This window comes from Pseudophryne corroboree, chromosome 1 (genome assembly GCF_028390025.1).
Source record: "Pseudophryne corroboree isolate aPseCor3 chromosome 1, aPseCor3.hap2, whole genome shotgun sequence".
NCBI lineage: Eukaryota > Metazoa > Chordata > Amphibia > Anura > Myobatrachidae > Pseudophryne > Pseudophryne corroboree.
In genome coordinates this window covers 1,114,967,305-1,115,111,483 of record NC_086444.1, presented here as the reverse complement: position 1 = coordinate 1,115,111,483, position 144,179 = coordinate 1,114,967,305, and the positions used below count along the sequence as shown (strand labels likewise).

At 47.3% G+C, this 144,179-nt stretch overlaps 2 protein-coding genes across 4 annotated transcripts in view; both read right to left on the bottom strand.

The window, feature by feature from the left end:
* Positions 1-1,402, bottom strand: part of TBC1D1 (TBC1 domain family member 1) — a 349,707-nt gene extending 348,305 nt beyond the window's left edge. For all 3 annotated transcript variants that reach the window (XM_063922416.1, XM_063922425.1, XM_063922450.1), the window contains exon 1: positions 1,251-1,402. The gene's annotated coding sequence lies outside the window, so the exon portion shown is untranslated. The remainder of the gene's footprint in view (positions 1-1,250) is intronic.
* Positions 1,403-57,647: 56,245 nt separating this feature from the next.
* PGM2 (phosphoglucomutase 2) lies at positions 57,648-134,454 on the bottom strand. Its single transcript, XM_063922406.1, has 14 exons — positions 134,152-134,454; positions 128,540-128,707; positions 113,195-113,301; positions 112,391-112,475; positions 111,522-111,605; positions 110,103-110,296; positions 108,116-108,305; positions 106,375-106,472; positions 90,076-90,256; positions 89,891-89,984; positions 88,784-88,913; positions 86,939-87,128; positions 86,046-86,179; positions 57,648-63,110 (listed from the first exon to the last, which is right to left on the bottom strand). The coding sequence occupies exons 1-14, from the start codon at positions 134,230-134,232 to the stop codon at positions 63,008-63,010; spliced, it is 1,839 nt and encodes a 612-aa protein (XP_063778476.1). The 5' UTR covers positions 134,233-134,454; the 3' UTR covers positions 57,648-63,007.
* Positions 134,455-144,179: the final 9,725 nt, after the last annotated feature.

Genomic DNA, 144,179 nt, shown 5'->3' with positions numbered 1-144,179 from the left:
ATCTGGCACTGTGGGGGCATATCTGGCACTGTGGGCACATGCCACTGTGGGGGCATATGTGTATCTGGAACTGTGGGGGCATATGTGGCACTGTGGGGGCATATGTGTATCTGGCACTGTGGGGGCATATGTGTTTTAGGTTTTTACCTGTGGGAGCCAATGTGTGATTTTGTGCGAGACAGTCATTACACCCTGTGCAGCAAGGCAACGCCCCTTTTTTTTGTTATGCCATGCCCCCTATGTGTTATGCCATGCCCCTATTTGCGCGCGCAATTATCCCTCCTAGGTAGATCACAAAAGCTTTTCAGCTTTCAAAGAAGATCACGATTCCAAAAGTCTGGCCACCCGAGTTAATCTATACCAAGCAGTATTATAGAAAACAGAAAAGTAATATTTAATGAAGGAGGTTGAACTTTGATGTGACATTTACACTTTCTAACAGTGTCCCTCTTCAGATATATTTCCACCTCCCACACTTTCACATGGCATCTCCTAAGAGTGAAGAGTAGGTGTTTATTTTGAAGGGCACTGGATGGACCATCTACTGTAGGTGCACCAATGTAAATCCAAGGTGCCTTGCCGTATGCATACAGTGCACTTTATAAACAGTGTGTTGGCAACAGATGTACTTTAAAGGTTACAGTGATCCTGCACGTTTATGTTGTATTCCAGGTATTGATTAATAAACACGTAAAGCCATACAGTATACACAGGAGCCCACACAAATACACAGTGGAGTGGACACCGTTGTGTTATGTTACTTGTACAGACCTATTTGTATTCAATAAAGGGGTAGATATTCGGTACCGTTACAGATGGAAATAAGATTGGTGATATATGGGCCCAAAAGAAAAATGGTTTATCATTTCTCCTGCGTGATACTGCTGCTAGGTTTATAAATCTATATTAATAATCCTGATATGTCCAGAGGGAATGGTGCATTTAATCCATTAATCATCAAACTGGTTATGAATGATGCTAACATATCGTCTTCCTCAACATATAGATATGAGAAAAACAACGGACTGCACATGAAGTGATATACTATATTCATACAGCCGTATCAGTATCAGACGTACAATCTTCTCATATCCCTGTTATGCAGCATTGGGTATTGGCAGCTTTAACGCATACAGTGCTCTTTCTGTAATTACCCTCCACTAAAGGTATCTGCATGAGGGGACTGATTAGCAGAGCTGCATGTACTGCAGATGCAGAGCTCTTACACAGTACAAATCCAGTGCACCTACCTGTCAGTAGAGGTCTGGATGAATGAGGACGGCTGGCATTGCAGAGGGATGGTCCTTAGGCCAGAACAACAAATAGCAACTTACTGGGTGACCCCTGGGAAGCAGAGTCCTTTCCTCCCCCTCAACACTCTCAGCCACATAGCACTGCAAAGCAACACGTACAGAACAGCATGAGAGGGACAGGGCTGGGGAGGGACAGAAATAGGACATAAAAAGGATCAGGACGGTCTGACTGGGACATGGTGGGAGGAGGGGGGCAGGGGATGTGTCCCTGGTCTACAGGATGATGTATGGCAAGAAGTCTATGCAGGTCTGGGTGATTCAGCAAGGAAGAAGAATAAAGTGTGTGAAAGGATGGCCCTCATTCCGAGTTGTTCGCTCGCAAGCTGCTTTTAGCAGCTTTGCACACGCTAAGTCGCCGCCTACTGGGAGTGAATCTTAGCTTCTTAAAATTGCGAACGACGTATTCGCAATATTGCGATTAGACCTCTCTTAGCAGTTTCTGAGTAGCTCCAGACTTACTCGGCATCTGCGATCAGTTCAGTCAGTTTCGTTCCTGGTTTGACGTCACAAACACACCCAGCGTTCGCCCAGACACTCCTCCGTTTCTCCAGCCACTCCCGCGTTTTTCCCAGAAACGGTAGCGTTTTTTCACACACACCCATAAAACGGCCAGTTTCCGCCCAGAAACACCCACTTCCTGTCAATCACATTACGATCACCAGAACGATGAAAAAGCCGTGAGTAAAATTCCTAACTGCATAGCAAATTTACTTGGCGCAGTCGCAGTGCGAACATTGCGCATGTGCACTAAGCGGAAAAACGCTGCGATGCGAATAAATTTACTGAGCGAACAACTCGGAATGACCCCCGATATGTGTAGTGCAGAGCAGAATGTGACCTATAGATATGTGTCACATAACCGCATAACCGTGTCTTCTCTGCAGAACTAGAATGTGATGAAGTGAAAGTGGTTTACAAATGTGTAGAATATAACTTAGAAAGAACTGGTATTTGTTAATACATTTCATACCCCATCTGTGTCACCCTTGTCTGTCTGCCCCTCCCCTTTAGAATGTAAGCTCTCACGAGCAGGGCCCTCTTCCCGCGTGATTTTCTTCTCTTACTAAAACTATCTACTACTTCATACTCCCTTCAAGGGCACCAAATCCCCCGGTTTTATGGCACCCTGATACTTACTTCAGTGTTGTCTGCTGATGCAGCTATGTTTACATACCCTGTACTTGTCCTATAATCATACTTGCCTACTTTTGAAAACTAGTTTCAGGGAGATTGTAGGTGTAAGCAGAATGCTTCGTGTCATGCTGTTATATCTGCCTCCCCTACAGTGCACATGGTTTTGCCCATTTGCTAACAAATTTGCTGCTGCGATCAGGTCTGAATTAGGCCCCTAGGCAGAAAGAGACAAACACAAAAATCTGCCCCTGCTCCTGGAGAGAGGTGCACTACAAAACATCTATGTAAATGAAGTGACCCGGGATATGTCAGGTCACTTCAGACTGCAGTGCTGATTCCCTAATGACCAGTGGCGTAAGTTCGTCACAGTTGCCCGGAGGCAAGATAAATATTGGTGCCCCCCTATTTCCTATATTAAGATAAATATATGTATGTATGTGTGTGTGTGTGTGTGTGTGTGTGTGTGTGTGTGTGTGTGTGTGTGTGTGTGTGTGTGTGTGTGTGTGTGTGTGTGGAGTGTTCTGAAAACAAATTATATACTGTATTTATACATTTAATTGTCTTTTATTTTAAATCACACATTTCTTAGCAGTCATACCCAGGATTAGAACCCATGACCTAACAGCAGACACTTTACTGATGTAAGTTATTTGCTCCTGTAGAGGAAGCATGAGAATTCTAACTATATGAAGTTACGCGTAATTGTCAGAGAAGTATCTTCATATAGTTAAAATCTCATATTTCCTATACAGGAGCAAACAGCTTCCTCAGTAAGGTGTCTGCTTCCAGTGTAATAGGTTGTGGTTTCTAATCCTGGGTATGACACTTGTAAAATGTGTATATTCACTGTAGGGATGTGCACTTGAAATTTTTCGGGTTTTGTGTTTTGGTTTTGGGTTCGGTTCCGCGGCCGTGTTTTGGGTTCGAACGCGTTTTGGCAAAACCTCACCGAATTTTTTTTTGTCGGATTCGGGTGTGTTTTGGATTCGGGTGTTTTTTTCAAAAAACCCTAAAAAACAGCTTAAATCATAGAATTTGGGGGGCATTTTGATCCCATAGTATTATTAACCTCAATAACCATAATTTCCACTCATTTTCAGTCTATTCTGAACACCTCACACCTCACAATATTATTTTTAGTCCTAAAATTTGCACCGAGGTCGCTGTATGGCTAAGCTAAGCGACCCAAGTGGCCGACACAGACACCTGGCCCATCTAGGAGTGGCACTGCAGTGTCAGGCAGGATGGCCCTTCCAAAAAATACTCCCCAAACAGCACATGACGTAAAGAAAAAAAGAGGCGCAATGAGTTAGCTGTGTGAGTAAGCTAAGCGACCCTAGTGGCCGACACAAACACCTGGCCCATCTAGGAGTGGCACTGCAGTGTCAGGCAGGATGTCCCTTCCAAAAAATACTCCCCAAACAGCACATGACGCAAAGAAAAAAAGAGGCGCAATGAGGTAGCTGTGTGAGTAAGCTAAGCGACCCTAGTGGCCGACACAAACACCTGGCCCATCTAGGAGTGGCACTGCAGTGTCAGGCAGGATGGCCCTTCCAAAAAATACTCCCCAAACAGCACATGACGCAAAGAAAAAAAGAGGCGCAGTGAGGTAGCTGTGTGAGTAAGCTAAGCGACCCTAGTGGCCGACACAAACACCTGGCCCATCTAGGAGTGGCACTGCAGTGTCAGGCAGGATGGCCCTTCCTAAAAATACTCCCCAAACAGCACATGACGCAAAGAAAAAAAGAGGCGCAATGAGGTAGCTGTGTGAGTAAGCTAAGCGACCCTAGTGGCCGACACAAACACCTGGCCCATCTAGGAGTGGCACTGCAGTGTCAGGCAGGATGGCCCTTCCAAAAAATACTCCCCAAACAGCACATGACGCAAAGAAAAAAAGAGGCGCAATGAGGTAGCTGTGTGAGTAAGCTAAGCGACCCTAGTGGCCGACACAAACACCTGGCCCATCTAGGAGTGGCACTGCAGTGTCAGGCAGGATGGCCCTTCCAAAAAATACTCCCCAAACAGCACATGACGCAAAGAAAAAAAGAGGCGCAATGAGGTAGCTGTGTGAGTAAGCTAAGCGACCCTAGTGGCCGACACAAACACCTGGCCCATCTAGGAGTGGCACTGCAGTGTCAGGCAGGATGGCCCTTCCAAAAAATACTCCCCAAACAGCACATGACGCAAAGAAGAAAAAAAGAAAAAAGAGGTGCAAGATGGAATTGTCCTTGGGCCCTCCCACCCACCCTTATGTTGTATAAACAGGACATGCACACTTTAACCAATCCATCATTTCAGCGACTGGGTCTGCCACACGACTGTGACTGAAATGATTGGTTGGTTTGGGCCCCCACCAAAAAAGAAGCAATCTCTCCTTGCACAAACTGGCTCTACAGAGGCAAGATGTCCACCTCATCATCATCGTCCGATTCATCACCCCTTTCACTGTGTATATCCCCCTCCTCACAGATTATTAATTCGTCCCCACTGGAATCCACCATCTCAGATCCCCGTGTACTTTCTGGAGGTAATTGCTGCTGGTGAATGTCTCCATGGAGTAATTGATTATAATTCATTTTAATGAACATCATCTTCTCCACATTTTCTGGAAGTAACCTTGTACGCCGATTGCTGACAAGGTGAGCGGCGGCACTAAACACTCTTTCGGAGTACACACTTGTGGGAGGGCAACTTAGGTAGAATAAAGCCAGTTTGTGCAAGGGCCTCCAAATTGCCTCTTTTCCCTGCCAGTATACGTACGGACTGTCTGACGTGCCTACTTGGATGCGGTCACTCATATAATCCTCCACCATTCTTTCAATGGTGAGAGAATCATATGCAGTGACAGTAGACGACATGTCAGTAATCATTGGCAGGTCCTTCAGTCCGGACCAGATGTCAGCATCAGCAGTCGCTCCAGACTGCCCTGCATCACCGCCAGCGGGTGGGCTCGGAATTCGTAGCCTTTTCCTCGCACCCCCAGTTGCGGGAGAATGTGAAGGAGGAGATGTTGACAGGTCGCGTTCCGCTTGACTTGACAATTTTCTCACCAGCAGTTCTTTGAACCCCTGCAGACTTGTGTCTGCCGGAAAGAGAGATCCAACGTAGGTTTTAAATCTAGGATCGAGCACGGTGGCCAAAATGTAGTGCTCTGATTTCAACAGATTGACCACACGTGAATCCTGGTTAAGCGAATGAAGGGCTCCATCCACAAGTCCCACATGCCTAGCGGAATCACTCTGTTTTAGCTCCTCCTTCAATGCCTCCAGCTTCTTCTGCAAAAGCCTGATGAGGGGAATGACCTGACTCAGGCTGGCAGTGTCTGAACTGACTTCACGTGTGGCAAGTTCAAAGGGCAGCAGAACCTTGCACAACGTTGAAATCATTCTCCACTGCGCTTGAGTCAGGTGCATTCCCCCTCCTTTGCCTATATCGTGGGCAGATGTATAGGCTTGAATGGCCTTTTGCTGCTCCTCCATCCTCTGAAGCATATAGAGGGTTGAATTCCACCTCGTTGCCACCTCTTGCTTCAGATGATGGCAGGGCAGGTTCAGGTTTTTTTGGTGGTGCCCCAGTCTTCTGTACGCGGTGCCTGCACGCCGAAAGTGGCCCGCAATTCTTCTGGCCACCGTCAGCATCTCTTGCACGCCCCTTTCGTTTTTTAAATAATTCTGCACCACCAAATTCAAGGTATGTGCAAAACATGGGACGTGCTGGAATTTGCCCAGATTTAAGGCGCGCACAATATTGCTGGCGTTGTCCGATGCCACAAATCCCCAGGAGAGTCTAATTGGGGTAAGCCATTCTGCGATGATCTTCCTCAGTTGCCATAAGAGGTTTTCAGCTGTGTGCGTATTCTGGAAAGCGGTGATACAAAGCGTAGCCTGCCTAGGAACGAGTTGGCGTTTGCGAGATCCTGCTACTGGTGCCGCCGCTGCTGTTCTTGCAGCGGGAGGCAATACATCTACCCAGTGGGCTGTCACAGTCATGTAGTCCTGAGTCTGCCCTGCTCCACTTGTCCACATGTCCGTGGTTAAGTGGACATTGGGTACAACTGCATTTTTTAGGACACTGGTGAGTCTTTTTCTGACGTCCGTGTACATTCTCGGTATCGCCTGCCTAGAGAAGTGGAACCTAGATGGTATTTGGTAACGGGGGCACACTGCCTCAATAAATTGTCTAGTTCCCTGTGAACTAACGGCGGATACCGGATGCACGTCTAACGCCAACATAGTTGTCAAGGCCTCAGTTATCCGCTTTGCAGCAGGATGACTGCTGTGATATTTCATCTTCCTCGCAAAGGACTGTTGGACAGTCAATTGCTTACTGGAAGTAGTACAAGTGGTCTTCCGACTTCCCCTCTGGGATGACGATCGACTCCCAGCAGCAACAACAGCAGCGCCAGCAGGCGTTACACTCAAGGATGCATCGGAGGAATCCCAGGCAGGAGAGGACTCGTCAGACTTGCCAGTGACATGGCCTGCAGGACTATTGGCTTTCCTGGGTAAGGAGGAAATTGACACTGAGGGAGTTGGTGGTGTGGTTTGCGCGAGCTTGGTTACAAGAGGAAGGGATTTACTGGTCAGTGGACTGCTTCCGCTGTCGCCCAAAGTTTTTGAACCTGTCACTGACTTATTATGAATGCGCTGCAGGTGACGTATAAGGGAGGATGTTCCGAGGTGGTTAACGTCCTTACCCCTACTTATTACAGCTTGACAAAGGCAACACACGGCTTGACACCTGTTGTCCGCATTTCTGTTGAAATACTTCCACACTGAAGAGCTGATTTTTTTGGTATTTTCACCAGGCATGTCAATGGCCATATTCCTCCCACGGACAACAGGTGTCTCCCCGGGTGCCTGACTTAAACAAACCATCTCACCATCAGAATCCTCCTTGTCAATTTCCTCCCCAGCCCAAGCAACACCCATATCCTCATCCTGGTGTACTTCAACACTGACATCTTCAATTTTACTATCTGGAACTGGACTGCGGGTGCTCCTTTCAACACTTGCAGGGGGCGTGCAAATGGTGGAAGGCGCAAGCTCTTCCCGTCCAGTGTTGGGAAGGTCAGGCATCGCAACCGACACAATTGGACTCTCCTTTGGGATTTGTGATTTCGAAGAACGCACAGTTCTTTGCTGTGCTTTTGCCGCAAGTCTTTTCTTTTTTCTAACGAGAGGATGAGTGCTTCCATCCTCATGTGAAGCTGAACCACTAGCCATGAACATAGGCCAGGGCCTCAGCCGTTCCTTGCCACTCCGTGTTGTAAATGGCATATTGGCAAGTTTACGCTTCTCCTCAGACGCTTTTAATTTTGATTTTTGGGTCATTTTTTTACTGATCTTTTGTGTTTTGGATTTTACATACTCTGTACTATGACATTGGGCATCGGCCTTGGCAGACGACGTTGATGGCATTTCATCGTCTCGGCCATGACTAGTGGCAGCAGCTTCAGCACGAGGTGGAAGTGGATCTTGATCTTTCCCTATTTTTTTAACCTCCACATTTTTGTTCTCCATATTTTGCGCACAACTAAAAGCCACCACAGGTATACAATGTAGATGGATGGATAGTATAGTATTACTTATACTTATGGACGACAAGTGACGACACAGAGGTAGGTACAGCCGTGGCCTACCGTACTGCTGCTTAGTGCTTATATATAAATATAATATACTGTATAACGGACCTGGTGGACAGTGTCAGCAGCAGACTGCTAAACTAGTATGAAGAAAGAAAAAAAAAACACCACAGGTATACAATGTAGATGGATGGATAGTATTACTTATACTTATGGACGACGAGTGACGAGTCGACACAGAGGTAGGTACAGCCGTGGCCTACCGTACTGCTGCTTAGTGCTTATATATAAATATAATATACTGTATAACGGACCTGGTGGACAGTGTCAGCAGCAGACTGCTAAACTAGTATGAAGAAAGAAAAATAAAACACCACAGGTATACAATGTAGATGGATGGATAGTATTACTTATACTTATGGACGATGAGTGACGAGTCGACACAGAGGTAGGTACAGCCGTGGCCTACCGTACTGCTGCTTAAGTGCTTATATATAAATATAATATACTGTATAACGGACCTGGTGGACAGTGTCAGCAGCAGACTGCTAAACTAGTATGAAGAAAGAAAAAAAAAAACACCACAGGTATACAATGTAGATGGATGGATAGTATTACTTATACTTATGGACGACGAGTGACGAGTCGACACAGAGGGAGGTACAGCCGTGGCCTACCGTACTGCTGCTTAGTGCTTATATATAAATATAATATACTGTATAACGGACCTGGTGGACAGTGTCAGCAGACTGGTAAACTAGTATGAAGAAAGAAAAAAAAAAACACCACAGTGTTTTTCAGGCAGACAAATGTATACTGGACTGGTGGTCACTGTCAGCAAAACTGTGCAGTGTGCACTGACTGTACTCCTGCTATAACTGCTCCCCAGTCCCCACAATTAGGCAGTGTGAGCAGTGCACTCAGCACAGATATATCATGCAGCAGCAGTGCAGCACACTGAGTGAGCACAGATATGGATTGGTGGAGCGTTTTTTATCAGGCAGAGAAACAACGGATTAAACTCTAAACCCTGCACTGTACTCCCTAACAGCTGCTCCCCGTCCCCAATACTCCCCACAATTTATAACTAACTAAGTTCTACTATAACGGAGAGGACGCCAGCCACGTCCTCTCCCTATCAATCTCAATGCACGTGTGAAAATGGCGGCGACGCGCGGCTCCTTATATAGAATCCGAGTCTCGCGAGAATCCGACAGCGGGATGATGACGTTCGGGCGCGCTCGGGTTAACCGAGCAAGGCGGGAGGATCCGAGTCTGCTCGGACCTGTGCAAAAAAGGGTGAAGTTCGGGCGGGTTCGGATTCCGAGGAACCGAACCCGCTCATCACTAATATTCAGTATAATAAAGAGGGTGTGATTTGTAAGGTGCAGGGACCAGTGAGGAAGTCGGCCACTGAAAAGACAGCTACAGCTATCAATTAACTTAATTCAATGGTGTCACAGAATGGGAGGAGAGGTGCCCCCCTTCAGAGCAGGAGCCCGGCGGCAGATGACTCCGTTGCCTCCCAGAGTTCTGCCTCTGCTAATGACCCTGCTGTGTTCCTCCCATCCGCCACCACTCAGTCATCACTGCCGCCGCACTTTCACCACTGATCAGTCCTCACCACTGCCGCTGTAACCCCCTGCCACCGCTGCTCAGTCCTCACTGCCGCCTCTATGTCAACCCCGCATCAGTCCTCACCACTGCCGCTCAGTCCTCACTGCCGCCATAAACCCCTCACTCTGTCACCCCCCTGCGCCCACTAAGTCCTCACTGCCACCACTATGTAACCCCCCTCCTCTCTCTGTTACCCCCTGCCACCCATCAGTACTTACTGCTGCTGCTCAGTTACACCCTCTGCCGATCAGTCCTCACTGCTGCCTCACTAATACATGTGTTAGTGAAGTGACTATGCCTATGTATTTGCCGGGTCACTGTTGTCTGCCTGCTGCCCACCCCTACCCATACTGTCTAATAACTGGCTCACTCTAACAGTGGCACATGTGCAGCAGTGACGTGCAGTGGGGTGAGTTAGATGAGGCAGAGTCTTTCCTGTAATACTAACGTTTGTGCCAGAGTTTTGACTGTATAAAGTATATGAAAAATACAATGAATGTATTTGAAATATCTTCTTTGCATTATTATAATCATTTTTATAGCCAAAACTCTGGACTAAAAAGTCTATGGCAGGTGAGGCAGTGCCGCCCATACCTACCTTATCCGCACACCTCTGATTAAAACTCACCAAATTTCCAAGAGTTTATACATACTGCTGCACCTGTGTATAATGCCCAGATGTACCCTTTGGGTGTAGATCTGGCTCTGGTGCTAGCCAGTGCCTTCTGAGCCATTTACCACACGTCTCTGATGCGCAGTACCATGGAACCCGAGGACACATGTGGTATGGCAGTGATCCGCTGGTTCGCTGAGGAGGATGACTTTGTGAGACACCGCAAAATGGGTATTACTGAATAACACGGTAACTTCAAGATATATCGCATCGATATGATGCAATCTGTCTTGAAATTTACCTTTACATATTTCCCCATCTTTATGAATAGACGCCTATGCACTAAGCCTTGGCGAGAGACAAAACCGAATTATTAAATTTCACTATATATTGTATCGGTTTGATGCCATATATAGCTGTGTCAAGTAGAAATTCAAGTCTAGTTACCGTTCCGGCGATGCTGGCTAGTATCCGGGGCTCCGGCAATCCCGTCTTCAGCTGTGGTCCTCTGCGAAGAGCAGAGTTGGCAGCCAGGTCCGTTCTGTGCATGTGCTGGCGGCTGAGGTCCCGGGAGGCTGCAGGGGCTGCTGGGTAGCAAAGGGGCAGAGCAAGTGCTGGGCAAAGAGCAGGAGAACAATGAGCTTCCTTGCTGTTTCCGCACTGATGTTCAGATTACGCTATCCTGAGATGGAGATCTGAGCACACTGGAGAAGTGGGCTGAGCTTTCCGTCCTTTAATAAATGAAACTCCGTATAGTAAAGTATGGTGATGTATTTCAGGCACTGAGCGGGGGTGCCGTTGGAGAAGTCAGGTCTCCACAGTTACCTGTTCCGTGAATAGCACTATTCAGAGTTAAATGCAAAACTGGACTTTTCTCTGTTCTATGAATAGGCCCCAACGTGGCCGGAGATAAAGTACCAAACCAATCAGCTCCTAACTGCCATGTTACATGCTGGGTTTGAAAAATGACAGGAGCTGGCTGATTTGTACTTTTTCTCCGGCCACTTTAACTCTTTCCAAGGCTTAGTACATACATCCCTTAGTTTAAAAGTTCTGTACTTGCAGGTAGCACTGACCTGACAGGAAATGGATGATATATGGGAAATAAGTAACTCATAATTGTAAGTTACAATTCAGACAAATGTAACGTTAACTTTGGGAGGGATAGAAGACACTTGCCCAGGAGCCACCATTTTGTGCTGACAGCTCAACTTGACCCTCTTTTTACGCAGAGAGGATAACCTTTTCAAAACCATTCTATGGAACTTTAGCCTATTTCTGCATTTGGGTGGGTAATTTGCGCATGTTTCTCTGGAACAAGGTATTCAAGAAAATACAAGGGTAAGGGCCCATGGGTAGTTTTAGACTAGCAATGCTGCATTTAAAAAAAATATGCAAATTTGGAAGAAGTGTAACCGCCCAGGGGAAGTTAGCTGTGCTTTGTAGATGCAGTAAAATAATAGGGGATTATTCTTTTACTGGAAAGCAGTACTGGCACACAAAGGATCACTGACCCTATGAGACCCAGCGCAGCAGTGTAGACTTGTCAGTGGTTGCTGTGGATCTGGAGAAGCAGAGGGTAATATTAAGAGTTGGCCATGGAATTCCCTCTAACATTCATGGGGCAGTAAAATGTTTATTGCTCAGCACACGTAAACAACAGCTGCCAGACCTGCCTTGTGCTTGGCCTTTCTCTCAGACACTCTGTGGGTTCATGTAGAGAAAACACACTGTAATTATAGCTGGGAATTGGAAATAGCCATTGCCGTACTGTACAAATTGCTATCAGCTCCAAAGAAGAAGGAGATTAGGAGTAGAACGGCTGGTAGAACCATAACAGAAATAGATTTTACATGAAAACATTAAAAATACATTTTCCTGCGTTCTCTCCCTGAAAAGCTCCGTAATCTGTGCTCTGTGTGCTGCAAATATCTGTGTTCAGTGTGCTGCAAATATCTGTGCTCAGTGTGCTGAAAATATCTACGTTCTCTGCCTGAAAACGCTCCATATCTGTGCTCAGTGTGCTGCAAATATCTGTGCTCAGTGTGCTGCATTGTGGGGACTGAGGACCACCAGTATATAATTACAGTAGTACAGTACAGTAGGCCATTGCTGTATCTTGCAGCTCTGTGTCAAGTATACTATCCATATCTGTGCGGCATTATTGTGAGCAGTATATAGTAGGACAGTGCAGCATTTTGGTGACCAGCAGTATACATATAGTACAGTACAGTAGGCCATTGCTGTATCTTGCAGCTCTGTGTCAAGTATACTATCCATATCTGTGCTGCATTATTGTGAGCAGTATATAGTAGGACAGTGCAGCATTTTGGTGACCAGCAGTATACATATAGTACAGTACAGTAGGCCATTGCTGTATCTTGCAGCTCTGTGTCACTTCTAGTATCCTGATCAGTGCTCAATATTTGCTGCATTGTTGGGACCAGTATGTATACTGTACTGTGCGACGTGTGTTATACACCTGGTGATTTTATACATTCTGTAATCTGTACTGAGTGATGTGTGAGATAATAATAATAATAATAATAATAATAATAATACTTTATTGTCATCAATAGTTCAATGAACAATCAACGAAACTAAAAAGCAAGCATATACAGAGACCATAAGAACAGAACGAAGAGAGCACTCCTAAACCCAAGACATTCCCAATTGTCAATTTATCTCGGTCCTATCTGGTTTAACATGTTTATTGCTTTTGGGAAAAAACTACCCCTTAACCGGTTTGTCCGACAAAGAATAGAACGGTAACGCCTATTAGATGGCAACACAGAAAACATCCCCCCATTTGGATGAGATAGATCTCCCAGAATACTTTTCACCTTAGTGAGGAGCCTTTTTTCATATATATCCTGAATACAGGGCAGGCTGACTCCAATTACTCTACTTGCAGTTTTAACCACTCTCTGAAGGGACTTACGTTCTATAGCAGTACAGTTTCCAAACCATACTATAATTCCGTATGTGAGGACACTCTCTAAAATTGCTGAATAAAAGTTTACTAAAATCTCCTTACGTATCCCTGCCATGCGCATTTTCCTCAATAAAAACAGGCGTTGTTGAGATTTTTTAACAACACATCGTGTATGGATACCCCAAGACAGGTCATTGGAGATGTTAATACCCAGGAATTTAAAGGACTCAACTGTCTCCACAACCTGGTTATTTACGACTAGGGGACAAGAAGGCTGCATGTGAATTTTCCTAAAATCTACAATCATTTCTTTTGTTTTTTTTACATTTAAAATTAAGTGATTAGTTTGACTCCAAGCTTCTAACCTAGCGACCTCAGATCTATATTCTGACTCATCGTCCTTACTTATTAAACCTACGACTGCGATATCATCGGCAAATTTAATAATGTGAACTGACTCCGAATTTGAATGGCAATCATAGGTAAACAGAGAGTACAGCAGGGGACTCAGTACACAACCCTGAGGCACCCCTGTACTGATTACAAGTTCGCTTGACAGGGAATTGTACAATCTAACAGATTGGGGCCTGTTAGTCAAGAAATCCAAGATCCATCTACATACAAAGTTATTCAATCCCAACTCAGATAATTTAAACACTAATGATGTTGGGATTACTGTATTAAATGCCGAACTATAATCCACGAACAAAATTCTCGCAGAGGAACATGTGGATTCTAGATGGGTAGCCACACGATGAATCAAGGTGATAGCAGCGTCATCTGTCGACCTATTTGCTTTATATGCAAATTGAAAAGGATCCAGATTGGCTGGGATACTTTTTTTTATGTGTCCCATAACCAATCTTTCAAAGGCCTTCATTATAAGAGATGTCAGAGCAATTGGTCGGTAATCGTTTGGCTCACTGGCCTTACCATTTTTGGGGACCGGGACAATAATAGATGACTTAAAACACTTAGGCACATGACAAGTGGCAAGAGAAAGGTTAAAAATTATAGTAAAAATCCCAGCCAACTGCTCAGCACATGTCTTGATAACATTTCCCGGAATCCCATCTGGGCCGGGGGCCTTACCTGATTTAGAACTGGCAAAGCACCGTCTGACAGACAATTCATCCAGTACCAGGGGCTCCGCGTTCTCCAGATTCCCATCCCAGTCTACAGGGGAAACAGCCATGCTATCAAAACGAGAGTAAAATATGTTTAATGTCTCCCCTAGGGAACTGTCAGCCTCTTTATGAGAGGGGTTCTTATTAACTTTGTAGTCAGAGATATCTTGAATACCTTTCCACAGACTTTTTGCATCTTTATCATTTTTAAACTTGCTTTCGAGTTTAACAGAAAAGGCCCTTTTTGCCTCTATTATACCCTTTTTTAATTTTTGACGGGCAGCCCTAAAAACATTTTGGTCACCAGATCTAAAAGCTTTGTCTCTCTCACTTAATAAGGTTCGAACCGTACCATTTATCCATGGTTTATCATTTGCGTAAGTACGAACACACTTTTTAATTGTTACACTCTGTATGCAACAACACACATAACCAAGGACCATGGAAGTAAGGGAGTCCACATTCACATTATTATCATCCCCCAATGATTCTTCAATGAACAACCCCCAATCAGTAAATTCCAAAGCATCCTGAAGTTTCTGCATTGCCCCCTCAGGCCAAACTGTAATACTAGTACTAGTCGGCCTAAACCGTTGGACTACGGTTTTGTATGCTGGAACCAAAAATAGGGACATGTGATCAGAATGACCAATATTGGGATATCTAAAAGTCGCATAAGCATCCTTAATATTACAATAGACATGGTCCAACACATTTCCCCCTCTAGTAGGGACTTTAACATATTGATAGAATTTTGGTAAAACTACCTTCAATCTAGCCTGATTAAAATCCCCTGCTACTAAAAGAACCCCCTCAACATATTTAGTTTCCAGTTTAACTATAGCAGCGTGCAAGATATCTAATGCAGATTCTACATGAGCAGAGGGAGGAATGTATACGGCCATTACCAACGCCACTGAAAATTCTCTTGGCAAATAGAATGGTCGACACTTTACCACCATATATTCCACATTTACAGAGCAAAAAGTCGCAACAAGACTGGCATCAGTACACCAGTTATTATTTACGTATACACATAGTCCACCTCCTCGCGTTTTCCCAGATTCCATGGTTCTGTCTGATCTAAATAATGATCTATCTGTAAGCTGAACTACAGAGTCCAGGATAGAGTCATTCAGCCATGTCTCTGTGAAAATCATGAGAGAGCAGGTCTTTAAAGGGGACTTGTTTGCCAGTCTCACATGGATCTCATCCAATTTGTTCGTAAGAGATCTTACGTTTGCCATAAATAAACTGGGAAGCGCTGGTCTATAGGGGCACAGATAAAGTCTTACCCTAATACCTGCTCTTTTACCCCGCTTTTGCTTCCTCTCTCTCCGTGGTCTGCGTTTCCATCTGGGCTTGCATACCCTCCAGGGACTAGGCATCCTCCATTTATGGGCAGAGTCTTGTTGCTCAGGCTGCTCGGGCTGACCAGATTCCAGGCTTCCTTGCCTCCTCCAGCCCCTAGCAACCACGGTCCTCCTGAGACCTCCGCAGGATCCACCACAATTCTCCTGACCAGAGGAGCACCCAGCATGCCTCGGGCCATCACCTCCTCTGACCCCGGAACTAGCCTGCGAGCCCGCCGCAGCAGCAGCACTCAGAGGCCGGCCAGCGCCTCCCACATCCACAGCAGCAGCGCCCGGAGGCCAGCCAGCGTCCCCGCCAGCCCGCACACCGGCGCCCGCCGGCCGCACACCCCTGGCCGCACCAGCCCGCCCGCCCGCCACCAGGACACCGGAAGCCCGCAGGATCCCCCACGCGGCTTCCCCCAGCGACAGCGATGCAGCAGAGGGACCAGAGGCGGAACGGACCGCGAGCAGCTCCCACCGCGAGTACACAATCCCACATGGACCACACGGCAGCAGAGCCCCCAGGCCCACGATCCACGTTGCAAACAAAAGGGTGAGTCTGATGGTAGGTAGCGATGCTCCTGCTACTGCTCCTACTACTGCTCCCATGGCTCTGCAAGCTCGCAGCCGCTGCGTCTGAACGCGCCGCCAACGCGTCCACGTCATACACCTAGAGATTATACACCCTGTATACTGTACTGTGCTGTGCAACGTTTGTGATACACCTGGTGATTATACACCCTGTATACTGTACTGAGCGATGTGTGAGATACACCTTGGGATTATACACCCTATATACTGTACTGTGCGACGTGTGTTATACACCTGGTGATGATTATACATCCTGTACTCTGTACTGAGCGATTTGTGAGATAAACCTGGGGATTATACACCATATATACTGTACTGTGTGATGTGTGAGATACACCTGGGGATTATACACCCTATATACTGTACTGAGCGATGTGTGAGATACACCTGGGGATTATACACCCTATATTATTATTATTATCCTTTATTTATATGGCGCCACAAGGGTTCCGCAGCGCCCAATTACAGAGTACATAAACAAATAATCAAACAGGAAAACAGCAACTTACAGTTGATGACAGTATAGGACAAGTACAGGGTAAATAAACATAGTTACATCAGCAGATGACACTGGAATAAGTATTAGGTGGCAGAAGACTGCTGGATGTGGTACAGTTGAAGATTATTAAAGTAAGACAAAGGATAAGCACATGAGGGAAGAGGGCCCTGCTCGTGAGAGCTTACAATCTAAAGGGGACGGGTAGACAGACATGGGTGACACAGATGGGGTACATAGAGAACGTGGAACAGAGGGTTAGGATGAGATTTGGCTGGGTTTGGTGAAGAAGTTGACCCCCAGAAGGCACAAGTCAATACTTAACATTGCAACATTTTACTGGGCTATGCAGGAGAAAATTAAAAATAGGGGGGGGGGGGAAGAATCGAACTTCTACCGCTTTCAAAAAGGTCAATGGAAGCTGAAATAATGGACAACTACCTCATGGAAGCCAGATACAGTATACCAAACAGTACTTAGCAGAGTTAGAAATGAGTGCTTATGAAATACAGTAACATTTTGTCATAATATTTCAGAAACTGCATGGCTGGTCTCTTGCACTCTTTTGCTCTAATACACCACCTGCTTTAGGATTTATATTCAAAAACATTATGTCTCCATAATCCCAAAAACGTCAGTCTTCTTGGAAAGTGGTTTGTTCTTTTGTAAGGGAAAGAGAACAAACATTCTCAAACAACGGTTTCTCAATTTCTTTTTCCTCTGGGAAGGGATTGTGGATTCGCAGGAATATCTGAGCATTTCTGTAATCAGAAAGCAGCGACTTTCTACAAATGATTACAATAGATTACGTTTGGCAAAAAAAAAAGTACAGAATCCCATTTAGGATGTCTTCACCAAATCGTAGACATAAATATGGAAATCGTCATCAAACTTAATGAAGTACACAAATGGTTTAGCTTCAACTTGATGAATAACCATGCCAGTCCTTTTTGAGCCATCTTCTTTGGCATATTCCACTTGCTTGCCCACCAGGCTGTTCACAACCTCCCCTGGTTCTCTTCCAGCTGGAGGGAATCATTTGAGTCTGGCATGATCCGAAGATCTCCTTCTTTACAGTCATCTAAAAGTTGATACATATATAAGACTGGGTCCTTTTCATAGGTTATATAATAATAAAACCATGTGTTCATAATAGGTGCTCGTGCTAATACCATCCCTCGCCACTCATCCTTGGAACCATCCTCTGTTTCAAACATATGCTCCACTGCTTTACCAATCATTGTGTCAGCCAAATGGGCATCGCTGATTCGGGATGAGGCAACTCTGTCTGGTAGAACTTCAAGAGCAGACACCCTTTCATCCCTGTGAAGCTCAAGTCCATAGACACAATCAAATCCATCATACTTTATAAGATAGAGGGAGCAGTGGTGTAAGTTTGTCCCAGTTGCCCGGAGGCAAGAAAAATATTGGTGCCCCTCCCCCCCCTATATATATATATATTTGCTCCTGCATAGCAAGCCTGCAGATTCTTACTATATGAAGCTACTACCGTTGCAACTAGGCAGATCTATGTAGGGGTCCAGCCACACACCACATAGATCGGATCAGTCACTCACAATGCTGATCATTTCTCTGACAATTAATTTGCAAGTGTCATACCCTGGATTAGAACCCACAACCTATTACACTTGAAGCATGCACCTTACTGATGGAGATATCTGCTCTTGCATAGGAAGTATGAGAATTCTAACTACAGTATATGAAGTTACTTGTAATTGTCTGAGAAATAACTTCATATAGTTAGAATTCTCATGCTTCCTTTATAGGGGCAAATAACTTCATCAGTAAGGTATCTGCTTCCAGTGTATCTATAATAAAGAGGGTGTGATTTGTAAGGTGTAGTGACTAGTGGGGAAGTCGGCAACGGAAGAGATACCGGCTGCTGTCATTTAACTTAATTGATTAATGTCGCTGAACACATGTAACAGGAGGAGAGGTGCCCCCCTTCAAAGCAGGAGCCCGGTGGCAGCTGACTCCGTTGCCTCCCAGAGTTCTGCCTCTGAGAGGGAGGGATTCACTGGTACTTGATCCAGAACTGTTCCTTTCCACTGGGTTATTGGCCCACTGCCCTCTTTCCACCCATGCTGTATTCCACAGCCTACAATATTTTGCCTTGGCTGGGAGATTGGTTTACTTGGTCCCATATTGTTTCGATGTTTCTTATGAGATGTTCTTTTCTTCATCATATTTGCAGAAACACCTGCATGTGCTGCATCACCTCTTGATCGCTGAGCAGCTGCCTTTCCAAATGGAGTCTTCATTCATCTGTGTATTAAAGGGCAGCAGGGCTGCCGAACTAGGGTGAAAAGTGTAGTCACTCCAAGTTTGTTGTAGTCCTTCCAGTCTACATGAAAATGAACCCCTTCCTTTCCACCTTTCAGAAAAACTCCAACCCTCAATTGCTCTGATCAGAAGTCACTTATCTGGGGCAGATAGGATGTGTTTCCCTCCACTCCCCCTGCAGGTGATGGCTGCGGAACAGTGCTCCCCTGCGGCCAGTTGTCCCAATCCTCCTCCTCCCTCCTTTGTCAGACTCCGTCACCACCACTGTGCGCAGCTATGGAAGAGCAGCTCCCGCCTCACTCCCCCTGAACTTCCAAGCCCTCCGCTCAGACACTCCAGCGCTCGTTCCCTTCCCTCACCCCACACTGCCAGATTTGGAGGTGGCTGCTACTATACGGCCGCCTGTCACTCTGCTGCCAGGACCAGGCCTCGCCTTCCTGCCAAATACTGATGCCTCCAGAGCTGCATACTGTATACTGTACTGTGCGACGTGTGTTATACACCTGGTGATTATACATCCTGTAATCTGTACTGAGCGATGTGTGAGATACACCTGGTAATATCTGTGCTCAGTGTGCTGCATTGTGGGGACCAGCAGTATATAATTATAGTAGTACAGTACAGTAGGCCATTGCTGTATCTTGCAGCTCTGTGTCACTTTTAATATCTTGATCAGTGCTTAATATCTGTGCTCAGTGTCAGTGCTGCATTGTGGTGACCAGTATACTACAGTACAATAGTCCAGTGCTGTTCTCGCTGCTCAGTGTCAGTTCTCCGTAGTATCATCAGTGATCAGTATAATCAGTTCTCAGTATAATCAGTGCGCTGTTAGACGTGTGCCCGTTTTCCGCCATAAGTGCATTGGGATTTAGACAGTTGATGAAGTTATTGTGTCCCCGGTACAAAATCCCATCTAGATTCCACTTCACTAGGCAGGCGATAGCGAGATTTTACCAATTAATATCAGTGATTTATAATTATTAATTACAGTGATCTTGCCAAATAATTCCAGTGATTTTGTAATTTTCTGCCAGTGATTTGGACCAATAATACCATTGATTAGAACGAATAATTCCAGTGATTTTGTCATTTTCTTCCAGTGATTTGGACCAATAATACCATTGATTAGAACAAATAATTCCTGTGATATTGAGGTGTTTGTGTCACTTAGCTTAGCCGTCCAGCGACCACAGTGCACCTCTTTTTCTCTTTTCTTTGCATCATGTGCTGTTTGGGGCCAATTTTTTTAAGTGCCATCCTGCCTGACCATAGGCGTGCACAGCACATTTTATTAGGGGGTGCACTGTCGGAGGGGCGTGTCTAGCACTGCCCATCGGACGTGTCTAGCACTCACTGCAAACTAAAATGTGAATTTGATTAAATAGAGTGTACAGTGAGGGCTGGTAGTCAGGCAGATGATTATGTCAGTAATGGTGCTTGACTGGTGTGTGTTAATCCTGCCCAGCGGTGATTCCATCCAGTCACGCCTATTCCTCCTGCGGCTGCTCCTGTTAGGTGGATAATACTATGCATAACTTCACACCCCGCTCTGATCCACTACATCACCTCCACATCACCTCACACTCTCCCCTGATGCTCCACATCACCTCACACCCTCCCCTGATGCTCCACAGCACCTCACACCCTCCTCGGATGCTCTGCATCACCTCTCACCCTCCCCTGATACTCTGCATCACCTCTCACCCTCCCCTGATGCTCTGCATCACCTCTTGTCCCTCCTCTGATGCTCTGCATCACCTCTCACCCTCCCCTGATGCTCTGCATCACCTCTCACCCTCCCCTGGTGCATCCGCATAACCTCACATCTTCCCCTGATGCTCTGCATCACCTTTCACCCTCCCCTGGTGCATCCGCATAACCTCACACCTTCCCCTGATGCAATGCATCAACTCTCTCCCTCTCCTGATCATCTGCATCACCTCTCACCCTTCCCTGATTCTATGCATAACATCTCGCCCTCCACTGATCCTCTGCATTGCCTCTTGCCCCCCCCCCCCGATCTTTTGAGCCACCTATCACCCCCACCAATCTTCCACATAACTTATCACCTATTGCCTCCTGACACTACATATCCCCTCTCGCACACCTGATCCTACAAATCCCCTCGCACTTTAATTCTCCAAGTCATCTCTCACTCATTTGCCTCCATAATATCCACATTACCTAACACCTCACTAGTGTACTCCCAGGACCTCTCCCACAACCCTCCTCTGAGTCCTCTCCCTAGCACAGAATAACCCCCCATCATCATCTCTCCTTAGCACTAATTTTTTTTGCTTAGTTCTCAACTCAGGATAGATAGATAGATAGATAGATAGATAGATAGATAGATAGATAGATAGATAGATAGATAGATAGATAGATACTGGTAATATGCACTATGGAAATCATCGTACAGTACCAAGCCTGTTTAAATGTGATGTGAGGCAGAAATATTAGCCCTCGCACTGCCCATAAGGGGCATCTGAAAAAATTACTCCTATACATGGGATGAATAACTTGCAGGCTGCGTGTGACTTTGAGCGAGTCTGTGCATATTTTTAAACTGGCGATCATTTACATGGCAAAACAAGGTTGCTTTTGCCATGTAAATTATTGCCGCTTTAAAAAATACTGGCAGACTCACACAATCCCAGGTATGTAATGTCTGATGGAACATACTGTAAGTAATCTGAGATTATACGGACTCCTGCAGTCTATGGGGGTAATTCCAAGTTGATTGCAGCAGGATTTTTGTTAGCAATTGGGCAAAACCATGTGCACTGCAGGGGAGGCAAATATAACATGTGCAGAGAGAGTTAGATTTGGGTGGGGTGTGTTCAATCTGCAATCTAATTTGCAGTGTAAAAATAAAGCAGCCAGTATTTACCCTGCACAGAAATAAAATAACCCACCCAAATCTAACTCTTTCTGCACATGTTATATCTGCCTCCCCTGCAGTGCACATGGTTTTGCCCAATTGCTAACAAAAATCCTGCTGCGATCAACTTGGAATTACCCCTAAGATTCAAGCATCTGCATGTCTTGCTGTGAGAGAGCATTTCTGTATGAGCGAGAATCTTGCCAGTTTCACTTGAAATATGATGACCTGCATATGAAGCTTGCTAAGCTCAGGGTATGGGCCATTATTGCAGGAAAGGCCAGACCTCTGTACAGAATGTTAGTAAAATATGAGAGTTTCAAAAAAAGTGTTACTGTAGGTCTGGTAGAGGTAAATGGTCATATGGTTTTGCTCCCTTTTTCTTTTGCCATACCTTCCTAACCTTCCCTATTGGAGAACAATAAATTGATAACTGCATAACTTTCTTTTTGGATGACAGGGACACATTACACCATATTAAGGTTTTGTTATGACAGCAATATGACAGACTGCAAACCCAGACAGATAGACAGACAGAGACACATAGAGAGAGGCAGAGAAACCGATCGATAGATAGATAGATAGATAGATAGATAGATAGATAGATAGATAGATACAGAGACACAGATAGGGAGACAGAGAGGATTTCTTTAGAATGGAAATTACATTTAAAATACACTGAGTTACTTACTACACCACACAGTTGCGTGCCACACCGCAGGTTGCTGCCAGTGAGTGTCACTGAGTCGTCTCTTCCGATCTTGATTGATTGAACGGCTGCCACATGAGTGAGAGAGGTGTCTGTACAGTGCGGACTGTGGTGCAGGAGCTTGCTGCTGCTTGTCTTCGTTGTGCTCGGTGGTCCCATTCATACTCTCCAGGCTGACTGCTCCCGCTCCTCCTAGGTGGCCGCGGCGGTAAGGTTAGAACAAGGAGAGCCGGCGCAATGTCCCACGTAATGACGTTGTTACGTCATTCATACAAGCACGACCAGACCATGTATCGGGGTAACCAGAGGTGGGGAGGGCTTCTAATTTGCGTACTTGCACCGCGGCAGGCGGCAGCCAGTACAATCACTTTATTTAGTTTTTTGTGGTGTGCGGGGATGCCGGACATTAGGGGGTGCCTGTGCGCACCAGGCACCCCCCCCCCCCCGTGCGCACGCCTATGTGTCTGACACTGCAGTGCCACTCCCAGATGGGCCAGGTGTTTGTGTCGGCCACTTGGGTCGCTTAGCTTAGTCATCCAGCGACCTCGGTGCAAATTTTAGGACTAAAAATAATATTGTGAGGTGTTCAGAATAGACTGGAAATGAGTGGAAATTATGGTTATTGAGGTTAATAATACCATAGGATCAAAATTTCCCCCAAATTCTATGATTTAAGCTGTTTTTGAGTTTTTTTTTTTTTTTACTAACACCCGAATCCAAGACACAACCGAATCCGACAAAAAAATTTCAGGGAGGTCTTGCCAAAACGCGTCCAAATCCAAAACACGCCCACGGAACCGAATCCAAAACCAAAACACAAAACCCGAAAAATTTCCGGTGCACATCTCTAGTTTGGACTAATTATCTGGGAGCACCACCAACTAAGAGCTAGAAAGAAATTGCTCACAGCCATAGCCAGTATGTTGGTAACTAACTAATTATTTATTCGACAAACCAGGTCCAGTGCGGTTTCAAAATCTTTTTCATGTTTCCAAGGTGACGCTGGACTGGTATACAGAAAATTCGGTAACCTGGATGGACTGTTTACAAACAGGGTAGTTTGCCCCGGTCTCTTGTAAAATAGACTAATGCCTTCTCTGGGAGACTGCAGACTCAAGGTAAAGACAAGGTTAATTCTCCACATAACCCTACACTCACAGTACAACTATAGGTGCATCACATGGAGGTGAATAATTAGATGGCAGTGCTTGGGCAGGAGGCCTAAATAGACATGTGTTTGGGTCATGGTGACCAACGCTGGAGAAGCTGGCCGGTGACTAGCTAGGTGACCAGTGTATAGTCAGTGACAGGGTCTCAGTAGTAATTTGTTTATGTAATTGCTTGAGCCACACATAATGCTGTGTGTGTACCATCCTGGCATATGATGAATAAACTGCAGCCCAGTGCTTCAGCAAAACCTTTGTGGACATTTAACTAAAACTCTGATTGGCACTTTTTATATATATATATATATATATATATATATATATATATATATTTTATATATATAAAAAAAATTTCATACTCATACACGTATTGTGCGACACTGTGGGTGAAGGTGGTACCACAGTAATATACTGTATTTTCATACTCATACACGTATTGTGCGACACTGTGGGTGAAGGTGGTACCACAGTAATATATTTTATGTCATACTTATACATTTATTGTGCAACACTGTGGGTGAAAGTGGTACCACAGTAATATATTTTTATACCCATACACGTATTGTGTGACACTGTTAGTGAAGGTGGTACCACAGTAATACATTTTATTTTGTACTCATACACGTATTGTACGAGACTGTGAGTGAAGGTGGTGCCACAGTAATATATTTTCATACTCATTCACGTATTGTGCAACACTGTGGATGAAGGTGGTACCACAGTAATATATTTTCATACTTATACACGTATTGTGCACCACTGTGGTTGCAGGTGATACCAGAGTAATATATTTTATTTCATACTCAGACACATATTGGTCATTCCGAGTTGTTCGCTCGGTAAAAATCTTCGCATCGCAGCGATTTTCCGCTTAATGCGCATGCGCAATGTCCGCACTGCGACTGCGCCAAGTAAATTTGCTATGCAGTTAGGAATTTTACTCACGGCTTTTTCATCGGTCTGGCGATCGTAATGTGATTGACAGGAAATGGGTGTTACTGGGCGGAAACAGGCCGTTTTATGGGCGTGTGGGAAAAAACGCTACCGTTTCCGGAAAAAACGCAGGAGTGGCTGGAGAAACGGGGGAGTGTCTGGGCGAACGCTGGGTGTGTTTGTGACGTCAAACCAGGAACGACAAGCACTGAACTGATCGCAGATGCCGAGTAAGTCTGGAGCTACTCAGACACTGCTACGAGGTGTGTAATCGCAATATTGCGAATACATCGGTCGCAATTTTAAGATGCTAAGATTCACTCCCAGTAGGCGGCGGCTTAGCATGAGCAAATCTGCTAAAATCCGCTTGCGAGCGAACAACTCGGAATGACCTCCATTGTTTGTCACTGTAGGTAAAAGTAAACCGTCAAGTCAGGGCATGTAAAATCAAAGAAAAAGTAAAAGTCGGATTAGTGCAATAACCAATAAAAATTGTTGTCTATGCAATAAAGACAGTCACCACTGCCCCCATTGATTAATTAAATTTTTTAGAATCAAACAGATTAAACTACTAATCAATCTTTCCTTCCACTACATACATACTCTATCTCCCATGGGCCCCTGATCTACTTAATTAATGAATACAAAAAGAAGTTGTGTATATTGGTCAAAAACATACATATTTACAACATGGTACATAGTGTGTGTAAAGCTGGCTGAGGCACTCCACCGATTGCTGACAAATAACTACATCAGGGCAGACAAAGGGTATGGACCCTGGCAGTTATAGTTTAGCTGGACAGCCACAGGTTGCTTTTCTCTGATGTAGAACAATAAATCTTGGTCCCATTATCCCCAACAACCACCCTGAGCATAAAATAAACATCTGTTTAGTGTGTACTATTAGCACCTCCACAAACAAGGCCACCACCTTTCTATTAGATGTACAAAAAAAATATAGCATAGCTGTCACACATTCACACTGGGAGCAGCCATTTTTGGTCCACTCCCTATGGTTATCAAAATTAATGAGAATGTGCCACAAAATGGCTGCACACTGTGTTAGCGACAGGTGCTCTGTAGATGTCACTCATTTGATCAGGTTTTAGATGGTTGGTTGAACTTGGTTCACATAGTATTGGACACAAATTGGCTTCAGTGAGCCTGCTCTGATATACAGTATGTCCAAAACATCTCTGTGCAATGGTACAAAGTTAAACAGTGCATGACATCTTCTGACAAACTCTCCATGCTCGAATAGCGAACCTTCTACAGGGCAAAGAGGTCTTTCAGAAACTGAACAACTTAATAATACATTGAGGTTGAAAATAATTTTAATGGATGATTAGCAAACCTTCTCCATCTCAAAAATGTCTTTCAGGAACAGAAGAACTTAGGGGCTAATTCACTAAGGATAGCAAATTCTGCTAATCAGCCACGCAATTTCTGCTTCATCGTAAAAAGTCTTGATGCCTCCTGCTGGCGCAGCTTAGCTGTGGCCACAGGAGACCTGGCACCATTTTACCCATCGCGGCGGCTGTGTGTGATGTCACACAGCCACCATGATCACGCCTCCGACACGCCCCTGTTTGCGTCGCACCACCCACCATTCGTGTCGCTCCGCCCCCGCAACGCTCCATCTCCTCCTTGGATTGACAGGCAAAGGCAATCACATTTTCTGCAGCCGCCCTGCAGAAAGTGCGGGCACATGCGCAGTATGGGCGCAGCGTATGAGCCCGCGGGCCGACCGCAAAAATTCCGATTGGATCGCGATTTGCAATCCAACCTGAATTAGCCCCTTAATACTACATTGAGGTTGAAAATAATTTTAACGGATGATTAGCGAACCTACTCCAGGTCAAACATGTCTTTCAGGAACAGAAGAACTTGATCCTACATTAAAGTTGAAAATAATTTTAACAGATAATTGCAGCATTTAAAAATATATTAACTGTCGGGGCGTGGCTTGGATCAGTATGGAGTAGCGGCACTAAGCTGTAGCTCCCTCCATACATCCATTTATAATATCCTGATCCCTGGCGCTGAGCTGTTTGCAACTTGCTGTGCAGGTGTATGAATACATACTCACCCTCCGGTGAGTGTGGTGAGGCTGTGCCTGCAGTGCTGCCTTGCCCTTCCTGACTCTCCTGTGCGGCCTGTGGGGGGGACGCAGCTGCCGGCCTTGCCTGGCGATCCTGTGCCGAGCGCAACGCTACTTCCGGTCGCGGCTACCTACTTCCGGTCACGGCTATCTCCTGACTGCTCCGGCTGGCGGCTGAGGACTCTGGGCTCTGGCGGACTGCAGCGGGTACGACAGTGGAGCATCTCCTTGCCGGGTCCGGGGAGCTGACCGCTGCGGGCGCACTTTCCCGCCACGGAGCCGCCATCTTACCTCCCTTGCTGGGTCTGCGTGTCTGAGGTGGCGCTGTGCTGTGTGTGTGCAACTTCTCTCCTGTGCTCAGCAGTAAGTGCTGCCAATCTCACACTCCATAAGCGCCTCCAATATTGGGGGTCATACCGAGTTGTTCGCTCGCAAGTGAATTTTAGCAGATTTGCTCATGCTAAGCCGCCGCCTACTGGGAGTGAATCTTAGCATCTTAAAATTGCGAACGATGTATTCGCAATATTGCGATTACACACCTCGTAGCAGTTTCTGAGTTGCTTCAGACTTACTCGGCATCTGCGATCATTTCACTGCTTGTCGTTCCTGGTTTGACGTCACAAACACACCCAGCGTTCGCCCAGACACTCCCCCGTTTCTCCAGCCACTCCTGCGTTTTTTCGGGAAACGGTAGCGTTTTTTCCCACACGCCCATAAAACGGCCTGTTTCCGCCCAGTAACACCCATTTCCTGTCAATCACATTACGATCGCCAGAACGATGAAAATGCCGTGAGTAAAATTCCTAAGTGCATAGCAAATTTACTTGGCGCAGTCGCAGTGCGGACATTGCGCATGCGCATTAAGCGGAAAATCGCTGCGATGCGAAGATTTTTACCGAGCGAACAACTCGGAATGACCCCCTTTGTTCCTTTGATACTGTGGTCGTGAAGGGATTTATATATTAACCTTGTCTGCTGTGCCTCTGCTTAGGCTGCTGACTGCTGTGACACCCACATACATCTGGAGGACCACTATATACTTATTATTTCTGCGATATATTGCTCCATTGCTGTACCATACTGCTTCTCCTCCATAGCCATGGTTAACCCTGTTAATATTTCTGGACACTCGCTCTCCTCTATCCTGAAGGCTATAGTGGAATCCGAGAAAAGGGTTCTTAATATGTTCAAAGAAGACACTGGAACGGTGGCTTATTCTTCTGCGGGGTCCATCTGCCCGCTTGTGTTAATAGTTACCCTCGGCCTGTGATGCCTGCTGCTCCACTACAGCCTGTGCTTAGTGCTGTGAAATCCTCTGACCTATGCATCATGACTGAATTGGGGGAGTTGCAGATTTATCCTAAGCATATTCACCGTTTTTCGCAGTTGGTGATGGTGCTTGGGATGTTGGCAGCTGCCTCCATTTTATCGTTGATGACTGTTTGGACCCACACTACAACTTCATGTGAGGCTCCGCAGTGTGACTTCCTTGATCATGGGGGAGAACTGTATTGTGTTGTATTGCAACCAGTTGAGGTGTTAGGGGAAGGGACGGTTTTCCATTCAACAATTCTTTGCTACTTTGAAAATTCTGTGCAAGATGGTTAATGACTCCGTCTATTTACCGGCTACTGCTCGTGATCCGCTGGACTACTTGGTTCCAGAATGGGCTTACCCCCCGGACTAATTATTATTTTTTTTTTTTTGTCAAGTCTGTTGTGCTGCTTCGCTGGTTGCCGGGAACCCTTGCTATGTTTTATTTTATTAGTGATATTCTCTAATATACTATGTGCTCTCATATTCTATATTTTCTGTATATCTTTTCATTAGTACAACTTAGTTATTTCATGGTTCCAAGCAATGTTTCATTTGGACACCTTAGTTACAAGCTTACATATCCTAACCATTGCTATAATTTTATTATTCAATGGTTCCAAGTTCTGTTTTATGTGACCATCTCTTATTTAAGAGTTTACATATCTGTGTACACCGTTATATCTGCAGGGTACAGCAAGCAATATTCCTTATATCTCAGGGTCATTTATCATATCTCCATATTTGCATATTCTTATTCTTCTAAGAGGGAGATCTATTATATTTATATTTTGGCCATATTTCTTTTTTTTTTAATAGCCTCAGTCATTTTTTATTTTTTATTTATCCTGGTTTCAGGGTAGGAAAGGGAGGGAAAGGGGAAGGGGGGGGGGGGGTGTTAGGTGTTAGACAGCTAGGTCAAATAGTTTAATGGGGAGGGGGTTGGGGATCCAGATATACCTAGGTTGGGGTTAGGCTATATAGGGTGGGGGGTTCTGATGTGGTTTGTTTTTGAGGGGTTTTGTTTCTGTTATATATTGCAGGGTTTTTTTGTTTTGTTTTTATATATGGCAGCTGTTTTAGGATTTTCATTAATTTTTATTTTATTCTACATAACTTTGCGAGTGTTTTATTTCTGGTCTGCAGTGTCATTACTTCTGTATTTTTCTCTTACGTCCTAGAGGATGCTGGGGACTCCGTAAGGACCATGAGGTATAGACGGGCTCCGCAGGATACATGGGCACTCTAAAGACTTTAGAATGGGTGTTAACTGGCTCCTCCCTCTATGCCCCTCCTCCAGACCTCAGTTAGATCCTGTGCCCAGAGGAGACTGGGTGCACTGCAGGGGAGCTCTCCTGAGTTTTTCTGAAAAATACTTTTTGTTAGGTTTTTTATTTTCAGGGAGCACTGCTGGCAACAGGCTCCCTGCATCGTGGGACTGAGGGGAGAGAAGCAGACCTACTTAAATGATAGGCTCTGCTTCTTAGGCTACTGGACACCATTAGCTCCAGAGGGTCGGAACGCAGGTCTCACCCTCGCCGTTCGTCCCGGAGCCGCGCCGCCGTCCTCCTCACAGAGCCGGAAGATAGAAGCCGAGTGAGTATTAAGAAGAAAAGAAGACTTCAAAGGCGGCATAAGACTTCAGATCTTCACTGAGGTAACGTGCAGCGGTAACGCTGCGCGCCATTGCTCCCACATATACACACACAGCGGGCACTGTAAGGGCGCAGGAGGGGCGCCCTGGGCAGCAATAAAAGCCTCTAGGGACACTGGCATATAAAATAGATACTGCGGAGGCAGTATATTAATAAACCCCCGCCAGTATAAATAATTTGAGCGGGACCGAAGCCCGCCGGTGAGGGGGTGGGGCTTGATCCTCCAGCACTAACCAGCGCCATTTTCTCCACAGCACACTGCAGAAAAGCTGGCTCCCCGGACTCTCCCCTGCTGAACACGGTTACAGAGGGCAAAAAAAAAGGGGGGGGGGGCACATTTCATTGGCGCAGTGAGTGTATTTATATATTTATATAAAAGCGCTGTACTAACTGGGATTTTATTCCAGTGTCCGGTGGCGCTGGGTGTGTGCTGGCATACTCTCTCTCTGTCTCTCCAAAGGGCCTTATTGGGGGACTGTCTCCATATAGATATATCCCTGAGTGTGTGGGGGTGTCGGTACGTGTGTGTCGGCATGTCTGAAGCGGAAGGCTCATCTAAGGAGGAGGTGGAGCAGATGATTGTGGTGTCTCCGTCGGCAACGCCGACACCTGATTGGTTGGATATGTGGAATGTTTTAAATGCAAATGTGGCTTTATTACATAAGAGATTGGACAAAGCAGAGTCCAGGGATAAAACAGGGAGTCAATCCATGGCTTTGACTGTGTCACAGGGCCCTTCAGGGTCTCAAAAACGTCCCCTGTCCCAAGTAGCAGACACTGATACCGACACGGATTCTGACTCCAGTGTCGACTACGATGATGCGAGGTTACACCCAAGGGTGGCCAAAAGTATTCATTATATGATTATTGCAATAAAAGATGTTTTACATATCACAGAAGACCCCTCTGTCCCTGACACGAGGGTATGCATGTTTAAGGAAAAGAAACCTGAGGTAACCTTTCCCCCATCTCATGAGCTGAACGCGGTATTTGAAAAAGCTTTGGAAACTCCAGACAAAAAACTGCAGATTCCCAAGAGGATTCTTATGGCGTATCCTTTCCCTGCACAGGACAGGGTACGGTGGGAATCCTCGCCAAGGGTGGACAAGGCTTTAACGCGCTTGTCCAAGAAGGTGGCGCTACAGTCTCCAGACATGGCGGCCCTCAAGGATCCTGCTGATCGCAGACAGGAAACTACCTTAAAATCAATTTATACACATACGGGTGCTTTGCTCAGACCGGCAATAGCATCGGCTTGGGTTTGTAGTGCGGTAGCAGCTTGGACAGATACCTTGTCAGCTGACATTGATACCCTAGATAGGGATACCATTTTAATGACCTTAGGTCACATTAAAGACGCAGTCTTATATATGAGAGACGCTCAGAGAGACGTTGGGCTGCTAGGTTCGAGAGCCAACACCATGGTGATTTCTGCTAGGCGAGCCCCGTGGACCTGCCAATGGACGGGTGATGCCGACTCAAAGAGGCATATGGAAGTTTTGCCTTACAAGGGTGAGGTTTTATTTGAGAAGGTCTCGCGGACCTGGTTTCCACAGCTACCGCGGGTAAATCTTCTTTTTTGCCTTATGTTCCCCCACAGCAAAAGAAAACACCACAATATCAGATGCAATCCTTTCGGTCGCATAAATCCAGAAGAGGTCAGGGCTCTTCCTTCCTCGCCAGAGGTAAGGGTAGAGGGAAAAGAATGCCTGCCATGGCTAGTTCCCAGGAGCAGAAGTCCTCCCCGGCTTCTACTAAATCCACCGCATGACGCTGGAGCTCCTCTGAGGCCACGTCTGGGTTCAGTCAGACGTGGATCCTTGGGCGATGGAAATTGTATCCCAAGGCTACAAGCTGGAATTCGAAGAGGTGCCTCCGCGCCGATTTTTCAAATCGGCTTTACCAGCTTCTCCCCCAGAGAGGGAGATAGTTTTAGCTGCAATTCAAAAGCTTTGTCAACAGCAAGTGATTGTCAAGGTTCCCCTAGTTCAACAGGGGAAGGGGTACTATTCAACCCTGTTTGTGGTTCCGAAACCGGATGGCTCGGTCAGACCCATTCTAAATCTAAAATCCCTAAACCTGTACTTGCAAAAGTTCAAATTCAAGATGGAAATCGCTCCGGGCAGTTATATACAGCTTGGAAGGGGGGGATATTATGGTGTCACTGGACATAAAGGATGCATACCTTCATGTCCCCATATATCCCCCTCATCAGGCGTACCTGAGATTCACTGTACAGGACTGTCATTACCAGTTTCAGACGTTGCCGTTTGGGCTTTCCACGGCTCCGAGGATTTTCACCAAGGTAATGGCGGAAATGATGGCGCTCCTGCGCAGGCAGGGAGTCACAATTATCCCGTACTTTGACGAACTCCTGATAAAAGCGAGATCGAGAGATCAGTTGCTGATAAGCGTGTCGCTCTCCCTGAGGGTGCTCCAGCAGCATGGCTGGATTCTGAATCTACCAAAGTCACAGTTGGTTCCAACGACTCGGCTATCGTTCTTAGGCATGATTCTGGACACGGAACAAAAGAGGGTTTTTCTCCCAATGGAAAAAGACCAGGAACTCCAGAACATGGTCAGAGACCTGTTAAAACCGAACAGAGTGTCAGTTCATCAATGCACTCGAGTAATGGGAAAAATGGTGGGCACCTACGATGCCATCCCCTTCGGCAGGTTTCATGCGAGGATATTTCAGTGGGACCTTCTGAACAAGTGGTCCGGGTCCCATCTTCAAATTCATCAGAAAATAAGCCTGTCCCCCAGGGCCACGGTGTCTCTCCTGTGGTGGCTGCAGAGTGCTTCTAGAGGGTCGCAGGTTCAGCATTCAAGACTGGGTTCTGGTGACCATGGACGCGAGCCTCCGAGGATGGGGAGCAGTCACACAAGGAAGAAATTTTCAGGGACTATGGTCAAGCCAGGAGGCTTGTCTACACATCAACATTCTAGAATTAAGGGCCATATACAACGGCCTACGACAAGCAGAGAATCTTCTTCGTGACCTACCGGTTCTCCACACAGCGCCCATAGGCAGCTGCCTAATGGTAGCGCCGGCCCTGATTGTGGTGCCGGTGGCTACGGGAGACTTGGAGGATTCCCACTGTTTGACCTGTATGCAGCCAACAAGGTTGGCGCTCCTGCTTCTAAGCAGACTATTGCTCGCTGGATCTGTAACACGATTCAGCAGGCTCATTCTACGGCTGGATTGCCGTTACCAAATTCGGTAAAAGGCCCATTCCACCAGGAAGGTGGGCTTTTCTTGGGCGGCTGCCCTAGGCGTCTCGGCTTTACAGCTTTGCCGAGCAGCTACTTGGTCGGGTTCAAACACCTTTGCAAAATTCTACAAGTTTGATACCCTGGCTGATGAGGACTTCATGTTTGCTCAATCGGTGCTGCAGAGTCATCCGCACTCTCCCGCCCGGTTTGGAGCTTTGGTATATGGTCATTACGGGAGTCCCCAGCATTCTCTAGGACGTAAGAGAAAATAAGATTTTAAACCTACCGGTAAATCTTTTTCTCCTAGTCCGTCCCAGTGCGGCGATATTTCTGCAAGGCTTGTATATAGTTGTTGCTTACATAAGGGTTATGTTACATTTATGATCAATCTTTGGCTGATGCTGTTTTGTTTATGCTGTTAACTGGTTGCGTATATTCCAGGTTATACGGTGTGGGCTGGTATGAATCTTGCCCTTAGATTAACTAAAATCCTTTCCTCGTACTGTCCGTCTACTCTGGGCACAGTTTCTCTAACTGAGGTCTGGAGGAGGGGCATAGAGGGAGGAGCCAGAGCACACCCATTCTAAAGTCTTTAGAGGGCCCATGTCTCCTGCGGAGCCCGTCTATACCCCATGGTCCTTACGGAGTCCCCAGCATCCTCTACGGACTAGGAGAAAAAGATTTACCGGTAGGTTTAAAATCTTATTTTCTATGCCCTGTGTGTCAGTCTTTTTTACTTTATCCTTGATATGTGAGCTCGCATGGCGCCTGTGGGTTCTTACTACTTACGGTTATACTGTAGGGCGTATTGTATTTCCTGATTTGTCAGATGTGCACTGTAACTATGGGGGTCATTCCGAGTTGTTCGCTCGCAAGCTGCTTTTAGCAGCTTTGCACACGCTAAGCCGCCGCCTACTGGGAGTGAATCTTAGCTTATCAAAATTGCGAACGAAAGATTAGCAAAATTGCGAATAGACACTTCTTAGCAGTTTCTGAGTAGCTCCACACTTACTCGGCAACTGCGATCAGTTCAGTCAGTTTTCGTTCCTGGTTTGACGTCACAAACACTCCCAGCGTTCGGCCAGACACTCCTCCATTTCTCCAGCCACTCCCGCGTTTTTCCCAGAAACGGTAGCGTTTTTTCGCACACACCCATAAAATGGCCAGTTTCCGCCCAGAAACACCCACTTCCTGTCAATCACATTACGATCACCAGAACGAAGAAAAAACCTCGTAATGCCGTGAGTAAAATACCTAATTGCATAGCAAATTTACTTGGCGCAGTCGCACTGCGGACATTGCGCATGCGCATTAGCGACTAATTGCTCCATTGCGAGAAAAATATAACGAGCGAACAACTCGGAATGACCCCCTATATACTATGTCCATTGCCTGATCATACTTCTAGTTGCATACTGTATACCTTACTATATCTGCAATTATTGTTTATGGTATGATTTATTTATTATTATTATTTTTGGGTGTGTTGGGGTGTTTATTCAAAATTTTCAATAAAAACTACGCAATTTTAAAAATATATATATATTATCTGCCATGTGTTTGCTGCCTACTGCTGTCGCTTAGCTTAGTCAGCCAGCTAGCTTGGTGCAACCTTTTGGTTTAAACTGGATAAAATGAATACTGTGGGGTATATTCAATTAGTGTCGAAAGCTGCCGTCTGTTGAAAAGACGTCAGTTTTCAACTTTAAGATCGAATCGTGATTCGACCTATTCAGTCCCAGCAATTTTTATTTGACAAGTCGTGGAATTCGACTTGTTGAATAGTACGTGAATCGGCGGTATAGCTGCTGATTCACGTACTTTTGAGGGAAACGGGGCCAAATTCGACAGGATTTGGCCCCATTTCTGAACATCTCAGTCCGACATAAAAAAATGTCGGACTGAGATGTGGGACCCAGAAGAGGGGAGGGACCGCAGGGAGACGGGGGACAGCCGCAGGGCATACAGGGGAGATCAGCGCTACAGCACAGCGCTGCAGCAGGATGTCTCACAGCCGCGCCGCTCACGGCAGCGTCCACCCGGCTCCAGCAAGTGAGGTCATGCTTGCTGGAGTCGGGTGGACACCGCCGTGAGGTCGGACGGCTGTGAGACTTCCTCCTGCAGCGCTACTGTAACGCTGCTCTCCTCCGTCTGCCCGCTGGTCTCCCCGCGGCTCCCCCCCCTCTCCTCCTCTGGGTCCCTCATCTCAATTCGACTTTTTAAAAGTCGAATTGAGAGGAGATTTGAATAGGGGTTGTCGGATCCATTCCGACAAATGCATGTCGGAATGGATGCGACCCTAATTGAATATACCCCTGTGAGTGTGAAATAGTCAGAAAAGAAAGGAACTGACTGGAAATATATGTTACTGAGGTGAAGAATACAGTAGGAACAAAAACAACCAAAATTCTGTGATTTTAGCTGTTTTTATGATTTTTGTAAAAAAAAAAAATACAGATCCAAAACCCACAAGGGCGTTTTTTTGCAAAACCAATACAAATCCAAAACATGAAGGAGACACAGATCCAAAACCAAAGATTTGGGCCGGCGCATATCTCTCGTTATATATTACACACACAGAAGGTACCAGATGAGGCTTGGGCGCACTATGTACAATAGGATTACCCTGGGTGAAATAGGTCAACCCTAGAAGAGGTGACACAAAATGGGTGGTTGCAGCATCATAATGCCTGGAGTAGATAACAGTCAGGTCCATGTAGTTTTCATCCCATCAGTGTGTGTACCAGATGAGGCAGCCATGTTGGGCACCATACAAAGGTTACACAGTGGGAGATATGCTATACAAGGACCTGAGGCATACATGGGAAAACTGAGTGTGTGGCGATAGGATATACCCTGTATGAATAGATCCACATGAAGTACATCCTGCACACAGAGGATGCACTTCAGTTAAGGTGTAACACACACGTATAGCATACAGTGGGACAAAAAGTAAATGGTAAAAAGCAGGGAACAGCAAATAATGATGGAGTTCAGGCACAGTCCATGGTGGGACGACGTGCTGAGTGATAGCATTCAGTATGATATCCCAGTTGATGGTTTGCCGGTGGTCAGAATATAGGCGACGGCATCCTGATACTGTAGCTTAAATCCTGTCAGGGGGGATGTAAGACTGTTCCCCGTTGTCCCCTACCCCCTAACCCTCCCTTTCTACTGCCTAACCCTAACCCTCCTCCCTTAGTGCCTAAACCTAACTCCTCCTCCCTGCAGCCTAACCCCCCAGGTGTCGCCTAAACATAATAACCTCCCCCTGTCCTGGCTCTTACCCTAACCCACCTGCTATACTTACAGTCGCAATGCCGGCTTCCGTCAGGATTCCGGCGTCGCTCTCCTGATCCTGTAAGGATTCTGGTGTTGGCATTTCTGACATCGGTATTCTGACTGCTGGGATCCCGATAGCCGGCATCTTGACTGCATCCAGACTGATGGAGGTGGCAGCAACAGCAAAGAACAAATATTGCAACAGAGCTAAACAGCATCCAAAATGAATTAGTAGTGAACAACAAATTATGGTAAACAAGGGAGGCCACAGGCACTACTGGGCCTCATTTTGACTTGTTTTAAGGACATTACATCAAAGTGGGATCAGCCTGTAGTGTGTTTTTCCACTTTAATTTTGAGGGTGACTCCAAATCCAGACCTCCATGGGTTAATACATTTGATTTCCATTGATAATTGTTGTGTGATTTTGTTGTCAGCACATTCAACTATGTAAAGAACAAAGTATTTAATAAGAATTTCTCTAACGTCCTAGTGGATGCTGGGGACTCCGTCAGGACCATGGGGATTAGCGGCTCCGCAGGAGACAGGGCACAAAAGTAAAAGCTTTAGGATCAGGTGGTGTGCACTGGCTCCTCCCCCCATGACCCTCCTCCAAGCCTCAGTTAGATTTTTGTGCCCGGCCGAGAAGGGTGCAATCTAGGTGGCTCTCCTAAAGAGCTGCTTAGAGTAAAAGTTTTGTTAGGTTTTTTATTTTCAGTGAGTCCTGCTGGCAACAGGCTCACTGCATCGAGGGACTTAGGGGAGAGAAGTGAACTCACCTGCGTGCAGGATGGATTGGCTTCTTAGGCTACTGGACACCATTAGCTCCAGAGGGAGTCGGAACACAGGTCTCACCCTGGGGTTCGTCCCGGAGCCGCGCCGCCGACCCCCTTGCAGATGCCGAAAAGTGAAGAGGTCCAGAAACCGGCGGCAGAAGACTTTTCAGTCTTCATAAGGTAGCGCACAGCACTGCAGCTGTGCGCCATTGTTGTCAGCACACTTCATAGCAGCGGTCACTGAGGGTGCAGGGCGCTGGGGGGGGCGCCCTGGGCAGCAATGATAGTACCTTATTCTGGCTAAAAATACATCACATATAGCCTGGGGGCTATATGGATGTATTTAACCCCTGCCAGGTCTCAGAAAAACGGGAGAAGAAGCCCGCCGAAAAGGGGGCGGGGCCTATTCTCCTCAGCACACAGCGCCATTTTCCCTCACAGAAATGCTGGTGGGAAGGCTCCCAGGCTCTCCCCTGCACTGCACTACAGAAACAGGGTTAAAACAGAGAGGGGGGGGCACTTATTTGGCGATATGACTATATATATTAAAATGCTATAAGGGAAAAACACTTATATAAAGGTTGTCCCTGTATAATTATAGCGTTTTTGGTGTGTGCTGGCAAACTCTCCCTCTGTCTCCCCAAAGGGCTAGTGGGGTCCTGTCCTCTATCAGAGCATTCCCTGTGTGTGTGCTGTGTGTCGGTACATGTGTGTCGACATGTATGAGGACGATGTTGGTGAGGAGGCGGAGCAATTGCCTGTAATGGTGATGTCACTCTCTAGGGAGTCGACACCGGAATGGATGGCTTATTCAAGGAATTACGTGATAATGTCAACAGAGACGGCCGGCAAAAAAATAGTACCTGTCCAGGCGTCTCAAACACCGTCAGGGGCTTTAAAACGCCCATTTACCTCAGTCGGTCGACACAGACACAGACACGGACACTGATTTCAGTGTCGACGGTGAAGAAACAAACGTATTTTCCTTTAGGGCCACACGTTACTTGTTAAGGGCAATGAAGGAGGTGTTACATATTTCTGATACTACAAGTACCACAAAAAAGGGTATTATGTGGGGTGTGAAAAAACTACCTGTAGTTTTTCCTGAATCAGATAAATTAAATGAAGTGTGTGATGATGCGTGGGTTTCCCCCGATAGAAAATTATTGGCGGTATACCCTTTCCCGCCAGAAGTTAGGGCGCGTTGGGAAACACCCCTTAGGGTGGATAAGGCGCTCACACGCTTATCAAAACAAGTGGCGGTACCGTCTCCGGATAGGGCCGTCCTCAAGGAGCCAACTGATAGGAGGCTGGAAAATATCCTAAGAAGTATATACACACATACTGGTGTTATACTGCGACCAGCGATCGCCTCAGCCTGGATGTGCAGAGCTGGGGTGGCTTGGTCGGATTCCCTGACTAAAAATATTGATACCCTTGACAGGGACAGTATTTTATTGACTATAGAGCATTTAAAGGATGCATTTCTATATATACGAGATGCACAGAGGGATATTTGCACTCTGGCATCAAGAGTAAGTGCGATGTCCATATCTGCCAGAAGATGTTTATGGACACGACAGTGGTCAGGTGATGCAGATTCCAAACGGCACAAAGAAGTATTGCCGTATAAAGGGGAGGAGTTATTTGGGGTCGGTCCATCGGACCTGGTGGCCACGGCAACTGCTGGAAAATCCACCGTTTTTACCCTAAGTCACATCTCTGCAGAAAAAGACACCGTCTTTTCAGCCTCAGTCCTTTCGTCCCCATAAGAGTCATATCTGCCCAGGGATAGAGGAAAGGGAAGAAGACTGCAGCAGGCAGCCCATTCCCAGGAACAGAAGCCTCCACCGCTTCTGCCAAGTTTCTCAGCATGACGCTGGGGCCGTACAGGACCCCTGGATCCTACAAGTAGGATCCCAGGGGTACAGATTGGAAAGTCGAGACGTTTCCCCCTCGCAGGTTCCTGAAGTCTGCTTTACCAACGTCTCCCTCCGACAGGGAGGCAGTATTGGAAACAATTCACAAGCTGTATTCCCAGCAGGTAATAATCAAAGTACCCCTCCTACAACAAGGAAAGGGGTATTATTCCACACTATGTTGTGGTACTGAAGCCAGAAGGCTCGGTGAGACCTATTCTAAATCTGAAATATTTGAACACTTACAAAGGTTCAAATCAAGATGGAGTCACTCAGAGCAGTGATAGCGAACCAGGAAGAAGGGGACTATAGGGTGTCCCGGGACATCAGGGATACTTACCTCCATGTCCCAATTTGCCCTTCTCACCAAGGGTACCTCAGGTTCGTGGTACAGAACTGTCACTATCAGTTTCAGACGCTGCCGTTTGGATTGTCCACGGCACCCCGGGTCTTTACCGAGGTAATGGCCGAAATGATGATTCTTCTTCAAAGAAAATGGACGACCTCCTGATAAGAGCAAGGTCCAGAGAACAGTTGGAGGTCGGAGTAGCACTATCTCAAGTAGTTCTACGACAACACGGGTGGATTCTAAATATTCCAAAACCGCAGTTGTTTCCGACGACACATCGGCTGTTCCTAGGGATGATTCTGGACACAGTCCAGAAAAGGGTGTTTCTCCCGGAGAAGAAAGCCAGAGAGTTACCCGAGCTAGTCTGGAACCTCCTAAAACCAGGAAAAGTGTCAGTGCATCATTGCACAAGGGTCCTGGGAAAAATGGTGGCTTCTTACGAAGCGATTCCATTCGGCAGTTTTCACGCAAGAACTTTTCAGTGGGATCTGCTGGAAAAATGGTCCGGATCGCATCTTCAGATGCATCCGCGGATAACCCTGTCTCCAAGGACAAGGGTGTTTCTTCTGCGGTGGCTGCAAAGTACTCATCTACTAATGGGCCGCAGATTCGGCATTCAGGAAGGGTCCTGGTGACCAGGGATGCCAGCCTGAGAGGCTGGGGAGCAGTCACACAGGGAAAAAATTTCCAGGGAGTGTGATCAAGTCTGGAGAATTCTCTCCACATAAATATACTGGAGCTAAGGGCAAGTTACAATGCTCTAAGCTTAGCAAGACCTCTGCTTCAAGGTCAGCCGGTATTGATCCAGTGGGACAACATCACGGCAGTCGCGCACGTAAACAGACAGGGCGGCACAAGAAGCAGAAGGGCAATAGCAGAAACTGCAAGGATTCTTCGCTGGGTGGAAAATCAGGTGATAGCACTGTCAGCAGTGTTCATTCCGACGCCCGGGAGAGTGGGGATTTCATCGGGAAGTCTTCCACATGATTGTGAACCATTGGGAAAGACCAAAGGTGGACATGATGGCGTCCCGCCTGAACAAAAAACTGGACAGGTATTGCGCCAGGTCAAGAGACCCTCAGGCAATAGCTGTGGACGCTCTGGTAACACCGTGGGTGTACCAGTCAGTGTATGTGTTCCCTCCTCTGCTTCTCATACCCAAGGTACTGAGAATTATAAGACGTAGAGGAGTAAGAACTATACTCGTGGCTCCGGATTGGCCAAGAAGGACTTGGTACCTGGAACTTCAAGAGATGCTCACAGAGGACTCATGGCCTCTGCCGCTAAGAAGGGACTTGCTTCAGCAAGTACCATGTCTGTTCCAAGACTTACCGCGGCTGCGTTTGACGGCATGGCGGTTGAACGCCGGATCCTAAGGGAAAAAGGCATTCCGGAAGAGGTCATTCCTACCCTGGTCAAAGCCAGGAAGGAGGTGACCGCACAACATTATCACCACATGTGGCGAAAATATGTTGCGTGGTGTGAGGCCAGGAAGGCCCCACGAAGAAATTTCAACTCGTTCGATTCCTGCATTTCCTGCAAACAGGAGTGTCTATGGGCCTCAAATTGGGGTCCATTAAGGTTCAAATTTCGGCCCTGTCGATTTTCTTCCAGAAAGAATTGGCTTCAGTTCCTGAAGTCCAGAAGTTTGTCAAGGGAGTACTGCATATACAACCCCCTTTTGTGCCTCCAGTGGCACTGTGGGATCTCAACGTAGTTCTGGGATTCCTCAAATCACATTGGTTTAAACCGCTCAAATCTGTGGATTTGAAATATCTCACATGGAAAGTGACCATGCTGTTGGCCCTGGCCTCGGCCAGGCGAGTGTCAGAATTGGCGGCTTTGTCTCACAAAAGCCCATATCTGATTGTCCATTCGGACAGGGCAGAGCTGCGGACTCGTCCCCAGTTTCTCCCTAAGGTGGTGTCAGTGTTTCACCTGAACCAGCTTATTGTGGTACCTGCGGCTACTAGGGACTTGGAGGACTCCAAGTTGCTAGATGTTGTCAGGGCCCTGAAAATATAGGTTTCCAGGACGGCTGGAGTCAGGAAAACTGACTTGCTGTTATCCTGTATGCACCCAATAAACTGGGTGCTCTTGATTCTAAGCAGACGATTGCTAGTTGGATGTGTAGTACAATTCAGCTTGCACATGCTGTGGCAGGCCTGCCACAGCCAAAATATGTAAATGCCCATTCCACAAGGAAGGTGGGCTCATCTTGGGCGGCTGCCCGAGGGGTCTCGGCTTTACAACTTTGCCGAGCAGCTACTTGGTCAGGGGCACACCCTGACTGAGGAGGACCGGGAGTTCTCTCATTCGGTGCTGCAGAGTCATCCGCACTCTCCCGCCCGTTTGGGAGCTTTGGTATAATCCCCATGGTCCTGACGGAGTCCCCAGCATCCACTAGGACGTTAGAGAAAATAAGATTTTACTTACCGATAAATCTATTTCTCGTAGTCCGTAGTGGATGCTGGGCGCCCATCCCAAGTGCGGATTGTCTGCAATACTTGTACATAGTTATTGTTACAAAAAAATCGGGTTGTTATTGTTGTGAGCCATCTTTTCAGAGGCTCCGCTGTTATCATGCTGTTAACTGGGTTCAGATCACAGGTTGTACAGTGTGATTGGTGTGGCTGGTGTGAATCTTACCCGGGATTCAAAATCCTTCCTTATTGTGTACGCTCGTCCGGGCACAGTATCCTAACTGAGGCTTGGAGTAGGGTCATGGGGGGAGGAGCCAGTGCACACCACCTGATCCTAAAGCTTTTACTTTTGTGCCCTGTCTCCTGCGGAGCCGCTAATCCCCATGGTCCTGACGGAGTCCCCAGCATCCACTACGGACTACGAGAAATAGATTTATCGGTAAGTAAAATCTTATTATTTCATTCATTCAGATCTAGGATGTGTTATTTTAGTGTTCCCTTTATTTTTTTTGAGCAGTGTATTTTTTGCAAACTAAAAACCTCTGAGTGCCGTCCCCTATATCTTACTATAATATATATACAGTAGAGGATCTTGCCACGGGCAAGCAGGACTTTTGCCTGGGGCGCCGCCTCCCGGAGGGCGCAGGGCGCCATCCGGAGGGCGCCGCACCAGGGCAAGATCCGCTGCTGCTGTGCCCCCCGCTGCCGCTGTGAAGGGAAACTAGACACTATGCGTCTAGTTTCCCTTCGTGGAGAGGTCCTTTACTGTGCAGTGCGCGATGACGTCATCGTGCACCGCACAGCAAAGGTCCTCTCCATGAAGGGAACTAGACGCTACGCGTCTAGTTTCCTTTCGTGGAGAGGACCAATGCTGTGCGGTGCGCGATGCGTCTAGTTCCCTTCGTGGAGAGGACCTTTGCTGTGCGGTGCGCGATTACGTCATTGCGCACCGCACATTTCAGCGCAACAGTAGTCTGTACAGGGGTCGTAAATGACCACGCCCCCTGTACAAAGGCACGCCCCCCTTTTGGCGCCCAGAGCCCCAGAACCGGCCCTATATATCTATATATATATATATATATATATATATATATATATATCCTTTGATAGTTGCTGGGTAATTGGTGGTCTCAGCCACTGAAATTAAAATGACAGTAATATTAAATACAAAATGCACCTGGTTTTGTAGAAATATTATTGTGCCTTTAAATCCAGCAGCTGCCTAAAATGGGACAGCTTGAAAAGTGGCAATTATTAAAATGTACCCGAATGGGAGGCTTTTAGCTGTGGTAGTCATAAGGTCTCTAGACACCATACCTCACCAGCGGGAGCAGGACTGAAGAGGTGGCTTGGTCTGGAGCCTGGCAGTTAATGGCAATTCCAAGCTTCAAGTGGGAAAAATATTAGATTATGGTCAAGATAAAATAAAAATATTGTTTTAATTGGGACATTAACCACATCCACAAATCTGTATTACAGAGGTACAGGGTGAACATGGCTTATGTAGTAGTAGAGGTAAAGTTTATGCAATGACCTCAATGCACTGCTATTCTAAATGAGTGTAAGAGGACACTTTTACTATAAATAGATTGGTTGTACTGTAGGCGTATAGTAGCAGGCAGATGCCCAGACTCTAAAGATCACTCAGCAATAATGACTGCATGAAGTCTGTGTACAACTGATGACAAACGCATCTCGCAGCAGACTTCATTGCAGAGATATACCCCTCTCACACCGCCACTTCCACCCCGGTTATTGCTTGGATAACCTGGGTCATGGCTCTGTGTAAAAGGGTCCCTGAAAAATAACCCGGGTCCAGCTACCCGTGAATCCAGGTTAAGGGACAGTGTGAACGGGTAACCCGGGTCATCCAACCCGGATTCTGTTTACAGTATAGGGTAGGGGTGGGCAACAGGCGGCCCGCGGGCCGGATGTGGCCCGCGGACCGATCCTGCCTGGCCCGCTGTGCCCCACCAGAGTGCAATGACAAGCGGCCCGACAGGCCGCTTGTCATTGCACTGCTCTCAGACGCGGCGCCGCTGAGGAAATCCCGGTCACGTCACAGAGTCAGCTGACCGGGATTTCCTCTGTTAGCTGGGCGGCACGGGGAGCGGGCACTGCAGTGACCAGGAGCGGCGGCCTGTGAGGAGGAGATTAAGCGGTGGCCAGTGAGGAGAAGCGGCGGGCAGCGAGCCGGAGCAGGAGAGGCCACATCAGTGGTGACTCCGGCCAGCAGCAGCGCGGATCTTCGGACAGCGGGGATCGTTTGTCACGGTGACAAACAGGTAAACCCCCTGTCCAGCCAACCCCTGGATCAGTGCTTAAGCTGCCATATAGGTTTAGGGGTGGGGAGGGAGGGGGATTAAAAACTGCAATATGGGTTTAGGGGAGGGGAGGAAAGGGGGGTAGGGACTGTCTGCCTTAATGTGTAAAAATGGGGGATGCTGTCTGCCGTAATGTGTAAAAATGGGGGATGCTGTCTGCCGTAATGTGTAAAAAGGGGGACGATGTCTGCCGTAATGTGTAAAAAAGGGGGACGATGTCTGCCGTAATGTGTAAAAAAGGGGGACGATGTCTGCCGTAATGTGTAAAAAGAGCACACTGTCTGCCGTAATGTGTAAAAAGGGGACGCTGTCTGCCGTAATGTGTAAAAAGAGGGACGCTGTCTGCCGTAATGTGTAAAAAGGGGACTCTTTTTGAGTATTTTGTGTGTGGCCCTCGAATATTCGCTGGAAGTGTTAAGCGGCCCCCCAGCTGAAATAATTGCCCACCCCTGGTATAGGGAGAGCCGGATTCCCAGTGCATGGAGATGATGTCATCTCCAATCGCTGGCAAAATAGTTAACACTGCACCTGTGTTTACGACGCTGACCCGGTATGAACAGGTCTGACCTGGATTGGAACATTATTCCTAATCCCGGGTCAGACCCTTGCTCCAAAGCCAGGGTCAGACCCAGTGTGAAAGGGGTATTACAGAGCTCATCCAACCAGGAGAGCAATATGACATCAAAAAAGTAATTATATAATAATCTCCCAAAGTCTGTCCTGTCCTATCTACATGGGTGCACCCCATCCACTGGTTCACACTGCAGCGAGCGGCAGGACTGGTCTTGGGGTGGGGGCGGGACAGAGCATGACCGGACCAAGGTCAGTTCCAATACACTAGCACAGTGGTTTCCAACCTCGGTCCTCAAGTACCCCCAACAGTCCATGTTTTCCAGGTCTCCTCACAGGATTGCAAGTGAAATTATTTGCTTCACCTGTGGGTCTTTTAAAATGTGTCAGTAAGTAATGAATACACCTGTTACACTGCTAGGTGACCTGGAAAACATGAACTGCTGTGGGTACTTGAGGACGGAGGCTGGGAACCACTGCACTAAAACATAGGGGTAAATTTACTAAGATGGGAGTTCTATTTAAAATGGGATGTTGCCCATAGCAACCAATCAGATTTTACTTCTCATTTATTTATCTGGAATCTGATTGGTTGCTATGGGCAACATCCCATCTTAAATAGAACTCTCATTTTAGTAAATATACCTCATAGTATACTATGTGTGTGTGTGTGTGTATGTATATATATATATATATATATATATATATATATATATATATATCTCCATGGATTGTCCTGCACTCACATCTCAAGATTTTTGTTCAACAGGCGGGTGCTCCTAATGGGCCATAATGGTCCACTTGAATATGCGAACAAGTCCCTCAAAGAGGAGGTGCACTCACGCAAAATTAAAGTCATTCAGTGTGTAGAAATCAATCGTCACCAAGGTTTTATTCGTGTCAACGTTTCGGTCCGTAACCGGACCTTTCTCAAGACAGGTGACACATCAGTTCAATATCAAAACAATGTGCTAATTCCTCATATGCCTTGAGGTGGAGGAATTAGTAAGTTGTGGACCACTTCCGGTTTTACGGACACTGCCGGCCGGCGCACTATTTAATCCTCACTCAGTGGACAGGAGGGCTATGCAACCACATGCACAGCTTTCTCCACACTGAGTAAGTAACATCTTGTGATTCTTGATTGTACAATGTTAGGAATTAGCACATTGTTTTGATATTGAACTGTATACTTGTCTCTTTGGCAGCACTAGCTGTTCAATGGGTATATATTACACCAGTGGTTGCAGCAATATGTGAGGATGTCCAGCATACAGGTATTCTACACCTAGTGGAGGTGATTACCTTTATCATTGGTTTTATTTGATATTATGGTGATTGCTGGTCTACATAACCTCTTGTTCTCTCTTTCTATATATAATAGCTTGATGCATTTCTTGAGTCCTCTACACTAGCTGATCACAGTGAATTATGAGTTGGTATCTGCTGATGATGTATTGAACGTCACAGGTACGGGAGATTGTGAGTCTGTTACTCTGTCCTTTAGCACACTGGGGACCCCTTTTGTGTACTATGTATCTACCTTTTTGGTGGCGTTTTTCTTGTTGGTGCGGGGCTTTCCAGGGACCGGTGAGGCCTGTGATCGTAATTATGTACATTGTCCTTACAGATGTGCTTGTACCAAATGATGACTCGACTGAACTGATGTGTCACCTGTCTTGAGAAAGGTCCGGTTACGGACCGAAACGTTGACACGAATAAAACCTTGGTGACGATTGATTTCTACACACTGAATGACTTTATTATTGCGTGAGTGCACCTCCTCTTTGAGGGACTTGTTCGTATATACATATATATATATATATATATAAAAATATAAATATATAAAGAGAGAGAGAGATCTATAGAAAAAATAGGATTTTAATATCTACCGGTAAATCCTTTTCTCCTAGTCCGTAGAGGATGCTGGGGCCTCCAAAAGGACCATGGGGTATAGACGGGATCCGCAGGAGACATGGGCACACTATAAGACTTTGAATGGGTGTGAACTGGCTCCTCCCTTTATGCCCCTCCTCGAGACCTCAGTTATAGGAACTGTGCCCAGGGAGACGGACATTTTGAGGAAAAGGATTTTTGTTTACCAAGGGTGAGATACATACCAGCTCACACCACAACACACCGTACAACATGGCTTTCAAGCAATACCAGTTAACAGCATGAACTAAAAACAGCAACAAGCTGAACATAACCGATACACAACCTTCGTATAACAGAAGCAATAACTATCAATACAACTGTAAAAAACAGTCCGCACTGGGACGGGCGCCCAGCATCCTCTACGGACTAGGAGAAAAGGATTTACCGGTAGGTATTAAAATCCTATTTTCTCTTACGTCCTAGAGGATGCTGGGGACTCCAAAAGGACCATGGGGTCTATACCAAAGCTCCAGACCGGGCGGGAGAGTGCGGACGACTCTGCAGCACCGATTGAGCAAACATGAGGTCCTCATCAGCCAGGGTATCAAACTTGTAGAACTTAGCAAATGTGTTTGAACCCGACCACGTAGCTGCTCGGCAAAGTTGAAGCGCCGAGACTCCTCGGGCAGCCGCCCAAGATGAGCCTACCTTCCTGGTAGAATGGGCTTTCACAGACTTCGGCAACGGCAATCCAGCAGTAGAATGAGCATGCCGAATCGTATTACAGATCCAGCGTGCAATAGTCTGCTTGGAAGCAGGAGCCCCAATTTTGTTGGGAGCATATAGGACACAAACAGAGCCTCTGATTTCCTAATTTGAGCCGTTCTGGCGACATAAATTTTCAAAGCTCTAACTACATTGAGAGTTTGACACAGCTAAGGCATCCGTAGCCACAGGCACCACAATAGGTTGGTTTATGTGAAATGAAGAAACCACCTTCGGCAGAAATTGTTGACGAGATCTCAATTCTGCTCTATCCACATGGAAAATCAAATAGGGGCTCCTGTGAGACAAAGCCACCAATTCCGACACCCGTCTTGCGGACGCCAAGGCCAAAAGCATGACCACTTTCCAAGTGAGAAATTTCAACTCAACCTTTCGCAAAGGTTCAATCCAGTGAGACATAAGAAATTGCAACACCACGTCAAGATCCCACGGTGCCACGGGTGGCACAAAGGGAGGATGGATGTGCAGCACTCCCTTCATGAAAGTCTGAACCTCTGGAAGGGCGATCAATTCTTTTTGTAAGAAAATAGACAAAGCCGAAATCTGCACTTTAATGGAACCTAATTTCAGTCCTGCATCCACGCCTGCCTGCAAAAAATGGAGGAAACGACCCAGCTGAAACTCCCCCGTAGGAGCCTTCTTGGCTTCACACCAAGACACATACTTTCTCCAAATACGGTGATAATGCTTCGCCGTGACCTCCTTTCTAGCCTTAAGGAGAGTGGAGAGGACTTCTCCGGGAATACCCTTTCGAGCTAGGATTTGGCGTTCAACCTCCACGCCGTCAAACGCAACCGCGCTAAGTCCTTGAAGACGCATGGCCCCTGCAGTAACAGATCCTCTCTGAGAGGAAGAGGCCTGGGATCTTCTATGAGCAATTCCTGAAGATCCGGATACCAGGCCCTTCGTGGCCAATCTTGAACAATGAGTACCGCCTGAACCCTTGTTCTTCTTATGATCCTCAACACTTTTGGAATGAGGAGTGGAAGTGGTGGGAACACATATACCGACTGAAACACCCACGGAGTGACCAGGGCGTCCACTGCACTGGCTTGAGGGTACCTTGACCTGGAACAATATCTCTGAAGCTTCTTGTTGAGGCGAGACGCCATCATGTCTATTTGAGGAATTCCCCAACGACTTGTCACTTCTGCAAAAACCTCTTGATGAAGATCCCACTCTCCTGGATGGAGATCGTGTCTGCTGAGGAAGTCTGCTTCCCAGTTGTCCACACCCGGAAGGAAGACCCCTGACAGAGCGCTTACATGCTTTTCCGCCCAGCGGAGAACTTTTGTGGACTCCGCCATCGCCGATCTGCTCTTTGTTCCACCCTGGCGGTTTATGTACGCCACCGCTGTTACATTGTCCGACTGAATCAGGACAGGAAGACCTCGAAGAAAGTGTTCCGCTTGCAGAATTACAGAAATGGGTTCTCTGCGCACTGAGGTGTTAATCTGAGGCGGGGTGTGCTGCTGGTAATGAGGGGTGTCCCACCCCCCCTTAAATGGTAAGTATACAGACGTGGATAAATCCACAGGGAACCAGCGCTCAAACCCTATTTGTAGTGGTGAATGATACGGATATAAAGTGAAACTAAAATCAATAATGAAAAAGCAGGTAATATACTTAAGGTTGTTTATTCTAAGATGCTGAGATACTTTCTTTCCCAACAGGTATAAATTCGGTTTAAAAGTCAATCAGTGATTGGGGCACGCTCCTGGTTTGAGCTTAAATTCTGAAGTGCAAGGTTCAATTGAAAGAACAAATGCTGTAATCTTTGTCAAGTCGAAAAAAAGAAAAAGAAAAAAAGAAAAAGAAAAATGCCACAAAAAAATAATAATGTTAATGTGTACTAAAGTCCAAACGGTTTACAAGTCTATACAGACTGCGGCGTCCCGCTAATCTGTGCTCTGAAGTGAAGGATTCTCTTGTGAAGTGATGAACAGTTGGCAGCGGTAGTGTATGCTTTGGTTAGAGTGGAGAATAAGGACCCTGGACTGGCGCTATTCCTCCTGCAGCACGTCCCCCAGTAGAGCGCCCGAATCGGTATTTTCAGAGAAACTCAGGAGAGCTCCCCTAGTGTGTGTCCAGTCTCTCTGGGCACAGAATCTAACTGAGGTCTGGAGGAGGGGCATAGAGGGAGGAGCCAGTTCACACCCATTTAAAGTCTTATAGTGTGCCCATGTCTCCTGCGGATCCCGTCTATACCCCATGGTCCTTTTGGAGTCCCCAGCATCCTCTAGGACGTAAGAGAAATAAGAATGGTTTAAACTGGCAAAAGTACACTAAACCTGGTAGATTACGACTTTAGAGTAAATGACCTTTGACCAGCAAAAAGCAAATACAATGGTGGAATTTAAAAACCTGAAAATGTGCAAATTATATGTAAATGCGCTTAATTGGAGCCTCCAGTTTGATCTCCCCACCCTGGAACATTTTTTTTGTTTTGGAGAAGCACAAAACTTGATCTGAATGCAGACGTGTACAGAATGTCGACATCCAGTTTTAATATGCAGTGTCGACACAGACATGTCAATTGATCACATTCTTTTAGTGCATATTTCTCTATCGTCCTAGTGGATGCTGGGGTTCCTGAAAGGACCATGGGGAATAGCGGCTCCGCAGGAGACAGGGCACAAAAGTAAAGCTTTCCGATCAGGTGGTGTGCACTGGCTCCTCCCCCTATGACCCTCCTCCAAGCCAGTTAGATTTTTGTGCCCGGCCGAGAAGGGTGCAATTCTAGGTGGCTCTCCTAAAGAGCTGCTTAGAGAAAGTTTAGCTTAGGTTTTTTATTTTACAGTGAGTCCTGCTGGCAACAGGATCACTGCAACGAGGGACAGAGGGGAGAAGAAGTGAACTCACCTGCGTGCAGGATGGATTGGCTTCTTGGCTACTGGACATCAGCTCCAGAGGGACGATCACAGGTACAGCCTGGATGGTCACCGGAGCCGCGCCGCCGGCCCCCTTGCAGATGCTGAAGTAAGAAGAGGTCCAGAATCGGCGGCTGAAGACCCTTGCAGTCTTCTAAAGGTAGCGCACAGCACTGCAGCTGTGCGCCATTTTCCTCTCAGCACACTTCACACGCAGTCACTGAGGGTGCAGGGCGCTGGGGGGGGGGCGCCCTGGGAGGCAAATGTAAACCTATATACTGGCTAAAAATACCTCACATATAGCCCCCAGAGGCTATATGGAGATATTTAACCCCTGCCAAACTTCACTAAAGAGCGGGAGACGAGGCCGCCGGAAAAGGGGCGGGGCCTATCTCCTCAGCACACAGCGCCATTTTCTCTCACAGAAAGGCTGGAGAGAAGGCTCCCAGGCTCTCCCCTGCACTGCACTACAGAAACAGGGTTTAAACAGAGAGGGGGGGCACTAATTGGCGATATAAATATCTATATAAAGATGCTATTAGGGAGAAACACTTATATAAGGTTGTCCCTATATAAAATTATAGCGTTTTGGTGTGTGCTGGCAAACTCTCCCTCTGTCTCTCCAAAGGGCTAGTGGGTCCTGTCCTCTATCAGAGCATTCCCTGTGTGTGTGCTGTGTGTCGGTACGTGTGTGTCGACATGTAGGAGGACGATGTTGGTGAGGAGGCGGAGCAATTGCCTGTAATGGTGATGTCACTCTCTAGGGAGTCGACACCGGAATGGATGGCTTATTTAGGGAATTACGTGATAATGTCAACACGCTGCAAGGTCGGTTGACGACATGAGACGGCCGACAAACAATTAGTACCGGTCCAGACGTCTCAAAAACACCGTCAGGGGTTTTAAAACGCCCGTTTACTTTAGTCGGTCGACACAGACACAGACAGGGACACTGAATCCAGTGTCGACGGTGAATAAACAAACGTATTCCTTAGTAGGGCCACACGTTAAAGGCAATGAAGGAGGTGTTACATATTTCTGATACTACAAGTACCACAAAAGAGGGTATTATGTGGGATGTGAAAAAACTACCATAGTTTTTCCTGAATCAGATAAATTAAATAAAGTGTGTGATGATGCGTGGGTTCCCCCCGATAGAAAATTATGGGCGGTATACCCTTTCCCGCCAGAAGTTCGGGCGCGTTGGAAAACACCCCTTAGGGTGGATAAGGCGCTCACACGCTTATCAAAACAAGTGGCGGTACCGTCTATAGATAGGGCCGTCCTCAAGGACCAGCTGACGGGAGGCTGGAAAATATCATAAAAAGTATATACACACATACTGGTGTTATACTGCGACCAGCGATCGCCTCAGCCTGGATGTGCAGAGCTGGGGTGGCTTGGTCGGATTCCCTGACTAAAAATATTGATACCCTTGACAGGGACAGTATTTTATTGACTATAGAGCATTTAAAGGATGCATTTCTATATATGCGAGATGCACAGAGGGATATTTGCACTCTGGCATCAAGAGTAAGTGCGATGTCCATATCTGCCAGAAGATGTTTATGGACACGACAGTGGTCAGGTGATGCAGATTCCAAACGGCACAAAGGTGTATTGCCGTATAAAGGAGTTATTTGGGGTCGGTCCATCGGACCTGGTGGCCACGGCAACTGCTGGAAAATCCACCGTTTTTACCCTAAGTCACATCTCTGCAGAAAAAGACACCGTCTTTTCAGCCTCAATCCTTTCGTCCCTATAAGATCATATCTGCCCAGGGATAGAGGAAAGGGAAGAAGACTGCAGCAGGCAGCCCATTCCCAGGAACAGAAGCGTTCCACCGCTTCTGACAAGTTCTCAGCATGGCGCTGAGACCGTACAGGACCCCTGGATCCTACAAGTAGTATCCCAGGGGTACAGATTGGAATGTCGAGACGTTTCCCCTTCGCAGGCTCCTGAAGTCTGCTTTACCAAGGTCTCCCTCCGACAAGGAGGCAGTATGGGAAAAAAATTCACAAGCTGTATTCCCAGCAGGTGATAATTAAATTACCCCTCCTACTACAAGAAAGGGGTATTATTCCACACTATATTGTGGTACTGAAGCCAGAAGGCTAGGTGAGACTTATTCTAAAAATTTTTTTGAACACTTACAAAGGTTCAAATCAAGATGGAGTCACTCAGAGCAGTGATAACGAACCAGGAAGAAGGGGACTATATAGTGTCCCGGGACATCAGGGATGCTTACCTCTATGTCCCAAATTTGCCCTTCTCACTAAGGGTACCTCAGGTTCGTGGTGCAGAACTGTCACTATCAGTTTCAGACGCTGCCGTTTGGATTGTCCACGGCACCCCGGGTCTTTACCAAGGTAATGGCCGAAATGATGATTCTTCTTCGAAGAAAAGGCGTCTTAATTATCCCTTACTTGGACGATCTCCTGATAAGGGCATAGTCCAGGGAACAGTTGGAGGTCGGAGTAGCACTATCTCGGATACTGCTACAACAGCACGGGTGGATTCTAAATATTCCAAAATCGCAGCTGATCCCGACGACACGTCTGCTGTGCCTAGGGATGATTCTGGACACAGTCCAGAAAAAGGTGTTTCTCCCGGAAGAGAAAGCCAGGGAGTTATCCGAGCTAGTCAGGAACCTCCTAAAAACAGTGCATCATTGCACAAGGGTCCTGGTAAAAATGGTGGCTTCCTACGAAGCAATTCCATTCGACAGATTTCACGCAAGAACTTTTCAGTGGGATCTGCTGGACAAATGGTCCGGATCGCATCTTCAGATGCATCAGCGGATAACCCTATATCCAAGGACAAGGGTGTCTCTCCTGTGGTGGTTATAGAGTGCTCATCTTCTAGAGGGCCGCAGATTCGGCATTCAGGATTGGATGCTGGTGACCACGGAGCCCAGCCCGAGAGGCTGGGGAGCAGTCACACAAGGAAAAAATTTCCAGGGAGTGTGATCAAGTCTGGAGACTTTTCTCCACATAAATATACTGGAGCTAAGGGTAAATTTATAATGCTCTAAGCTTAGCAAGACCTCTGCTTCAAGGTCAGCCGGTATTGATCCAGTGGGAAAAACATCACGGCAGTCGCCCACGTAAACAGACAGGGCGACACAAGAAGCAGGAGGGCAATGGCAAAAACTGCAAGGACTTTTCGCTGGGCGGAAAATCATGTGATAGCACTGTCAGCAGTGTTTCATCCCGGGAATGGAAACTGGGAAGCAGACTTCCTCAGCAGGCACGACCTCCACCCGGGAGAGTGGAAACTTCATCGGGAAGTTTTTCCCACATGATTGTAAACCGTTGGGAAATACCAAAGGTGGACATGATGGCGTCCCGTCTGAACAAAAAACGGGACAGGTATTGCGCCAGGTCAAGAGACCCTCAGGCAATAGCTGTGGACGTTCTGGTAACACCGTGGGTGTACCAGTCGTGTATGTGTTCCCTCCTCTGCTTCTCATACCTAAGGTGCTGAGAATTATAAGACGTAGAGGAGTAAGAACTATACTCATGGCTCCGGATTGGCCAAGAAGGACTTGGTACCCGGAACTTCAAGAGATGCTTACAGAGGTCTTATGGCCTCTGCCGCTAAGAAGGGACTTGCTTCAGCAAGTACCATGTCTGTTCCAAGACTTACCGCAGCTGCGTTTGTCGGCATGGCGGTGGAAAGCCGGATCCTAAGGGAAAAAGGCATTCCGGAAGAGGTCATTCCTACCCTGGTCAAAGCCAGAAAGGAGGTGACCGCACAACATTATCACCACATGTGGCGAAAATATGGCGTGGTGTGAGGCCAGGAAGGCCCCACAAAGAAATTTCAACTCGGTCGTTTCCTGCATTTCCTGCAAACAGGAGTGTCTATGGGCCTCAAATTGGGGTCCATTAAGGTTCAAATTTCGGCCCTGTCGATTTTCTTCCAGAAAGAATTGGCTTCAGTTCCTGAAGTCCAGAAGTTTGTCAAGGGAGTATTGCATATACGACCCCCTTTTGTGCCTCCAGTGGCACTGAGGGATCTCAACGTAGTTCTGGGATTCCTCAAATCACATTGGTTTAAAACCAGTCAAATCTGTGGATTTGAAGCATCTCACATGAAAAGTGACCATGCTCTTGGCCCTGGCCTGGACCAGGCGAGTGTCAAATTGGTGGTTTTTTCTCAAAAAAGCCCATATCTGTTTGTCCATTCGGACAGGGCAGAGCTGCGGACTCGTCCCCAGTTCTCCCCCTAAGGTGGTGTCAGTGTTTCACCTGAACCAGCTTATTGGGGTGCCTTGCACCTACTAGGGACTTGGAAGACTCCAAGTTGCTGGATGTTGTCAGGGCCCTGAAAATGTGTTCCAGGACGGCTGGAGTCAGGAAAACTGACTTGCTGTTATCCTGTATGCACCCAACAAACTGGGTGCTCTTGCTTCTAAGCAGACTATTGCTAGTTGGATGTGTAATACAATTCAGCTTGCACATTCTGTGGCAGGCCTGCCACAGCCAAAATATGTAAATGCCCATTCCACAAGGAAGGTGGGCTCATCTTGGGCGGCTGCCCGAGGGGTCTCGGCTTTACAACTTTGCCGAGCAGCTACTTGGTCAGGGGCAAACACGTTTGCTAAATTCTACAAATTTGATACCCTGGAGTTCTCTCATTCGGTGCTGCAGAGTCATCCGCACTCTCCCGCCCGTTTGGGAGCTTTGGTATAATCCCCATGGTCCTTTCAGGAACCCCAGCATCCACTAGGACGATAGAGAAAATAAGAATTTACTTACCGATAATTCTATTTCTCGGAGTCCGTAGTGGATGCTGGGCGCCCATCCCAAGTGCGGATTATCTGCAATACTTGTACATAGTTACAAAAATCGGGTTATTATTGTTGTGAGCCATCTTTTCAGAGGCTCCGCTGTTATCATACTGTTAACTGGGTTTAGATCACAAGTTGTACGGTGTGATTGGTGTGGCTGGTATGAGTCTTACCCGGGATTCAAAATTCCTCCCTTATTGTGTACGCTCGTCCGGGCACAGTACCTAACTGGCTTGGAGGAGGGTCATAGGGGGAGGAGCCAGTGCACACCACCTGATCGGAAAGCTTTACTTTTGTGCCCTGTCTCCTGCGGAGCCGCTATTCCCCATGGTCCTTTCAGGAACCCCAGCATCCACTACGGACTCCGAGAAATAGAATTATCGGTAAGTAAATTCTTATTTTTTCCTGTTTTTTTAAATATCTTTCTGTATTATTGGGAGACTTAGCCCATATTTACGTACTCTCCTGGAAGGTGTGAGACCTGATTTTGTTAGGGTGTTCTCCCATACTGCAGAAGAGGTGGATCTCACATTCCACCCACCTCCTATTAAAGTGGGCAGGATGAGAAGATAATACTGGTAATCGTGGGTCCTGTACGGAGGGGCTAAAGTTACACAAATTGTTGCGATCACTGAACTTGAGATGGTTCTCTCCTATTGTACATCGGCTTGTTTACTAGATCAATGAGAGGCCTCCAGTTCCAAATCAACAGATGCTCTTCTCGGAGGTTGAGGAGATAGCCCTGGTGTTAGTAGGAGAACCATGCTATTGGTAAGCCGCATGATAGGGCTTTCAGACAGATTTGCTGAATGTTGCTAATTAGGAGCTAGAATGGGAACCCCACTATTGTTCCTTAGGTCCTGTTGGTAGAGATAATATGCAGGTGGAGTCTCTGAAATGCATTTGAATGTTTGGTGGTTTTTTTTTTTTTTGCCAGTTTCCATAATATGATCTTTAGTGGTGAAAAGCATCTCTAAGTGGTTGGCCTGTTGGGTCCTTAGAAGAACACGAGTTCAAACATGCAGCAACTCTTTAAGGAAAGGGTTCTCAACTCCAGTCATCAAGCACCAACAGGTCATGTTTTCTGGATTTCTCTAATCATGCACAGGTGAGTTCATCCCACCTGCTTCCACAGACAAGAAATCCTGATAACAAAATCTGTTAGGACAATGTGAGTGTTGAGGTGGAGAATCACTGCTTCAGAGGACACAGCTTAAACGAGGATACAATACAGTATATGCTGGTACAGGCTGTATTTCTTGGGCTGGCAGACTGTATCTAGTTTAGGGAACATGGTATCGGTCTGATGTGAGGCTATTTTGGTTGCAAGCGCTAACTTCACTTCTGCTTAGAATGTGGCTTTCCTTTCCTGTACCAGGCTTGTCACCATGTGCTGCATAGAGAGGAGTACTGTAGCTCCTGTGTGGCAGACGATTGGACATCTTGCCCGAGCACTGGCCGTATGCAGGGAGAGCAGGTTCCTGTTGGTCTCTGTGCATGAAAACTGGAGTCAGGTAAGCTTGTGTCACTATTAGCCATTGTCCTTTGTCATATTAGCTGCATTGCTGCATGCCTGGACCCTGACAGGTTCTGCATAGGTTCCTGTGGGTTTTATTGAAACTATTACTTAATGGCAGACAGGACCGAGCAGGGGATTGTCTGCGTCTGAAAACAAATTTGGAGGAGGTTCACAGTAGTAGTAGTAGTAGAAGGCGATAATGTACAAGTAGTGTACACACAGAGATATAGCACTAGCTGTTAGGGGGTTCCGGTATGAATGGTCGACCATGTTATGGTCGACAGTCATTAGGTCGACCACTATTGGTCGACATTGACATGGTCGACACATGAAAAGGTCGACATGAGGTTTTTAACTTTTTTTGGTGTCGTTTTTTGCGTAAAGTGACTGGGAACCCCAATTAGTGCACCGCTTCGCTCGCCATGCTTCGGGCATGGTGCCTTCGCTTCGCTCAGCACAGATTACCGTTCCAATCGTAGTCCACGTGGATCGTAAAGTATGGAAAAGTTCCCCAAAAGAAAAGAAAAAAAAGTTAAAAAACTCATGTCGACCTTTTCATGTGTCCATGTCGACCAATAGTGGTAGACCTAATGACTGTTGACCATAACATGGGTCGACCATGTGAACGGATACCCTGTAAGGGTGGTGCATCACTGGGATCAGGAACTATTATTTATTAAATTCATTATATAGGGTCTCCTGCTCCCTGATCTCCTGCCTGGGGTTACGGCCTGGACCACACAGCACGTATGCACACAGAGGAGCGGGGAGGCTGCAGATGTAGGCTGCATGCGGGAACTATGAGGGCGGACTGAGACCAGGTATCAATAGAACACAGTGACAGGGGTGGCTTCTGGGAAAGGTAGGACCACGCCAGCTTTTCCAGTCAGACTCAGCAGACCACCCTCTCAGGTCCCGGTGCCCATAGGCAGCTACCTAATGGAAGCGCCAGCCCTGCCTATTGCATGAAAATTATTATTATTTTATTTTATTTCTGCTAAATTCTGTATTAAACCCTGTGCATCAGGCCACAAAGTAATATATTCCAGTGATGGATTTAGTTTGTGTTCAACGCTGTGTGCAGATATTAACTGGACACCAAAACAAAAACGTACATTAAACACTGAGTAAGTGATCTTTTATTTCTATATTAGTAAAGCATAACATTACTTCTTGTTCATGTACACACAACAGGGGAAATCCAGTGAGAAGAGCCAGGAATAGAGGGGGTCATTCTGAGTTGTTCGCTCGTTCCCGAAGTTTCGCTATACTGCGATTAGTCGCTTACTGCGCATGCGCAAGGTACGCAGAGTGCATGCGCTTAGTTATTTTACACAAAAGTTAGGTATTTTACTCACGGCATAACAAAGCTTTTTCATCGCTGTGCTGATCGTAGTGTGATTGACAGGAAGTGGGTGTTTCTGGGCGGAAACTGGCCGTTTTATGGGAGTGTGCGGAAAAACGCAGGCGTTCGAGTTGCAAAACGCAGGAGTGGCTGGAGAAACGGGGGAGTGGCTGGGCAAACGCTGGGTGTGTTTGTGACGTCAAACCAGGAACGAAAAAGACTGAGCTGGTCGCAATGGCTGAGTAAGTCTGGAGCTACTCAGAAACCGCGGGGTAATCGTTACGAGAAAATTAGCGAAGCTTTCGTTTGCAATTCTGCTATGCTAAGATACACTCCCAGTAAGCGGCGGCTTAGCGTGTGCAATGCTGCTAAAAGCAGCTAACGAGCGAACAACTCGGAATCACCCCCAGAATACGGATGAAAACATTTTTCTTCTATTTGTCTACACTTCTCCCATCTCCCCCGGTGTATTTCCCCGGTTATACCAAACCCAATGTACCATAGTAATAAAACAATATTACAAACTGACTGTATACTAATATGATTTAGCATGGTAACAAGTTATATATGTAGGAGAATAAGGCTAAGAATGACAGAGTAAGGTACAGTGGCCGCCACGCATTCCAGACACCATAAAAGTTAATACCATAGATCAATCATTTGGATGCAGTTGCAGCACTAGAACTCTGTAACTTCACAGCAAATGAAATGATGCGGCCATACTGTGGGAGTGTGTGCGCTTTTACCAGAGTTTCCTGGAGAAATCATGACCAATCCGTGTTTGTACTGGTATGAAGCAGTACAGCAGTGATATGTCATTTGTCTGAAATAAACTAGAATTAGTGTGCAGCCAGCTTTAGACTAATGCAGTGGTTCCCACACTGGGTGCCGCGGGGCATATGCAGGGGTGACAAGGGTTGGTAGTCAAGGACCAAATAAAATTATTTATAGTCAGTGTGATTGGCAAAACTAGTGCTGGTGGCTAAAATCAAAAAGTATGCGAGTTAACAGAAGTACAGCCCTGACCACCGCCACATAACAGAGCCCGGATACTTTTTAAATAATGTTTTCTGAATTTCTCAATAAGAAAAATTTAGACTAGGGGTGCCGTGAAAAAAATAACTGACACTACGGGGCGCCATGATACAAGAAAGTTTGGGAACCACTGGATTGAGGGATTAATTCAGCTTCAGGTGCAAAATTGCAAAGCGAGCAATTATTGACAGACTGCACATGTGCTGCGACCGCACATGCGTGAAGGCTAAATTGCGACTGCAATTTAGTGAAATGTGATCGCAACTGATTGGCAGGAAGTGACCATTCGTGGGTGTTCACATGGCGTCTGTGGGGAGTGGTTGGACAAATGCAGTTCGTTTTCGGGGCGTGAATCTGACATCAATTGCAATGGTTTGCGACTAAAAACATGTCGCCGATGCAACTGCATTATCATTATTTTGAGTAACCCTCAGAGCAAATATTTACTGGATGTTATGTCAGTGATTAACTGCCCCAACATGCGCTGGGCTGTAACATTGCATCAATCATGCAGTAGCAACATTACTGCACAAGGTACGAAGCGTGAATGGTGCATGCAGCTCAGCTTAGCTGAAGCCAAGTGAATATAATATCCTTGCATATGTACCAATGTTCTGAGTTCCTGGGGTCCCAAATCCTCTTCCAGTACCATGCCCAACTCCCAGGAAGCTCCCATTAATCCCAATGGGAATTTAACAAGGGAAGGGCATCAACACATATAAACTGACAGGAGCGCTGCACAGTTCTTTTAGAGCACATATTGGCCCATTACGGTAGCTGAAAGCAGATAGAAAACCCATCCCGCCCAGCCTCCAAACGTTTCAGCATACTCCTTTCTCTAGGTCTACTGGGGTCAAAACTGCTCCCCCAATCCCCCAGCACACTCTTCTCCTCTCTCCCTTACACAGGTGGGACATCGCCAACCGTAAGCTTAGACAGGAGGGCTGCATAGGTCTCTTATAGTCATAGGAACCCCAGACGCAGTCCTTGGCCTCGCCACTCCCGGAAAACGGGCTACAGAACCCCATTTTCAGCAACGCTGGCTGCCCCGCCCATCCCCGACAGGCAGAGGTGTTCACATTACTGAGATGCGATCACAGGACCCATTCTGCACATGTGGAGACGAGCCCTGTGTGTGCGCAGTTTCCCGATTATCAGGAGAACCGCATGTTGGATTGCTTCAACCTGAATTAGCCCCGGTTAAGAATAGTAAATAAAGCTATTTGAGGGACAGCTGGCAAATTAGCTTGGTACACGTCAAGGTCATTCCTTGAAGAGCAACAAGGAAACCCAAGATAAGACAAGATAATGTCCTCTGAGGATCAATAAAGGCAATGGGTTTAGTATTAGCAAAAAAAGGAGATTATATACTGTAAGCCTGTGAGCAAGGTTCATGTACCTGTCTGTCTGTTTGTTAACACTCAGTGGGATACGGTCATTAGGTTGACCACTATTGGTCGACATGGTCAATAGGGCAACAGGGAAAACGGTCAACATGAGTTTTCACATTTTTTTTAATTTTTTTTTTTACTTTTTCATACTTTACGATCCACGTGGACTACAACTGGGAATGGTAACCTGTGCCGAGCGCAGCGGTAGCAGTGCGAGGCACCCTGCCTGAAGCGCGAGGGGACACGATGCACTAACTGGAGTTCCCCGTCACTTTAGGAAGAAAACTACACCAAAAACAGTCAAAAAAAACTCATGTCGACCTTTTTCCATGTTGACCTAGTACATGTCAACCAATAGACTGTCGACCTAAGTGTGGCTGACCTAATGACCCATACCCCACTCAGTATTGTACAAGTATTATTTGTTCCCAATTGTAAGTGCTGCAGAATATGATGGTGCTATATAAAGGTTAGTAATAATAATTGGACTGTAATAATCTACATTAGGTTTAGGCTCTTCAGCTGCTGTAGATATACAAGTAACAGTATGTAGTGGCAGAAATGAAAAAGAAACTGTGTAAAGCAAACCTATAGCAAAAAGACAGTATTAGCTAAATGACAGTAGAAGTATATGAAATACTGCTGCACATAGTCCAAGACCATCTTAGAAACCACAGGCTCACCCATTGCTGTTACTGTACGGTTACTGCTGTTCTCTCCAATCACGCAGTACCAGTATCTGCACATCATGCTGGAAGCTGTAGTTCATCAATAGCTGACCAAATCTTGCACCATCTAAAGCAAAATGCTCATTGCAGCACATACAATGCAACATACAGTGTTTGTATACAACATTTATTAATCGGTGATAAATAACAGACATGGTCCTCTGTGTTTTGCTGGGAATAGATGTATAAATGCAGTGGTAGAATAGTCAGTCCCAGGATAAGTTTTACACATCAAAGACACCTGAGCTTATAAACCGCGCCTGGACATATGAGAGGTACAGGGGTCCCTCTAACGCTAGCACCAACGCAGTGTCTGCAGCGGCACCCATTCAAACAAAACCTATTACCCTAATGCAGAAGCTGCTCTCCTGTATTACACCTTTGTATAGATAGTGCAGGGAACATGGTGATCTACTGCCAGCTGACATGTCACTATGACAGGTCAATTGTTCCCACAGATGCAGTGCAGACAAGGATTTGGTCCCATAACAGTAGCTTTGGAAAAAGCACTTGCTGTACAAAAGCCCCTTATCACAGGTGAACCTGTTTAAACTATGAAATAAAGTCTCCATTGCGTAAGATAGGAAAATAAATGGTTAATCGTGTTCGGAGAACCCAACTAGGCGAGAGACGCGCACAGGGCCATTAATAGGACACAACGCAGGGTCATACAGTCATTTTGTGTGTGCAGTTTATTACAGCCCAACGGATGAGTTAAAAAGGAAATATTGAAATGTTTAGAATTGTTGCGGTTTCAGAACTAGACAAAACAGAGTTTATCCTGCACCAGACTAAATATGATTAATTAATTTGATAACGAAAACCAACTAAACAAAAAAACCAATTAAACCCGCATCAGCGGCTATTTTGACGTTGGAGGTGCTCCTAGGAATATGTACCAGATACATGTTAATTCAGTGGGAGTGGAAGAACCCACATCTCACCAAAAGAAAAGAAATTCCTTTGTTTGGAGCACTCTTTTAAACATTAAATGTGAATGCGGTTTCAGAACTGTAATTTATTTAAAATGGTTAAATAATGTTTCGAGCATATACATTAGTGTGCTCTATCAGATTCTATAATTCAATGGGAAGAATTAAATTCTTTTCACCCCCTTCCACACCCGTTCTGTTTCTGCTGATGGGTGTGGTATAATCATTTCACCTCACCACCCCTCGGTGGTAGCGAAGGCACCCAACCATTTACGCAGCTAAACCTGATTACTATCGGCACAACATGCGCGATAACGGGGATCACTTTAGAAAGAAGATTGGGTGTGATATACTGTATATCATTTGAATACCATCCAAAGAGTAGCGTTAGGAGTGGCAGCATATTGCATGGCGACATGTCTCTAGTTTTAAGTTTTTATGAACTCAACCATTGGTTTCAGTCATCAACACCTCTGAAGATCACAACTAAGCAAACACTGAGCCTCATTTACAGTTGGATAGTATACGGGGGTGTAAATAAGGGCATGTACACACACACAAGAGTATCACGCCCTATAGAGACTGCTCTAATTAGTCTAGAAAGCTTTCCACATAAGACACTTAGGAGGACCATGTTTTGCATGTACAGGAGGCCTGGTATACAGATTATGACGACATTGACACAAGTTGAACTATTTGGTTACTCCTGATTGTCTATTACAGTACTGACCCCTTTAGCTGATAGTATAATTCATTAAGGTTGCAGCTATGGAAAGAAAGGCTGTGTACACATCAGAGCGATGTTTGCGCGATGCGACATTGTCTGCGATGGGGCCCCGACATCGCCAAGTGCATATACACTTGCCGATGTCGGCTGCGACAGAGGGGAGGAGCGTATACACATTTATACCCCAGGCGTAGAAATACTGCTATTTTTTCTGTTGGTTGTACCCACAGTTACATGTAAGAGCGCAATTTATGTGACCCACTTTGACCTGTGCATTGGTAATTGTGCCGACCTCTAAATCAGGCCCTGGGCCTTTAATCTACTTTCCTTTGCAATTTATTTTTCTCTGGCTGAAAGAAGTGTTCTTCAATGGCATCAGCAAGGTCCTCCAGCTCCTTCTTCAGCTGGTCGTAGTCACTGTAACAGAAACAAAGCAGAGTGCTTATACAGCTAATGACACGTGGTGACTGGCTGATCACATCATTCTCACAAAAAGTTGTAGCAGTACAGCCAGCAATAGGACTAAAGGGAACACTTAGGGGTACAGTTACTAAAGTTGGGGTTTATAAAAGTGGAGATGTTACCTATTGCAACCAATCAGATTCTACTTATCATTTATCTAACATCTTCTAGAACAGAGGTTCCCAAACTCGCTCCTCAAGGCACCCTAACGGCCCAGGTTTTAAGTATATCCATGTTTGTTTAGCCACAGGCACTTTAGTAAGTATAGCCCTTATAATGGTGTGAAGGAAACAGGGAAAATGCTGGAGAGACCATGGCTCAGATGACAAATACCCTCGTACCCTTTACCTTCACCAAAAAAGTAAGTTGCTGCCATTTCTATCCCATTCATTGTAAGGTAACAGAGTGTCTATCTGGAGTCATGAGTCAATAATGCCTGTATTAAATATACAGGAGACAATGTAAATGTCACGATGCAGATAATTATTCTACTGAACGTCTACATAACCATGTTTCATACACAATACACTCTCTACCACGGAAACGTTACACGAGTTCAGAAGGGTATCCAGATGACAGGTCAACAAGTACAAATGGTCAACATGTTCAAATGGTCGACACAAGATTTTTTTCATACTTTACTATCCAAGTGGACTACAAATGGAAACAGTAACCTGTGCTGAGCGCAGAAGTAGCGGAGTGAGGAACCTAGCCCGAAATGTGGTGAGTGAAGCGAGCCTGTGAGGGCACACGTTTCCACTAATCTGGCTTTTACATAGTTCAACATCCAAAATAACACCTAAAGAAACAAAAACAAACCCTGTGTCAACCATTTGTGTGTCGACCTTTCATTGTCAACCTTTTAACATGTCGACCAACTGACCATGTACATGTTGACCTAATGATCCACACCTGTTCAGCAGAATTTCCATTTATTGAAAAAATAGTTGGGTTTTCATAGAGGTGCACCATGCTGCTGTCCATGTAACGCAATTCAATGAGGCAGATTTTCCTCAGAGTGTTCGTCTCACTTCTTTTTAATCACATGCAGTACCATGATCTACCACCAGATGGTATAAAAGCCATCCAAACTGCTCCTGCAGACCTTCCACCATGTTACCCATAGTACGGAAAGGCCACATACATAATAAATATATATATATATATATATATATATATATATATATATATATATATATATATATATATATATATATATATATATTTATTATATATATATATATATATAAAAAAAATTGGTTTTATTTACAAAGATGAATAAGAAAATTTGTCCAATGAAGTGGCGTAAGATAAAAAGACATGGGGGAAGGTTCAGATATTAATTCTTATCAGCACAAGTCATACCTACAATATCTGAGGTTATATGTATACATGACATCCTATGCTTTCTATCTAAACCTGTTAAAACAGATAATACTAATGAATACAGGAAAAAGCACCATAAGCATGAATTGCACTACAACACACTGTTAGATAACATACTGTAACGTACAATTATATATCAGCGTGAGATACGTGTAACATAACATGACAATTTGAGTCAGGAGCACAGAGGTCACAACTGTATAACGTAACACTACACATTGTGTGTCCAGGGGCAAACGCAGGATTTATTGGGGGGGGGGGGGGGGGTTTCTGTGTGTGTGTGTATATATATATATATAAACCAAATTCAGACGGCGCACAGTGATATCAAGTTAAAACAGTACAATGTCCAATTGATATTAAAAACCAGCAACCAAAAATAGGAAAATATATAAAAGATTTATTGTAACATAACAATTGGACAAATAGACCCCTAAAGTACTGTTAGTTTCTGGGGCTCATTGTCCAATAGAAGGGAATTGATCTCTGGGACCAGAGATCAATTCTCTTCTATAGGACAATGAGCCCCAAAAATTAACAGTACTTTAGGGGTCTATTTGTGTTTATTTGAGTTTATTTATGAAGAGTTAGGTTGTAATACCCGTTGTTTCGGATCATGTTTCTGCCAGATATTTAAAAGGGCCATGTCTTGCTAGTAAAAGCAATGCTCTTTCAAATATTGGGCAGAAACACCATCCGAAAGGATGGATCTCTTTATAAATAAACCTCCTGGAATCCTTAAGATCATTTACAAGTGGGGCTAGACATGGAGCTGTTACATTCAGCCCTAACATTCTCTTAGGGTCTGTAACTAAATATATTTTACATTCTATGTCACCTAAGTTCACTAGAGGTGACGGTTTCTATTAACCACTTAACTGACAATTTTTTTCCTAAACGCTCCGAAATTATCTAGTTTTTTATGAGTGAATTAGGTGAAGAACATAAATTTAACCCTATCCAAAATGATTTTAGTAAAAAAAAAAAAATTATATACACATATTTATTTTTATTTTTTTTTAAACATAGAAACAGCGATCGGGAACATTGTGACCATAGGAAACATTGCGACCATCACTGCTTTCATTTTGAAAAGCCGGTATAGCCTCCAGCAGTGATCGGCAGCACGGCTATTAGTAGGTGAGAGTGCAGGGAGGCAGAAGGACCTTCCGGTCCCTCTGACAGTAGCAGCAGAGGCAAGTTTCTCTCCCCTGCCGCTGCTAACACTGTTTATCTGACTGGTGGCATCCTGTGCAACCAGGTCAGATAAAGCACTTGCAGGCATGGTCGCATCTGATGCGACCATGCCAGGCAAGTGGTTAAGGGTCCCGGTCTTGCAAAAATGTGCCTTGTATGAAGCAGAGTCTCCGTTACACAGATGTATAAAGAACGACATTTGGAGCAGTGAGATATGTCCAGGGAAGTTTCTGCTTGGCCATAAGAATGTAGGAATTGGTATGTTCTCCTGAACGTCCTCTGATGTTTTACCAACTAGTATAAAATAGCGAAAGGTCTGAAATGTCGCATTTTCTTTCAGGAGATGGAAAACAATCTCCAGTTACAGTATATTCTATTCTGTCTAGTTGAAATGGGCAGTAAAACTTACAAGCAACATTAATCTTAAACACAAGGGTCAGTGCTCCATAATCTTTTGTTTTCTTCTTTATTTTATTACTCAATTACTGTTATTTCTGCATAATTTAATTAAAAACTGCATTGATAAATAGGCCCTTTAATGAGACCAGACATGTAAATAATAATTTCCAACTATTGGGAAAAATGACTACATTCCTAAAGAAGATAAAGAAGATATTTTTCATGTTGCACAAATAATATAATGTATTTATTAATCGTCGTTTATTTTTAACAAATATTTAAAACAAGTAGAAGTAGGCAGATACTGTCCACCTATTTCTGCGACATCACAAGTTGGAGAGAAATTGGCTAGTCTGATGAAAACGTTGGCTAGGTGTGTGGGGAACAGATTTAGTTACACAGACAAGCTGGATGGTTGGTCAGTTGGTCTAATGTATGACCCCCACTAGTTACATTGTTACAATTACAATGCACAGGTACCCTGGACAGTGCAAGCAGTTATGTGCTACACAGATGTTAGTCTGGGTAAAAAGGCAAGAGACCATGCTTTGCGCCATGCATCGCTGTGCTTAATGTGCAACTTTACACCAATTGCTTTGTGACAAAATGACTCCTCTACTGTGCCTAGTACAGTATAAGCAACTCTGCATCTGGCTATGTCATGAATAAGACGCTAAATGTAGCAAAAAACGAGATTTATGAACTTACCTTTGTTAAATCTCTTTCTGCGAGGTACACTGGGCTCCACAAGGATAGACATTGGGGTGTAGAGTAGGATCTTGATCCGAGGCACCAACAGGCTCAAAGCTTTGACTGTTCCCAGAATGCACAGCGCCGCCTCCTCTATAACCCCGCCTCCCTGCACAGGAGCTCAGTTTTTAGTTAACCAGCCCAATGCAGTAGCAGGAAAAGAGACAACAGTTAGTAGCCACATACACCACACTCTCACGACAAGAGAAGTGTCAGCGGCTAATGCCATACCAACCCAAAGACGCTAAGTGCGTCAGGGTGGGCGCCTTGTGGAGCCCAGTGTACCTCACAGAAAGAGATTTAACAAAGGTAAGTTCTTACCATAAATCTCGTTTTCTGCTGCGGAGTACACTGGGCTCCACAAGGATAAACATTGGGGATGTCCTAAAGCAGTTCCTTATGGGAGGGGACGCACTGTAGCGGAGACAAGAACCCGGCGTCCAAAGGAAGCATCCTGGGAAACGGCAGTATCGAAGGCATAGAACCTTATGAACATGTTCACTGAGGACCACGTAGACGTCTTGCACAATTGTTCAAGGGCCGCCCAAGAAGGTCCAACAGACCGAGTAGAATGGGCCGTAATGTGAGCAGGGGCTGACAGACCAGCCTTCACATAAGCATGTGCAATCACCATTCTAATCCATCTGGCCAAAGTCAGCTTGTGAGCAGGCCAGCCACGTTTGTGAAATCCAAACAGTACAAAGAGAGAATCAGATTTCCTAATAGAAGCAGTTCTCTTCACATAGATACGGAGAGCCCGTACCACATCCAAAGACTTCTCTTTGGGAGACAGATCAGGAGAAACAAGTGCCGGAAACACAATCTCCTGGTTAAGGTGGAACGAGGAAACCACCTTAGGTAAGTATCCGGGACGAGTCCTAAGAACCGCCCGGTCACGGTGAAATATCAGATATGGGGAACTACAGGACAAGGCACCCAAATCCGACACTCTTCTAGCTGAAGCAATAGCCAGCAGAAACACCACCTTAAGGGAAAGCCACTTAAGATCAGCTGAACCAAGAGGTTCAAACGGAGACTCTTGTAACGCCTCCAAAACCACCGACAAGTCCCAAGGAGCCACAGGCGGGACATAGGGTGTGTTGCGTATCCAACCTCCCTGAGTAAAGGTATGCACATCAGGTAAGGTCGCAATTTTTCTCTGAAACCACACCAACAAGGCAGAAATATGAACCTTGAGGGAGGCCAGACGCAGGCCTAAGTCCAGGCCCTGCTGAAGAAAAGCCAACAACTTGGGCATACTAAACTTGGAAGCGTCAGAATTGTTAGATGCGCACCAAAGTAAGAATGCCAGACCCTATAGTAAATCCGAGCAGAAGCCGGTTTCCGGGCCCGCAACATAATTTGAATGACCGCCTCAAAAAACCCTTTAGCCCTCAAGACGGAAGCTTCAAGAGCCACGCCGTCAAAGACAGCCGGGCTAGGTCCTAGTAGACACAGGGGCCCTGAACGAGGAGGTCTGGGCGTTGTGGAAGTAGAATTGGACGCTCTGATGACGGGCCTTGCAGGTCTGAGAACCAGTGCCGTCTGGGCCACGCTGGAGCTATGAGAAGCAGAATTCCTTTTAACTTGCTTGAACTTCCGAATTACCCTGGGCAGGAGTGACACCGGAGGGAACACGTACGGCAGCCGAAACCTCCACGGCACCGCCAGAGCATCCACGAATGCTGCTTATGGATCCCTTGTCCTTGCTCCGAAGACCGGAACCTTGTGATTGTGACGAGACGCCATCAGATCTACGTCTGGAAGCCCCACCTTTCCACTAGGAGTTGAAACACTTCTGGATGGAGGCCCCACTCGCCGGCATGTACGTCCTGACGACTGAGAAAGTCCGCTTCCAAATTCAGGACTCCCGGAATGAAAATTGCCGATATGGCCGGTAGATGGCGTTCCGCCCAATGTAGAATCCGTGAGACTTCTTCATTGCAAAACGGCTTTGAGTGCCACCTTGATGATTTATTTAAGCCACTGTGGTGGTGTTGTCAGACTGCACCTGAACAGGACGGTTCTGAATTAAATGCTGGGCTAGGTTCAATGCATTGAAGACCGCCCGCAATTCCAGAATGTTGATGGAGAGGAGGGACTCCTCCTTGGTCCACCGACCCTGAAGGGAGTGTTGCTCCAGCACCGCGCCCCAACCTCTTAGACTGGCATCTGTCGTCAACAGGACCCAGTTGGATATCCAGAAGGGACGGCTCCTGCACAATTGTTGGTCCTGGAGCCACCAGAGCAGCGACAGACAGATCTCCGGAGTCAATGAGATCATTTGAGACCTTGACGGTGAGGCAGGCCGTCCCACTTGGCTAGAATCAGCCTCTGGAGTGGGCGAGAATGAAATTGAGCATACTCCACCATGTCGAATGCTGACACCATGCGGCACTTGCGGACGAGAAAGGAAGCAACGAATCCTGTCCTGAAGCTTCAGGACTTTCTCCTGACACAAGAACAACCTCTGGTTGTGAGTGTCTAATAGCGCTCCCAGATGCACCATGCTCTGAGCAGGGACTAGGGAGGATTTCTTCCAGTTGATGAGCCACCCGTGGGCTTGTAGAAACCGGACCGTCATATCTAGATGACGTAGGAAAAGTTCTGGGGAATTTGCCAGGATTAACAAGTCGTCCAGATACGGCAGTATCCTGACCCCTTGACGGCGGAGTACCACCGTCATCACCGCCATGACTTAGGTGAAGACTCGCGGAACCGTTGTAAAACCAAAAGGAAACGCACGAAACTGGTAATGGAGGTTGCCAATAACAAACCTCAGGTATTGCTGATGTGACGCTGCTATAGGAATATGCAGGTAAGCATCCTGTATATCCAGGGAGACCATGTAGTCCCCAGGTTCCAAGGCCAGAACTATAGAGCGAAGGGTTTCCATACGGAACTTGGAAACCTTCACAAACCTGTTCAATGCCTTGAGGTTGAGAATGGGCCGGGAGGACCCATTCGGTTTCGGGACAAGAAACAGCGGAGAATAGTACCCCCGACCCCTCTGCGCAAGAGGCACCTGTACTACGACTCCTGTATCCAAGAGGGTCTGTACCACCGAATGTAGAGTGTTTGCCTTTGTCTGGTCCAATGGGACATCTGTCCGGCAAAATCGATGATTGGGCCGGTTTTTGAAGGCTATGGCGTAACGTCGAGTGACGACTTCCCGTACCCAGGCAACTGAAGTGGCCTTCAACCATTCCTGGGTATACCCTAGAAGCCGACCCCCCACCCTGGGATCCAGGGGGAGGCCCGCCCCGTCATGCGGCAGGCTTATCGGCCTTGGAAGCTGGCTGACGGGCCGCCCAGGCTCTTTTGGGCTTTGGCTTACCAGGATTGGAAGTGCAGGCCTGCTTGTTGTACGCCTGGCCTTTTGCTTTACCTGAAGGACGAAAGGGGCGAAAGGAAGTACTTTTAGCCTTAGACACCGAAGGAGCGGTACTTGGCAGACAAGCAGTTATGACAGTAGCCAAGTCAGCCACTATCTTATTTAAGTCCTCCCCAAATAGAATATCTCCCTTGAAAGGGAGTACCTCCAGGGTTTTTCTAGAGTCCAGATCCACAGACCAGGATCTCAGCCACAATATCCGGCGATCCAGGACTGACGTAGTAGAGGCCTTGGCTGCTAGGATACCGGCATCAGAAGCCGCCTCTTTAATATAGCGAGAAGCTGTGACAAAACATGACAAGCATTGTCTAGCATGGTCAGAAGAGATTTCAGCTTCTAACTCCAAGGCCCATGCTTCAATAGCCTCTGCAGCCCATGTTGCTGCAATAGTGGGCCTTTGTGCAGCACCCGATAGGGTGTAAGTCGCTTTCAGACAACCCTCCACACGTTTATCCGTAGGCTCTTTTAGAGACGTGACGGTAGTGACAGGTAGAGCTGAGGAAACCACCATCCTAGCCACATGTGAGTCTACTGGAGGAGGAGTTTCCCAATTCTTAGATAGCTCTGGTGTGAGGGGATAGCGAGCCAGCATCTTCTTTTGAGGCACAAACTTCGTATCCGGGTTTTCCCAGGGTTCCTGACGTATATCCACTAGGTGGTCAGAGTGAGGTAAAACTTGTTTAATCACCTTCTGACGCTTGAACCTATCTGGTTTCTTAGGAGGGACGGATGGCTCGGGATCATCCGTAATCTGTAGAATTAATTTAATAGCCTCCAAAAGATCAGGAACATCCACGTGTGAACTACCCTCCCCATCAGCAGTATCTGAATCAGAACCTGTGGGGTCAGTGTAAGTGCAGTCTTCATCAGACGAGGTGTCAGTGACAGCAGTGGATTTTGAGGAGATAAGAGCTCGCATAGAGAACCCCTTGGACTTAGGCGAGCGATGGCCAGACTTTTTAGTAGTCAGGGACTGGTTCAACTTCTTCAATTGAGCAGATAAATCGTCCGCCCACGGCGGGTTAGCTGCAGGGACCACATACGGTTGTACCGGCATAGGGGGTCCCATAAGGGTGTTAGTTTATTAAATAGCGTATGTAGAAGCGTGGAAAAAGCGGCCCACGGTGGGTCATTATGTAACTCTGTTGCCACAGTCCACTGGGGGGAAAGGAGCCCCCAGAACCAGAGCCCACAGCTGCTATATTTTCCTCGTAGGGATCTGTGGCTTCAGCAACACCGGCAGTGTGTTCAGCCCCAGAACCGTTACCCTCAGAAGCAGACATGATATAACTTGCAGTATCAGGTAACACAGTACAATTGGCAGCAGCACAATACCTCTTACCCAAACCCCTGCGCAGTGTAGTCAGCACTAGCAGAGATAAAGGAGAGATATAGTGACTAAATCACAGAGAAAAATACGAATTAAAGTATATCTTTGTGAAAATCCTATATCAATATAAAACCTGACGCACCAAGCCCCCTCAGGTTATAGAATACAGGGATAGCAAGTTGAGTGAAAGACACGAAATGGACACCACTCAGCTATCTAATGCACACACAGATAGTCACAGTTTGTACAATGCAGAGGTTATTACTAACAATAATACTGCACTGGACCTGCTTATATATACTGTATAGCTATGTAGTCAATAGATATAACACTGCACAGTAAGAACTGGATGTGTATCACAGGGTAATTATACTAGAAAACCCTGACTAAATGCACTCTTTCTTAACTAGCACTGTCTAAAAATAAGAATTTACTTACCGATAATTCTATTTCTCATAGTCCGTAGTGGATGCTGGGACTTCCGTAAGGACCATGGGGAATAGCGGCTCCGCAGGAGACTGGGCACAAAAGTAAAAGCTTTAGACTAGCTGGTGTGCACTGGCTCCTCCCCCTATGACCCTCCTCCAAGCCTCAGTTAGGATACTGTGCCCGGACGAGCGTACATAATAAGGAAGGATTTTGAATCCCGGGTAAGACTCATACCAGCCACACCAATCACACTGTACAACCTGTGATCTGAACCCAGTTAACAGTATGATAAACGTAGGAGCCTCTGAAAAGATGGCTCACAACAATAAACAACCCGATTTTTTTGTAACAAAACTATATACAAGTATTGCAGACAATCCGCACTTGGGATGGGCGCCCAGCATCCACTACGGACTATGAGAAATAGAATTATCGGTAAGTAAATTCTTATTTTCTCTGACGTCCTAGTGGATGCTGGGACTTCCGTAAGGACCATGGGGATTATACCAAAGCTCCCAAACGGGCGGGAGAGTGCGGATGACTCTGCAGCACCGAATGAGAGAACTCCAGGTCCTCCTCAGCCAGGGTATCGAATTTGTAAAATTTTGCAAACGTGTTTGCCCCTGACCAAGCAGCTGCTCGGCAAAGTTGTAAAGCCGAGACCCCTCGGGCAGCCGGCCAAGATGAGCCCACTTTCCTTGTGGAATGGGCTTTAACCGATTTTGGCTGTGGCAGTCCTGCCACAGAATGTGCAAGCTGAATTGTACTACAAATCCAACGAGCAATCGTCTGCTTAGAAGCAGGAGCACCCAGCTTGTTGGGTGCATACAGGATAAACAGCGAGTCAGATTTTCTGACTCCAGCCGTCCTGGAAACATATATTTTCAGGGCCCTGACTACGTCCAACAACTTGGAGTCCTCCAAGTCCCTAGTAGCCGCAGGCACCACAATAGGTTGGTTCATGTGAAACGCTGAAACCACCTTAGGGAGAAATTGAGGACGAGTCCTCAATTCTGCCCTGTCTGAATGAAAAATTAGGTAAGGGCTTTTATATGACAAAGCCGCCAATTCTGAGACACGCCTGGCTGACGCCAGAGCTAACAGCATGACCACCTTCCATGTGAGATATTTTAATTCCACAGTGGTGAGTGGTTCAAACCAATGCGATTTTAGGAACCCTAAAACTACATTGAGATCCCAAGGTGCCACTGGTGGCACAAAAGGAGGCTGTATATGCAGTACCCCCTTGACAAACGTCTGAACTTCAGGCACTGAAGCCAGTTCTTTCTGGAAGAAGATCGACAGGGCCGAAATTTGAACCTTAATGGATCCTAATTTTAGGCCCATAGACAGTCCTGCTTGCAGGAAATGCAGGAAACGACCCAGTTGAAATTCCTCTGTGGGGGCCTTCTTGGCCTCACACCACGCAACATATTTTCGCCAAATGCGGTGATAATGTTTCGCGGTTACATCCTTCCTGGCTTTGATCAGGGTAGGGATGACTTCATCTGGAATGCCTTTTTCCATCAGGATCCGGCGTTCAACCGCCATGCCGTCAAACGCAGCCGCGGTAAGTCTTGGAACAGACAAGGTCCCTGCTGGAGCAGGTCCTTTCTTAGAGGTAGAGGCCACGGGTCCTCCGTGAGCATCTCTTGCAGTTCCGGGTACCAAGTTCTTCTTGGCCAATCCGGAGCCATGAGTATAGTTCTTACTCCTCTCCTTCTTATGATTCTCAGTACTTTGGGTATGAGAGGCAGAGGAGGGAACACATACACCGACTGGTACACCCACGGTGTTACCAGAGCGTCCACTGCTATTGCCTGAGGGTCCCTTGACCTGGCGCAATATCTGTCCAGTTTTTTGTTGAGACGGGACGCCATCATGTCCACCTTTGGTTTTTCCCAACGGTTTACAATCACTTGAAAGACTTCTAGGTGAAGTCCCCACTCCCCCGGGTGGAGGTCGTGTCTGCTGAGGAAGTCTGCTTCCCAGTTGTCCACTCCCGGAATGAACACTGCTGACAGTGCCACCACATGATTTTCCGCCCAGCGAAGAATCCTTGCAGCTTCTGCCATTGCCCTCCTGCTTCTTGTGCCGCCCTGTCTGTTGACGTGGGCGACTGCCGTGATGTCGTCCGATTGGATCAATACCGACTGACCCTGAAGCAGAGGCCTTGCTTGACTTAGGGCATTGTAAATGGCCCTTAGTTCCAGGATATTTATGTGAAGAGACGTTTCCATGCTTGACCACAAGCCCTGGAAATTTCTTCCCTGTGTGACTGCTCCCCAGCCTCTCAGGCTGGCATCGGTGGTCACCAGCATCCAATCCTGAATGCCGAATCTGCGGCCCTCTAGAAGATGAGCACTCTGTAACCACCACAGGAGAGACACCCTTGTCCTTGGAGATAGGGTTATCCGCTGATGCATCTGAAGATGCGATCCGGACCATTTGTCCAGCAGATCCCACTGAAAAGTTCTTGCATGGAATCTTCCGAATGGAATCGCTTCGTAAGAAGCCACCATTTTTCCCAGGACTCTCGTGCATTGATGCACAGACACTTGGCCTGGTTTTAGGAGTTTCCTGACTAGCTCGGATAACTCCCTGGCCTTCTCCTCCGGGAGAAACACCTTTTTCTGGACTGTGTCCAGAATCATCCCCAGGAACAGTAGACGTGTTGTTGGAATCAGCTGTGATTTTGGGATATTTAGGATCCACCCGTGCTGACGTAGCACTACCTGAGATAGTGCTACTCCGACCTCTAACTGTTCCCTGGACCTTGCCCTTATCAGGAGATCGTCCAAGTAAGGGATAATTAAGACGCCTTTTCTTCGAAGAAGAATCATCATTTCGGCCATTACCTTGGTAAAGACCCGTGGTGCCGTGGACAATCCAAACGGCAGCGTCTGAAACTGATAATGACAGTTTTGTACCACAAACCTGAGGTACCCTTGGTGAGAAGGGTAGATTGGGACATGGAGATAAGCATCTTTGATGTCTAGAGATACCATATAGTCCCCTTCTTCCAGGTTCGCTATCACTGCTCTGAGTGACTCCATCTTGAATTTGAACCTTTTTATGTAAGTGTTCAAGGATTTTAGATTTAAAATTGGTCTCACCGAGCGGTCCGGCTTCGGTACCACAAACAGCGTGGAATAATACCCCTTTCCCTGTTGTAGGAGGGGTACCTTGATTATCACCTGCTGGGAATACAGCTTGTGAATAGCGTCCACTACCGCCTCCCTGTCGGAGGGAGACGTTGGTAATGCAGACTTCAGGAACCGGCGAGAGGGAGACGTCTCGAATTCCAATTTGTACCCCTGTGATACTACCTGCAGGATCCAGGGGCCACTTGCGAGTGAGCCCACTGCGCGCTGAATTTCTTGAGACGGCCCCCCACCGTGCCTGAGTCCGCTTGTAGAGCCCCAGCGTCATGCTGAAGACTTGGCAGAAGCGGGGGAGGGCTTCTGTTCCTGGGAAGAGGCTGCCTGGTGCAGTCTTTTTCCCCTTCCTCTGCCCCGGGGCAGAAATGAGTGGCCTTTTGCCCGCTTGCCCTTATGGGGACGAAAGGACTGAGTTTGAAAAGATGGTGTCTTTTTCTGCTGAGAGGTGACCTGGGGTAAAAAGGTGGATTTTCCAGCCGTTGCCGTGGCCACCAGGTCCGATAGACCGACCCCAAATAACTCCTCCCCTTTATACGGCAATACTTCCATATGTCGTTTGGAATCCGCATCACCTGACCACTGTCGCGTCCATAACGCTCTTCTGGCAGAAATGGACATCGCACTCACTCTAGATGCCAGGGTGCAAATATCCCTCTGTGCATCTCGCATATATAGTAATGCATCCTTTAAATGCTCTATAGTTAATAATATACTGTCCCTATCCAGGGTATCAATATTTTCAGTCAGGGAATCCGACCAAGCCACTCCAGCGCTGCACATCCAGGCTGAGGCGATTGCTGGTCGCAGTATAACACCAGTATGTGTGTATATACCTTTTAGGATATTTTCCAGCCTCCTATCAGCTGGTTCCTTGAGGGCGGCCGTATCGGGAGACGGTAACGCCACTTGTTTTGATAAGCGTGTGAGCGCCTTATCTACCCTAGGAGGTGTTTCCCAACGTGCCCTAACCTCTGGCGGGAAAGGGTATAGTGCCCATAATTTATTAGAAATCAGCAGTTTTTTTATCGGGGGAAAGCCACGCTTTATCACACACCTCATTTAATTCATCTGATTCAGGAAAAACTACTGGTAGTTTTTTCACACCCCACATAATACCCTTTTTTGTGGTACTTGTAGTGTCAGAAATATTCAATGCCTCCTTCATTGCCGTGATCATGTAACGTGTGGCCCTACTGGACATTACGTTTGTCTCCTCACCGTCGACACTGGATTCAGTATCCGTGTCTGTGTCGACCATCTGAGGTAACGGGCGTTTTAGCGCCCCTGACGGTGTCTGAGACGCCTGAACAGGCACTAATTGATTTGCCGGCTGTCTCATGTCGTCAACAGTTTTTTGCAAAGTGCTGACATTGTCACGTAATTCTTTAAATACGACCACCCAGTCAGGTGTCGACTCCCTAGGGGGTGACATCACTAACACAGGCAATTGCTCTGCTTCCACATCATTTTCCTCCTCATACATGTCGACACAATCGTACCGACACCCAGCACACACACAGGGAATGCTCTGAAAGAGGACAGGACCCCACGAGCCCTTTGGGGAGACAGAGGGAGAGTTTGCCAGCACACACCAGAGCGCTATATATATACAGGGATAACCTTATGTAAGTGTTTCTCCCTTTATAGCTGCTGTTTTATATTAGCTGCCAATAGTGCCCCCCCTCTCTTGTTTTACCCTGATTCTTGTAGCAGGACTGCAGGGGAGAGTCAGGGAGCCGTCCTTCCAGCGGAGCTGTGAAAGAAAATGGCGCTTGTGTGCTGAGGAGAAAGGCTCCGCCCCCTTCACGGCGGCCTTTTCTCCCGCTTTTTTTAGGAAAACTGGCAGGGGTTAAATGCATCCATATAGCCCAGGAGCTATATGTGATGCATTTCTTTAGCCATATAAGGTTTTTATAGTGTTTTATTGCGTCTCAGGGTGCTCCCCCCCAGCACCCTGCACCCTCAGTGACCGGAGTGTGAAGTGTGCTGAGAGCAATGGCGCACAGCTGCAGTGCTGTGCGCTACCTTATCTGAAGACAGGAACGTCTTCTGCCGCCGATTTCTCCGGACCTCTTCGCTCTTCTGGCTCTGTAAGGGGGCCGGCGGCGCGGCTCCGGGACCCATCCAGGCTGAACCTGTGATCGTCCCTCTGGAGCTAATGTCCAGTAGCCAAGAAGCCCAATCCACTCTGCATGCAGGTGAGTTCGCTTCTTCTCCCCTTAGTCCCACGATGCAGTGAGCCTGTTGCCAGCAGGTCTCACTGAAAATAAAAAACCTATTTAAACTTTTACTCTAAGCAGCTCAGGAGAGCTACCTAGCATGCACCCTTCTCGGCCGGGCACAAAAATCTAACTGAGGCTTGGAGGAGGGTCATAGGGGGAGGAGCCAGTGCACACCAGCTAGTCTAAAGCTTTTACTTTTGTGCCCAGTCTCCTGCGGAGCCGCTATTCCCCATGGTCCTTACGGAAGTCCCAGCATCCACTAGGACGTCAGAGAAAAGGCAGGTAGAATACTTAAGTGTCATGTAAAGTCACAGCACTGACAACCAGGAGGCTTTACACAGGAGGATTTGCCCAAGCAGTCCCAGGAACAGTGAAGCTGAGAAATAATGGCGCACAGACACTGACAGGGAGTGAGGGAGAGACAGATATGCAGCTCCAGGGTGGGAACATTTGCGGGAAATGGCGCCCTGGGGCTGGGGGAGGGGCTTCAGGTCTAAGCCTTATCCCCCTGCTGGCAAAACCACCGGGTACTGTGGGCTACTGAAAATGGTTTAGAGAGAAAACCTGACCTGCACCCATGCCCTGGTGATCTAGTGGGATCGCCTGTACTGCCACAGTGTCCACCGCCAGCGCGCGCGGTCTGCCTCCCACTGACCGCACCGGATCGCGATAAAGACCGGGTCCCGCAAGCGGGACCCACTTACCACCTCCCAAAGAGCGGCCACGCGATCCCGGAGAGCCCCCGTTGTGTGTGCCTGACTGAGAAGAAAACCGGAGCCTCCTGCTGTAGTTACCCGGCAACCAGGGCTCGGGAGTGGCCTCCCTCAAGGTTCATATTTCTGCCTTGTCGGTGTGGTTTCAGAGAAAAATTGCGACCTTACCTGATGTGCATACCTTTACTCAGGGAGGTTGGATACGCAACACACCCTATGTCCCGCCTGTGGCTCCTTGGGACTTGTCGGTGGTTTTGGAGGCGTTACAAGAGTCTCCGTTTGAACCTCTTGGTTCAGCTGATCTTAAGTGGCTTTCCCTTAAGGTGGTGTTTCTGCTGGCTATTGCTTCAGCTAGAAGAGTGTCGGATTTGGGTGCCTTGTCCTGTAGTTCCCCATATCTGATATTTCACCGTGACCGGGCGGTTCTTAGGACTCGTCCCGGATACTTACCTAAGGTGGTTTCCTCGTTCCACCTTAACCAGGAGATTGTGGTTCCGGCACTTGTTTCTCCTGATCTGTCTCCCAAAGAGAGGTCTTTGGATGTGGTACGGGCTCTCCGTATCTATGTGAAGAGAACTGCTTCTATTAGGAAATCGGATTCTCTCTTTGTACTGTTTGGATTTCACAAACGTGGCTGGCCTGCTCACAAGCTGACTTTGGCCAGATGGATTAGAATGGAGATTGCACATGCTTATGTGAAGGCTGGTCTGTCAGCTCCTGCTCACATTACGGCCCATTGTACTCAGTCTGTTGGACCTTCTTGGGTGGCCCGCCGTGATGCGACCCTTGAACAATTGTGCAAGACGTCTACGTGGTCCTCAGTGAACATGTTCATAAGGTTCTATGCCTTCTATACTGCCGTTTCCCAGGATGCTTCCTTTGGACGCCGGGTTCTTGTGCCCGCTACAGTGCGTCCCCTCCCATAAGGAACTGCTTTAGGACATCCCCAATGTCTATCCTTGTGGAGCCCAGTGTACCCCGCAGCAGAAAACGAGATTTATGGTAAGAACTTACCTTTGTTAAATCTCTTTCTGCGAGGTACACTGGGCTCCACAAGGCGCCCACCCTGACGCACTTAGCGTCTTTGGGTTGGTATGGCATTATCCGCTGACACTTCTCTTGTCGTGAGAGTGTGGTGTATGTGGCTACTAACTGTTGTCTCTTTTCCTGCTACTGCATTGGGCTGGTTAACTAAAAACTGATCTCCTGTGCAGGGAGGCAGGGTTATAGAGGAGGCGGCGCTGTGCATTCTAGGAACAGTCAAAGCTTTGAGCCTTTTGGTGCCTCGGATCAAGATCCTACTCTACACCCCAATGTCTATCCTTGTGGAGCCCAGTGTACCCCGCAGCAGAAAGAACGAATGTCTGGTAACTGCCACCAGTGGTGGCTCCTAGCACAAAAAGGATAGATGTATCCTTGTAATGTTCCAGCATGCTATGACAGCCAAAGCTTTGCTGACACGTCATGCTCCATGCACCGGCATTCCTAAGCAATCAATGGCAGCCAGGTCTTGATAAAACAAATCCTAATTACAAAAAATGTAATTTGTCATTTGGACAATGTCATTTTTAATTCATACATACTTAGTGTTTTTATTTTATTTAAACTATTATCCTACAGCAACTGCTCAAGAGGCACCAAATGAGCCACGATTAAGGGGAGCACATAAAATGGACTATGAATATGTGCGTATACAGATGTGTCCTCACACACTGTGGCTTCAGTCACGCCAAGCAGCCCCCTCCCTGCACCAGGTCTTGGCCGACTCAGCCCCGCCAAGCAACATTCTCGCTCAAAATGTGCATCTTATTTGCATTAAAAAAAAAAGTGGAAGTGACAAAACTACTCTGCTACATTACACCGATCAATCTGATGTGCGACATTTGTACATCTGTGTGTGACCGAGTCTGAATCTGTGTAAGTAGTGCTACTATGCAGCGGCTGCGGCTTTTTCTCACGCTAAGTTCACCTGTGCTTCATCTGTGACCTTGTACATGATGAAAACAAATTCCTGTGCAGTAAAAGTTGCAGCCCAGCGTCTCTAATACACTGAGTGGTGTTTTGCTGTGTCTGCAATATGAATACGATGCATAATTTAACCACTTAACTGACGATTTTTCCCTTCAAAACTGTTAAAATACATAGAAAAACAATGTGATTTAATAAAGTTTAAAAATAGGATTTTAATACCTACCGGTAAATCCTTTTCTCTTAGTCCGTAGAGGATGCTGGGGATGCTTCAAGAACCATGGGGTATAGACGGGAGCCGCAGGAGACATGGGCACACTATAAGACTTTGAATGGGTGTGAACTGGCTCCTCCCTCTATGCCCCTCCTCCAGACTCCAGTTATAGGAATTGTGCCCAGGGAGACGAACATTTCGAGGAAAAGGATTTATTTAACTTTGCTAAACTAAGGTGAGATACATACCAGCTCACACCTCAAACACGCCGTACAACATGGCATTCAACAACAACGCATGCAACGGCATGAACAACAGCAGTCACAGACTGACTGAACTCAACACAACATGTGTGTAACTATAACCAATCACTGCAGATACAGCCCACACTGGGACGGGCGCCCGGCATCCTCTACGGACTAAGAGAAAAGGATTTACTGGCAGGTATTAAAATCCTATTTTCTCATATGTCCTAGAGGATGCTGGGGATGCTTCAAGAACCATGGTGTTTATACCAAAGCTCTAGAACGGGCGGGAGAGTGCGGATGACTCTGCAGCACCGATTGACCAAACAAGAGGTCCTCCTCAGCCAGGGTATCAAACTTGTAAAACTTCGCAAAGGTGTTTGATCCCGACCAAGTCGCAGCTCGGCAAAGCTGTAATGCCGAGACCCCTCGGGCAGCCGCCCAGGATGAGCCCACCTTTCTGGTAGAATGGGCTTTCACCGATTTCGTTAACGGCAATCCTGCCGTAGAATGAGCCTGCTGAATCGTATTACAGATCCAACGCGCAATAGTCTGCTTAGAAGCAGGAGCCCCAATCTTGTTGGGAGCCCACAGGACAAACAGAGCCTCTGTTTTCCTAATCTGAGCCGTTCTGGCGACATAGCTTTTCAAAGCTCTGACCACATCGAGAGACTTCGATTCCGCCAAGGCGTCAGTAGCCACTGGTACCACAATAGGATGAAACCACCTTTGGCAGAAATTGCTGACGAGTTCTCAACTCTGTTCTATCAGCATGGAAGATTAGAAAGGGGCTTTTGTGAGACAAAGCCGCCAACTCAGACACCTGCCTTGCGGACGCCAAGGCCAACAACATGACTACTTTCCAAGTAAGGAATTTTAATTCAACCTTACGCAAAGGTTCAAACCAATGAGATTGCAGGAACTGCAATACCACATTAAGATCCCACGGTGCCACAGGAGGCACAAATGGAGGTTGGATGTGCAGCACGCCCTTCACTAAGGTTTGAACTTCTGGAAGGGAGGTCAATTCGTCAATTCTTTCTGAAAGAAGATTGACAAGGCCGAAATTTGTACTTTAATGGAGCCCAACTTCAGGCCCGCATCCACACCTGCTTGCAAAAAATGGAACAAACGCCCCAGTTGAAATTCTTCCGTAGGAGCCTTCTTGGATTCACACCAAGAGACATATTTCCTCCAAATACGGTGGTAATGCTTTGCTGTTACTTCTTTTCTAGCCTGAAGAAGTGTGGGAATGACTTCACTAGGAATAACCTTCCGAGCTAGGATCTGGCGTTCAACCTCCATGCTGTCAAACGTAGCCACGGGAAGTCTTGATACACACACGGCCCCTGTTGTAACAGGTCCTCCCGTAGAGGAAGAGGCCAGGGATCTTCTATGAGCAACTCCTGAAGATCTGGATACCAGGCCCTTTTTGGCCAATCCGGAACAATGAGTATTGCCTGAATCCTTGTTCTTCTTATAATCTTTATCACCTTTGGAATGAGTGGAAGTGGAGGGAACACATAGACCGACGGAAACACCCACGGTGTTACTAGGGCGTCCACCGCTATTGCTTGAGGGTCCCTCGACCTGGAACAATATCTCTGAAGTTTCTTGTTGAGGCGGGACGCCATCATGTCTATTTGAGGCATTCCCCAACGACTTGTCACTTCTGCAAATACCTCTTGATGAAGACCCCACTCTCCTGGATGGAGATCGTGTCTGCTGAGGAAGTCTGCTTCTTAGTTGTTCACTCCCGGAATGAAGACCGCTTGCATGTCTTTCCGCCCAGCGAAGAACTTTCGTGGCATCGGCCATCGCCGCTCTGCTCCTTGTTCCGCCCTGGCGGTTTATGTACGCCACTGCTGTTATGTCGTCCGACTGAATCAAGATGGGCAGACCGCGAAGATGATGTTCTGCTTGCAGAATGCCGTTGTAAATGGCCCTTAATTCCAGAATGTTTATGTGCAGACAAGCTTCCTGGCTTGACCATCTTCCCTGAAAATTTCTCCCCTGTGTGACTGCTCCCCAGCCTCGGAGGCTTGCATCTGTGGTCACCAGGATCCAATCCTGAATCCCGAACCTGCGTCCCTCTAGAAGGTGAGAACTGTGCAGCCACCACAGAAGGGAGATCCTGGTCCTGGAAGATAGGATTATTTTCCGGTGAATGTCCAGGTGAGACCCGGACCACTTGTCCAACAGGTCCCACTGAAACACCCTGGCATGAAACCTGCCATACGGGATGGCCTCGTAGGCCGCCACCATCTTCCCCAGCAACCGAGTGCATTGAAGAACTGACACTTTTGCTGGTTTCAGAATCTGTTTTACCATGTTCTGTATTACCAGAGCCTTTTCCACTGGAAGAAACACTCTGTAATTCTGTATCCAGAATCATACCCAGGAACGACAACCATGTCGACGGCACCAACTGTGATTTTGGCAAGTTTAGGAGCCAACCATGTTGTTGCAGAATCGTCAGCGAAAGCGCAACATTTTTCAGCAATTGTTCCTTGGATCTCACCTTTATGAGGAGATCGTCCAAGTACGGGATAATTGTGATTCCCTGCTTGCGCAGGAGAACCATAATTTCCTGCTATTACTTTGGTGAAAAATCCTCGGAGCCGTGGACAGACCAAACGGCAACATCTGAAATTGGTAATGACAATCCTGAACAGCAAACCTCAGGTATGCCTGATGTGGAGGATATATGGGAACGTGCAAGTAGACATTATGTCGACCGACACCATAAACTCCCCCTCCTCCAGACTGGAGATCACTGCTCGGAGAGATTCCATCTTGAATTTGAATTTTTTTAGAAAGAAATTGAGGGATTTTAGGTTCAGAATCGGTCTCACTGAGCCATCCGGCTTCGGGACCACGAACTGGCTCGAATACAAGCCTTCCCCCTGTTGTGACGGGGGTACCGTGACAATGACTTGATTTTGACACAACTTCAGTATTGCAGCGTATACTACCTCCCTTTCTAGAAGAGAAGCTGGCAAGGCCGATTTGAAAAATCGGTGAGGGGGCACGTCTTGAAACTCTAATTTGTACCCTTGGGTTACTATCTCTAATATCCAAGGATCCAGGTCTGAGTGCACCCAGACCTGACTGAAAAGTTTGAGACGTGCCCCCACCGGTGAGGACTCCTGCAGAGGAGCCCCAGCGTCATGCGGTGGATTTGGTAAAGCCGTAGAGGACTTCTGCTCTTGGGAACTTGCCACAGCCTGTGACCTCTTTCCCCTTCCTCTTCCCCTTGCCGCAAGGAAGGAGGACCCTCGTCCTTTTTTGTATTTATTGGGCCGAAAGGACTGCATCTGATAGTGGGGCGTTTTCTTCTGTTGCGCAGGCACATAAGGTAAAAATGACAATTTACCCGTGGTAGCCGTAGATACCAGGTCAGTGAGGCCATCACCAAACAAGACACTACCGTTAAACGGTAACGACTCCATCGCCCTCTTAGAGTCAGTACCAGCATTCCATTGATGAAACCACAATGCTCTCCTTGCTGAGACTGCCATGGCATTGGCACTTGATCCCAAAAGGCCAATATCCCTTGCAGCTTCTTTTAAATATGCTGCAGCATCCCTGATATGACCCAGAGTCAAAAGCACGCTATCCCTGTCTAGGGTATCCATTTCAGATGACAAGTTATCTGCCCACTTTTCTATAGCGCTACTCACCCATGCCGATGCAACGGCAGGCTTGAGTAGCGAACCCGTAGTGAGACGGGAGCGCCACCTTTTTGGATAAACGCGATAAAGCCTTGTCTACCGTGGGGGTTGACTCCCATTTTTCCCTGTCCCCAAAAGGAAACGGGTATGCCACTGGAATTCTTTTGGGAACCTGTACCTTCTTGTCAGGATTTTCCCAAGCCTTTTCAAATAGAGCGTTTAGTTCATGAGAGGGAGGAAACGTTACCTCAGGTTTCTTTCCTTTAAACATACAGACCCTTGTATCAGGAACAGCAGGGTCCTCTGTTATATGCAATACTTCCTTTATTGCCACAATCATGTATTGAATGCTCTTAGCCAGTTTAGGATTCAATCTGGCATCACTATAGTCGACACTGGAATCAGAGTCCGTGTCGGTATCCGTATCTGCTATCTGGGCAAATGCACGCTTCTGTGACCCCGGAGGGGTCTGAGCTTGTGACAATGCATCCTCCATGGACTTTATCCAATCTTTTAGTCAACCGCTCCACATTTGCATTCAGCACACTTAACATATTTACCCAATCATCCGTCGGTGGAGCCGACACGGTCACGCTCAGTCTTTTCTGTCCACACTCCAGCCTCCTCCTGGGAAGAGCACTCAGCCTCAGACATGTCGACACACACGTACAGACACCGACAACCACACTGGGGCTGTAGGAGACAGACCCACAACAAAGCCTGTTAGAGAGACACAGAGGAAGTTCTGCCAGCTCACACCCAGCGCCTATCCCGGTTCTGAAGCGAGTACAATACTGCCCAGACCTGCTAGCGCTTTTATACTTAAATAATTAGCACCAAATCTCTTGTGGTACCTCAACTAGCCGTCTTCTGCCGTCACTGAAGTCTTCTGATCTTCATATACTCACCCGGCTTCTGACTTCTGGCTCCAAGGGGGATGACGGCGCGGCTCCGGGACCGAGCAGCTAGGCGTACCGTAGTGATCGGACCCTCTGGAGCTAATGGTGTCCAGTAGCCGGAGAAGAAGAGCCTTGAAACTCAGAGAAGTAGGTCTGCTTCTCCCACCTCGGTCCCACGATGCAGGGAGCCTGTAGCCAACAGGTCTCTCTGAAAATAAAAAACCTAAGTCTTTTTCTGAGAAACTCTGGAGAGCTCCTCAGTGTGCATCCAGTCTCACTGGGCACAGAATCTAACTGGAGTCTGGAGGAGGGGCATAGAGGGAGGAGCCAGTTCACACCCATTCAAAGTCTTATAGTGTGCCCATGTCTCCTGTGGATCCCGTTTATACCCCATGGTTCTTGAAGCATCTCCAGCATCCTCTAGGACGTATGAGAAAAGTATTTTTTTAAATAGTGTTAAACATTATATTATGCACATCTGCAAAATGCATCTCCTCATCAAAAACGGTGGGACAGGGTGGGACGGCGCAGTCGCATGAGATCTGACCATGCCAGTTAAGTGATTAAGAGAAGGACCGCATTCTGCACGGCTTGGAGAGGCTCAGCCACAGCGGGTGTCCAGGGCTGTATGCAGTACTGAGGCTAGCTGTGTAAGGACACACCTGTAACTGTTATCTTTGAATTCAGTTATACAATCTATTGGGGATGCTACCAAATAGTCTCTATAAAAGTCTATCATATTTATTCAGATAAAAAGAAAGAATATTTACTATATCAGACAGCTAATATGCAGAATGCCTAAAGTCTACTCCTTCATCCTACAAGTACTGTACGTTCTACATTAAACGTGCTCACTAAGAAAGAAAACCAAATAGCGCCCAGAATGGGGGCTGTACCCTCATGTCATACCTGTTTCCCGGTGCTGCGCACAGCTCTGCGTAGTATTTTATTTTTGGCTCGGTGCCGCTGGTTCTCATAGTGGCCACTCCTCCATTGGCGAAGGTGAAAGTGATCATCTGGCTGCTCTTACTGGTTGGGAGAATCTGTTGGCAAGACAACAAGAAGTCATGCGTGCGCTGTGGTAAGATGGCGATTCCCTATCTGTATGCTTATTTTGGTAGCTTAATCAATATGGGCCTTATTCAGATCTGGCCGCAGCAGCGGCCCACAGTGCAGTTTACCTGCATCGGCAAACTGCGCACGCACAGTGGCCGCATTGCACTTACACGACCTTACACATTACAGCCGCTTCTTGGAACGATGTGGCCACAGTGCGATTGACAGCGGAGAGCGTTTGACGTGGCATTGGGGGGGGGGGGGGGGGGGAGGGGTTGGTTTGGGACGTTCTGGGAGCATTTTTTTTAATTGAAGCGGCTGCGTGTGACATCACGGAGCCTCTCCGATTAAAAAAATGTTGGCGCCCGCCTGACCAGGGGTCACCCTTAGTTCGATGCTTCCGCAATGTAATTGCGTACACATTGTGATGTGGCGCTACACATGCTGGGCGGCCCTCAGCATGTGAGGAGATGGACGCGTATGCAGGGAACTACGTCCACCTCTGAATAAGGTCCTATAAGCGCACATTTTCCCCAGTCCTACACTACAAGAGATCCGCCAGAATACAGCGGTGTTTACGCATGCACGCAACACTGCACAGCCTTTAATTCATTCAACGTGGCCTGGACTCACCTTCGCTAAACCTAGCCTATGTGCAAACACCCCATTACCACCCACTTACGCCCAAATAGCTGCAAGCAGAGGTGCGACTGTGGAACGTAAGGACAATACACTATGTAACTCACAGCTTTCTTGTCAGGCTGGTTGCTGTCGTATCCGGTGGTTAAGTCTCGCACTCCAGTAACCTTGAATTTACCGCACATCTTGGGATAGTCAGTGCCGCCGTCGTAGTTTCGCAGGTTGTCAAACAGGTTTCTGATTGTAGTTTGATCGTAGCATAGGAAATAGGAATTCCTGCTAATGTGGTAGCCATACCTATAAGGAGAGCGAGGAATAACGTAGTGTAAGACGGAGAGCATAGACACAGGCTAACGTGCAATGGGAACCTCAGCACAAAGCGTGATGACCTATTATACTCTTGTTCCTGGCTGTGCACTTTGTACATGTATATGAGCACCCCTATGACGTACATGCCTCCCTGATGCAGTGGGTGATCTGATTACTAAAATCTGTCTGGGTGAGGTCTGGGTGAGAAATTGGATAAAGAGCCTGATCTGTTAGCTTTAACAACAGTCTTTCCAGTGTGACCATACACGCACTTATCTGCGCCTAAAGCGTTGTACAGGTGTACAAAAGCTTGCTGCAGGAGCCAATGAGGTGCACGCAGTCCCAGGCACAGCTGCGATTTTGTTCGCAGTGAACTAGTGCTAATGACTCAGACGCTGTCTTGTGCACAGAGACACTCACTGCCGGCATCCCACACCGCCACTCACGCACATAAGCGGAAGCACCGGGAACAATGATCGTTTGGATCATTGGGCTGCTGAGCTACCCTAGGCTGTCTTGTAGGCAGAGCAGTTCATGTAAGATGCAGGGACATCGCCAGCTGTGAACAAATTCACAGAACACACAGAAAACGGTCCCAACATTCCTGAGTTTTTATATCCACTCCCCATTACCTCCCCATGCACCGACTACCTATCACTCACTTTGCGAATATACATCCTCCTGTGTGTCTGCAATTGCTAATTATTCGCTGCGCATGCGCAGTGCAGCTTTGGCACATGGGCAGATGCAAATAAAAAAAAAAAAAGTTCCACTTCGTCCGACATCAACACTGCACGCACCTCAATCAGGCCCAGCATCCACCACGGTTGTGCTCTGAAAAAGCTCTATGTTGTAAGTTAAATAGTACTGACATTTCCTTATGTGCCAGGTGCAGGAAATGCACTCCACTGGTTTTACCTATGGCCAAACTTCTCTGACCACTGCCGCAGAATCTTACATGCGCCAGAATAAGCACATGTCCCATAATGCACTGCAATCTACACATTTCTACAACTTACCGCATGTTGTGTTGCTGCAGTTTTAAATAGTGTAGAGAATTAGAGTTGGGAGGGGTGTGTCCTAGCTGAACTTTAAATTGTGTAGAAAATAAACTGTCCAATATTAGGGGGCTACATGCAAAAGCAGCTATTATTTACCCTGCAGGCAAAAGCAACACATGTATTTGCAACCTTTGCAGTGCAACATGCCTCACCCAGGTGCAAATCTGCTCATATGTTCGCCAGAATCAGCCCTGTAGTGAGCACTAGATTTTTTTGTCCATAGATTTTATCAGGTTACATAGTATTTCCTGACTTGTTACTAAATATTGCTGCTAATACAGATAGTTTTGTTGCTTTTCAATAATTAAAGTTCAGTAATTCAATTGCTGTTAAATGGTAAAAAAGAGTATTATAAATCCAATAACACGACTAATTATTCTGCTTGTGTGTTATTGGGTAATTAGCGTAACATTAAATGTAAGCAGGCCACCCCGAAAAAAACATAAAATGTCTAAATTTGAGTGTTATCATCATTAAACAATTTTTTATTGTTTGTGCATTCAATTAAGAAACATAGAAATATTATTTTATTTTCATTTAAACGATATATTGGTGGCTTAGATTTGCCCAAAGAGCGCTTACTTGTTAAAGATGACCGCCAGCTGCTGGGACAGGGTTAGGCTCTTGGTTGCTAGGTAACTGGCCATTTCTGCAGCTATGACAGCAGCACTTACTCCATCTTTGTCCAAAACAAAAGGGCAGCACATGTAACCTGTAACAAGGAACAAACAGCACACTCACTGGGGAGCTGTCACGGACTACAGAAGCTGAGAACAGTACAATGATACAAAACAAGCGTGAAATAGTACACGTGCCAATTTATAGAACACAAAAAAGAAGTTACTATATAGATCCATCCCACATAGTGACGAAGACAAGGGGAGACCAATACACCTGACTATTTATTTCACTGCAACTGTTCAGGATATGCACTCTCTCCCTACCACTGCGTACAGTGCAAAGCATTTCCGCAATACGGACTTTGCTATCTTTGTTCAGAACTTCAAAACCTCAAATAGTGGATTGTGGTGGAAAGTGAAAGGACACATCTGATTTGCTGCTGTGGGTTACACCACCTTTTTTGCATTGTTTGGCAGCAACAAAGGGTCTGTTTAAATGCATAGTTGCCAACAGCAATTACACTAGGCAACGTAGGTGGTATGCTAAATCCACTGTATTGTAATATAGCAATTTTTCCGGTAGTGACTCCTTTGGACTCTCTCTCTCTAAAACCTCAGAAAACAGACATATTAACCATGGGCTAGCGGCTGTTCCACTATGGACCTTACTCAGAGATGAACGCAGATGGCTTCATAAGCAGCTAGATCTGCGTTCATCTCCTCACATGCTGGGGGCCGCCCAGCATGTGTGAGGCAGGCCACCTCCCGATGCGTCCGCACTGGAACTAAGGTTGACCTTCCAGAAAACAACCTGCCCCCCCCCCCCCAATGGCCTCCGCTGTCAATCACACTGCGACCACCTGGATGCGGTTGCTGTGTGCGAGTGCGCGGCTGCGTCCAGGTCTGAATCAGCGCCTGTGTGTGAAGGAAGGCTTGCTGCATTCTCCTCCTGCTGGAACCACCACTGCGCAGTTTGGAATGAAGTCTGGCTGAGTAAGCTCTAATATGAAACATCTGCTGTTAATCATCATGATTTACGCAAACTATATCGTACTATATCTAGTCTCACCTATTGCTTCCTCAAATGCAAAAAGTACAGTTTTTCCTTGGTCAATGTGTTCTTTTGCTCTATTTCCCATCCATTTAAATCCAGTCAGTGTTTCCTACAGTGAGAAAATGAACATGGATATTAGTATTTCTGGCACAATGACGTATACTCAGTACAGGACAGAGAAGACGACGGTTACAGCGTACCTCGAAGTGGAAGCCTTCCTGCACAGCGATGGCCCGGAGGATCTTGGAGGAGACGGTGCTGGCCAGCATGTAGACGTTCTTCACAGCACCTGGCTCTGGGTTCTGCTCTTTCCAGCAGGTAAAGATCCACCAGCCTAGAAGTGCACCAAGCTCGTTGCCGGAGAACACTTTCCACTCACCGCTGAATGATCAATGCAATAAGAACAGGTCAGCCCCGAGGATGGGTCAGTCCCGGGCACTGTGCCCAGATTACTGCAGGCTACTAATATAAATGTACTAGATAACATTTACTCATTATTCTAGATCTTCAAAGATTACATTCAGACGACATACAATATTCATGCTGAATAGCTAGCACACACGGAGGACTTACTACCTACCTAATGGGAGAACTACTTACATAGCTGTAACGCTCAGTCAGTCACAGGGCCAACACATTACTACCAGCTCCCTCTTCTGTGCATGTTGCTCCTGGTTGCCAGGAAAACAAAGACTGTAACTGAGTAGCGCCCTGAGCGGACTGATGGGACGGACAGTCCCTGGTCGAGGGGGAGCTTTATCAGACCTTCTAAAGAGAACAATCAGATGTGATGCCCATAATAACCAGATAATAATAATAATAATAATAATAATAATAATAATAATAATAATAATAATATTCTAGCTATCCTTTATTTAATACATTCTATAACATAATCTGATTACTATGGGCAACAGCTCTGACTGTCCTCTTTAGAAGGTTTGATAAATCCCCATCGATATTACTAAAGCTGGTGTATGCTGGATTCTGGTGACCAGGAGCAGGAGGGAAGAGGCAGCCACTAATGTGCTGCACCTACAATGAACATGTAAGTAAATAGTAAGACAGTAAGAAAAGATCAGCTGTCTCTTAACAGATTGTGGTCAAATAACGCAAGTTCACTACCAACAATAACACATTTCATATTGATTCATGTGAAGTGAAATGCATAGAAAACAGATAAGAGATTTATATACGGTAAGTCTGCCTTGTTTATACATAAAATCAATAACACATATGGGACTGGATAACTGTTTAAAGCAAAGGTCAAACAAGGGTTACTCTCAAGGTCAAATGGGACTTGTAGTACCACAAGTACAGGACAACCACAGATGCGCTTTGCCTGGTGAACAACAACTGATGAATAACTGTGGTGTTTCCCAGTAATGTATGCATCATCATTTTCAGGCTGCTTCAGGCGCTTGCATAAAAAGTCATTCATCTTCTCTTCATGAATTGATTTGATAGTCCCTGCGGGCCATTCAGATTGATTAAACACCTGCCCGCTAAAACATGGACTCATTTTGGCGTGATGTAGCATCACCATGACAACCAGGAAGGCAACAATCACGCCCATAATTCAAATCAATCAATGCCACGTTGTAGGATAAGGGCAGTAAAGGAAATATACCTGGAGTATATGACTGGAAGCTGCACAGCAAGAGCTAGTGCCCAGTACCGTAGATCGGGCTGCTGCAGTTATGTTCTAGATTAAGTTGCGCATACCGGGAGAATGACGATCATATTAACAGATGACAAATAGAATTTTCTAGAATGTTTTATAGAATAACTTGCTGTTTTACCACTATTATATATGGTTTTCAGGCCTGTTAAAGTTTGTTTGCACTTTTATTACGGCCCAATAAATACGTATACAGCTATTAGAAGATTAAAATTAGTATACAGTGTGTGTTTCTATAGTATATTTGGGATAGTGTGTATGTAGTTAGCCGACACCATTTAGAAGTATTAATAGGAAATCCTTTTCTCCTAGTCCGTAGAGGATGCTGGGGACTCCAAAAGGACCATGGGGTATAGACGGGATCCGCAGGAGACATGGGCACACTAAAAAGACTTTGACTAGGTGTGAACTGGCTCCTCCCTGTATGCCCCTCCTCCAGACCTCAGTTATAGGAACTGTGCCCAGGAGAGACAGACATTTCGAGGAAGGGATTTTTGTTAAACTAAGGGCGAGAAACATACCAGCTCACACCACAAACATACCGTACAACTGGATCAGCAGGAAACCAGATAACAGTATGAACTAACAACAGCAACAAGCTGAATATAACTGATATACAAACCTTGTGTAACCGAAAATAACCAGTATCAATACAACTGCAAGGAACAGTCCGCACTGGGATGGGCACCCAGCATTCTCTACGGTCTAGGAGAAAAGGATTTACCGGTAGGTATTAAAATCCTATTTTCTCTTACGTCCTAGAGGATGCTGGGGACTCCAAAAGGACCATGGGGTCTATACCAAAGCTCCAGACCGGGCGGGAGAGTGCGGACGACTCTGCAGCACCGATTGAGCAAACATGAGGTCCTCATCAGCCGGGGTTATCAAACTGTTAGAACTTAGCAAAAGTGTTTAAACCCGACCATGTAGCTGCTCGGCAAAGTCGAAGTGCCGAGACCCCTCGGCCGCCGCCCAAGATGAGCCCACCTTACTGGTAGAATGGGCCTTTACTGACTACGGCAACGGTAGCCCAGCCGAAGAATGAGCGTGCTGAATCGTATTACAAATCCATCGTGCAATAGTCTGCTTAGAAGCAGAATTTCCAATCTTGTTGGAAGCATACAGGACAAACAGAGCCTCTGTTTTCCTAGTAAGAGCCATTCTGGCGACATAAATTTTCAAAGCTCTTACAACATCAAGAGATTTTGGGACTGCCACAGCATCCATAGCCACAGGTACCACAACAGGTTGATTTATGTGAAACGAAGAAACCACCTTCGGCAGAAATTGTTGACGAGTCCTCAATTCCGCTCTATCCACATGAAAAATCAAATATGGGCTCTAGTGAGACAAAGCCGCCAATTCGGACACTCGTCTGGCAGTCGCCAAAGCCAAAAGCATGACCACTTTCCAAGTGAGAAACTTTAACTCAACCTTACGCAAAGGTTCAAACCAGTGAGACATAAGAAACTGCAACACTACTTCAAGATCCCACGGTGCCACGGGTGCCACAAATGGAGGATGGATATTCAGCACTCCCTTCACGAAAGTCTGAACCTCAGGAAGGATGGCCAATTCTTTTTGAAAGAAAATAGATAAAGCCGAAATCTGCACTTTGATGGAACCCAATTTCAGGCCTGCATCCACGCCTGCCTGCAAAAAGTGGAGGAAACGACCCAAGTGAACTCCTCCGCAGGAGCTGCTTTGGTTTCACACCACGACACATACTTTCTCCAAATACGGTGATAATGTTTTGCCATGACCTCCTTCCTAGCCTTAAGGAGAGTGGGGATGACCTCCCCGGGAATACACTTCCGAGCTAAGATTTGGCGTTCAACTTCCACGCCGTCAAACGCAGCCGTGGTAAGTCCAGAAACACGCAGGGCCCCTGCAGTAACAGGTCCTCTCTTAGAGGAAGCGGCCAGGGATCTTCCACTAGTAATTCCTGAAGAACCGGATACCAGGCCCTCCGTGGCCAATTTGGAGCGACGAGTATAGCCTGAACCCTTTTTCGTCTTATGATCCTCAACACCTTCGGAATGAGAGGAAGCGGAGGGAACACATACACCGAATGAAACACCCACGGAGTTACCAGGGCGTCCACCGCACAGGCTTGGGGGTCCCTCGACCTGGAACAATACTTCGGAAGCTTCTTGTTGAGGCGAGACGCCATCATGTCTATCAGAGGAATTCCCCAACGCCTTGTCACTTCTGCAAATACCTCTTGATGAAGAGCCCACTCTCCTGGATGGAGATCGTGTCTGCTGAGGAAGTCTGCTTCCCAGTTGTCCATGCCCGGGAGGAAGACTGCTGACAGAGCGCTCACGTGCTGTTCTGCCCAGCGGAGAATTCTTGTGGCTTCCGCCACTGCCGCCATGCTCCTTGTTCCGCCTTTGCAGTTTACGTACGCCACCGCTGTTATGTTGTCCGACTGGATCAGGACAGGGAGACCCTGAAGAAGGTTCTTCGCTTGCAGGAGGCCGTTGTATATGGCTCTTAACTCGAGAACATTTATGTGGAGACAAGATTCCTGGCTTGACCATTTTCCCTGGAAACTTCTTCCCTGCGTGACTGCGCCCCAGCCTCGGAGACTTGCATCTGTGGTCAGCAGTACCCAGTCCTGGATTCCGAATCGGCGTCCCTCTAGAAGGTGAGAACCTTGCAGCCACCACAGGAGAGAAATCCTGGCCCTGGAAGATAGACTTATTTTCCGATGCATGTGCAGGTGAGACCCGGACCATTTGTTCAGCAGATCCCACTGAAACACCCGGGCATGAAACCTGCCAAACGGAATGGCCTTGTAAGATTCAACCATCTTCCCTAGCACTCGAGTGCATTGCTGAATCGACACTCTTGTCGGTCTCAGAAGCTCCTTGACCATGGTCTGTATTTCCAGAGCTTTGTCCTCCGGAAGAAACACTCTCTGTAGCTCCGTGTCTAGGATCATGCCCAGGAAGGGCAGCCGAGTTGTCGGGATCAACTGAGACTTTGGCAAATTTAGAATCCAACCGTAATGTCGCAGAACCGACAGGGAGAGTTCCACATTTCTTAGCAACTGTTCTTTTGATCTCGCCTTTATCAGGAGATCGTCCAAGTACGGGATAATTGTGACCCCCTTGCTTGCGAAGGAGTACCATCATTTCCGCCATAACCTTGGTGAAAACCCTCGGGGCCGTGGAAAGCCCAAACGGCAACGTCTGAAATTGGTAATGACAATCCTGCACCGCAAATCTCAGGAAGGCCTGATGAGGAGGATATATCGGGACGTGTAAGTAGGCATCCTTTATGTCGACTGACGCCATAAAATCCCCCCCTTCTAGGCTGGAGATCACAGCTCGAAGAGATTCCATCTTGAACTTGAAAGTTTTCAAGTATGGGTTGAGGGATTTTAGGTTCACAATCGGTCTGACCGAGCCGTCCGGCTTCGGCACAACAAAGAGGCTCGAATAGAACCCTTCCCCCCGTTGGGACGGGGGAACCGGCACAACGACCCTCTGTTGACACAGCTTTTGTATCGCAGCATCTACTACTACTCTTTCTGGAAGAGAAACTGGAAGGGTCGACTTGAAAAAGCGGTGGGGGGGGGAGACCCAGCGTCATGCGGTGGACTTGGTTGAGGCGGGGGAGGACTTTTGGTCCTGGGCGCCTGACACGGCAGGCGACCTTTTTCCCCTTCCTCTACCCTTTGAAGCGAGGAAGGACGAGCCCTTTCCTTTTTTTGTATTTATTAGGCAGATAGGACTGCATCTGCTGATGGGGCGCCTTTTTCTGCTGTGAGGGAACACAAGGAAGAAAAGATGACTTACCCGCAGTAGCGGTAGACACCAGGTCAGCAAGGCCGTCACCAAACAAGACACTACCTTTAAAGGGGAGAGCTTCCATATTTTTCTTCGAGTCGGCATCAGCATTCCATTGATGAATCCACAGCGCCCTCCTGGCCGAGACCGCCATGGCATTGGCTCTTGATCCCAAGAGGCCAACATCCCTCGCTGCATCCTTTAGGTAACCTGCAGCGTCCTTGATATAACCAAGTCAAAAGAATGTTATCCTTATCAAGGGTATCATATCAGAAGCCAAATTATCAGCCCACTTAGCAATAGCACTACTCACCCATACCGACGCCACAGCAGGTCTGAGCAATGCACCAGTATTAACGAAAATGGCCTTCAATGTCGTCTCCAGCTTGCGATCCGCCGGATCCTTGAGAGCAGCCGTGTGAGGGGACGGAAGCGCCACCTTCTTGGACAATCGGGATAGAGCCTTGTCAACATTGGGAGACGACTCCCATTTCTCCTGGTCATCAGAGGGGAAAGGATATGCCATAAAAATTATCTTGGGAATCTGCCACCTTTTGTCCGGCGACTCCCAAACCTTTTCACAAAGAGCGTTCATTTCATGAGAGGGGGGAAACTTCACCTCAGGCTTTTTCCCTTTAAATAAGCAAACCCTTGTGTCTGGAACAGCAGGTTCCTCAGAGATATGCGAAACATCTTTAATAGCCACAATCATGTACCGAATACTCCTAACTACCCTTGGGTGTAAAGTAGCCTCATTGAAATCGACATCGGAATTAGAGTCCGTATCGGTATCTGTATCTGCCGTCTATTTATTATTTATTTATTAACAGTTTCTTATATAGCGCAGCAAATTCCGTTATGCTTTACAATTTGAAATAACAATAACAAACTGGGTGATAACAGTCATAGAGGTAGGAAGGCCCTGCTAGCAAGCTTACAATCTATAGGGAAATAGCACCTTTCCTTGTGTACATATGCCTATCTATTGCATAGAATGAGAAGACGTGAGGATATGTGTGGACTGTACAGAGTGGATGCAATTTGATAGGAAGGTTTATGAAAGTTATGTGTGCGGTTCTGGAATTTGATACGCTTGCCTGAAGAGGTGAGTTTTCAGGGAACGCTTGAAGGTTTGGAGACTAGAGGAGAGTCTTATTGTGCGTGGTAGGGCATTCCACAAAGTGGGTGCAGCCCGATGAAAGTCCTGCAGTAGTGAGTGGGAGCGAGTAATGAGTGTGGATGAGAGACGCAGGTCTTGTGAAGAGCGAAGAGGTCGGGTTGGAAGATATTTTGTGATAAGCAAAGTGATGTATGTTGGTGTAGTTTGGTTAATGGCCTTGTGTGTGAGTAAAAGTATTTTATATTGAATGCGGTAGAGTACAGGTAACCAATGGAGGGACTGATAGAGTGGATCTGCAGACGATGAACGTCTAGCGAGGAAGATAAGCCTCGCCGCTGCATTCAGAATGGATTGTAGTGGTGAGAGTCTCGTTTTGGGAAGACCAGTTAGGAGACTATTGCCATCTGGGGAAATGAACGTTTTTGTGACTCTGAGGGGGTCTGTACCTGAGACAAAGCGTCCTCCATGGATTTCCTCCATGTTTGTGTCTGAGAATAAGATTTATCCAGCCTCTTAGACAATAAAACCACATTAGCATTCAGTGTACTCAACATGTTTACCCAATCAGCAGTTGGCTGTGCCGACAGAGTCATTCCCAAATCCTTTTCTGCGCCCCCAGTAACTTCCTCCGGGGAGGAACACTCAGCCTCAGACATGTCGACACGTAGTACCGACAAACCCACACTGGCCAAATCAAGGGGACAGACCCACAGGGAAGCCTGCAGAGAGAAACACAGAGGGAGTATGCCAGCTCACACCCCAGCGCCCATATACTACGAATCAATAATATATGTGGTTTGCGCTGCCATATAAAGATAAAAAGCACCAAATTGCATGTGCCCCCCCCCCCTCCCACCGTTTTGCTCTCTTGTTACTTGAAAGGAGCTTGGAGGTCCGGGCCAGCGTCTCTGCAGCGGCTGAGGAGAGAGAAAATTGCGCTGTTAAGCTGTGCGGCTAAGCCCCGCCCCTTCCCGGCGCGCTGTCGTCCCGCTCAAATTTGAAATTTTTAAACTGGCGGGGGTATTGTATACGGTGCCCGGGCACCGTAAATGCCTTCTGCCAGGTAAATTGACCCTCAGTAACTGCTGCCCAGGGCGCTCCCCCCCAGCGCCCTGCACCCTGTAAGTGCTGTTGGTGATGTGTGTGGGAGCATGGAACGCAGCGCTACCATTGCGCTGTACCGTTGCTGAAGTCTACTGCTGTCTGATGTCTTCTGTTCTTCTAATACTCACCCGGCTTCTTTCTTCTGGCTTCTGTGAGGGGGGTGACGGCGCGGCTCCGGGAACAAGCAGCTAGGCGAACCAAGTGATCGAACCCTCTGGAGCTAATGGTGTCCAGTAGCCTAAGCAGAGCCCTTAACTAAAAAGAAGTAGGTCTGACTTCTCTCCCCTCAGTCCCACGATGCAGGGAGCCTGTAGCCAGCAGGTCTCCCTGAAAATAAAAAAGCCTAACATAAGTCTTTTCCAGAGAAACTCAGTAGAGCTCCCCTAGTTGTGTCCAGTCACTCCTGGGCAAAGAGTCTAACCGAGGTCTGGAGGAGGGGCATAGAGGGAGGAGCCAGTTCACACCCAGTCAAAGTCTTTTTAGTGTGCCCATGTCTCCTGCGGATCCCGTCTATACCCCATGGTCCTTTTGGAGTCCCCAGCATCCTCTAGGACGTAAGAGAAATGTGTGTGTAAGCAGATCTGTAAACCATTATAGAGACCGCAGGAAACATATTTGATCCTTTCAGATAAACCGCACAGATATCCAATTTACTGTATTTCAAAAAATAGTGTGAAATTTGTATCACAATTTATTAGCGGTTAATTTACTGCAAGTGTATGGTTCCATTTGGTTGCTATAATCACATATAGCTGATAAGAAGCATCCCTTAATAGATAGTAGACAATTAATGCTTTGGTGTCTTAGGAATGTCTGCTGAATAGCATCTGTATATAAATGTCCTGTAGCATCAGTTTGTTGGCCCTACAAAGGCTGAATACACTAGTAGCGAATGTTAGTTGTTTGCTCTCAGCTGATAAAAATTACTTTGATTGATATAATACAACTAGTATATTTTGACGATGGGTTGAGAGAACCTCCCCTCCTTACCCCTTCTGTCTCCCCACAGCGGTATCCATTAGTGCCCAAGTAACACAAATAATTGCATAGGACATAGGGGGTAATTCTGAGTTGATCGCAGCAGCAAGAAAGTTAGCAATTGGGCAAAACAATGTGCACTGCAGGTGTGGCAGATATAACATTTGCAGAGAGAGGTAGATTTGGGTGGGTTATTTTATTTCTGTGCAGGGTCAATACTGGCTGCTTTATTTTTACACTGCAAATTAGATTGCAGATTGAACACACCTCACCCAAATCTAACTCTCTCTGCAAATGTTATATCTGCCCCCCCTGCAGTGCACATGGTTTTGCCCAATTGCTAAAAAATTTCCTGCTGCGATCAACTTGGAATTACCCCCATAGTGTATATATTTTTATATTTCACCTTTACGTTCAGATAGATTTTCATTTTAAATGAAAGCAATGAAGACTGAATAGTTTTTAATATTATGTCATCTGTTTTCCAGCCACTTTCCCTTCCTAATACGTAGTGCTGGGTTTATCTAGTTCTTTGTAATTAACTCTATAGTTATTTTACAATGCTAATTCATTTGATTCTCTATTACAGTAAAGGGACCCAACAAAACAGAATACTTTTTTCCTGTTTGAGGTGTGAATTATATTGCTTGGGGCACCTTGGGCCCAGTAATAATGACATGGATTGTATACTTTACATCAAGTTTTGTGTATTTTAAGCTATGCATTAATAGAGGAAATGTATTGTTACATCAGAATCAGTGTGAAGTGTCTTACAATAGCATAGACCATTATAATTACAGTCTAATTATGGCGCTGGCACACCACTTATTTGCACTCCAGTACAGCAAATTATAATATATCAACTCAAAAAGGAATCCGATTCTTTCCTCTGCCTACAGTAGAGGAACATAGGTATCATTTAGGAGAACTGCTGCTAAAAAGCTGTAATAATCCACAGTAATCAGCAATCACATATTTGCTTTCACTTTATAAACTGTCCTAGAGAAACATCTGTATGTGATTACTCTGACTGCACCTTTTTGGCACAATTACCTGTGACCCACAATTCGTAAATACAGCAATATATTTACAACTTTTATCATGTAATGCGCACTCATTAGCCACAGTGAGACCTAATCAAATATACCACCCATTTATTGGGGAGACTTAGTACGATGAGGTATAGATGGGATCCAAAGGAGCCGCTGCACTTTAAATTTCTTCACTGGGTGTGCTGACTCCTCCCCTCTATGCCCCCTCCCGCAGGCAGTTATAGGTAGAACAGTGCCCGAAAGAGAAAGGACATATATGAGAGAAGAAACATAACAATGAGTGGTGAACTGTATACACCAGCACACCACTAACATACAACCAGCAACGACTGGTAACAACAACAGCCCAACAGGTAACCATATAAAGAGAACCTGCAGAAAAGCCAACGCACTGAGGCGGTCGCCCAATATCCCTTATGGATTACGAGAAAAGGATTTACCGGTAGGTAATTAAAATCCTATTTTCTCTAGCATCCATAAGGGATATTGGGGAGACTTAGTATGATGGGGACATCCCAAAGCTTCCAGGACGGGCGGGAACGTGCGGAGACTGCTGCAGCACCGCCTGCCCAAACTGGGTATCCTCTTTGGCCAGGGTATCGAACTTGTAGAACTTAACAAAAGTGTTCTTCCCCGACCAGGTAGCAGCTCGGCATAGTTGCAAGGCCGAGACTCCACAGGCAGCCACCCAAGAAGAGCCCACTGATCTTGTAGAGTGGGCCTTCAGAGACTTAGGAACAGGTAAGGCTGCAGACACATAGGCCTGTTGGATAGTAAGCCTAAGCCAACGAGCAATGGACTGCTTGGAAGCAGGACAACCCTTTTTCTGCACATCATAGAGCATGAACAAGGAATCAGTCTCTCTCACCCGAGCCGCTCGCTTGACATAGATTTTCAAGGCTCGCACAGCATCCAATGCTTCCGGAGGAGCAGAAGTGCCAGAACTGGATGGAACCACAATAGGCTGATTCAAGTGGAACGCAGAGACATCCTTCGGCAGGAACTCTGTTCTCGTAAAAGTCCAAGTAGGGACTTTTATACGGTAAGCCCCCCAATTCTGAGATAAGTCTAGCAGAAGCCAGGGCCATTAACATCACCGTCATCCACGTGAGGTACTTCTTTTACAGTCATCAGAGGTTCAAACCACGAGGACTGTAGAAACTCCAACACCACAGTCAAATCCCAGGGTGCCGTAGGCGGCACAAAAGGAGGTTGTATGTGGAGCACCCCTTGCAAGAAGGTCTGAACTTCTAGCAACACTGCCAATTTCTTCTGAAAGAAAATTGAGAGAGCTGAAATCTGGACCTTAACGGAACCCAAACGTAAGCCCTTATCCACGCCAGCCTGCAGGAAACGTAAGAAACATCCCAAGTGGATACGTGCATTCCTCGTACCAAGAAACATATCTTCTCCAGATATGATGACAGTGCTTTCACGTCACAGGTTACCGGGTCTGAACCATTGTAGCAATAACCTTCTTGGAAAGGCCCTCGTGAGCTAGGATGTTCCGCTCAACCTCCATGCTGTCAAACGAAGTCGCCGTAAGTCCGGGTAGACGAACGGCCCTTGTTGAAGAGCTCTTCTTAGTTGTAGAGGCCAAGGGTCTTCGACGGACATGTCCAGAAGATCCGCGTACTACGCACTCAGAGGCCAATTCGGGGCAATCAGCATTGTCTGAACTCCCTGGTTTCTGATTCGCTTGAGCACATCTACTGCCCTCGCCTGAGCAATACCAGTGAAGCTTCTTGTTGAGTCGAAAAGCCATCATGTCTATTTGTGGGCAACCCCACCGGTTGATGATCTGCTGAAACGCCTGATGGTGGAGCCCCCACTCCCCCAGGTGGAGATCGTGACGACTCAGGAAGTCCGCTTCCCAGTTGTCCACTCCCGGAATAAAGATTGCCGACACTGCTCTTGCATTTCTTTCCGCCCAGAGGAGTATCTTTGACACCTCTCGCATGCAGGGTCTGCTTTTTGTTCCTCCTTGCCGATTGATGTACGCCACTGACGTGGCGTTGTCCGACTGTACTTGGATCGCGTGATCCTTGAGCAGAGGAGAGACCTGAAGCAGAGCATTGTAGATCGCCCTAAGTTCCAGAATGTTGATTGGAACTGAGCCCCTTGGGTGACAGCTCCCCATCCTCTCAGACTCGCATCCGTCGCGAGGAGGATCCAATCCTGTAATCCCAAAACTCCGGCCTTCCAGGAGATTGGAGGACTCTAGCCACCACAGAAGGGAAATCCTGGCCTGAGGTGACAGCCGTATCATCCGGTGGATCTGTAGATGTGATCCGGACCACTTGCTCAGGAGATCCAATTGAAATGTTCTGGCATGGAAGCTCCCATATTGGATCGCCTCGTATGAGACAACCATCTTCCCCAACAATCTTATGCAAATATGGATAGACACTCGAGCAGGTCTGAGCAGCATGCGGACCATCTCTTGAAGCTTTCTCGCTTTGTCCTCCGGGAGGAACACCTTCTGGGCCACAGTATCCAGTAACATTCACAGAAAACAGGAGCCACTGAGTTGGCTCCAGATGGGACTTCTGTAAATTGAGAATCTACCCATGGTGTGACAGAAGCTGGATAGTGTGGTCGATATGTAGCAATAAAAGTTCCCTGGATCTTGCTTTTATCAGGAGATCGTCCAGATAAGGGAACAGATTGACCCCCTGGACCCGGAGCTGGAACATCATCTCCGCCATTACCTTTGTGAATACCCTTGGAGCTGTGGCAGTGCCTGGAACTGGTAGTGATCGTCCAGTAGGGCAAACCTCAGATAAGCCCAATGAGGTGGCCAAATTGGAATATGAAGGTAGGTGTCCTTGATATCCAAGGAAACCATGAATTCCTGTTCTTCCAGGCCTGCAATCACTGCTCTCAAGGATTCCATCTTGAACTTGAAAACCTTTAGGTAAGGGTTCAAGGAGTTTAAATTCAAAATGGGTCTTACTGAACTTTCCAGCTTCTGTACCACAAACAGGTTGGAGTAATAACACTTTCCTTGTTGTGGTATTGGTAATGGAACAATGACGTGGGACTGGACCAACTTTTGGATGGCCAGTTGCAACGTAACTTGCGTAACCTCCAAAGCTGGTAAGCTTGATTTGAAAAATAGTTGGGGAGGAGCACCATCGAACTCCTGCTTGTAGCCCTGAGAAATGAGGTCCTTGACCCAGGTATCCTGGCAGGAACCCTCCCAGACGCGGCTGAAGTGACGCAGTCGAGCTCCCACCTCTGCTTCCATTAAGTCCTCATGCTGAGGACTTAATGGAAGCAGAACTGGTGCTCTGTTCCTGAGAACCAGTGTTCGCAGGTCTTCTTGTCTTACCTCTGGTGCCTCTAGCCGCACTGGAGGAACCCCTGGCCCTAGATCGAAATCTGTTAGACCGAAAGGGCTGAACAGATGGCCTGGGGTAGGGACGCCTAGCCAGCGGAGCCCCAGAGGGGAGAAATGTGGATTTCCCTGCAGTGACTTTGGAAATCCACGTATCCAACTCAACCCGAAAGAGCCATTCCCCAGAAAAGGGGAGAGATTCCACACTGCGCTTGGACTTTGCATCCGCTATCCACTGATGCAACCACAAGGCCCTGCGTGCTGACACTGCCATGGCAGAAGTCCTAGCATTAATATTGCCCATCTCTTTGAGCGAGTCACCCAAGACGCGAGCAGTGTCCTGAATATGCTGCAGGAGAGTCAATGTAGTGACCAGAGGCATATCCCCGGAGAGGCCCTTCTGAATTTGAGAAGCTCACGTGTGAATGGCATGGGTCATCCAGCAACCCTCTATGACAAGCCTTTGCGATACACCTGCTGCTGTGTAGATAGACCTTAGTGTAGTCTCTATTTTTCTGTCCCCTGGGTCCTTTATGGTAAAGGAGCCCGGGGCAGGCAGCACCGCCTTTTTTGACAGTTGAGAGACTGAGACGCCAACTCCCGGGGGTTCTTCACAGAATTTCCTACCTTTAGGAGCAAATAGAAAAGTGTGCAAAAATCACTTGGTATTTTTTGTCCGTATTTTTCCAGGCTAACTTAAATCGGTCAACTAACTCTGCAGAATCAGGGAAAGTGACATTAGGTTTGTTTTGTATAAAGAAAAATGACTGCTGTGACGCCACGTCCTCTAGAGGGAGTTTTAACACGTCCCATATAGCCAGAATGAGGGGTTCAATACCCTGGGCAGAAGCGGAATCCCCACTAACGGGATCCAAGTCCTCCCCATCTCCTGTATTTCTTCATCTGAATCAGAGAGTAAGGCAGGTAAACCACGCTTTTGTGGTCCTAAGTGAGAGAGGGGGGTTTGTAACATCTGCCCTAGCAGCCAAGTCTGCAACAGCATGTAGTAGTAGATGAGTTTTCAGAACATTAGCAGAGAGTTGTGACGACATATCAGACATCATATTCTTAAGGGCCCCTAGCCAGGAAGGTTCTTGACCCTCTCCCCTAGCCCCCTCACTGAGTTGTGAAGATTAAACATAGAAACACAGAATTTGACGACAGATAAGAACCACTTGGCCCATCTAGTCTGCCCCTTTTTTTATCCTTTAGGTAATCTCAACCCTTTTTGAACCTTAATTCTTTGTAAGGATATTCATATGCCTATCCCAAGCATGTTTAAATTGCTCTACAGTCTTAGCCTCTACCACCTCTGATGGGAGGCTATTCCACTTATCCACTACCCTTTCTGTGAAGTAATTTTTCCTTAAATTTCCCCTGAACCTGCCTCCCTCCAGTTTCAGTGTTCATTGTTCACATGAAACAGAATCAGATGACAAGGGAGAGAATCTGGTGTGGAATACACTGCATAGTTTGTGTTTACCCATGTTCACGGTAATCACAATGATTTACACATACAGTAATACTTACCAAGCCTGCCCTTACAGTATGTGAGAGGGAGAAGACCAGCACACCCCAGCTACACAGTCCCAGTCAGGCTGTCAGCTTATAATATCACAGTGAAACACTTATGAATTCTGTCCTGTATAAGACACAGATTGTGTACAATAGCAGCTCTCCCCCTTTGCTACACCCTGTACCAGTTTTTCTCTGAGTGTCAGGAGGTGCTGTGTAGCTCCGCTCCGCCCCCCCCCCCCCCCAATGGCGCCAAAGCTACATGTTTTTTATACTGGCAATGTCTCCTAACGTGCTTAAAAACATCACACAAGTGCTAGTTTAAGCCACTGTTAGCCAGTCTACACAAGGGGCTCTAGCGGGTCCCCCCCGTATGCCGCACCATGAACTGGGGGACCCCCCTGGCGGGGCCCCCGGTTTGTCCTCACCACTGTTGTCAACTTCAGGCATATGTTAGGGGTGTGAGGCGTGCTGCGATTGCGACAGCTAAGGCGCAGTGCCCCACTTAATAATCAACCTCTCAGGACAGTGGGCCTGCAGCGGGGAAGCGGCTCTGACACCTCGCTCCCCTTCCCCCAACTCCCACGGTGCAGGTATGCTGCTGTCCAAACAGCATACCGAAAATAACGAAGATTTAAAATAAACTGAAGAAAACTCTCTGGAGCTGCAGAAATGTGCATCCTCTCCTGAGGGCGCTTTTTTCTAAACTACCTGTGGGAGGGGGCATAGAGGGGAGGAGCCAGCACACCCATTGAAGAAATTAAGTCTCCCCAATATCCCTTATGGAGACATTAGGTATCTCCTGAATGTAAAAAGGAGGGACCGCAGCAGCTGTGATTCCTCCATTGCTGCCTGCAGCTGCATCCCCCATAGCATCGCATTGCTGGCTAGGCAGTGGGTTTGCCCGGAACCCTCCCCGGAAGTGGCAGATGTGCGTGCGTGGTCAGAGCTTACCGCACATGTGTAGATGCCCCAGCAGCCGCCATAACACATCACAGAGACATTTGGTTTATAGCACAGGTTCTCATACTCGGTCCTCAGGACCCCACACGGTTCATGTTTTGCAGGTCACCTGTAGATTTTTAAAATGTGACAGTTGGTGATACACAGTGCAGCTGCTGGGTGACATGGAAAACGTGAACCGTGTGGGGTCCTGAGGACCGAGTTTGAGAACCACTGGATTACAGGATTGCATATTGCAATGCAATCCTGGACATTAAGAGCCAACCCAGATCGCAACTCCCTGCCTGACAAAAGACAATGGGGCAGATGTATTAAGCTTGGAGACAGCATAAGGAAGTGATAAAGCAGTGAAAAGTGCAAGGTGATAAACGCATTAGCCAATGAGCTCCTAACTGTTAATTTACATATTGGAGCTGATTGGCTGGTGCGTTTATCACCTTGCACTTAACACTGGTTTATCACTTCCTTGTGCCTTCGCCAGGTTAATACATCTGCCCCAATGAAGGTTAATCTGTGAGAGAGGAAGCAGATTTATATGGTTCGATATGATTTACCGGCGACCGGGATGCCGCCCGACAGTGCGGCATCCCGGTCATACTGCCAGTATGTCGGCAGCGGGGCAAGCACAAAGAGTCCCCTTGCGGGGTTCGCCATGCTGCGGGCTTGGTGGCTTGCCACAGGTTCTATTCCCACTGTGCGGGTGTTGTGGATACCCATGAGTGGGAATAGTACTGATCGGCCGGTATTCCAGCTGCTCTGGATCCGGACAGCTGGCAACTTGAACGTATACCGTTTTATATGGCTGATCACAGACAGACTCACCAGGGCTCTGCATCACCTGTAATATCACACACATATACATATACATATATATATATATATATATATATATATATACATACATACATACATACATACATACACATATAATTCAACATTGTAAGCTCACCTTTCCTGTTTTTCTGCAACAGCAAGCCGGTCAGCATCTGGGTCATTTGCCAATAATATTGTGGCTTCTTCTTTGTTGGCCAACGCAAAAGATAATTTCTGAAAAGAAGTAAACATACAATTAATTATTTTCCATCAACTATGAATCTTTAAAGGGCCACATAGTCTAAAACAGGGGTGGGGAACCTCCGCCGTTTGGTCCGGCCCACCAGCTTATGTCAGTGAGACACGCTGCCGCTCAGTCTGGCGGCAGCGTGTCTCAGCTGTGAGAACAGGGAGACGGAGGAGAGCGCGGCTGTCGAGTGGGAGCGGCGGCGTGTAGTACTTCAAACCAGCCGCCGGTCCGTGAGCCAATCAGAGCTCGCGGACCGGCAGCCAATCAGGAGCCGCGGCTGCCGGTCCGCGAGCTCGGGTTGGCTCTCGAACCGGCGGCTGGTTTGAAGTACTACACGCCGCCGCTCCCACACGACAGCCGCGCTCTCCTCCGTGTCCCACGGTAAGTAGCACGGAGGGGGGAGGGGAGAAGGGAGAGGGGGGAGAGGAGGGGGGAGGGCATCGGGCATCTGTATAGCTGGCACTGTGGGGACATTTGTATACCTGGCACTGTGGGGGCATTTGTATACCTGGCACTGTGAGGGGCATTAGTATACCTGGCACTGTGAGGGGCATTAGTATACCTGGCACTGTGAGGTGCATTTGTATACCTGGCACTGTGAGGGGCATTTGTATACCTGGCACTGTGAGGGGCATTTGTATACCTGGCACTGTGGAGGCATTTGTATACCTGGCACTGTGGGGGCATTTGTATACCTGTCACTGTGAGGGGCATTTGTATACCTGGCACTGTGAGGGGCATTTGTATACCTGGCACTGTGAGGGGCATTTGTATACCTGGCACTGTGGGGACATTTGTATACCTGGCACTGTGGGGGCATCTGTATACCTGGCACTGTGGGGACATTTGTATACCTGGCACTGTGAGGGGCATTTGTATACCTGGCACTGTGGGGGCATCTGTATACCTGGCACTGTGAGGGGCATCTGTATACCTGGCACTGTGAGGGGCATCTGTATACCTGGCACTGTGAGGGGCATTTGTATACCTGGCACTGTGAGGGGCATTTGTATACCTGGCACTGTGGGGGCATTTGTATACCTGGCACTGTGGGGGCAATTGTGGATCTGGCACAGCACTATTGGGGGCATATGTGTATCACGTCCCATTTTAACTGGCCACACCCATTTTTTTGGCGCGTGCGCGCATCCGGCGCGCACACACAGTACCTCTAAGGGGCAGACCTACTGGGGGGCAGAGTAATTTTTTAAGTTGAGAATTTTTGTATGGCCCCCGAAGGATTTTATAAATATCCAAATGGCCCTCGGTAGAAATAGGTTCCCCACCCCTGGTCTAAAACAAGAACCAATACCAAGGGGCAACTTGTCAGTTTCCAAAATGCAATCCACATGTGCAAGACAGGATGAGAATATATGTACATTTCCTGTGTAGTTGAATGAGATTGTGGTTAGCAGTCTATGCACCCTATGACTTCCTGCACTGCCCATAACTATTACAGACAGATCAATAGCTCCATCCATTACCAGCTGGATAAAAAACAGTATGCTATTTACAGATAATCATTTAGAGTGTTACTAAATAAAAACATAACTATCCAGAAAAATTCCAATACAGTACAGTTTAAAAGAAAACAAACAAACTAAGCTGTTTCAATGGATGTTCGTACCAAGACTCCTTTACCCTCTTCAGGGTTGGGGTATTTCACGGTAGGAAATTCTGGGTCTGGGTCCTTTTGTTCTGGAACAGCGAGTGGGGGTGGGAAGCTGAAAGCCTGGAATGCAAACTGCACAAACTCGTGGCCGACACCATGCACAGATGTGTGGACAAACTTCAACTTGGACTTCTTGTTTATATCTCTGAAAAAGAGCAAATCGCAGCTTAAACCTTAGAGTAATTGACAAGGTGCCTAATTCAGACCTGATCGGTGCTGTGCGGCAGCTGATCAGGTCTGAACTACGCATGCGCCGGCGCCGCAGTGCACCGGCACATGCCAGACAGCCGACGGCCGACTCAGCCCTGCAATCGCCTCTGCCTGATTGACAGGCAGAGGAGGTTGCTGGGCAGGATTGGGCGGGCCGGTGGCATTTGGTCGCCATTTTAGGGGTGCCCGGACCGTGCGGGAGGTGGCCTGTGGCGGCTGCGACCCTCACAGCGACGAGTAGCTCCCTGCCAGCGCACTGTGCAATGCTTTTGTACTTGTATGGGGGGGGGAAGGGTCGTGCTTGACATGCAGGGCGGACTAGCCCTGTGCTGGGCGTCCCCCCGCTAAATTTAGCACATCTACGATCAGGTCTGAATTAGGCCCAAGATCTAGACAGTAATTACTACTATGCTTGCAACTGTATAAAGGAAGTGTATGAGCAATTAACATTTGCCTGAAAGCAGATAAGTTAAGAGTCTAACGACTGGGACAACTCTGTCAATTGACAAAAAACGACACCTGTACAACAGAAAGTGTCACGCATGTAGAAATTATAATGACAGATTATGTAACTGTTCCCCAGGCATGCAATTTGCTGACTAGTTCTTCTGTACAGGCTTCTACCTCTAGAATGCACACCTTATAATAACATACCATACTGTATGCTGCCTGATGGGCTTGACGCAGAATAAACATTCCAATCATTACTGGACAAATATTCAGTTGGCTGCACTGAAGGAGCCCTAAGAAATCAGAGTTCATGTCCATTAGGATCTATGCAGATTCCTGTCCCTTTCCCAGATGTAACGGAACATCTCTGTAGCTGCAGAACTCTAGTGTTTTGACAACTTTCACATTAAATTAGAGTAACCTGCACAACATGTTTGTCTACTTTTAAATATGTAGCCAAAAGTCCACACAGTTCTTTATAGGAACAACAGTTTCCTTGTCACAGGACAGCGAAGTGGAAACACGCACATCCACAACACTCTTAGACTAGTGTGACAAAGCACAACTAGCTGGCACTAAGTGACAACATAGAGGAGTTCTCCTGTGTGTAGCCCATTCCATATATGACCCCTCAAGTCTATTAGTAACCCTAGGTTATCCCTAGATGCACAGCCAAATGTGTGTCGTTTTCATGGAGATGAATCGCCCAAGTTCCTGCTGTGCCTCCTAAATGTAATTCTGTATTACTGTTATCGCTTCTTTGTGGTGGGGTTGGACAATCAAAGGTCATGCATCATTAATATGTGTCACTGCGGTATCAGCACTCCCGCATAGCTGACAACCAATTAACACCGGAACAGCATCTTCATATCGATGACCCATACACTTCTTACATTCACAGAACGCAGATGGAGTAATCGGAGCAGCCTGGGTCACACAGAAAGCGCTGCATGGAAAGCGAGACCTCTTAACTGGGAGACTCATCATCTGCCTACTGCAGTGAGCCTATAGCATGACCTAACTGCAGGCAATATATCGGACTGGCGCCATTGACTCCAATATCACAGTATATCAGGCCCCAAACATTGGTGAGAACGTGATTAGTAAGTGGTTTATTAATTATCTGTCACAGTTTGATCTCTGGCTATTGGTAATTTATTACCGTGATCACGCAAATTTGTTTTAGGAATATCTTGTGTATGATCTGTACTAGTCAATTATTAAACACAATAATTACAATTGTACACGAAAGGTTGGCCGCAGAGGCTGGTAATTGGCTAACCTGTGGAAGCAGTGCTTCTGTATATCAGAAAAGTATTCCTTGTTAATAGACTTGTAGGGGTCTTTAAGAAGGGAGCTGCCGTCAATGAGAGAATCATCCCAGGCTTGCGGCCACGGCTCCAGGTTCCCCTCAATAGCCTGTGCAATACCCTTGTCATGTGGAGAAATGATCTGAGCTCCGTTCTCCCAATAAACCTGCAGCGTAAATAAGACACACATTACTGCGGCACAGCAGACCAAAAAAGACTAGCAAGAAGTAATGCATGGTTACAGCTAATTCCCAGAGTAAACATGTAAATATTCAGGATAAAACAACAAAAATCGTATACACAGCATGGAAAAGGGCTATGTGCTTCCTGACACATGGGAAGTGACTGGTACATTGTATATGAGCAGTACTGCTGTACTGTACCCTGGCAAAGGGAAGGAAAAAGCAATACCTTTAAAAAAAAAAAAAAAAAAAAAGAAGGACAACTAAATCTGAAGTATACACTACAAACAGTGTAACACTACTTACTGTGAAACAGGTTTCAGACATGGGGCCGTATGTAATGCAGTGTGAGGCGGCCGGAGCGCCGGGATTCCAGACAAACACGTACGGTTTTGTTTAAACGGCAATCATTGACAAAGCAAAACCAACCTGATTTTGCCTTGTAAATGATTGCTACTTTCAAAGAAACGTACCGTTTCACCCGGATTCTCGGAGCTCCAGCCGTCTCACACTGCATGACATCCGGCCCATGAAGTACCTGACTGTTGTAATAGTAACAAATGTGATAATTGATCCTAAGTGTAGCTACAAAGCACCTGATGTATGTATCTGTTCTGGACGTTATGTGGTCTGCTGCAGGAGAGGAGTGTAGTGGTGTGTGTTGCCTGGTGACACCCTGAGGTTCTCAGCACCGTACAGAATTGGAGCACTAAGCCGGTATAGGCACCTAGGACTTTTACAGATATATTTGTGTATGTTATTAGTAGCTTTTATGAAAGCGGACATTCAGTTTAGGCTTGGAGGTTCTTAAAATACAGTGAGTTAGAGTAAAATGATGGTTATGGATTATCAATGTAGTGTTAAAAATCAATCGTATGAGGCCCTGGTTAATACTTGCTCTATCCCTATTGCTGTGCTTATTATTTTATGCAGCCCAGCAGGCAATGCACATGGAACAGCGAGTTATACAGGGTCTGCTAAAATCCATACTTCGTGCACAGCAGATGATTAGTCATTACAATTAGACATAACTAGCTTAATTTCACTTGTCTTATTTGGAATACATCTGTCTGAAGAGACTTCCAGGGTAATACTATGCCAGTCACTTCTCTGCAGGCTCCTGTTCTGCCGATCTCACTGAATACTGCGAGTACCTACATCTAGACAGGGAAGCGGCTGCCAGGATTTCATGGGGCGTCTTTTCCATACCTTGTATCCATTGTCTTCCTTTGGATTGTGTGAGGCAGTGACCATGATCCCAGCACACAGTTTAAGATGTGTTACCGCATAGGGCTATGAAACAAAGGGACACCGTTACTTCACCTTACATGACTTCATTTGTAAAATTGGAAATATCTTAACGATTTAAAAAAAAGTGGAGGAAACTATGTTGTAGACAATAGCACAAAGTGTCGAGAGGTGGGTCAAAAGCAAGGGATGGTGAGGGGAGAGAGAGAGAGAGAGAGTCCAAGTCATTGAAAACATGCTGGGGATACTATGAAGAATGCAACAGATATATTTCCATGTGGTAGACCTGCCATATTCTATTTGTGATAGGGATTAAGGAGTGGGCTCATGGATTCTTTCACAAGAGAGCTACTTGACACTTAGCAGTACATAAAATGTGAGTTACCAGCCATCGGACATGTTTGGGGGTACCAAGAAAGACAGAAATAGAAGAAGAGAGATTGCAGTGTCAGTAATATGCGTAGTGAGATGATGTACTTCCATGGATATAGGGAGTAGTTTAGGACAGTGCCACCAAATGTTGGTTCTATCTTATTTCTTGCTGAAAAACCCAAACAATTCCAATCACAGTACAGAAGTAAATTAGATGCCATTGTGATTACATTGCTGAAAGTTTTGCTGTAATACAGTAGACCATACCACAAGTCTACAAATACAACAACCCTAAACCATTTACTAAACTAGCATTTTGTCTGTCCTTATGAAAAGCTTCATCACCGATATGATCACGCAATATTAGAGGTCCAACATTAAATGCTTCTGTTACATTATAAATGATTGTTCCAGCAGAGTTACTCCCAACCTAACTGTAACTGTATACTGGTACTCACCACGAAAGGTGTTGGGGTGATACTGGAGTAGAGGAAGACTCGGATTCCTTGACTGACAAAGGTTGTGGCAGCAAGCCTTGCAAATCTGGACAAACACAATTTCATTACATTTTGGGCCAAGGTTACATGTAGAAGGTTTTCATAAATGTGATCGTGTGCTAGAAAAGCAGCCTTAACTTGTCGTAATGGGGGATATTTGGCACAGAACACTGTTATAAGGCTGCACAGAGTACTTACCGACTGAGAACAATTGAAGGCAGCAATTTTAAGATCATGAATATTAATAAGAATAGAGTTTATTAATCGTCTATCAACACGCAACATGACTGAGGGATGCGGCACTTGGTGATGTCACCAGATTCAGCACTATTAATGACTCTGCAGTGTGTCTTCATAAGGGCACACTACAGCCTCATGTCCTGGTGTGCGGCCATACTCAGAACTACAGATCATGCAGCTATTACATATAAAATGTTGTGTAACACAGACGTACAGTAAGGTTAACCTAAATGTTAACATAAAAATAAAAACTTTCCTTGCTATTTGGTTGAAATATATATAAAATTATTATATATTATGCTGGCATACATAATGTATACAATATCATTAGGGTGTATCTGGGTGATAATGTAGGTACAAACATAACGCAGACGTGAACTAGATGTAGCTGCTATTGCTATGTGTATTATCCCAAGCAGCATATTGTGCACTATCACTCCCTGCATGCACTGCTAGATACAGATGTGGAAGAGGTTAGCACGTGTCCTACCCCTGTAAAAACCACACACTAAAGCTTTAACTCACCTCTTACTGCTACCTCCACTTGCTGGGTCAGCTCGGGCATCATAGCCAATGACAACACCTCTGTCCTTCAAGTCACTGATACTTTTCTCAAGGTACCTGCAGAACCCCTAGGGAAAAAAAAATGCAGGTGTGAACCAGGAATATCTATACATAAACACACATTGGGGGGAATTCAAATGTTATCGCCCCCAATCTCCCGTCTAAAGCAACGGGATATAGCAGGGGGCAATATACAATTGATGTCCCCTATTGTGCTGATCACGACCAATAGTGTTGGGTTTAGCCGCCTAAATGGGCGCGATCAGGAAAAGTGCTGTTGGCCGCTGGATCACTTTTTACACATTTCAGCTCGCCACCCCCGGCGGGTGCAAGCTGAAATGTAGACGCCGGCAGCCGTTCCGTTCGCACTCGAATGGAGCTACATTTGAATAGCTCCGTTTGACGCCATCTAGTGGCTGCCAACTGGAATAACATTTAAATTTTACCCACTGTATTTACAAGTTTGACCTCAAATATAAAATTCTAAGTTTTTTTGGGGTGAACAGGTAAGTGTGTGCTTCAGGCGGGATACAGTCAGTATCCAGACAGTTAGAATAGCGACAGTAAGTACTTGGGTTAGGTTTAAGACTCTAGGGTAGGGGTGGGCAAAATACGGCCCGCGGGCCGGATGCGGCCCGCGAACCGATCCTGCCCGGCCCGCTGCCTCCCACCTGCATGCAATGACAAGCGGCCCGACAGGGCCGCTTGTCATTGTCCCGGCCAGCTTCCAGCCAGTGCCGGCGCTACCCACTCAGCAAGGGTATGCAAAGCAGGGAGGCGCCGGCTAGGAGAGGCGCTCTCCCCGCTCTGCTACCCTGCTGCTGTCTGTCCACTGTTACTGCCGGCTGTGCAGCGTGAACAGTGAAGTGCGCCGTGCAATCTCCAGTGTCTGTCCTCCTCCCCCTGCCCCTTACTCCACACTGCGCCTATTGGCAGGCCCTTGAATAGGGGGGTACTACGGGTACTCGTGCTTCCGAGGGGCCCTGGCACATCCCCCCCCCCTGCTAGTGAAAAAACTACCTGCCGAACTACTTAGGCTGGACCGCAGTTGCTTTAGTGAGCACCGCGGTGATAGCAAAAAGAGGTAAGACGGAGGAAGCTGAGCATGCTCAGCAGAGTCTGTAGCGTCTTCTTCCAATGACCTTTCCACCGCACATTGGGCCGTACTGCCGGCAGCAACGCACACCATGATGAGGGTGTGTTGCACAGTGCTCGCCGCATCTGACTCCATCAGTCACTCTGCGTGCGCTGGCCTGGGACTGTCTGCCCGGCATCCCTCCCTCTGTAGCTGTTCTGTGCCCGGCTGCTGCACAGATGATGAGGAGCCACTGTGCAAGAGGAGCTGCATGGCACGGAAAAAAGTACAGTAGAAGATCAGAGGAAAAAGTTGAAAGGAGAAATACTGTGAAAAATGTAAGAATTAAGCTGTTGTATTATATTAAGCTGTAGGCATAGTGGGTCATACTGTATGATGTAATTTGGGGCACAGTGGGGAGGGGAATTGGCACAGCATTGCCACTCTGTGCATGACCCACTGTCCTATGTTCTGTGAATTATGTCTCACTGTCACCTCGAGGGCATAACCCACTGTCACCCTGTGTATATGTGCCACTGTCCCCTGTCTATGCCCCTCTATCACCATGTATATATCCCTGTCACCCGTGTATACGTGCCACTGTTACCCTGTATATGTCCCTGTAATCCCGTGTATATGTGCTACTGTCACCCTGCGTATGTCCCTTTCACCCCATGTATATCTGCCACTGTCACCCTGTTTATGTCTCTGTCACCCCGTGTATATCCCTGTCACCCTGTGTATATCTGCCACTGTCACCCTGTGTATGTCCCTGTCACCCCGCATATATCTGCCACTGTCACCATATATGCCCCTCTGTCACTCGGTGTATGCCTTTGTAGGAGAGAGGGCGCAAATTGATATTTTGCAGGGGGGCGCCTAACACCTTAGCACCGGCCCTGCTTCCAGCCCAGGTCACCAGCAGCGGCTGCGAGCTCTGTTGCCACAGCCGGCACTATGTGATCTCTCCCCCTTCTCCCTGTCAGCGCAGCTCCTCCTCCCCCTGCTATTCTCACTCACCCAGCCAGCCAGGCAAAGCTCCGCCTCTGAGACAGGGGGAAGGACTGCTTTGCCGTGCGGAGAATGGTGGGCTCTCAGTAGCAGGGGTCTCTCGGGGCATGTGTCCTGGGCCCCCCTCCTTTAATGGGAAATCCCTGATTATCAGAAAGAAGAAAGGAGGAAGTAGTGTCCCTGCAGGGGGCGGGGCTATCCAGCACGGAGCACAGCCCTGTTGCTCCTGCACTTTATTATGAATGGCAGGTAGGATGATGGGCTTCCAAAGAAGTCAGTTTTCATGCAGTGACAGTCTTTCATTTAAGGTATGAGGGACCATAAATTATATTATGTCTGTGTAACTGTAAATGATAATGTGCCTGTAACTCTGTGTATGTGTCTGTATATGTCTCTGTGTAACTCTATATGTGTCTATAGCTCTGTATATGTGTCTGTAGCTCTATATGTGTCTGTAGCTCTGTATATGTGTCTGTAGCTCTATATGTGTCTGTGTAACTCTATGTATACTGTATGTCTGTAACTCTGTATATGTGTCTGTGTAACTCTGTATATGTGTCTGTGTAACTATGTATATGTAACTCTGTATATGTGTCTGTGTAACTCTGTATATGTAGCTCTGTGTATGTGTTGGATCAGTATCATTCACCGCCACTTGGGATCCCGTCGTTCAAAATACCGACGCTGGGATCCCGATATCTCGAAACTGACAGGGGTGAGTAAGGGGTGTTCTCCCTTCTTCCCAACGCCCTAACCCTCCCTCCCCGCAACCTAACCCTAACCTCATCCCTTGGTGCCTAACCCTAACCACCCCCCATGGCTGCCTAAACCTAGGGCCCTTCCCCCAGTAGCCTAACCCTAACCCTCCGAGGGCGGTGCCCAACCCTAACCTCCACTCCTCGCAGCCTAACCCAAACCCTCCCCCCACCCCCACCCACAGTGTGTAAAAGAGAGCTCTACCTGCTGTAATGTAAAAGGGGCTCTACCTGGTGTAATGTGTGTAAGTGACGCTACTGTGTGGCATCATTTAAATAATGGAGACTATTGTGCAGCCTAATATGAATCTGTATGATTTTTGGCCACGTCCCTATATTTTTGGCGCATGGAGGGGGGGGGGGGGGGGGGGGGGGCTGCTATTTTGTGTGCGGCCCTCGAATACTGACAGGAAAGTGTCAAGTGGCCCCTCAGCTGAAATAATTGCCCACCCCTGTTCTAGGGGGAGGGTTAGGCTGCGGGGGTGACCGATAGAATCAGACTGTGGGAGAAGATGGCTAGGGTTAAATACTTAATGGGATCTAGTGTTCACGCTAGGCTGTTTTAGCGCCCTGCCCGACTTTTAAAGAGCAAAATGCACCCTGTCCCTTTTGCGGTGCTCTGCTAAAACAGCCTGCCCGGTGCCTGATGCCGCTGTTTGAATAGATGCCACGCACACGGCATCTATATACATTCAAGGGAGAGCTTGGGGGAAGAGCAGCACGCACGCCCCCACAAGTGACGTGATGGGACCTGCACTAGTGATGTAGAGGGGGGCGGCACACCCCCAATAGTGACACCAGTGGACCGCACCCCCTTTATGTGCGCGCACAAGCCGAAGTGCTCCGGCAGCACTGGCGCCCTGCCCTCAAAAAATCCAGGAGGGAACACTAGGATCCGTCGGGATTTTTGACCATCAGAGATCTGCTGTTGACATTCCGATGCTCAGGATAGTGAGTTCCGGGATTTCAATATCAACCCCTTGTGTAACTGTAAAAGATAAATACATACATACATCTAATCAACTGAAAAAGTAAAAGGGACATAACCCTTATACAGATGTGTCCTCATACACCCGGCCTCTACAAGCATTAGGGCACGACTGAGCCTCTCCGAGAGAAGCATCTTTTTCTTTACATTCTGTATCTAAATCACATTGCAGACGCAGAGAAACACCACTCACAGGGTACTAGAGGGCCTGGGCTGCGAATACCAGCACAGGAATTAGGTTTAAACACGTCCAGAGTCTCAGATGAAGCACATGGAGTGTAGCGTAAGAAAAAGCCAAGGCTGCTGCATCGTAGCATTTCACATACAGATTCAGACTCCGTCACACACAGATGTACAAATGTCCCACATCAAAGTGATCCGTGTAATCTAGCAAAGTAGTTTTCTGGTTTCAAGCCATTTTATTTGTGCAAATAAGACATTATGGGGCAGATGTATTAACCTGGAGAAGGCATAAGGAAGTGATAAACCAGTGATATGTGCAAGGTGATAAAGGCAGCAGCCAATCAGATCCTGTTAATTTACATATTGGAGCTGATTGGCTGGTGTGTTTATCAGCTTGCACATATCACTGGTTTATCACTTCCTTATGCCTTCTCCAGGTTAATACATCTGCCCCAGTGTGCTAAAAAGAGTGTCAGCATGGCTGAGTTACCTGTGACCTCTTGCGCAGAGAGCGGCTCTTTGGGGTAACTGAAGCCACAGTGTATGAGGACACCTCTCTATATTTTGAATCCAAGAGTTTACCATATACAACATTAGCTGGTACAATATATTCATGAAGAGTATAGATTTCTCCTATTGTAACTAAGGCAGCACTGTACAGGGGATACCGACAGTCAGCAATCCTTACAGATCCCAAAGGCAAGTACTGGAGTTTGGGTTTGCATTAGGCACTCGTGGGAGGGTTAGACTAAGAGATGGGACAATTAGGGTTAGGCCGGCTACACGTCAGAATTATGTGTAGCTGGCCAATCCTGCAGGCGACGAGACCTTGGATCGGCAAGAGCATACACACTTGCCAATGCAGGGGGGCAGCATGGCATTGTTAGCGTTGTCTCCTGGTTGACCCTGCAGCAGGTCCGTCCAGAAGACATCGCTAATGACTGCAGGGACACGCAACTCAGGCATACACACTGCCCAATATGCCCGGAAACAAATCGGCCTGATATCAGCATAGTGTGTACTCAGCCTTAGGGGGATATCCAATTAGCCCCCGCTGGGGGCTATCTAATTAGCCCCGATAAGCCGCGGCACGCGCCAGCTTATCTGGGATTTTGTGTCACCTGCCTCCGGCAGGCGAAGCAGAATCCCCGGAAACAGCCACAGAAACTGGGCTGTTTCACCCGAAAACACACAGGTTTCACTGAACCTGTGTGTTTTCGAGAGAAAGGGTTTTTTTTTTTTACACGCGATTTAACAGGATAGCCTGTAAAACAATTTTTTTAAAAACTGTGAAACAGCGGAAAAAAGTCAGGTAAACGGACGAAAACGGACGTTTTTCGGACCCGGTGTTTTAACGGGGATAGTTGGATATCCCCCTTAGGCTGCAGGAGGGGTGGGTTATTGTTAGTTGTAAATTTAAATACCGCAATCTGCTGGGATTCTGACTGACTGGCGGGATCCTGACTGCCGGGACTTTATACCCAACCCCTTACAGTTACTGGTGGATAAAGGAGGCAGGGCTCCTCCTGTAAAACATTTGTAAAAAGTCTCAATGGTTGCTACTGTCCAAATTTACTTTAAAAAAAAAAAAAAAGAAGGACTAGTAAAACAGCACAAGAGAGCACATATTATCCTGTTGGTTTATTCCGCTCCATATCAGTGACAGCAATACTGTGCAGGACTCCACGGAACAGTCACTGCGAGCACAGAAGACGCTCAGAAACACATTATAGTAAATGGCTGGAAAGTCTAGCTAACAAGTACCCAAGTTGCTTAGAGCCTGTTAAAAGCAGCCTCTCCCTTCCCAAACTCAGAAGGATCTATACTTTTATATATATCTACAGCAGCTATTAGATGGCAGCAGTTAGACACAAATCAGACGTGGCCAGAGTGCGCCATCATCACCAGATAGCACCGGGGCTTGATAACGGTTCAGCTGTCAACTTGAAACGTGTTTCTTGTCAATATGCCCTTACTGTACTCCGGCTGTGTCCACACCAGCCCGTGTCCCGGCCCTCTCGGTGCGAGCCGTCGTAAATGAATAACGAAACAGAGTCACTAGGGCAAAAGACGAAAGTGCTCACTTAAATAAAAATAAGAAGCAATTGATTTGAAAAAAGCAGCAACTTGTGTTTTCAACAAACTCTGAATGTATTCATTTCCATTTCACGCCTGAGGGCAGGGTGTTCCGAATATGTACCAGCAGGATGCATTAAACAGATGGTTTTAAGAACAGGAGGCTGCCAATTTTTACAAGCTGAGTTTCTGTATGTATATATCTTTCAGGCAACTAAATGTGCGTGGCCCAGAACTATGGTTTTTCATCTTTGTTTGTTCTCCACACTTATGCTGGTGTCCCCACCCTACCGGAATCCCAACACGATTTACAAAGAATACAAAAATAGTGACCACTCTGTCATATAATCTGCTGTTCAAAGGAAGCTATTCTTGGAGAGCATGCCACCCATATTTGACATTACTGAAATCAAGTCAGCATTTCATATTTAGGGGCAGATAAAACAAAGTGATACTCTTTTTATCACTCGCTACGAATGTTAAATGGTGCTCCAGCCAATCAACTCCTGTCATAGCGTTCATTCTAGCAGCCTGCAGCTGTCACAACCAGGCAGTTCCTCTTTCCTATCTGGGGTATCGCTCTCTGGTGCTTCTAGCACACTGTGGTCTGTATCTCAGATACAGACCAGAGTGTGCTAGAAGCACTGGAGCAGATACTGATACACCAAACAAAAGAGGAACTGCATGGGTTGTGACAGGTGCAGGCTGCTAGAATGAACGCTATGACAGTTGGTGCTCCAGCCAATCAGCTCCCAGTTAACATTCGTAACAAGTGATAACAAGAATATCACTCATTAAATCTGCCCCTTAAAGCCGTAACAATCTCTTGTGCATGTTACTAAAGGCACAAATACACACACTAGTCAGTGTCCAAATCTCAGTATTACAACAACTATCTCATATTACAGAATGTGATGCAACAATTTTCCTGTATCGCCTGTGCCTACAGTACATTTGATCAAATCAGGATATTGCAATCATTTCCCTTCAATTATTAAACCCACATGAATGCAATAAAGATAATTCATTAAAATTGAAAATTAGATTATCACTCAATGGGCAATGTACTGCAAGCAGAATATATTAAGAGCGTGTAACAAAGGCCAGCATTTACTAACCCTGTAATTCAAATTCCTCTGCGAATTTAAAAAAGGCTTTCTCTAACGTCCTAGTGGATGCTGGGGACTCCGAAAGGACCATGGGGAATAGCGGCTCCGCAGGAGACTGGGCACAAAGTAAAAGCTTTAGGACTAGCTGGTGTGCACTGGCTCCTCCCCCTATGACCCTCCTCCAAGCCTCAGTTGAGATTTTGTGCCCGAACGAGAAGGGTGCAATCTAGGTGGCTCTCCTGAGCTGCTTAGAGTAAAAGTTTAAATAGGTTTTTTATTTTCAGTGAGACCTGCTGGCAACAGGCTCACTGCATCGAGGGACTAAGGGGAGAAGAAGCGAACTCACCTGCGTGCAGAGTGGATTGGGCTTCTTAGGCTACTGGACATTAGCTCCAGAGGGACGATCACAGGCCCAGCCATGGATGGGTCCCGGAGCCGCGCCGCCGGCCCCCTTACAGATGCTGAAGCAAGAAGAGGTCCATAAATCGGCGGCAGAAGACTTTCCTGTCTTCATAAGGTAGCGCACAGCACTGCAGCTGTGCGCCATTGCTCTCAGCACACTTCACACTTCGGTCACTGAGGGTGCAGGGCGCTGGGGGGGGGCGCCCTGGGAAGCAATGAATTTACCTTATTTGGCAAAAAATACATCACATATAGCTCCTGGGCTATATGGATGTATTTAACCCCTGCCAGTTTTCCAGTAAAAAGCGGGAGAAGAGCCCGCCGTGAAGGGGGCGGGGCCTATCTCCTCAGCACACAGCGCCATTTTTCCCACACAGCTCCGCTGGTAGGAAGGCTCCCAGAATCTCCCCTGCATCCTGCAACTACAGAAACAGGGTAAAAAAGAGAGGGGGGCACTTATTTGGCAAAATAACAGATATAAGCAGCTATAAGGGATAGACACTTATTGTAAGGTTGTCCCTATACATATATAGCGCTCTGGTGTGTGCTGGCAAACTCTCCCTCTGTCTCCCCAAGGGGCTAAGTGGGTCCTGTCCTCTATCAGAGCATTCCCTGTGTGTGTGCTGGGTGTCGGTACGTGTGTGTCGACATGTATGAGGAGGAAAATGATGTGGAGGCGGAGCAATTGCCTATAATGGTGATGTCACCCCCTAGGGAGTCGACACCTGAATGGATGGCCGTAATTAAGGAATTACGTGACAGTGTCGGCACGTTACAGAAAACTGTTGACGACATGAGACAGCCGGCAGCTCAGTTAGTGCCTGTCCAGGCGTCTCAAACACCGTCAGGGGCTATTAAACGCCCGTTACCTCAGTGGGTCGACACGGACCCAGACACAGACACTGACTCCAGTGTCGACGGTGAAGAAACAAACGTATTTTCCAGTAGGGCCACACGTTACATGATCACGGCAATGAAGGAGGTTTTGCATATCTCTGATACTGCAAGTACCACAAAAAGGGGTATTATGTGGGGTGTGAAAAAACTACCCGTAGTTTTTCCTGAATCAGATGAATTGAATGAAGTGTGTGATGAAGCGTGGGTTACCCCCGACAAAAAACTGCTAATTTCTAAAAAATTATTGGCACTATATCCCTTCCCACCAGAGGTTAGGGCTCGTTGGGAAACACCCCCTAGGGTGGATAAGGCGCTCACACGCTTATCAAAACAAGTGGCGTTACCGTCTCCAGAAACGGCCGCCCTTAAGGAGCCAGCAGATAGGAGGCTGGAAAATATCCTTAAAAGTATATACACACATACTGGTGTTATACTGCGACCAGCAATCGCCTCAGCCTGGATGTGCAGTGCTGGGGTGGCTTGGTCGGATTCCCTGACTGAAAATATTGATACCCTGGACAGGGACAATATATTATTGACTATAGAGCATTTAAAGGATGCATTCCTATATATGCGAGATGCACAGAGAGACATTTGCACTCTGGCATCAAGAGTAAGTGCGATGTCCATTTCTGCCAGAAGAGGATTATGGACGCGACAGTGGTCAGGGGATGCGGATTCCAAACGGCATATGGAAGTATTGCCGTATAAAGGGGAGGAGTTATTTGGGGGCAGTCTATCGGACCTGGTGGCCACGGCAACGGCTGGGAAATCCACCTTTTTACCCCAAGTCACCTCGCAGCAGAAAAAGATACCGTCTTTTCAGGCTCAGTCCTTTCGTCCCCATAAGGGCAAACGGGCAAAAGGCCACTCATATCTGCCCCGGGGCAGAGGAAGGGGAAAAAGACTGCAACAGACAGCTTCTTCCCACGAACAGAAGCCTTCCCCCGCTTCTGCCAAGTCCTCAGCATGACGCTGGGGCCTTACAAGCGGACTCAGGCACGGTGGGGGCCCGTCTCAACAATTTCAGCGCGCAGTGGGCTCACTCGCAAGTGGACCCCTGGATCCTGCAGGTAGTATCTCAGGGGTACAAATTGGAATTCGAGACGTCTCCCCCTCGCCGGTTCCTGAAGTCTGCTTTACCAACGTCTACCCCCGACAGGGAGGCGGTATTGGAAGCCATTCACAAGCTGTATTCCCAGCAAGTGATAATCAAGGTACCCCTCCTACAACAGGGAAAGGGGTATTACTCCACGCTGTTTGTGGTACCGAAGCCGGACGGCTCGGTGAGACCCATTTTAAATCTGAAAGCCTTGAACACTTACATAAAAAGGTTCAAGTTCAAGATGGAGTCACTCAGAGCAGTGATAGCGAACCTGGAAGAAGGGGACTACATGGTGTCTCTGGACATCAAGGATGCTTACCTCCATGTCCCAATTTGCCCTTCTCACCAAGGGTACCTCAGGTTTGTGGTACAGAACTGTCACTATCAGTTTCAGATGCTGCCGTTTGGATTGTCCACGGCACCCCGGGTCTTTACCAAGGTAATGGCCGAAATGATGATTCTTCTTCGAAGAAAAGGCGTCTTAATTATCCCTTACTTGGACGATCTCCTGATAAGGGCACGGTCCAGAGAACAGTTAGAAGTCGGAGTAGCACTATCTCAAATAGTACTACGACAGCACGGATGGATTCTAAATATTCCAAAATCGCAGCTGATTCCGACGACACGTCTGCTGTTCCTAGGGATGATTCTGGACACAGTACAGAAAAAGGTGTTTCTCCCGGAAGAGAAAGCCAGGGAGTTATCCGACCTAGTCAGGAAACTCCTAAGACCAGGCCAGGTGTCAGTGCATCAGTGCACAAGGGTCCTGGGAAAGATGGTGGCTTCTTACGAAGCGATTCCATTCGGCAGATTCCACGCAAGAACTTTTCAGTTGGATCTGCTAGACAAATGGTCCGGATCGCATCTTCAAATGCATCAGCGGATAACCCTGTCTCCAAGGACAAGGGTGTCTCTCCTGTGGTGGTTACAGAGTGCTCATCTCCTAGAGGGCCGCAGATTCGGCATTCAGGATTGGGTCCTGGTGACCACGGATGCCAGCCTGAGAGGCTGGGGAGCAGTCACACAGGGAAAAAATTTCCAGGGCTTGTGGTCAAGCATGGAAACGTCACTTCACATAAATATCCTGGAACGAAGGGCCATTTACAATGCCCTAAGTCAGGCAAGGCCTCTGCTTCAGGGTCAGCCTGTATTGATCCAGTCGGACAACATCACGGCAGTCGCCCACGTAAACAGACAGGGCGGCACAAGAAGCAGGAGGGCAATGACGGAAGTGGCAAGGATTCTTCGCTGGGCGGAAAATCATGTGATAGCACTGTCAGCAGTGTTCATTCCGGGAGTGGACAACTGGGAAGCAGACTTCCTCAGCAGACACGATCTTCACCCGGGGGAGTGGGGACTTCACCCAGAAGTCTTCCACATGATTGTAAACCGTTGGGAAAAACCAAAAGGTGGACATGATGGCGTCTCGCCTCAACAAAAAACTGGACAGATATTGCTCCAGGTCAAGGGACCCTCAGGCAATAGCTGTGGACGCTCTGGTAACACCGTGGGTGTACCGGTCAGTGTATGTGTTCCCTCCTCTTCCTCTCATACCAAAAGTACTGAGAATCATAAGAAGGAGAGGAGTAAAGACTATACTCGTGGCTCCGGATTGGCCAAGAAGGACTTGGTACCCGGAAATTCAAGAGATGCTCACGGAAGACCCGTGGCCTCTACCTCTAAGACAGGACCTGCTCCAGCAGGGACCATGTCTGTTCCAAGACTTACCGCGGCTGCGTTTGACGGCATGGCGGTTGAACGCCGGATCCTGAAGGAAAAAGGCATTCCGGATGAAGTCATCCCTACCCTGATCAAAGCCAGGAAGGATGTAACCGTACAACATTATCACCGTATTTGGCGTAAATATTTTGCGTGGTGCGAGGCCAGGAAGGCCCCTACGGAGGAATTTCAACTGGGTCGATTCCTGCATTTCCTGCAAACAGGACTGTCTATGGGCCTCAAATTAGGGTCCATTAAGGTTCAAATTTCGGCCCTGTCGATATTCTTCCAAAAAGAACTAGCTTCTGTTCCCGAAGTTCAGACGTTTGTCAAGGGAGTACTGCATATACAGCCTCCTTTTGTGCCTCCAGTGGCACCTTGGGATCTCAATGTAGTGTTGGGATTCCTAAAATCACATTGGTTTGAACCACTCACCACTGTGGACTTGAAATATCTCACATGGAAAGTGGTAATGCTGTTAGCCCTGGCTTCAGCCAGGCGTGTATCAGAATTGGCGGCTTTATCCTATAAAAGCCCTTACCTAATTTTTCATACGGACAGGGCAGAATTGAGGACTCGTCCTCAATTTCTCCCTAAGGTGGTTTCAGCATTTCACTTAAACCAACCTATTGTGGTGCCTGCGGCTACTAGGGACTTGGAGGATTCCAAGTTGCTGGACGTAGTCAGGGCCCTGAAAATATATGTTTCCAGGACGGCTGGAGTCAGAAAATCTGACTCGCTGTTTATCCTGTATGCACCCAACAAGCTGGGTGCTCCTGCTTCTAAGCAGACGATTGCTCGTTGGATTTGTAGTACAATTCAGCTTGCACATTCTGTGGCAGGCCTGCCACAGCCAAAATCTGTAAAAGCCCATTCCACACGGAAAGTGGGCTCATCTTGGGCGGCTGCCCGAGGGGTCTCGGCTTTACAACTTTGCCGAGCAGCTACTTGGTCAGGGGCAAACACGTTTGCTAAATTCTACAAATTTGATACCCTGGCTGAGGAGGACCTGGAGTTCTCTCATTCGGTGCTGCAGAGTCATCCGCACTCTCCCGCCCGTTTGGGAGCTTTGGTATAATCCCCATGGTCCTTTCGGAGTCCCCAGCATCCACTAGGACGTTAGAGAAAATAAGAATTTACTTACCGATAATTCTATTTCTCATAGTCCGTAGTGGATGCTGGGCGCCCATCCCAAGTGCGGATTGTCTGCATTACTTGTACATAGTTATTGTTACAAAAATCGGGTTATTGTTGTTGTGAGCCATCTTTTCAGAGGCTCCTTCTGTTATCATGCTGTTAACTGGGTTCAGATCACAAGTTGTACGGTGTGATTGGTGTGGCTGGTATGAGTCTTACCCGGGATTCAAAATCCTTCCTTATTGTGTACGCTCGTCCGGGCACAGTATCCTAACTGAGGCTTGGAGGAGGGTCATAGGGGGAGGAGCCAGTGCACACCAGCTAGTCCTAAAGCTTTTACTTTGTGCCCAGTCTCCTGCGGAGCCGCTATTCCCCATGGTCCTTTCGGAGTCCCCAGCATCCACTACGGACTATGAGAAATAGAATTATCGGTAAGTAAATTCTTATTTTTCAGCAGTCATGTGACTGTTGTTGTCATAGAACCCAACTGTGAGATATTTCATATTCAAATGAAGTTGGTTTATGGGTTAAAGATCCTATTATACCTTTCATAAATTAAATACAGGTTTAATATAAACATCTATAAGGGTATTTTGCTACTTTTTTACATAATTTTCATCTACTACCCCTTTCAGACCGCCACCTATGAACACGGGTTATTGGCACAGGAGCGCGCATAACCCGCGTTCAGTAGCGGTCTGAAAGGTGCCAGGGTTGAAATACTGGGTCGAGTGACGCGGTATTTCAACACTGGTCGTGAGCAGGGTTGAGCACATGTTAAACCCGGCTCACTGTGCGGTATAAACCGGAGCCGGGTCGATGCGACCCATTTCCTGTTCACACTCTGTATATGGGCGCCGCTTGGAGATCATGTGATTTCCAAGCGCCACCCCCGCCGTGTCACCAATTCGGCAATATGCCAGGTCGCACACGGGGAGCTCCAGTGTCAGGCTCCCGTGTGCGACCCGCCTCAAGCGATCTGAAAGGGGTATAATACAATCAGACCAAACCATTTATGTGTCTGATAAATACGTTACGCTCCATTATTCCATGTAGCATACAACAGAAGAGGTTAAACGCATGGGATCACGTGTCACCGATAGTCATGGCTGAGGCCGCATGTGGCCAATTTTACTAGAACGCATTAAACCACTGCATTTGTTATGCAGAACCAGGCCCGGCGCTACCCGCTCAGCGAAGGGATGCAGAGCAGGTAGGCGCCAGGCAGGAGTGGCGCTCTCCCTGCTCTGCATCCCTGCTGCTGTACATGACTCTTGCTGCTGGCTGCGCCTGTCATACTTTATAATTGGCAGCGGCGCCAGCAGCTGTGTGGAGTGTGGGCACAAAGTTTGTATAGTGTGCACTGCGGATTGGACCGCGTAGCTGACGTTACCATACATGTGTGTAGCGCCTGTGTCACTTGGAGTGGGGTGGGCAGGAGCCGGCACTCAGGCAGCACCAAGGGAAGGACTATACTTCCCCATCCGCATGTTCCAATGACGTATGGAGCGGTTTAGGCATCCAGTAGCTGGCACATCCAGTGTCCGGCAACGTCTCAGCCCTTGCCTCCGCTCACACGTATAGTGGAAGCGCTGCCTACTGTCTTATACCAATGCGGTGGCCGCCACTGTGGATGGGTGCATTTGTCACATCATGCAGTTTCACCTATGAGCCCCCACCAGCAGCTGCCTGACTCGAACTGGATGAAGAAGTGCCGAGGCACACACTGACCACGTCCACCTGAAACATCTAATGCTCTCACTGACTGTCACACCCTCTGCAAGCCACGCCCACTCCAAGAGCCATTAGCAACATCTCTGACTCCTTCTATGGTGAGTGTTCAGTGCCATGTATGTTTTATATACCGAAGTAATGTGGCTCTATGGGGCATAGTTGGTGTGGCATACACTTCATTCAAAACAATGAAGGTGCACAGTTATAGTAGAGCAGGTCAGGCTTCACCCTCTCTAGCAAGATTGCAGCAAGCCCCACCCCCTTATGCCTGGCAGCGTCTCATATTGCTTCTGCGGCCAGCCACATTGTGCCCCTCTGCGACTGCCATGAAGCCCCCAGTATCCCCACAGCTGTGGTCAGCGCACAAGAGGAAATGTAAGTAAACCAGCTATAAAAGGCAGCATCGTAGCCGCCATGGGCAGAGACAGGCAGCATCATGAGTGGGTGGTCTCTGCGCTGCACAGCACTTCAGATCCCTGGGAAGGGCACAGGGACGCAAGCGCCCGGGTTAGCATACACACTGAGACTCCTGGTTCTCGTGATTTTGTAAATACTCGGAAGTCTCGCTGTACTGCTCCCCCCCCCCCCCCCCCCCATTTGTGTTCTGTCACTGTGTCACAGCTCCCCTCTGTGTTCTGCCCACTGTCACCCCTTTGTGTTCTGTCACCCCCCCCCTCAATGTTCCGTCCCAGCCATTGTGTTACCCCCCCCCCCCCCCCAACACCATCTGTGTTCTCTACTAGCCACTGTGCTCTCCTCCCGTGGATTCCCAGCAGACCACACCCCTTTTATGCGCAGCATGATTTTGTGAAGTATGGGAGGGAGGGCACAAATTTATAATTTGCAGGGGGGCGCCAAACACCCTAGCATCGGCCTTGTGCAGAACTGACAGACAGGAAAAGCGATCTGAGTGTGCAATACTTAAGTAATGTCCCTGTTATATAAACATTTCCTGAAAATGAAATACTTGGCTGTCCATTCATTCTGGTCTGTACAGCTGTAAATACTGTATTTGCCGTCTTATTGTGCCCAAAGCTACCCGTGTTCCTAAAACGCTCCCCGATTGCACAAACAATCTTGTATATTGGTTGGTAACACAAAGTACAAGGTGATACCTGAGTAGTTTGGATAATGGTCAGGTCATTCATCCGGGAGACACCAGCTCCCATCGCTGCTCGCAGTCCTGCTGTACCAAACTCCATCCTGGAGCCAAAACATTTCTCCAACTCTTCTGTCTTCCCATCAGACACCAGCTGCTTCACCGCTGCAGAGGTTTTGGGATTCTGCGCAGAAACAAGTAATATATTAATTTCAGTGAGAAAAGGGCAGGTTACCGAGATCTGCTGATAGGAAATGATATCTTGCCTTATGTTTTGTATGCATTATATACAGTAGAAAGCTGCATAACTTGCAGCTTGACAACCAAATAAATGTCATGTGTATTACAAAATGACTTCTAGGTCAGCTGTACTTCAAGGGAACAACTGACATACATACAACTTCCCACTAAGTAACATATACAGTACCTCTAATAAATAACAAGGAGCAGGTGAATATCTGTAAGTTTTATTCCTTTAAATGCATCTTTTGCACCAGGGATTTGGGTGTTTAAGTGAGCACAAATGACGACAGCTAGAAAATCAAGCGTACTGACAGAGGGTATGCTGTACACGTGCGGGCAAATATACGTACAGTACTGCAGGAGCAATTACCGCTGACCTGCATTCAGTTCCGCACCAGCCGCATTGTGTCTGTACTGCCTATGGTGCTGAAACAGTAGCATTATATGACCGGTGGGTGTGGTATAATAGATAGACAGTGTCTACTTAGACAGTCAACAAATAGACACCATATGTTGACAGATATTAGGTCGACAGGGTCAAAAGGTCGACATGAAAAGGTAGACAGTACAAAAGGTCGACACCATGTTTTTTGCATTTTTGTGTTTTGTGTGGATAGTTTTGTCATCCGGGACCCCCCAATTGTAGAAAGGCTGCGCTCACCACGCTTCGGACTCGCTGCGCTCGCCACAAGGTTTATAACCAACTCTATGCCGACATGGATAGAGAAGGTATGAAATAGTACACAAACATGTTACATTAAAAAAAACATTTGTCTATCTTTTTTTATGTTGACCTTTTGACCCTGTCGACCTTTTGTATTGTCTACATTTTTCATGTCGACCTTTTGACCCTGTCGACCTAATGTCTGTCTAACATATGGTGTCTATCTATTGACTGTCTAACTAGACACTGTCTATCATCCGGATACCATGACCGGTTGTAACGCACTCTGCCAGAGACATCTGCTTTCACAATGTGTGTGTGAGAAAAGCTCTCCAGGTGATGTTCCAGTATGTCCTGGTGTCATTGTGTACTACAGCCAGCTACCTCCAGCAAGTCACCATGAGGAAGTACCCTCGCACACGTATGATGCAGCAGACACGTGCACGAGAACATACGCACAACCAAACAGTGTACCAGATGTGTGCACCAGAACACTCGCACAACCAAACAGTGTACCAGATGTGTGCACGAGAACATACGCACAACCAAACAGTGTACCAGATGTGTGCACGAGAACATACGCACAACCAAACAGTGTACCAGATGTGTGCACCAGAACACTCGCACAAGCAAATGGTGTAGCAGATGTGTGCACCAGAACACTCGCACGCACACAGTACAGCAGACACGTGCACCAGAACGGGTTCACTATGGTATGCCGGCGGTCGGGCTCCCGGCGACCAGCATACCGGCACCCGACCGCCGGCTTACCGACAGTGTGGCGAGCGCAAATGCAAATGAGCCCCTTGCGGGCTCGCAACGCACGCCACGCTATTTTATTCTCCCGCCAGGGGGGTCGTGGACCCCCACGAGGGAAAATAAGTGTTGTATGCCGGCTGTCGGGATCCCGGCGCCGGTATACTGTGCGCCGGGATCCCGTCAGTCGGCATACTGAAGACCACCCCACCAGAACACTTGCATGCATATAGTACAGCAGACACGTGCACCAGAACACTCGAGTGCGCACGATGCAGCAGACACGTGCACCAGAACACTCGCACGCATACAGTACAGCAGACACGTGCACCAGAACACTCGCACACATACAGTACAGCAGACACGTGCACCAGAACACTCGCACGCATACAGTACAGCAGACACGTGCACCAGAACACTCGCACGCATACAGTACAGCAGACACGTGCACCAGAACACTCGCACACATACAGTACAGCAGACACGTGCACCAGAACACTCGCACGCATACAGTACAGCAGACACGTGCACCAGAACACTCGCACGCATACAGTACAGCAGACACGTGCACCAGAACACTCGCACGCATACAGTACAGCAGACACGTGCACCAGAACACTCGCACACATACAGTACAGCAGACACGTGCACCAGAACACTCGCACGCATACAGTACAGCAGACACATGCACCAGAACACTCGCACGCATACAGTACAGCAGACACGTGCACCAGAACACTCGCACACATACAGTACAGCAGACACGTGCACCAGAACACTCGCACACATACAGTACAGCAGACACGTGCACCAGAACACTCGCACGCATACAGTACAGCAGACACGTGCACCAGAACACTCGCACGCATACAGTACAGCAGACACGTGCACCAGAACACTCGCACACATACAGTACAGCAGACACGTGCACCAGAACACTCGCACGCATACAGTACAGCAGACACGTGCACCAGAACACTCGCACGCATACAGTACAGCAGACACGTGCACCAGAACACTCGCACGCATACAGTACAGCAGACACGTGCACCAGAACACTCGCACGCATACAGTACAGCAGACACGTGCACCAGAACACTCGCACACATACAGTACAGCAGACACGTGCACCAGAACACTCGCACGCATACAGTACAGCAGACACATGCACCAGAACACTCGCACGCATACAGTACAGCAGACACGTGCACCAGAACACTCGCACACATACAGTACAGCAGACACGTGCACCAGAACACTCGCACGCATACAGTACAGCAGACACGTGCACCAGAACACTCGCACGCATACAGTACAGCAGACACGTGCACCAGAACACTCGCACGCATACAGTACAGCAGACACGTGCACCAGAACACTCGCACGCATACAGTACAGCAGACACGTGCACCAGAACACTCGCACGCATACAGTACAGCAGACACATGCACCAGAACACTCGCACGCATACAGTACAGCAGACACATGCACCAGAACACTCGAGTGCACACGGTGCAGCAGACACGTGCACCTGAATACTCACGCGCGCACGGTGCAGCAGACAGGCGTACCAGAACGCTCACGGTGCAGCAGACAGGCGTACCAGAACGCTCACGGTGCAGCAGACAGGCGTACCAGAACGCTCACGGTGCAGCAGACAGGCGTACCAGAACGCTCACGGTGCAGCAGACAGGCGTACCAGAACACTCACGCGCGCACGGTGCAGCAGACAGGCGTACCAGAACACTCACGCGCGCACGGTGCAGCAGACAGGCGTACCAGAACGCTCACGGTGCAGCAGACACGCGTACCAGAACACTCACGCGCGCACGGTGCAGCAGACAGGCGTACCAGAACACTCACGCGCGCACGGTGCAGCAGACAGGCGTACCAGAACACTCACGCGCGCACAGTGCAGCAGACAGGCGTACCAGAACACTCACGCGCGCACGGTGCAGCAGACAGGCGTACCAGAACACTCACACGCGCACGGTGCAGCAGACAGGCGTACCAGAACACTCACGCGCGCACGGTGCAGCAGACAGGCGTACCAGAACACTCACGGTGCAGCAGACAGGCGTACCAGAACACTCACACGCGCACGGTGCAGCAGACAGGCGTACCAGAACACTCACGCGCGCACGGTGCAGCAGACAGGCGTACCAGAACACTCACGCGCGCACAGTGCAGCAGACAGGCGTACCAGAACACTCACGCGCGCACGGTGCAGCAGACAGGCGTACCAGAACACTCACACGCGCACGGTGCAGCAGACAGGCGTACCAGAACACTCACGCGCGCACGGTGCAGCAGACAGGCGTACCAGAACACTCAAGCGCTCACGGTGCAGCAGACAGGCGTACCAGAACGCTCACGGTGCAGCAGACAGGCGTACCAGAACACTCACGCGCGCACGGTGCAGCAGACAGGCGTACCAGAACACTCACGCGCGCACGGTGCAGCAGACAGGCGTACCAGAACACTCACGCGCGCACGGTGCAGCAGACAGGCGTACCAGAACACTCACGCGCGCACGGTGCAGCAGACAGGCGTACCAGAACACTCACGCGCGCACGGTGCAGCAGACAGGCATACCAGAACACTCACACGCGCACGGTGCAGCAGACAGGCGTACCAGAACACTCACGCGCGCACGGTGCAGCAGACAGGCGTACCAGAACACTCAAGCGCTCACGGTGCAGCAGACAGGCGTACCAGAACGCTCACGGTGCAGCAGACAGGCGTACCAGAACACTCACGCGCGCACGGTGCAGCAGACAGGCGTACCAGAACACTCACGCGCGCACGGTGCAGCAGACAGGCGTACCAGAACACTCACGCGCGCACAGTGCAGCAGACACGCGTACCAGAACACTCACGCGCGCACGGTGCAGCAGACAGGCGTACCAGAACACTCACGCGCGCACGGTGCAGCAGACAGGCGTACCAGAACACTCACGCGCTCACGGTGCAGCAGACAGGCGTACCAGAACACTCACGCGCGCACGGTGCAGCAGACAGGCGTACCAGAACACTCACGCGCGCACGGTGCAGCAGACAGGCGTACCAGAACACTCACGCGCTCACGGTGCAGCAGACAGGCGTACCAGAACACTCACGCGCTCACGGTGCAGCAGACAGGCGTACCAGAACACTCACGCGCGCACGGTGCAACAGACAGGCGTACCAGAACACTCACGCGCGCACGGTGCAGCAGACACGCGTACCAGAACACTCACGCGCGCACGGTGCAGGAGACACGCGTACCAGAACACTCACGCGCGCACGCTGCAGCAGACACGCGTACCAGAACACTCACGCGCGCACGGTGCAGCAGACACGCGTACCAGAACACTCACGCGCGCACGGTGCAGCAGACACGCGTACCAGAACACTCACGCGCGCACAGTGCAGCAGACAGACGTACCAGAACACTCACGCGCGCACGGTGCAGCAGACAGGCGTACCAGAACACTCACGCGCGCACGGTGCAGCAGACAGGCGTACCAGAACACTCACGCGCGCACGGTGCAGCAGACACGCGTACCAGAACACTCACGCGCGCACGGTGCAGCAGACACATACTTACACTAGAACACATATGGTATCAATGTATCTTAAGAAAAAAAAAAAGATACTATCTACGTACGTTATGCAATACCCTGTATTTTTAAGTGTTTTCTTCTGGGAGGAAGCACTGACAGTAATTACTATACCCTGGGCTGCTGGCACCAATGTGCAGCACCGCACACACAATCATATCCCAAAATAGAAAACCTTAGTAAACTCAGAAGAACAAATATTGATGTACACACACAATGAATGACTGATGCTGCAACTGCTGTGGAGCCCGGACAGTGTACACAGGGCACAGGGGAGGGCACGATGACCGATATCACTGCACCGTTGCTGCGGCGTTACATACAGCGGCACCTACAGTATGTCTGTGCATGAGGCCGCCTCACCTTGTCCCACGTCAGCCAGGTGTCAGCAGCCCGGCCCAGAGCTGTCACGGCGGCGGCAGAGGTGTGCTCCTTCCCGGCCATGTCTCTTTCTCTCCGTGCTGTGCCCGTCCCGGCCTGGGAGGAGCCGCCGCTGCTGTCACTGGCTGCGTCACACCCCCATTTGACGCTCTCTACGTGCTGTGTGTGTCTGCCTTACCCCAGCAGCACAGGAGCGCATGACACCGGCCTAGGAGCCCGGTACTGACAGCGAGTTACTGAGAGACAGGCAGGAGGAAGCTGGGAGACCAGTGAGAGGCAGTAGCTGAGAGACCAGTGAGAGGAAGTAGCTGGGAGATCAGTGAGAGGCAGTAGCTGGGAGATTGATTCTAGCATCTACCGCTGGGAGATCGGTGAGAGGAAGTATCTGGGACAGGGGTGGGCAATTATTTCAGCTGGTGGGCCGCTTAACACTTCCAGCGAATATTCGAGGGCCACACACAAAATACTCAAAAAGAGATCCCTTTTTACACATACGGCAGACAGCGTGCCCTTTTTACACATTACGGCAGACAGCGTCCCCCTTTTTACACATTACGACAGACAGCGTCCCCTTTTTACACATTACGACAGACAGCGCCCCCGTTTTTATAATTACGACAGACAGCGCCCCCGTTTGTATACATTACGGCAGATAGCGCCCCCGTTTTTATACATTACGGCAGACAGCGCCCCCGTTTTTACACATTACGGCAGACAGCACTCCCGTTTTTACACATTACAGCAGACAGCGCCCCCGTTTTTACACATTACGGCAGACAGCACTCCCGTTTTTACACATTACGGCAGACAGCGCCCCCGTTTTTACACATTACGGCAGACAGCGTCCCCTTTTTACACATTACGGCAGACAGCGCCCCTGTTTTTATACATTACGGCAGACAGCGCCCCCGTTTTTACACATTACAGCAGACAGCGCCCCCGTTTTTACACATTACGGCAGACAGCGCCCCCGTTTTTATAATTACGGCAGACAGCGCCCCCGTTTTTACACATTACGGCAGACAGCGCCCCCGTTTTTACACATTACGGCAGACAGCGCCCCCGTTTTTACACATTACGGCAGACAGGGCCCCCGTTTTTACACATTACGGCAGACAGGGCCCCCGTTTTTACACATTACGGCAGACAGTCCCTACCCCCCTTCCCCCCCTACACCTAAAACCCATATTGCAGTTTTTAACTCCCCTCCCTCCCCACCCCTAAACCTATATAGCAGCTTAAGCAGTGATCCAGGGGCTGGCTGGACAGGGAGTTTACCTGTTTGTCACAGTGGCAGACAATCCCCGCTGTCCGATGATCTGCACTGCTGCTGGCCGGAGTCACTGCTGATGTGGCCTCTCCTGCTCCCGCTCGCTGTCCGCCGCTTCCTCTCCTCACTGGCCTCCGCTTCTCGGCCGCCGCTCCTGCTCACTGCAGTGCCCGCCCCCGTGCCGCCCAGCGCATGATAACAGAGGAAATCCCGGTCAGTTGCATTGTGACGTGACCGGGATTTCCTCAGCAGCGCCGCGTCTGAGAGCAGTGCAATGACAAGCGGCATGTCGGCCCGCTTGTCATTGCACTCTGGTGGGGCACAGCGGACCAGGCAGGATCGGTCTGCGGGCCGCCTGTTGCCCACCCCTAATCTGGGAGATCAGTGAGAGGCAGTAGCTGGGAGATCAGTTGTGTCTATGTTGCCTTCGTGCAAAGGACCTGGACGTGACAAAACGAGAGGGCAGGAGAGAACTTCCACCCTTACAGCTCCTAAATGTTTTCTTCGTTCTCCGATCGTTTGGGGTATTTTTTTTTTCTATGCGGCATTGGACCCTCGCGGGCTCGGTGTCTCGCTTTGCTCGCCACACTTTTCTATTCCAAATAGATTGTGACATGGACCCAGGGGGTTATGGGAAAGGTCCTCTGCACAAAGAGAATCTAGACGCTACCCTGGGAGATCAGTGAGAGGCAGTAGCTGAGAGACCAGTGAGAGGCAGTAGCTGGGAGATCGGTGAGAGGAAGTGGCTGTGAGAAAAGTGAGAGGAAGTACTAGCTTGGAGATCAGTGAGAGACATTGCAGTAGCTGGGAAGCCAGTGAGAGGAAGTATCTGGGAGATCAGTGAGAGGTAGAAGCTGGGAAGCCAGTGAGAGGCAGTAGCTGGGAGAACAGTGAGCGGCAGTAGCTGAGAAACCAGTGAGAGGAAGTAGCTTGGAGATCAGTGAGAGACAGTGCAGTAGCTGGGAAGCCAAGTGAGAGGCAGTAGCTGGGAAGCCAGTGAGAAGAAGTAGCTGGGAGATCAGTGAGAGGAAGTAGCTGGGAAGCCAGTGAGAGGCAGTAGCTTGGAGATCAGTGAGAGGAAGTAGCAGGGAGAAAATTGAGAGGAAGTAGCTGGGAGATCAGTGAGAGGAAGTAGCTGGGAGAACAGTGAGAGGCAGTAGCTGAGAAACCAGTGAGAGGAAGTAGCTTGGAGATCAGTGAGAGACAGTGCAGTAGCTGGGAAGCCAGTGAGAGGCAGAAGCTGGGAAGCTAGTGAGAAGTAGCTGGGAGATCAGTGAGAGGAAGTAGCTGGGAAGCCAGTGAGAGGAAGTAGCTGGGAGATCAGTGAGAGGAAGTAGCTGGGAGAAAAGTGAGAGGCACTAGCTGGGAGACCAGTGAGAGGCAATAGCTGGGAGAAAAGTGAGAGGCAGTACCTGGGAGATCAGTGAGAAAAAGTAGCTGGGAGATCAGTGAGAGCCAGTAGCTGAGAGACCAGTGAGAGGCAGTATCTGGGAGATCAGTGAGAGGAAGTAGCTGGGAAGCCAGTGAGAAGCAGAAGCTGGGAGATCAGTGAGAGGCAGTAGCTGAGAGACCAGTGAGAGGAAGTAGCTGGGAGATCAGTGAGAGGAAGTAGCTGGGTGTCACGTCTGAGGATTCTTGTGGATCCGTATTTGGGGAAGATGATTCTGGTGCACTTGGATCTCTGAATCACAAACGAGCGGGACGGATGAAGGTCTTGCGCATTTATTTATTGGAGTAGTTTAACAGGGTTCGTCAAAGACAGTTGAATAGAGATACGACTGTAGGTTAGCGGGTGGCTGAGGATACCAGAACCGTGACCCAGTACTTTAAAGGAGAAATTCTGAAGGCTGGTTACTGCGGCGTCCGGAACAGGTAGCTAGGTAGAACACGTGAACAGAGTCGGCAGTCTGCGTAAGGCTATATCAGGAGGCTTGGGTACTTTGCGGTAACAAGAACCTGACACTGGAGATGCTGCGGGAGTACAGAGAACGAGCTTCACAGATACTGTGAAAGACGTTGCACTGGCAAATTCCCTCCTCCATGCCTTCCTGTCTTATAGCAGCTGCTCGGAGCCAATTGGCCACAGGAAAGTGATAAATTGGTGAAGTGTGGGCAAGACAGGCTTTTTGCCCACATCCAAGATGGCCACCGGGAGCACAGTCCAGCCTGTTTACAGAAGCCATGGCTCCACAGCAGCACCGCTAACCCCTGCCGGAGGGACATGCTGCCAGCCTGCAGAGCCACCAACCAGTGCCCCTGCCTGTCCTCTCAGCGCACCCTGCCCGGTGCCAGCAGCCCGCACCTCCACCAAGTGGGCTTCTCCAAAGGGACCGGACAGGTAAGAGCCGGCTCCCCTGCACAGTCTCCCGCCAGACCGTGACATTACCCCCATTCTTTAGAGTGGCCCCTGGACACAATTTAGGCTTCTCAGGATGTTCAGAATGAAATTTGCGAACTAATGCTGGGGCATGAACATCTGTCGCGTACTCCCAGGACCGTTACTCCGGACTGTAACTGACCTTAACGAATTTGGGAGTCAAGTACTTTTTTAACCTCAAACTCTATTCCACATTGGGTGGTCGTGGTAACAGTCCCTGAAATCGGTTCAAAACTAAAGGTTTTAGCAAGGAAACATGGAAAGAAGAAGGAATTTTGGGGTAAGGGGGTAGTTTGAGTTTATAAGCCACTGGATTAATTATTCCCACAATTGGAAAAGGACCTATAAAGTGTGTGTGTGGGGGGGGAGGGGGGGCAAACTTCATTGAAGGTACTCGTAAGCGTAAGTTCCTTGTAGAAAGCCAAACTTCTCCTACCTTGAGACTAGGAATTGTTCTTCGTTTTCTATCAGCCCATTTCTTGTAACGAAGAGAAGCCTTTTGAAGATTGGTATGAACTCGATTCCAAATGTTCAAAAAACGCTTTAGGGAGGTCGAGTGCCAGTAGACTTTGAAATGCTGGAACTTTAGGATGGGCTCCGTAAACAATGAGGAAGGGCGTAAGCCTAGTAGAAGAATGGTAAGTATTGTTGTGGGTGAACTCAGCCCAAGGTAAATGTTCTACCCAATCATCCTGAGAAGAGGAAAGGTTAATGCGTAGAAAGGTCTCCAAATCTTGATTAACTCGTTCTGTGGAACCGTTGGACTGTGGATGATAGGCTGTGGAATACTGCAATTTGATTTGTAAGGCTGTACAAAGGGATTTTCAGAACTTTGCTACTGTACAAATTGTACCCTTCGATCAGACACTATTTAGGTGGGAAGACCGTGAAGCCTGAAAATCCCGGAAATGAAATGGTGGGCCAATTCAGATGCTGTTGGTAATTTCTTCAATGGTACAAAGTGGGCCATTTTGGAGAATCGGTCTATCACCACCCAGATTGTAGTGTAGCCTCTAGAAGATGGTAAATCTGTTATGAAGTCCATTGAAAAATGGGACCACGGTTGAAAGGGTACAGAAAGAGGCAATAACTTCCCAGCCGGAGGTTGCGGAAAGACCTTGTGTTGGGCGCACTTAATGCAGGAGGAAATGAAGGCTATCACATCTGCTTTCAGCGTGGGCCACCAATAGGATGTGTGCAGAAATTCCATTGGCTTGTGAACACCTGGATGACCTGAAAATCGGGAAATGCGAGCCCAAGATATGAGTTTCTTCCGTAGTTGGGGAGTGACAAAGGTTTTCCCTGCAGGAGGTTGTAGACGAGTGGAGGCAAAAACTTTTCCATCTAGGACGGTGTGTGTTTGAGGAGGTTCTTCAGATTCAACGGAAGTAGTGGACCATGACAGAGCATCTGCTTTGATATTCTGTGAACCAGCCTGATAAGTCAGGATGAACGAAAAGCGGGAGAAGAACATGGTCCAATGAGCAAAACGCGGACATTGTAGGTCTTTCAGGAAGGTTAAGTTCCGATGATCTCTATAAATGGTAATAGGGAAGTTAGCTCCTTCCAGGAGGTATCGCCATTCCTCTAGGGCCAGCTTGACCGTCAACAGCTCCTGCTCCCCGATAGTGTAGTTCTTATCGGCGGGGAGAAACTTCTTCGAGAAGTCACCACAAGGATGGAGCTTATGATCTTCGTACCTTTGAGAGAGTACCGCTCCTACCGCTTCCGAGTAGGTGTCCACTTCGAGAAAAAAGGGTTTATTTATATCTGGTTGCCTTAATACTGGTGCTGATATCAATCCCTTCAGTTGATGGAATGCTCATGGACCTTAGAGGAGATTAGTCGAGTAATTGATGGCCTCCCGTCAGATAAAGCCCCTGGCCCAGATGGCTTCACAAACGGGTTTTTTAAATGTTTTAGAGATACCCTAGCCCCGGTCTTGAGGACGGTTTTTGATGAGGCTACGTCAACTGGCTTGTTTCCATCGGAAATGTTGGAAGCCAGAATAGTAGCTTTCCCCAAACCTGGTAAGAACCCAGTTATGCTATCTAACTACCGCCCTATTGCCCTCTTAAATTCAGACGTTAAAATTTACGCAAAATTAATAGCTAATAGATTAAATCTGCTATTACCATCCCTTATTAACCAATACCAAGTGGGCTTTGTACAGAACCGCCAGGCTCCCGATAACACCAGGAGGATTATAGATCTGTTGGACGCCTTCTCTGAGTTGGTGGATCCTCTTTTGTTACTTTCATTGGATGCAGAGAAGGCGTCCGACAGACTACACTGGGGCTATCTGAAAGCAGTTTTGATCAAATTTGGTATTTCTGGTAGGGCCCTGTCCTCAATTACTGCACTCTACTCTGTCCCTGCAGCTAAAGTATCTATAAATTGTATGCTCTCTCCCATATTTACAATTTCAAACGGTACTCGCCAGGGTTGCCCGTTATCCCTTTTAGCTTTTGTATTAGCCATAGAACCTTTGGCGGAGGCTATCCGCATAAATCCCGGGGTGAGAGGTCCGGCTTTGTTTGGTCATATGTACAAGATCTGCCTCTTTGCGGATGATGTTCTTCTCACCATTACCGAACCTCACGATTCTCTTCGGGCCCTCCATGACGTCTTGCAGGCCTACTCTGTGGTCTCTTATTACAAACTCAATGGCCAGTATTTACTAAGAATCCGAGTTTGTCCGATTTGTGTTTTTTTTTTCTAAGTCCCAATCCGGGAATTCACTAAGCACAAATCTCGGCAGTGTTTGGACTATTCGTAATGGTTTGAATGACAACGTTCACAAATACGAATGAATAGACCATCGGTCAAACGCGGCTGTTATTACATAGAATACGGGAATTCACTATTCATTCGTATTTGGGTGTTAGTCTCTGAGTGCTCAAATGCGGTCGTATTTTTTTGCGATTCGTTAAAAAAAAAGCAGAAAAAAAATAGACCTGCTTTTTTCAGTCGTGTTTACATATGTTGCAAATAAAAAATCACTCCCACCTGAATTAGGATGCCTATAAAAGGATGTTAGGCCCATTTCAATACACCTACAATGGCAGCAGGACTGTGGGCCAGTGATCTTTTGTGTGCTGTGGGATTCCTCAGACATCAGCCTGTAAGTAACCAGGGCCAAGAAACTGAACATGTTCAGCAGGTTGTACAGGTTCCGCGGAGGCTGCGCAGGCCTCGATTTTTTAGGGGGCGTTTAAACTTGAACGCATTGTCCGATGATAAGGTCATACAGATGTTCCGTCTAAATCGTAACAACATTTTCCGTCTGTATGACCTTGTCAAATTGGGCCTAGCCCCTTAGACAGCACGCTCTCGCTCTGTCTCAGGCCTGCACAAACTCCTGGCTGTGTTGCACTTTCTGGCTACTGGCAGCTTTCAGGCTGTGTCTGGGGATGTCATAGGAATCTCACAGCCCTCATTTTCCAGAATCTTAACCCAGGTGATGTATACCTAACTACCTCTTCTGTTTTGTATTTGTTTTAATTTCTCGGTGGCCAGTTCTGTCCTAAAATCTCATGTTTATTGTACTGTAAAATATACACACAGGTGTTGGCTGTTTTGCAGCCCCACATCGAGGCCTCAATCTGCTTCCCTACCCAGGAGTCTCAGTGGCATGCCGTCAGGGTAGATTTCTATGAGCTGGCTGGCATGCCCAATGTACTTGGAGCCATAGATTGCACACACATTCAGCTGAGACCACCTAGGGGCAGGCAGCACATATATACAAACCACCATTTCGAACACTCCACAAATGTGCAGGTGGTTTGTGATGCAAATCTCAAAATAATGAGTGTTGTTGCTGGTTACCCTGGGGGCTGCCATGACTCCTTCATCCTCAGTCAGTCATCCCTCTTTGATAAGTTTGAGGACGGACAAATGCCAGATGGATGGCTGCTTGGTATGTAATTTGATATGTGTAGGCCTGCGTATACTTTGTCCAAATACAGGGGCAGATGTATTAACCTGTAGAAGGCATAAAGAAGTGAGAAACCAGTGATCTGTGCAAGGTGATAAAGGCACCAGCCAATCAGCTCCAATATGTAAATGAACATTTAGGAACAGATTGTCCGCTGCCTTTATTACCTTGCACATATCACTGGTTTTTCACTTCCTTATGCCTTCTACAGGTTAATACATCTGCCCCACAGTGTGTTACTTATGTGTTGCTGTATCTTAACATGAATCACGTTACTATATCTGTCTTTTAGGTGATGGAGGATATGGCTGTTTCTCTTGGCTTCTAACTCCATTGTCCCGACCTGATACCCCTGCTGAACACAATTACAATCATGCACATAAGTCCACGTGGAATGTGATAGAAAGATGTTTTGGTGTGCTGAAATCTAGGTTTCAGTGTCTGGATAAGTCTGGTGGCCTTTTGTTGTGTAGTCCCTCCAAGGTGACTCAAATTGTGTTCTGCTGCTGCTTTCTTCACAACATGTGTTTGAAACAACATCTGCCACATGTTGAGGAGGAGGAGGAGGAAGAAAGCAGCCAGCAAGCAGAGGAATTAGAGACATCTGGTGATACTTGGAGTACTGATGTAGGGAGGCAGCTTAGGCAAGAGATCATCAATCGCTATTTCTAATGTAAGCTTGGTTTGCTTATTTCATTTCTTGTGTAATCATAAATAGATGTTTTGCCTTTTTTTTCAAAAGCCATTACTCAGAATGTGTCTGTCTCCTTGACATATACAAACATACCCTCGCTATATGACAAACAAATGTCGCATGTGTATTGTGTGTATTTTTATTCTCAAAACAACAGATTGAGTGGCATGCATTAAGTCTGGATAAGTGCTCGTAAACTTGCAGTGCTAATTTCTTACAAGCCCACATCATCCATTTAGTATTTCACTTTATCATTGTGTGTAACGTCCTAATGCACAGGTTCACAAACTCGGCCCTCAGGACCACACACAGTGCATGTTTTTCACGTAACCCAGTAGAAGCACAGGTGTATGAATTACTCACAGACATGTTAAAAGGTTCACAGGTGGAGTTAATTATGTCACTTGTGATTCTGTGAGGAAACCTGCAAAACATGCACTGTGTGGGTTCCTGAGGGCCGAGTTTGAGAACCTGTGTTCCCAAAAAACACTCCTCAACATATAATATGTTAGCCTTGAGGAATACATGTGTCCCTATGTGTGATGCACCATCATATTTAAGACACACAAACTTACTGTAATCAGGAATAATTTATTCCCTAATGTTTGATGCTGTAAACTTGATGATGTGTAAGTAAATACAGTTTGCCACACATATACATTATTATACACATTTTTTGTTTTTTTGTAGTAAAAGTACATATTTGTTTGTTTCAGCATCATGTGTAAAAACATTCTTACTAATTTTTAACACACACAAACATGTCCCAACAATACTGACATTCATTTTGACAATGTTTTTCAAACAAAACAAAGCCAACATATTACAAGCTTTTTACGCAAGTCAATTGTGTTCTTCTTGTAATGTTGTATAGATAAGAAAGCTAAAATATGTATCAATAACATTGTAATTTGGATTGTCTGCAGGAAAAGAGAATGATTGGAATCTAGAAAGAGTAATGATTAGAAAAAATTCAAGTGGTCAGTTTACTTCCTGCTAAAGACATTCTGCCTGGCTGGCAATTATTGTATCTGCAGGAAAAGAGAATGATTGGAATCTAGAAAGAGTAATGATTAGAAAAAATCAAGTGGTCAGTTTACTTCCTGCTAACATGTATGTGTGGCTCCATCAACATTTCCCTCCTCCAATACCCCCAAAAAATGGTAAAGAATAAATGTGCGTACAAATTTTATTTTTTTGTTTGTACCACTTATAATTAATGATGTCGAAAAAAGTGTCAAGTAGCTAAGTGTTATATTTTTTTTGCAAAAATATACACTTGCTAATTATTTTGAGTTACTTATCACAAATGTCTAACTTGTATTTTTTCACGTTTTTTTTGGGTGGCTGCTTGCCTGCCCTTTGCCTTTAGCACTGTCATGTTGTCGTGCTCTGGTGGAGCGTCTTGGTGGTGATGAGACTGGCGTGATATTTAGAGTAGTCGTACCAGAACTGCTGCTTGTTTGCTGTTGGTGCATGCATCTGAGTGTTTCATTCAGGTTAGTGAGGGTGGCATTGAGTTCACGTGTAGCAGCATTTTGATTGTCTACTATTCGGAATAAACTTTCATTAATCTTTTGATTGTTTTGAAAAATGCTCATATAACTTTGCTGTTGTCTGTGCTGTTCTTCCATTATGCGCTGTAAGTTGCCCATGACCTGTGTAATGTCTGTACGCATGAGTTCCATGGTATTGCCTATTCTGGTTGTTTGTTTATTTTGTCTACTCAGAT

What these genes read in the sequence shown, in the direction of transcription:
- PGM2 (XM_063922406.1), bottom strand. Translation starts at nt 134,232, where the DNA reads ATGGCCGGGAAGGAGCACACCTCTGCCGCCGCCGTGACAGCTCTGGGC. An exon ending in TCACCCCAACACCTTTCGTG is followed by an intron (nt 111,606 to 112,390) that starts GTGAGTACCAGT and finishes TTTGTTTCATAG; the next exon opens with CCCTATGCGGTAACACATCT. An exon ending in AGGAAGACAATGGATACAAG is followed by an intron (nt 110,297 to 111,521) that starts GTATGGAAAAGA and finishes TTTACGCTGCAG; the next exon opens with GTTTATTGGGAGAACGGAGC.